The sequence below is a fragment of the Calonectris borealis genome, chromosome 1 (assembly GCF_964195595.1).
Source record: "Calonectris borealis chromosome 1, bCalBor7.hap1.2, whole genome shotgun sequence".
Lineage (NCBI taxonomy): Eukaryota > Metazoa > Chordata > Aves > Procellariiformes > Procellariidae > Calonectris > Calonectris borealis.
In genome coordinates, this window is record NC_134312.1 from 24,603,724 (window position 1) to 24,747,902 (window position 144,179).

Below are 144,179 nucleotides of genomic sequence, written 5' to 3' on the forward strand. Positions count from 1 at the left end.
TAAGAGCTCAGTCTGTTAAATAAGGTCTTAACACAGCTGAAGAATCCTTATTTCCGCAAAATTCCATGTGGCTTTAAGTCCTGTTGAAGTCCACAAGAACGTAAAACATCGAATACCACACAGGTGCACTTAAAAAAATGGGGCCAGTAATAGAAGAAATCACAAGCACTCTTGAGTTAAGCAAACTCTAGAAGTAAAGATGAGTGCAAAATCATCACTAAACTGTCACAGAGGTCAGAAGATTTTCCTGTGCTTCCCCCTTACTCAGTTGCTGAGGGACACTTTTTCATTTCAGTCATGGTCAAAAAACAAATGGCATATTTTGCCTCAGTTTGAATATTTTGGCTGTTTCCACATGTAAAAAAACATTTCCTTGTTTTGGAAAATGCTGTTTCTGTTTTTCTGTAATACAGAAGCTTCAAAAAATAATCATCTAGCCTAAGAAAATAAACAGATGAAAATGTTTGGAAAATTAAAGACAAACATCTTCAAAGTTACAAAAGTTTTAAAATAAGGTGGTCTGTCATTCATGGTAGAAAAACTTCTGTTCAGTTTTTCACAGAATACTGAAGCGAAAGAGGTTAAGAGCACTGGATGTGCAACGCTTTAGTTTCAGGCTTTAGCTTCAGGGTACCCAAAACCACTTAAGGCCCTTTGAGTTAAAAACTGAATTAAGGGTCTCTTAAAAAACGTTCAAGATATCTCAGGATAGGAGGTGAATATGACTAGTGATAAGTCATTCTATTTAAGCCACAGGTCTTTCCTCTCCTTTATTTAGTTAGTTTTGATTTTCATTTAATTTTCCTTTTACTTTTATCTTACTGAAAGCCAAAAGAAATACATAATTAAAAAAAAAAACAAAACCATTGATGCAAAGCCAAAGTGAGAATTAAATGTAAAAAAGCAGGAAAAAAAAGAGAGAGATAAATATTGTGAATAATCCCACTACAGTCCATGACGATAGAATTATCAGAATTGAGCCCTAAGAGCTAAAGATTTTTCAAGAAAAAGAACAAATGCTTTTTGTGCTTTTGGGATATTTGATATATACAAAAACGTCTGGGTTTTCTTAAATTATAATTCATTTTATGTATTGAAGTTTTCTCCAGGCTGGAGAATGCAACTATGCCTAGAAAACTTGCACCATTATCACACTAGTGAAAGCTAAGTAACTTAATACGAATAAGCTTCCCAGTAACATCTCTTCCCAAGTCTCCTCTTGCTTCCTGATGTATTTTTTGGTTTCAAAGTAAGTATCTCACTACATTTCTAACTGTCTCAATGTATTTTGACTGTAAACCTAGTGGGGTGGAGACTGGCTTTTTTGTTCGCCATCGCATTGCTAAACACAGAAGGATTCCAGTTCATGATGGCATCTATAGATTTCCCCAGGGAGGACAATGATGCCTGTGATAATAACCATAGGTAGACTTTCATTCCTGAAACCGAAGAACTTGAATTTTCCAAATAAACCGGTTCATAAAGAATTCTATTTAAAAAAAATCAGAAAAAAAAATTCAGGCTTTAGTATGTATTGTAGAAAAGCAATTGCTTCAGTTAATGAAAAGAACAGAGCAAGAAACACTTTACTATTTTACAAGTAATACTTAAATAGCTCTCATAGAAATAGTTCTATTTATCTGTGCTCACACAATTGCACCCTTTAATAAGCTCTTTTAATGACTTCCTTGAAAATATATGTCTAGGTTCCTGTCCGCTGTTGTCTACAACTGAAGCACACTTACCAAAATTCACATTCAATAAATGGACATACAAACAAATGCTCCAACATTAACTACAAGCACTTAAAAGATTAAACACCTCAGTGATACCATTTTGTTTTTAATTACCTGGTACCTATGAATGTTGTACTTTTCTTGCAGAAATATCTTACGATATTCCTGTTTTTATTCCTGTGTTTGCAACAAAAGAAAAGATCCCATGCTTCTGAAGTGCTGGGGTTTCTTTTCATTATCTTACTCCCAGGATACGTGTCACACTAACACATCAACTCCTTGCGATATTATATAAATTAGATTTATTTTTGCAGCAGCCTTCTTAGCCAGTATAAGCTTATAAGCATCAGTGAAGGAAGTACAAACTTCTATAGCTAGTCAGACAGATGAGGTTTTAGAATAAAGAACAATATTTCAACACTTTTAGAGCTAGGGAGCATTTCATTTAAAATATAGAAAAACTACTATGCAAAGAGATAACAAATATCCATTATTTTTCATTTCTACAGAAGGCACTTGGGCAGCTGCCTCATTAGAAAATAAAATCCTATTGCTAAGCAAATTAGCTAAGAACACAACCACAGAGAAAGCATACTTGAGTATATTAAATTTAGAAAAGAAAAATGTCTCATTTTAAACAAAGAAGCAGACTTAATACGGGCAAACAAAAATCTAATCTGCAGTACCCATGATGATTTGATGAATAGGAAACCCTTGAAATCAATGGAAAGACTAACACTGACTTCAAACAGCTTTGGGTCAGGTTCCAAAACTTATACTAACTCTTTATATTCTATTAACATTTGTCTTATTAATGCTCAAAATCCTAGTAAATTTTGAAGTAGCCAGTAGGCGTAAGATCTATTCCTTTGTGAAAGACTCCACGTATCATATATCACCTTCTTTTATAAGAAAACTTGGAGATTTTCAGACATATTTTAGAGTTGCTGAACCACAGAATTGCCACCAGATGTCTCCAGAATCACAATAGTGGGGACCTTCTCCACACCCCTGTCTACATTCAGTCTCTTGCTTTTCCCTGGATCCTCTCCCGTTTCTTTTCCTTATCCCCTAAATACAGGAGAAAATTGTCTCCTGCCCAGAAGGAGTCTTTCTTCACCCACTACTCCATTAGTGAGTTATTTAAAGGTGGCTTCTTCTGATCAGGGAGCCAGTCATGAATCTGCTCTGCGAGTAAGCTACTGAAATACCACCAATAGTCTGTGAAAGTGTTCCACTGCTATCATATAACATGTACAATCTATAACCTATGCAATTTGGTCTAATAAAAGGTTTATCCTCCTCTGCAACTCTTGCTTCTTAAATTATCATCATATACCCATTGAATACCTATTAAATGTATGTGCTATTTATTTTTACATCCACATAAGCTGTATCCATGTAAGTGAGCTTCAATTACATAGAACACCGATATAATACAAATAATGAAGAATTACTTATTTCAGTACTTCATATATACTTATTCCAAAAGACTAATTCTGGCCTCTGCATTTCAGGTTTGCCAGCAGTGATAACAAAAACTCATGGATCTGACTGTCCTTTACAGAAGGAAAATCATTTAAGCTCAGTACTTTGTAGTGAGAAGCATGCTATAATTGTATGATTTCTTATTGATTCATTGCACATGAACGATGTTTATAAAGATGCAATTAGTCAAAATGCATTCTTGGAAATCATCTAGAAATTATTAAACATTTATACTGTAATCATTTCAGTAATTTTAATAAATTTGGATTTTTAACTTCTATGAGCCTATCAACTCTAACAAGCAACACATCATTTCAGATGTACTGCAAAGGATCTTTGCCCCATAACTGACTGAATTTGGCCTGTATCCGTAAAAATCTACTAAAAAATCAAGTGCTGTCATCAAAGCAAAGTTAAAGGAGTAGAAAAGGGCTGCCTTTAGCTGTGGAGGTATTTGGAAATAGTTTTACAATAGCTCTCAAATGAAAGTTGATCCTTTTTGAGAGCTCCATTATTTAGCATCTGAATATATACTTCACATTTAACATTGCATCAGCAGCCTGTGAAATGTCTCATGCTGAACTTAGAAAACTTTATACCAAGACAGCTGCTAATGGAGATAGCCTGTATTCCTATAGGACGATTCTCTTGCTATTGTTTACGAAGATACCAGAGAAAAATAAGGCCGAACAGACAGAATTTTCAATATTGCTTACGGACTTGACTGCCATTGCAACGTGTGTTTTTCAAAACACATTTGAAAATCTTGCCCAGTATTTTCAAATGGCTCCAAAAATTTGAAAAAAACATGAGCTTGAGGCTAGTATCCCCAACCCCTATTTAGTTTCCTGCCTCATTAAAAGAACAGTCTTCAGGAGCTCCTGTGACTAGGTATTGATTTAATGTATATGGCTTCTATTTCTGAAAGCTTTGATTCAATGCCTTATGTTACATATATTTTCGATGCACAGGGGGAAGTTTTGGTCTTGCTGAAGTGAATGGAAAGTTTTCATTATTTTCAGTGGGATCAGAACATCAGTTGTATTTGGGGATTTCAAAAATTACTAAACTGGTTAGGGGCACGGGAATCAGTTACCTGTGGACCCCCTTTGCAACCCCCCATTTCAAAACACAAGTTCAAAAAATAAGGCTACCATGTTGTTATTTATTTATGAACTTTCATTTAGTAGTGAAAGCTTTAAACATGATTTATTGAAAGTCACACAGCACACCAACGTCAAGATCAGAATTCTGGTTTTGGGGCGTTTTGGGATTTCCCCCCCCGCCCTGCAGAGGTATTACTTTCTACTATGATACGTATAAATTGGAGCACATTTCAAGATTACTGGAAGTAGCACGAGAACATACAGTACATACTTACTGGAACATTAAAAATAATCTTCTGATGTAATGTAATTCAATATATTGTTCATCTATCTTCTCATATTGACTAATATTCTACTGGCAGAAACTGGATAATTTCTTGAAGAAAAATGAATAACTGAAGAGGAAGATGACTATTAAAAAAATGGTATTAGAAATTAAAGAAAACCAGATTTCAGACTAAATTTATGACAGGCCCAACAACTGTTTTGTCAACACATAAAACTGGGATCTATCTCCTTTTATCAAAATTCTGCTTATATACAGCTTCTTCTTCATTTTTTCTCTTTTGGTTATATACAGGACAGCACACACAAAACTCAAATTCCTCTAGGTTTGAGATGACTTTATAAATAATTTAATAGTAAATTTAGAAAAGGTAGCTGGGAACAGAAACAGCAAAAGATGAGAGAAGTAAGATGAGAAGATCAAGTGACCATTTAAATTACTCAGGAGTGCAACCTGCTGTTTCCAAATGATTTTAATTTAATTCATCTATAACGTATCAGCTTTCCATGATTTCACTTCACCATAATTATAATTGCTAAGATCTTTTACAGACATGAAAAAAGAAACAGGACAGAAAAGAGAAGAGCATCAGTGGGTTAAAGCAGAATTCCCTCATTTTGCACTCTTTCAGATTTTCCAGAATTGTTTTTACTCAATAGGGGGGTCTAAAAATGTTTCATTCCTGATTGTATCCTTCACTGCTTTATCAACTTTTTTTGCTGATAAATCTTTAATTGTGATCAAAACTGTTGTTTTCAAAATGTAGATTTAAAAACAGAGGTCATATGAGAGGACAGACAATATTCCACCAGAAATGCTCACTTTACAGAACTTAATAGTCTAAAAATGAAGTTGATTTCTCCAAACCTTTTGATGGAAACAAGGGACGTGGGCAAGTGACACCAATCTTCTCAGCTGTCGTGGTTTAACCCCAGCTGGCAACTAAGCCCCACACAGCCGCTCGCTCACTCCCCCCTGGGTGGGATGGGGGAGAGAATCAGAAGGGTAAAAGTGAGAAAACTCATGGGTTGAGATAAAGACAGTTTAATAGGGGAAAAAAAAGCCGCCCACGCAAGCAAAGCAAAACAAGGAATTCATTCCTTACTTCCCACCGGCAGGCAGGCGTTCAGCCATCTCCAGGAAAGCAGGGCTCCATCACGCGTAACGGTTACTTGGGAAGACAAACAGCATCACTCCAAACATCATCCCCTCCCCCCCCTTCTTCCTCCCCCAGCCTTATATGCTGAGCATGACGTCATATGGTATGGAATAGCCCATTGGCCAGCTGGGCCAGCCATCCCAGCCACGCTCCCTCCCAGCCCCCTGCGCACCTGGCAGGGCACAGGAAGATGAAAAGTCCTTGACTAGTGTAAACATTACCTAGCAACAACCAAAACATCAGTGTGTTATCAACACTATTCTCATACTACATCCAAAACACAGCACTATACCAGTTAATAGGAAGAAAATCAACTCCATCCCAGACGAAACCAGGACATCAGCCTATCTACTCTGCTGTAGTTGGCTCTTGAGATGGTCAGCTCATTAGTCCTCCAGGTAACCAGGTGTGCTTAAATTCCCAGCTCCATCTTAGCTCTGACTGTGGGCTATTTTTATCATGCCTGTACAACAAGGTCTTAATAATATTTTTGCTTACAATCAAGCATGCTACATTAATACCCAATGGAAGGTATAGGATTAAAATCTATTGAGAACAGCGACGATCAAAGAAAAGAAACCTGTTCCACAAAAGGTTGTCAACAATGAGTACAAAACATAAATGTCAGTGAATCCCCCTCCAGAGGCTTTCTGAACGTGGATGGATTTAAGTGCCAATTTTTTATTTGAATTTGAATTCAAAGTGTAACTAAAACACTTCAGAGACTTAACTAAAACAGTTCCAAAGTAGGGGGAAGGTTGTGAAGGAAAAGATTTAAAGGTAGAGAAAGGAGAAAATTATTTCCGGTGGGACTTTTTTAAAGTTACTAAGTGATGAGAAACAAGAACAGGAAAGCTGTCCCAGATACCCAGGACTGCAGAGATGAGAAAGGGGAGAGAGAGCACAGGCTGGCAAAACACATCTCTCTGACGCACTGGAGAGAGAAAGCTGAAATCTCTAACGGAAGAAGCCTTGCTGTTGCGATGTTGAGCCACGTATGCTCTAATTTTGAATTGCAAGCAATGCAAATAAGATCTCGACTCCTGTCGACTTGCAGCATCCAAACATCAGCAAGCCTGAGGGACCCTGTGTCTCTGAAAATGACAAATACTGGTTTTCAAAGCCTGGGCTGATACCTCCTGCCATTCAACCAACAACAAACACACACCAACAAGAAGCAGGGGTTTTTTACCCCGATTTTTTTAACTTTCTGCAGGTGACAGCTTTTAAATGCGCCTGAACTGGGTCGCGACATCCACGTTTTACCGGCCACCCAACATTAGGCGGGTCTCGGCTGGCACTGGGCACCCCCTTCCAAGAGGGCTGGGAGATGGCGCTGCCTCGGGCCTTCCTCAAACCGCCGGCAGCCCGACCGGAGGTGGGGGAACGCCGGGCGAAGCCTCGGAGAAGGCCGCCTTCAGGGCCGGCGCAGCTCCCGCATGCGGGCCTGCACCGACATGGCCGCTGCTGGGCCTCGCCGCCCCATCGCGGGGCACAGGGCCAGGCCGGCAAGCCCCGGCCGAGGGGACATTTTATGTCCCCCGCCTCTCCCTCTGCTGCCACCGCCCCCTCCGCCAGCCTTGCCCGCGCTGCCCGCTCCCGCCTCTCTCCGCCCCCTGCCCGGTCTCTGCCCGCGCAGCCGGTGAGGGCAGCGCCTTCAGCCTCCGCAGAGCGCATGCTTGCACCGCCCTCGGGTGGGGCCAATGGCCGTGGGGCTGGGAGGGGTGGCCGGGGTGGCTGGCGCGCATGCGCAGTCCGCCCGGGCATGCTCGGTGGGCGGCAGGCGCGTGGTGCGGGCGGAAGTAGGGTTGGTGGCTGCCGCGGCGGGTGCCCTCCGCCCCGCGCTCGGAGACAGGTACCTCCCGGCCCCGGCCCCGGCCCCGGCGGGTGGCGCGGCTGCTGTGCAGGAGCAAGGCGTGGCGGGACGCTCTGCCCCCTCGATAGGGCTGAGGGGAGCGGGCGGGCGACTCGGCTGTGGAAGAGGCGTCTCTCGTAGCCCGGAGACCCCGGCGCCTCGACGTGGCCTCTGGGCCGCCGCCCCGGCGGGGGGGCAGAGCCCGTGCCGTTGCCATGTGCCGCCCTGGCGCTTTGCTAGGCTTTGCTTTCCAGTGTGAGACCTACAGTTACTTTGCACCGTCCCTCCCTGAACTACCCTGCACATGGCCTCTGCTATGGGGTTCGAGTCCTCGCTTTGACAAACAGTGCTTTACGGATCAGAAGTCTTTTTCTTTTTCTTTTCTTTCTCTCTGCGTAGGCACTGAGTATACTGGAAAAAGTTTTTGTTGTTAATGCGTCTATGCTAATACATCTAAGCTCTTGGTTTTAAAGATCTCAGCTTCTTGCAATTGCTGAATTGACTTCTGAAGTGATTACAGTGCACATCCTGAAAGGATCTGCTTTACAGCCCTGTCTTCCTGAGGTCTGTTTGTTTTGCAGTGGGTGGCTGCTTTCTAGAGCTGAAGTATTGTTGAGATAAAAGGCAGTGTAAGAATCCATTTTCCGCAGGTAACATTTGATTGTGGCCTCTTTTGCACAATATCAGATTAGTATGTTTTAATCAGAAATTAGTAAAGGAGATTTAGTTTTCAGGTTGTGGGGGGTTTTTTTGTTGTTTTGGGGATTCTAGTTGTATTCTTGTGAAAGTAAGTACCAGCTGTGTTATTAAGAGTAAGAATAGCCTAGGACTTATTTCCAGAAGATAAGTGCCTGACGATCTGCAGCAACAGCAAGCTGAAGCCTTGCAGCTAAGGGAATAAAATATGTCACACTGCTGACTTCTTTTCTCCTTCTGTTTTAGTTAGCTGACGTGGTGTTTTCTCCTGAGAATTTTCAAGGAAATCACAAGTTACAAGACTATTACAAAAATTCTAGGCTACAGACTTTGTTCTTCATGAATGGTCCTCTTGATTTCATTAAGACTGCTGTATGACAAAAGATTTTTCTTGTGACTGATTGTGGGTTGAGTTTATGGTAGTTCTCTACTGTCTGCTTTGTTCAATGGTGTAAATGTTCATTTTTATGAGAAAATCTCACATAAACTGTATAAAGAGTGTATGGCTTTGTCTGCATATGTGTGTGTATTTAAAGTGAGGCATTACCTATTTCATAATCGTTTTAACTTTTGCACAATTAACCCAAATATTGCACTGACTAGTATTTGCGCTTACAGGGGCTTCAGATATCCTCCATTTTGACTAACCACATCAATAAGATGCTGATGCTCTTGGCTATTCCTTCATTCTTCATGAAACTTCGGTGAGGTTTCCTCCAGAGGTCCACACAATCATGTATTTTATTCTCTGATTTGGAGAATAAGTCTACGTGTCTTTCTGCGAGTAGCATCTGCTTTGATAGACAAGGAATCTCCTCATGCCTCTGACTGCTACAAATTCCTTTTCCCAAAATTACATTAATCCCCTTCATGTCATTTTCGTGTATCACTAAAGTATTTCTTGGTTGTAGAGAAGGGAGTAATCTTTCCAATTTACTTCTCACTTCTTGTGTTTTCTTTGTTTTTCCGCTCCAAAGCTAATCTCTCATTAGTTCTTGAGGAAAAGTTGTGTTCTGGAGGAGACTGCAGAGGAATAGTCCATTTGTTGCAGTGAGAGCTAGAGTCAGGACCCAGTAGTGTGTGTCTTTGGCTTGAGCAAAGGCTCAAATGTTGGGTGGATCTGAGTAATCCAGGCAAAGAGGTGTTAATTACTTTCTACCCTGTGCACTGGATTGATGTACTATGATGATAAACCATAACAGAAGAACAGATGCAACTTTGACTTCCTCCTTCATGAAGTTAATTCTGGACTCAAGGTTTTTTCACGATTAAAGGCTTGCAGTTTTTACAATGGAGTTCTATTGTCTATAATATTTTGTTTATTTTTTGAATTTTTGACAGTATGAACTAAAAGTGGTAAAGTTTGTCTTGCATCATATATATAATTTAGGGTGCTATTAGGGGCTCAGTTTGATATTTTTTTTTCCTTTTAAATACGTCTTGATGAATTTTTACTGAAGGAAATAGCAGAATTGTAATGTTTTAGAGAACTAGACATGGAAGACAAATGTGATGGACTTATTCATCAAGTAAAGACAATGGGGAAAAGTCCTGCTTTGTGATTTCTTTGTCCTCTTCCAGAAAATGCTTGTTTCTCTTGATCTGGGAGGAAAAAAACAAGTTAAGTAAAACAAGTAGCTCTGACTGTCATCACCCTATTTTCCTTACATTACTTGTTCCTCATATGTCCTCACACATATGAGGTCTATGGGACATCACTCCATTACTAGTGAAATGAGTTTTCTTCTGATTTGTTATCATCTGTGAAAGTTCAGTTGATCTTCACTGAATTCTAGAGACTCTCCTTGTTCAAAAGAATTCAGCAACTTGTATATTCAGAATGTACATGGAGTGATTCCCGGTTCTAACAGGAGGTTGACTTGATCAGTCTGTCACGGTTAATAAGATGTTTTCTACTGCTAGAATGTTCCCTGGGGCTTTAGACTATTATAAGGCATGTTGGTACCTTTAGTTTAACATCGGCAGTGAATGAGAACATTTTTGTGTACTTGTGGCTATAATACTGCCAGCTGGGTTTTTAGAAAATAGAAAGCATTTTTTGCTTAGTTTGTTAAAACTTACTGAAAACAGAAGATTGATAATGCTGTGACTTTTCTGTAGATACCTACTTTAAATAAAAATTGTACAGCAAAAAAACAGATACCCTGAGAAGAATGAGATGACCATGTAATAAGAAAATATAGCAATAACTACTTATTGCTAGATCACTTTCTTATATTTCTCATATGTGTAACTTCACCATAATAGACCACTCTTCCTCTCTCCCATTCTTGATATTATAAGTGATGCCACCAAGAATTTATTTCATTGACTTTTAGCACAGTGAGAACAAACAATAGACAACACTTATGCATTTCTTAGCTTTTTTCCAGTGCATTCAGTGTTTAGCATTTGTAGATGCCCATCTTATTTTCTTTATTTTTTTTTTCTTTACTTGGTACATCAGTCAAATTTTTTTAATCTGTACATAAGCATTTTTTGTTCATCGTAAGTTAAAATGACAGATGTTTTACTTTGCAGTCAAATTGTCTTATAGGGAAACAGCTGAATGTAGAGACACTTCATCCATGACTTATGCTGGGGAAGGAGTCATTCAAAGTCTGTGCTTGGTTTTTAATGTACATTTCTGTACATGAAATATTCACATTGTTTACATTGCCCTTTGCATTCATATATAAAGTAATATTTTGTTGCCATTTGCAGTGTTTTGGAATGTTTGAGAAAAAAAAATTTGGATGGCTGTCTATTGCCAAGGAAATGTTACTTTCTCTCTTCCTGCTATTCATGGTACTAAGAGATGAGGCCAATCCCTCTGAAGATTTTTAGTCTTACGTAATTAAACTTTCCTATTAGGAGATAGATAGATAAATATTCCCCTTCTGAGTAAATTGCAACTTCTAGTAACTCTTCATTGGAACAAAATTAGTAGCTTCAGGAGTCTATTTATCATTTTTGTTCAGATAAAGCAGCTATGCCTGTTCAATTGCTGAAGATCATTAAAGGAAAATCTGAGACTCCACTACCAAGCTATTTGCAGAAGGAGGATTTGAAACATTTGCAAGAAGGCTTTGATCATACCAACAAATACTTTCAGGTAACTTACTAATAAAAGAATTTTGGCTTACTTTGAAATAGCTTCTGATATATTTATAAGGGACTTCCATATTCCAGCTCAGTTGGTCACTTGCTGCAGCTGTGTGTCTTTGTGTGCATCTGTTGCATATCTTTAAGCAACGCAAAATTATGACCCTGTTGAACTTCGTTGCATGTTCTGTTGACTTCATTGATTCACAGTTCTGCACTTTCCTCTTACATCATCAGACTTAAATTTTATGAGATGTTTTCTTAGTTTCTAAACTGTGGACCCATTTAAAAACACATTAATATGCAGAAGGCTGTGCTGAAAATGGAGGGATTGGGGGAGGTTAAGTTGTATTTTGTTTAAAAAAAATAGTAATAAGCACAACCATCCTGCTAAAGATCAGATTTCAGAGTAATGGCTTCTAAAGCCATTTCTTGTATGAAGCAATGCAATATCCAGTTTTATGAAAAGAGGACTCTGTAGTGACTACCTGCATCAAGATGCAATTAGGTTTTTTATCATTACCAAGTGTGCATTTATATTTTACAGTAGTCCCAAATATATTTCAGATTAGAAGTACAATCCTAGTGTACTAGTGAAATGCAGAAATATTTTTTTCATCCCTAAAACAAGTATACTCTGTAAAATGCAGTGTCAATTCTTGAGGGTTTTCTTTTTTAACCTGTTCAACTTTTTTTGTGAATGGTTCTGAAAATCCTTTTAATCACCCCTAATGCTTAAGTGGCAGAAATCAACGCTATCCCAGGCTTGCCTTCAGTCTGTTACCAAAAAAAAAAAAAGAAAAAAAGGGAAGTTAATTCTGTAGAAAACCTTAGGTGGCTTGAATCCTTAAAAAATGGCACACATGTTTTAAAAATATGAGCTGAACTGGCCTAATGATTTTCTGTATGCAAAAAACATTTTTGCTTCCCCAGCTGTATATTCCCAGTTCCAGCTCTAGTGCTTGTCTGACCCTGGGATTGAATCCATTCATGAGAAATAAACTGGCAGAAGACTATCCATATTGATGGAGAGAGGGTAGTTTTCTGCTGCTCTCACTCTCTGGACTGGTTCATTATGGTGTCAAAGAGATGCCAGGAGTAGTGCAATTGGGTAAAGCAAAGGAGCAAAACTGGCCTTTTTGGAAGCAAGCATCAGTAGAATGTGATAGGAGGTGATTTGATTGAGAATGATCCAGCCTCCCTTAGGTCTTGTAAAGGAACAAATGAAAACATCAATAACCAATGCTGCTAGTAAACAGGGTTTTTATTCCTCAGGGTGTTGTAGTTTTCTGTCCCCGTTCACCTGCAGGACATAGAGGGTTTCGTGCTTTTAAGAGCTATATCTGCAAGCACCTCTGACATGGAAGAACAGGGATTCTTGTTCACAAAGGAAATGTTGAAGCGGACAAAAATGGATTATAAATTAGAAAATGTTTCTGCCAGAATAAATGTTTCCATTAGGAAAGCAGAACAATTATTACCAGACTATGATTTAAAGCATACATGCAGTGTTATAGCTGATTGCTGAAAGAGAAAGTGTATAGAATCTCTTTCTCAGACTTCTGCCTTATGATAAGAGAACTTCATGCTGCTGCCGACATGGATTAGTAGGTGACTAAAACAGCTTGGCATAAAAACAGTGCAACTGGAGAGCTGATAAAGCTGGTGCTAATGCACCATTAAATATGTAGGAAAATCTAGTTCTGCAGGCTGAGCTTGAAACGAACCTTAGAATGCACTGATGTTAGGCTATCTTAGTGGTGGCACAGCACACTTACTCTGGACCTGCCAAAATAGAGATCAGGTCCTGCTTTGAGAGGGAGGAAGGGGAGAGGAGGATTTTTATGAAGGGTGTTCTGGGAAAAAGCAACAAAAAACATCCAGGATGCTTCTGTCTGGCTTGTGTGCCTCAGTCCTTTCATTCTTCTGAAACTTTTTTGCTTTCTGGCATCCCTCTGAAGAATACAAATTTTAACTTAAATTTGTGGGAACACAGCACAAGCAATGTCTGTACATCCTCAGTCATGAAGTCCATTAACTGAATCTGATGCCTTCTCCCATTAATTCATTATCCTCTGGATTTTGCTGTGGCAAAGCTGAACCAAACCTGAAAATCAGCTGCCGAATTAGCTGTTGGACCAGACTGAGGAATGAGACTGCAGCAAGGAAGGAGACAGATTCACTAGAAGAATTGCACGTAGTCAGTTTGAGAGTGAGTCTAGTGGCATATGGAATGGGGAGGGTTTGGGAAGAAGTTTGTCTATGCAGACATAATAAGCATAGTGCGGAATTTGTGGGGGAAGGGTGAATTTGAGCAGGTTTTGCTAAGGTAGGTTTTGTTGAAGTTTGGAGCCCAAGAGTTTCAGGCATGTTGAGAAAGCAGTGGGTAGTATTTCTGCTGAAGAAGAGAACTAGAGTGTAGATGTTTGCGATACGAAGGAAAGTGGTGGGGCCAGACTATTATAGCGAAGAATGTGGTCCCAGAATTTGAAAACTCATTGGAAGATACTGGGATGTAAAAGGAAAAATAAAAAGTAAAAATGGTGAGAAAGCAGTCTCCATCTCATCAGTGTATTCTGCTTTTAAATAGCATGCTTATGTGGATTGAAATTTCTTTAGTAAGAAAAAAATATATATGTAAATACAGAGCGTTCCTGAGGTGACTTTGTTTCATTGCAAAGACTTTATTACAAGAAAAATTCTGTAGTATTTTATTTACCTGTGAGTACAGTTCAAGACAAACAATCTCAGCTAGAACAATTATATAATACTTGAAATTTTAAATAAAGTTGTAATTTTGAAAACAAGTGGCAAACGTTTCTGTAAGTATTCATAGACAAATCTCAGAACATTATTTTGCAGATGCTGATTGTTAAAATAAGTATTTGATACTTAAGTCTCCTTACAAAACTCATTAGTCTTCTCTGTGAAAAGTAGGAACTTACCTGTTAAAAACATATGGTCATAGATTTTTGACCTTCATTTTGGTCTTAAATAAAGCATTACTACAGTCTCGAAAGCAATAAAGCAGTATGCTACATGTTAAATCTAATTCAGCATGGCTATTTTTTTAGTGTAATAAAATTAAAATATACTTTGGGTTGGAAAAGGATGATTTGTGGTGTCTTAGTATTTCTTTATAAAACAGGTAGTAAAATCTTTCTAACAAAACACATTTGTTCCAAAGAGATATTAACATCACTGAAGTTGCTGATCTGTGATTTTTGTTTCATTGTAACTTCACTATAAAGAGAGTATTTTTACATAATTAATAGAACCTTTGCATCTTTTAGAGCATTTATATTATTGACAAATTAATAGGTCACTACAGTTTCAAAACTTTGTAATACTGTTCTCCCAGCTGTACAATTTTTCATTTTTCACAGAAGATTATTTATATTATATATATATTTTATCTCTTGACTATGATTTTGTTTTGATATTTATGTTGTAATCCTTTGCCAATATTGTTGGAGAAATTGCTGTATCTTTTAAGATTTTGATCACCCTACCTTTTTAGCTGCCTTTCAGGTTTTGTGCTAAAATTGTAGCCTATGTGCTATTATTGTAACTAGTAAAAGGTACTTCCATAGCTACTATTTCATTGTTTAGTCTAAGCTTATCATCTAGTCAGTAGCATCTAAGTAGTGTTGACATGTAATATTTCCTTTGTTATATCCTAATAATATTGCTCTTCAATGCTGTCTTTAGCAGTTTTTGTTAATTTTTGTTAAGAATTCAGATGGTAATTTGCACTTATCACTTCAATTCTACCTTTTTTTAGCTTACAGATGTTTCAGCTGTTATCAGTGTTTCAGTAACTTAGAGGCATATAGCCTTAGTTCACAACTTTTTGGTTTTTTACTTTTTAGGGAATAGTTACTCTTTCCTACCCATTAACGAAACTCGGAGATGGGACAGACTTTTTCAAGGTTGTTCTTCAAGGTACATTTAAATTTATTTTGTTGAACTTCTTGACACTTTTTTGACATCATGCTATTACATCACTGGTACCTGTTTTTTTGGTGTTCAGTAAAATGTTATATTGAAAATACTCTCTGAAAGTGTTCGTTCTCTACAAAAATAGATTATTTTAAACTTATGCCAAGTAAGTTAATGGAAACAATACAGTCTTTATATTTCAGTAGACTTCTTGTTGCAGAATCTTTTAATATACTGTTCTGGAAATGCATTAGCTATATGTACAGCTTTAATAGTGTATTTTTAAACCGCTTGTCATAAAGAAGCACTAAGAAAAATGCACACTTAGTAGTTACCATATAATATAAATAGTATATACTATGTAAGTGCACATTTAATATAGGTCAATATGTTGATTAGCAGCAAAAAAATTGTATTTCATTCTGTTTTAATCTAAGCAGTTAAAAAATGGAATTTCACCTGATTATTCAGGTATTCGAATATCAGTAGACACATTAATACATTGAAAGACTTATGTTGTTCATCATGTAATAGATGATACTAAAAAATATGTCCCTTTTAAGTCCAAAGCTCATCACCCCCTCCAGCCAGGAAGGAGAAGGATGTCATTAGTCCAGTTCTAGTCAGAAACTTTCCGTTTCTTTCCCTGCCGTTCTCAACTCCGTACTTACACTGGTTAGAGAATCATCACTTGCTCCCTCTGAGCCTTCCTGATTCTACAAATTCTGTGGCTGTGACCGAACAGCAGGCTAGGGGGTACAGACCCTACCTGGTGATACTGCTTGTGACTGGTGTTAGCAGAGGTGAATGAAGTTGATGCGACCTGAGTCAGTTTCCCTGCTGGCTTCAGGGTTCCCAAAGAGGGATGCAAAACTTGAGACTTACTAATTTCATGTGGCTGTGCAGGAGGGCCAAGAGTTTCTGCACATTCTCCACAGCCTCAAAAAATAAGCTTGCACATCTAAATCATTAGCATTGTTTCTGAAACAGTAAAAGGTAGAAAACTCTTTTAAACATAATTTCTGCTTCACTTCTCCGGGAAGGCTATTTATTGATATGTCTATGTCCTGGAATATCTCCAGTTTATAAAGTTCTACAATATGATCTGTGTTAATGTAAGAAACCAAATGTGACTGGATATATTTCCTCTCTAACACTATACACTGAATTGTCCAATTGGAAATCTTCGTCATTTCTTTTCAATGTATGCTGATGTACAACGTGTGGATATTTTAAATGGTCCTCTTATGAAGAATATTCTGCTTGATATACCTATAGTTAGCCCATAAAAGCAGTTGTATAACTATTTGAAAGGATTTTCCATTTGTAGATTAATTGGAATGAAAAGTGTTAGGCTCTGTAGATTTACTTATTTTGGAAATCTCTTCCTATTGCTGTTTTGTTTTGGAGAAGGTATCGTGATTGGAATCGCTTCTGCTTTTTTTTCTCTAGATTTGGATAACTCATGTTCACGGATCAACAGCATCAATATTTTAATATATGGAAAAATGGCAGAGGATTGTGCAAAAGTTATACGCCATGGGGTAAAATATATATATTTTTTCTTATTTTAGGAATTGTTTTCCACAGAAGTATGCTGACTTCTTATCTTGTCTTTTTATAGCTATCACCAAAATTAGAAATAGTGTATTCAGTCAGTTCAAATCTATAAATATGAACTAGAAAAAACCAAAAAGTATTTGCTTATGTAAATTCTTTCTAACAATAATATTGAAATAAAGCCATTCTTTTTGTCAGTGCTGTTTACCTAGCAAGTAGGGGATCATGAATATGGATGATAGAGAAGTCATCCATTTATGTTCATAATTTGAATATCTGTTGCCATTTGATAAGATAGATTTTAGAATTAAATTGATTTAAAAGACAGTTACACTAAAAGCTTTTTTAAAAAAAAAATTTCAAAACTCCATACATGGCTTGCTTTATTGGTATCTGGGTGCTGGTATCTTGCTTTGTCAGAGATACAAGCTTGGTTTGGTTAGCTCCAGGGTAAAGGACATTGGCAAGTCAGCCTACAAGTTTGTGAGACAGAGTGTTGCAACTAAAGAAGGAAAACAAGCTGAAAACAATTGCCTCAACTTAATATTTTTTTATTAAATTGCCCTTCAATTTGCTGACATTTCAATATTAGCCAGATATCAAATTAAAATTAGTGTAAAATACATTAGTGCTTTTTCATTTGCGATATAAATTCACACTAAATCATAGAATTGGTTGGGCTGGAAGGGACCTTTAAAGATCATCCAGTTCCAACACCCCTGCCATGGGCAGGGACAGCTTTCACTAGATCAAGTTGCTCCAAAGCCCTGTCCAACCTGGCTTCTAACACATCCAATGATGGGGCATCCACAACTTCTCTGGGCAACTTCTTCCAGTGTCTCACTACCCTCATCATAAAGATTTTCTTCCTTATGTCCAATCTAAACCTACCCCCTTTCAGTTTAAAACCATTTCCCCTTGTCCTGTCACTATGGGCCTTGGTAAAAAGTCTTTCTCCAAAAAAAATGGAGAGTTATTTAGTGAAGAAAATAGGGCTTTGTTTTCACGTTCTTAGAAATATTTGTTTTGCACTAAAGTTAAGGACTTTCTCAAATACGGAAATAGCAATGGCTTAGTTAGAATTCTGTCAGGGTTTTTCAGTGCAAATGGACTAGTACACCTGAATTATGGTGATCTGTGTGTTGAAAAAGGGTAAAAATTACAGCAGACCTTAGGGCATGACATCAAAATATCACTTAAAGTCCAAGTTACTCTGAATTTATGGAACATTTTAATTTCAGTTCACACACATGCGTATTCTTTTTATGTAATTCTGTCTAAGGTTAAATGGTTAAATAATGACTTTTGCTTGGTTCCCAGCTCTTTTTTTGTTGGGTTGGGTTGGGTTGGGTTGTTTTTTTTGAGAGGGAAAGATCCATTTATATTCCTGGAGAGTGATCTTCTTGTTTCTGGATAGTAGCTTACACCCTGAATTGTATCAGCTTCAAAGATGCATGCATCGGTTCATGAGATACATAGGACCAAAGCTGCTAATTTCAAGAATTACACCTATAATTAGAGCTGAGGCTTTTATATAATGTATAGTGAGCTATATTATAGTTTTTATATAATTATGTGCTTATAAATATTAAGACACTGAAAACTTTTGAATCCCTGTGTTTTCAACATTGTTAATCTGACTAAATTAATACAGATTTGATGAATATGTATAGATTAGAGAGAAGGAACCGCTCTCTAATTATTGCTTTTATCACGTAGACAATCCTCAAACAGCAGGTGACATACGCTGGCTGCCTCTTCAGATGGGTAAAAAAAAAAAGTATCTTGCCCAAGAAAAAGTTTAGTGTGTCTCTTTTTTCAACAGAGATGAAACTGTTTTGAGACTTTTATCACTTTTCAAATCTTAGTTGAAGTCAGTAAAAAGGTTTGGAAGTTACAGAATGTGTAGGACAGACTGACATGACAGGGAAATTTATCTCTGTAAAAAGCAAGGCTAAAAAAAATACCAGTTTTATAAATGTTTAGTGAATAGTTGAAGAAATTTATTTGAAGTTACAGTTATGACCTAGTGCAGCATTTGAAAAAAAAAAATTGCAGAATGATGTATAGGTGAAAACTTCCCATGGAAATGAAAGATGCTGGCATACATCTTTGTAGACCCTTCTGTCTCTTTGTCACTCTTACCTTGCCTTATTTCCTGCCACATAATTTGTTTTATTAAATATTAAATTAATATTAATAATGATAAATAATATTAACAATAATAATTAATATTAAACAAATATTAAAAATGCTTACTATATTTTTAATGAATCTGTAAAATACTTCAGAAGTCTTGCTTAGCAATGTGATTCCTTGTACTTTGAGGATTTTTTCTGGCATCATTTACTATATGGCTTCCATCAGCAGATAGTCAAGCTTGTGTGTCCTGGTTTCCGCTGGGACAGAGTTAAATTTCTTCCTAGTGCAGTATTTTGGATTTAGCATGAGAAGAGTGTTGCTAACACACTGATGTTTTCAGTTGTTGCTAAGTACCCTCCTAGTCAAGGACAGCTTCCATGCTGTACCAAGCAGAGGCTGGGAGGGAGCATAGCCAGGGCAGCTGGCCCAACTGGCCAATGGGGTATTCCATACCATGTGACGTCATGCTCAGTATATGAATGTTCCAGGAAGTAGCGATCACTACTTGGTTATCAGTCAGCGCGGGTGGCGAGCAATTGCATTGTCCATCACTCATTTTGTATGTTTTATCATTATCATTATTATTATTATTATTTTCCATCTTCTGTTCTATTAAACTGTCTTTATCTCAACCCACGAGTTTTTCTCACTCTTACCCTTCCGATTCTCTCCCTGTCCCACTGAGGGGGGGGGGGAGTGAGCGAGCAGCTGCGTGGTATTTGGCTGCCTGCCAGGTTAAACCATGACATTGTGTCATGAACTGAATGGGTTAAAACTTTGGTTTTGAAGAAATCACTGAGTCTAAGCAACATTTTTCAGCAAAAGGTGCTTGCTCTGATAGCATGGTGGTAGGTCTTGGGAAGTGTACGTTATCTATAGTGTGTAGTCTATTAAATAAAAGTCTGCGTGAGAGCAAAAAAAAATTCTGTAGGACATCTTCCTCTATTTACATCTAGTATCTCTCCTCCAACCAGCGTAGGTTATGTGAAGCAAAAGTCAATAACACCTAGTGAATGAAGGATTTCACAGATAGAATTCTTTCAAATGCATTTGAGCCATAAGGAATAAAAATTACGTAGATCCTTTTAGTAGAACCCGTTTAGAGATTGTGCTATGAATTTGACCTCGAAATTGGTGCATGGCCCTTTTCAGCCCTTTGATATGTGTGAGCTTGAGGGAACAACATGGAGGGGGTTTGGCCTGGGTGGTAGGGTGCACAGGTCAGAGAATATTCAGTTTTACACTGGATTCTGCTGTGAATCAAAGCCTTGTTTTAATGTTTGTCATATGCCACGCTAAAGAGAGAAACACACCTTGAAGATCAGCAAAATCAGTTCAGTCTGTTTAGGGGAGAAAAATCTTTTACGACCGTCAAGTATATATAAAGTAAGAAGTGACAGTCTTCTGTCACAGACAGAGAAATACAAATTTCTCGATTCCACAGAATTTTGACAGTGAGTCCAGGATGGGAAATTCCTGAACTAATTTGCCAAATATACAAACTGCAGAGTCATTTTAAATTTAAAGAACTATCAGTTTTATTGTCCTGATAAAAATACAAATCTTGAACAAGGCCCTGAGCAGCAATTAGAAGATAGAAAGATCAGTACTAAAGAGCTGAGTAGGAAACCACAACCCACAGGAAACAACCCTTAGACAGCCAGAGTGCACTAAAACCAGTGTTCGTTCTTCCCCAGTGAACTGAACCTTCATGGTACTTTCCACATGTCTCAAATGAGATTTTAATTTTGGAAGAATCTGAATTGAGGGAACAGAATGATTTCTGAAACTAGCAGAGTTGCAATTCAGCAGTTATGAAATAGTTTTAATTTTTAAAAAAACAAAGTTTTAGCCATTAAAGAATTATCTCAGCAAAGTCCAATACTTTTTGTTTGCTGCTTACGATTTCAAACTTCACAGTTCTGTAGTTTTTCATATCATACTTCCCATACTGTAACAGCTTTAGCTAATTAGCCTGGGGGGAGGGGAGGAGCAGGCTATTCCCAAAAACATGAATAACCACATTGTTCTTGTCTCCTGAGAGTCTTCTGGTTCTGTAACAAAATAACCATCAGGGAAAATATTGTTTGTGCTTTATTTCTCACTTCTTTTGAATGAAGGGAGTAGGATTTCTTTTTGCTGTTTAAAAACGTTGGTTGAGTGTTATAGTTTATGTATATGAAATGTAATACTCTCCTGTTGACATGAAAATCCACCAATTTATGTAAATGGCTTTGATTCCCAAGCCAATTGTAAGAGAACTTCTAATAATTCCTCTTAGCTAAAGGTGAAATGGAAATTAATCTATTTTGAAAACTAATATAGCATTGAATTTCAAAGCACCATGCAAACCTTATGTAAATTTTTTGCATGTTTAGAAACTGCAAGTCACAATCTGTCAAAGTTGACCATGAATTTGTAACAAATCCAGGAATATACCTGTTCTTTCCACCTGTAAAACTAGATTTTGAGGTTAGTGCTGTCTTTTCTCCTCATTGAAATTGCACAGTCCTTTCACAGGTGTTTTTTGAATGTCACATTACGCATTGCATATTACATGAGAGTAATCACCAGTGATTTAATATTATTCACAAAAAAAGTTTCCACTTATTATCAACCTGTGTAAAGGCTTTAGTCTGTGTAATTCTAAAGTTCCTTCTGACAGAGGGGAACAAGACAAGTCAACTGTACGGAGCTCCAATCCTGACTCAGCAACCAAGTCACAGAATCTTGTGCAGCCTGCAATCTAATAAAACGCTGAAACGGGAATAATGTATAGCAGGGCATAGCTTTTTAGCTGAAGGTTGATGCCACTGTTGAAGGAACACCATGAGTAGCATCAGCAACAGTGAAAGGAAAGACATGCTAACACCTGGTTTCTGCAAAATAACTGAGTTTCCTGAAGCTTGTGTTTGTATCTCGAAAGAATGAAACAACTTTAATGTATGTCAGCAGGGCGGTGTGTTCCAGGTGCAAGGAATATTGAGTTGTCTAATTGTTTTGACCCATTTTAACTTACTTAGCTCTGAGTACGGCTTACACTTAGGTGACTTACATATTATCTTTTAGTGAAAATATACATTGTATTCCCCATTTATGACACTACCTGAAAATCACCATGCCCAAAGTAGTTCTGTTGTGTATTAAACTGTCTGATTAAACTTATGTTTTCTGCAGTATTTTTTTTTTTTTGCAAATCCTTTAATAACTAAATATTTCACTGTCACTTAAGCTAGTAGCCTTTCTTTTTCTTGCACAAAACATTAAGGTTTTGGATCTTAAATCATTTAGAGTAGCATTGTCAGATTGCTGAAAGAGCAAAAAAGAGCCATCATAGTGCAATATTTGGCTAAAACTGTCACCTTTAATCAGAAAACTCTTTTATTTGTTGTAATCAAATAAACACATGAACAAAAGTAATTCAGTAAAAGCTTATGGAAGCTTTGGTAGAAGGTCAAATAGAAATAGGGTTCCGAGTCTAATATCTTTATTGGAAAGGATCACATTGGTACAGCCCTGCTATACACTTCTGGTACCAAAGGAGCTTACTATAAAGGAACTTCTCATTGTATCAGAGTTCCCAGCATTATCTTTGTTTGGTCAGATACCTTTCTTATCATCTCTATCTCCTAAATGTATTTTCTATCTTCTCCCTTTTTGTTTTTACTTTTTTTTTTTTTTTTTTTTTTTTTTTGGTAAGGTTGCTACTAAAAAGGTGAGCTGCTGCAGGGACATAAATCGTTTACCCCTTAAACCATCCTTTTCTTGTTCACTTTGTGGTGTCTGAGAAACTTTATACCGAAGTGAAATCGCAGTTGCAAATACAGTTGCTTCCTGTGCCAGTATCTCAGGATTGACGCCAGGGAAGTTTGCAATGTCTCTTTTGCTACCAGAAACCTACCTATTGATTGACCTACTTATTTGATCCTTAAGGAAGAAATTGGAAGGCGTCAATCCAACCAAAACAGAAAATATCTACAAGAAGAGTCTTGTCAAAGTGCAGCTGTAACTCAATAAGAAATAAGCTCTGAGAGAAGAGTGTTTTGTCACTGCTGATCCGCTGTGTGATTCCTTTTCTAGCTTTGTTAAGCTTACCCAGAAAGGAGTCAGTATATCCAAAGGGGAATGATTCTTACTTGTACTGTAAATATGCAGACATAAACCGGCAGGATACGCCCTGTACTTTCATTCTCTCTATCTCAGCACCCCACCTACCCTCTGAGATGGAAGGAGGACAGTGGGCCAGCTGTGGGCAGCACATCTTGGCTTTCTGTAACCAGCAGGTCTCTTCTCTTTCTCTTGCAAGTGATCGATTGTTTGCACACTTGCTCTTTTGGGGTCTTTATGATAGCAACCGGAGAGCTGCTTTTTCAAATGTTGCACCCTTGCTTGATTCAGTGACTCTTCCCCTCTAGCCCTTGTCAAAATTAACACTCAGTCACAGTAGCAGCATAAGTGTGAAAATTTTAGCAGAATTTGAAAAAAAATGCTTGCTGGCATTGGTTGGAAATATGAATTCTATGGGAGGAACTAAACAGAGAGACTTAAAGGCAGAGTTTAGAATTTTTTCAGGATTTTTGTTTCTTGAATGTCTTAAGAGTAGGGTGAAATTTCACGTCACATACTCTTAAAATAGAGTCCGTGCTACAGCCTATGTAATCATCTGTTTATCACCCTGTCCCCATAGGACACCTTCGTAGTTGCAGGATTTAAGTTGGCAAAATCGCCCACAGCGAGAGAGGATGGTAGACATGGCTGCCACCTGGAGGTGTCTGAAGAAGCTGGATCAGCCATTTATGTACGTGGGTACCCAACTTTTTTTTACCTTTTTTTTTTCCAAAAACCAACATTAACATTTTGCTTTGAGTAGAAAAAACAATAAAATCTATTAGAATCTGAAGTACTACACGTTATTTTAGCATGTCCATCAGGAAACAATCAGAACACGTTTGTGTGTGTGTGTGCATACAATTTTGTAATACCCCTATCCATGCAAGACCCAAATTATCTCAGGCCTCCCAGGTAAATTTCTGCTTGTTGAGTTTGATCTTACTTGGCTTTACATAGATCCCTAGAGCTGTTTAAGCCATTCTTGTGAATAACATAATGCAGTAATGCAGACAAGGTAGAGGATGCAAGCGTGGTCTTAGGTCTGTAAGTTTTCTCTGGGCTACGAGTCTGTACTGCTTTAACTCACATCATTATACTTTGCCTTTGTAATACATGGATTCCTAGATTCTTAATTTTTAAAAGAGAATTACACCCCTTTTTTCTGAGGAAAATATTTGTTCTTTTGTACTATTCTCACAACAATACTGTCCATCTTAAATGCTTCCATCTGTTGAGAAATGGGAGTGGAGATATGGGAGTGTTCTGCTGCTGCTTCTATTTGTCTGTGGTAATACATCAGCAGTGTGAGTTTGTTGTGGCCACTGTGTCTTTGGTTCAAAAAACATTTGCTACCCTTTTTAAGCGTAAGCATTAGTATTTTTAAAGTTATAGGACTTACAAAAATTACAGAAGATTTAGGATATTATTCTACATTTGGAAACCTGTAATTGGGGGCGGGAAGGGAGAGGGACTGGGTGTGGAATGAAACGAAGGTTTCAAAAACTTTGTTGGACACTTCAGTGAGATATTTCTAATATTTCTTATGAAAGTTATCCCAACAGTTATGGGCTTCTGGTGAGAAAGTGTTGCACATTTTTGATCACTGTAATTGTCTACTGCTGTTAAAAAGAAGGATAATGGAATTGTACTAAACTCTCAGTGACAACGCTGCAAACTCCTTTCTGTAGTCAGTGAAAAGGAAAAGGCACCTTCATTGGAGAACAATATAGCATTGCACTATACGGTGATTCCTTTCAACCTATCCATCAGATTTTGAAACAAACTTAGAAATAATTGTAAAAACTTAAACACAATATCACATATAAAAGAGTCTTACTAAAATAAATTGTGTGCCAATGTCAAGGTTTGAACTTTTGTCTGTATAATTGTTGTCTGACAATAATTTTAAATTTAAGAAAATATTTTTTATTTCAGAAAGGTATTTTTTCCGGAATTGACCTCTATAGATAACTAAAGCTTGGCATGCAGCTCAATGAGAAACAAAATGAATTAAAATTACAGTGCAGACTATTTCATGATATTATCTGTTGATAATGATGATATATAGGTAGAAAAAGTATGTTTAATTGAAGATAATAGATAGCAAAACTGTGCCCTGAGTCTGGGCGAATGTGTCTAAACTAAACGTACCTAAATTTTAGGCACTACATGAGGCATGCGGTTGAGTATTGGCAGGACCTCCCAACATGCAGTCTAGTCCCAAGGAAGATGTGCAGCTCACTGAACGTGTAGGTTGTGTTGAGGAGGTGTCTGTCTCATCATTGACAGAATGGAGCTTGTGGCACTTAATTTACTGACATACTCATTGGATGCTTAAAATTAATGCAAATGATTTGAATTTTTTGTGTGCTTCACTTTCTCAATTGTAACTGTTCGCCCAACTGTTTAAAATAAACAAATGGAAGTAAAACTAGGCTCAGGAATGCAGTTGAGTGTGGAGAGCAAAACCAGATCCCCAGCTGGAGTCTGCACTGCTGAGGCGATGCGCAGCTGTGACATGGGACCCTGTGTCCGGCAGACAGGCTGTGGTGTTGCATCAGGATGGCAGCTGAGCCCTGCATTTCTCGTTCTAGGGTGGGTGTGTGTTGGCATTACGTCAAATCACCAGGATTAGTTCTTTAAAAGACCTTACACTGAAGATAAGTCTGGCTTATAAGCATGGTCTAAAAGCTTAGGAACTAACTTTAAATAGAATTTATCCCATTCTGGTGAATTTTCCTTGACCATTTCCCCCTCCACGCCACCCAAAGGAGAGTAACAAGTCACTGGGAGTATTCCTGCTCTAAGGATTGGCATGTACAAAACCTGAACCCATTTAAGTTCTCTGTTAAGCAAGTCACTGTTAGGAAATACAGTTTTAAATTTGTGGCCTCCAACTTTCAAATGCTGACTCTACTAATGTGACCTGACTTACATTCAAGCAAGTGTGTTTCTACTTTAGAAAATGTATGTTATTTAAAGTAGCTTTTGTCTGAGTGTAACTGGAGTAAATATTTTGGTTTTTTCAGTAGGATAAAATTTTACTAGTTTCAGAGGTGATTCACATAGCAAAAGTGTCTATAGTGCTGTTTTGTATTTGCTTGTAGCATTGTATTTGCTTTAGCATTATCAAATCTTGTTATATTTGCAATGCCTTCAATTCTGTAATCAGAGAGTTTGCTGGTTTTTTTCTCCTCAGATTTATACTATACCAAGAACAACTGCTGCTTCAGAAACTGCATCTGTGGTGAGTTAATATTTGGGATGTTTTTAAACCATGTGAGACTAACTGCATGTAAATAAGAATGTGTGGAATTCTTTTTCTTTCCTGTTTATTTTAATTCCAAACTCTCATCCCAGCAGTCATTTGTTTAGCTTTTCATTTTGCAAATAATATGACTGGAAAACAGAATAAAATATGAAAAAGTAGTACTTTTTCTATACTTGCAGGATAGTTCCCATCTCAATCTCAAAATAGGCTGCATATTGGTTTAGGAAATATGAAGTAGAAAGGTAAGTTCCATTCTAAAGAAGGTTGTGTGCTTGTGCTTTAAAAAAATGGAAATATGAATCTTCGTTTGATGTAAAATCAGACTTCATGTACTGCTCTTAAGATTTCTTTTGATTACCATTTGGAACAAGCTTTTAGTGTCTTAATTAAAATTCTACAGGAAGTAATATATAAAAGGCATAGAAATTGGTGTATGAAATTTTATTGTTCTTTATCATAAAGTTAAAGATTTAGTACCGAAGATGATAAAATCGTGTTGACTTCGTGTTAATTTTATGAAGAGTTTCATTTTTTTCCCCCGATATAGTAATTGAAAACCACAGTTTTCAGTCAGTGTGTCAGAACTTGTATTCTTTAAAGGAGACTAATCAGCATATAATGTAACCTTAAGATGAGAAGAGAGTAGTCCTTAAATAGTAGAAGGTAGTCCTTAATTTCTTTAATCCTCCAACAAGTGTGCTATTTTAATAGGAAGACTTACACAATGGCTGTGAGAGGTAAACTCACCCCCAAGACAGTGATTCTGTGCAGTGACACTGCCAGTAAGAATTACAAAATTATTTATGTATGTGTTTTAGAACGCCATTTGGATGGTCATGTTAAAATTAATCAATAAAAAATTACTTTCCATTGTTCTTTATTATAATGACTTTTATTCACCTATTTCATGTATTGAAACTTACTTGAACTGACTGGTTAGTTTATTGTAAGGAAGATACAATCACAAAAAGAAATGGAACTAAGTCTTGTGTGCTTTATTGCCTGTGAATATATATACATATTTATCTTTAGAGAGTCTGAAGTGAATAAGATAGAAAGAAAGAGATAACCTTTATTTTTTTTTAAGATTAAATAAAGCATATCTGAGGGTGGATGGTGTTAAAAGATAAAATTCTGGGTGCATGTTTGAATAATTTTTTCTCCTGTTCCCTAATTTTATCACGCCTTTCCAGTCTGTTGCACCAAAATATGTGTATACTCCTCTGAATCATCTTAAAGATGGAACTATAGTGAATTTGTACGGTGTTGTGAAATTCTTCAAGCCTCCATATGTAAGCAAAGGAACTGGTACGTATTATATTCAACAGATTAAAAATCTCCTCCTCCAAACACATTCTTACTATGTTTGTTAAAAATCAAGCAGAACAACAAATTCAGGTAATCCTTTGACCATGGTTCTCGGCTAACATCAAGGAAACAGAACAACAAATAGGTAGGGGGTATCAGAGTCGGTTTAGGCAGACTGGTGGAGATAGCAAATGAAGAAAGTATTTATCCAGCTAATACTATCAGTACAAAACAGGGAAAAGGACCTGTACAAAAAAAAAGCCATTGTGGGCAAGGATTGTCGTGTAACTGTGTGCAGTTCTTCCTTGAGATTTTGACAATAAGTGTTATGATAGGCTATAAATGCAGTGCCAGCATATTCGTACTTGTAAAGTGGTGCAACAACTGAATCATTTTTTCTCTCTGTGAGGTGAACACTTACTGATTGAATAGTTTTGCTTGAAGATTGTACCATTTCACTAGGTGCTCAGTAAGTACACAGCTAGGTGATATCCCTGCTGAATTCAATTAAGCAGTAGAATTGCTTATTTGATTCAGAATTACTCAAAGTATTTTCTGCTTATTATAAATCTACTGTGCATTTTAAAGTTGGTTTTTTTTTTTCCCCTTCTAAATGTATTTCTAATTGAACAAAAAATAATAGATTATGATGGTGACTGTTGATTTTTATGATCTTAGTTATGCATGCAAGTTTCTTGAATAATGTCAATAGCCATGAATTTGGCTTCTAAATACAGAAATTTAAGAAGTGAGCATTAAATCAGTATCAAGAGTTAGTGGGTTGTCTGCAAAACCTTTTGCAAACAGATCTGTGTGATCTTACTTGCTCAAAAACTGCCAGCAGCACTCTGAAGTTGATGCACTCAAAATAAGGCAGTAAATGCCTTTGTGAGAGCACAGTACTGTACCTGCAGTGCCATGGCTTTCAGAATGAGCTTTGCTTACAGTTAGGTAGCTTGAAACATAAATGAAATAGCTGAAAACTGTGCACACCCAAAAAAAATTCCAAGTCCAACTAAGGTTCAACTAATGGCTTCACTTTTTGAAGACCAAGCAATCTTCAGCCTCTGTTTGAATCCGTTTAGAGTGTATGAGTGGGAGGAACATCTGGGAGGTTTGTGCAAATGTGTGTATGCTAGCTTCAGCGTGTTCAACTGAACTATACTGATATATCTGTGTTGTGGGCATGCTTAATTACTTCCATTTGGTGCATGTGGTAGTATTCTAGATAAACAGATATACTGATATGAAAGACCCTATTGACAGGAAATTTTTGCTCTCACGTGTACCTAAAGTGTGGCTTCACTGTACTTGTAGCTGAAGTGTGGCCTAATGCTTGCCCACAGAAAAGCCAAGGCGTGCGTGTGCTGCTCTCTGGGCTATCGTACACTAAGTGTCAGCTGTACTAAAGGCAGCCACTGGCCCAGTCAGCAGTCATAGTTAAGTTATGCAGAGCAACATGGGATTTTTCAAGAATATATTAGATTAACTGGGTCCACAAGCTAATGAATAGCCTTTGGCAATTCAACAGCATTTTTACACACTGTTGACCATGTCAACAGAAGAAACAATGTATCTGCAGCGCTAGGGCTCAGTGCCCTGGTGTCTGCAGGAGGGCAGTTCTGTGCTTTCCCTACAGTTCGTTGTCGAAATGTATTCCCGTTGGTGTTTATTATAGCAGGTGACAAGGCTTGCTCCTAGAAAACCTTTCTATTCTACATTCTTACTCAATGTTCAGAAGGCAGTAGTGTTCCCCAAAATAGCTCTGAAACATAAACAAACAAGAAGAAGAATATGAAGATATGGGGTACTCTTATTAATGAAGAATATGGGATAATCTAATTTAAATGTTAATATTTAAAAATAGATGTAGTCATTAAGTTGGGAACTGAGCCAGTAACGGTCCATCTGTTTTTATAGCAAATATAGTGCATGTTTGTTTTTTTCCCTCTTGAGACTAAATTAAAATCAATATTATCGTGTCCTACATAGTCATTGATAAACTAAAGTTATTTTGCTAAACAATAAATTGCAAATCTTTAAGATGAAATATTGTTTTGATTGTTTTATGTAGGAAAAAGCAAATGGTAGTTGTTAGAGAAAGCTGTGGAAAAGTTGCATGTCACTGTTTTTTCAGAAAATAATTGTTGTTGGTAATATTGTAGCCCAGTAAAAGTGGAGAGGTACAGATTCCAGTTGTTTTACATTATGAAAGTTACAACACAACAGATATTCCTAGATGTAAATGAGGAATAATGCTAAGTGCAAGTATCTGCAGGAACTCAATGCATTTAGACTAGAAACAGAAAAGTGTTCAGGTCTAATTAGAAATACAAACATTCATAAAATACTGAATTAAGTGTGTGCGTGTTTGCTGTGTGTAGAGCAAATCAAGTTATCCTGCTAGCTTAGAAGTAATAGTAATAAAGATTATTCTGCCCCTAGAGCTGAATACTTATGGAACTGTCGTATGATTTAGCTACAGTTAATACTTAAATAATACTTAATATTTTAAAAGTATGAATTCAAAGAAAGACTCCAGAGGGAGCTCTTCAAAGGTTGGAGATAGATTCCCGGATGCTAATGGATGTGTGGTGTTTGGTTGCTGGGGGCTTAAGGAGAAGGATTTGGGGCTGCCAGGCATGAAAAAGAATCGAAAATGGGAAAGCAAGCTGTGCTGGGTGCGGGTGCCCAGGTGTTGGTAACAGCGGGGCTGCGGGGCGGCCTCTCTGAGGAGAGGCCGGGGCTGCCCCGTGCCGGACACAGCCGGTTCCAGCCGGCTCCAACCCACCCACCGCAGGGCATGGCTGAGCCCCTCGGCCAAGATGGCAGCGCCTCGGGGAAAATGTATTTAAGAAAGGGCAAAACACCGCACAGCAGTGAGGAGTGAGGAAAAAAGTGTCAGAAACAGCCCTGTGACACCAAGGTGAGAGAAGGAGGAGGGGAGGAGGTGCTCCAGGCAGAGATTCCTCTGCAGCCTGGAGGAGACCTCAGATGAGCAGATTGATCTACACTGCAACCCATGGAGGAGTCACACTTGAGTAGGGTTATCCCAAAGGACTCCAGCTATGGAACGAGCTACGCTGGAGCAGGAAAAAAAGGTGAGAAGGAAGGAGCAGGAGAGAAGAGGAGCTGTTATGGACTGACCACAACCTCCCACTCCCCATCTCCCCTGTGCCGCTCGGGGGAAGAAGAGGGGAGTTAGAGACATTGGGTATGAAAATTGAAGTTGAGCCTGGGAAAAAGGAGTGGGGGGGGAAGGTGTTTTAGTCTTTGTTTCTCACCACCTCACCCTATTTTTATTGGCCATAAATTAATCTTCTCCAAGTCGAGTCTGTGTTGCCCATGATGGTAACTGGTAAATGATCTCCCTATCTTTATCTCAACCCATGAGCTTTTCCACCTTATTTTCTCCCCTGTCCTGTTGAGGAGTGGGAGTGAGAGAGCGGCTGGGTGGGCGCCTGGCCGCCAGCCAAGGTCAACCCAGCGCACATGCTGGGACTCTTCAGGTTTTTCAGACTTTCCTGTTCTTTGGGTTATAATAAAATGAGGATAAATCTGGAGAAAGGATATTGAGAAACAAGTTTCCTTTGAAGATAAGAATCTCAGGGGAATGAAAAATCTCTTTAGCTTAAAAAGAACAACAATAATAACACATAGTCTTTATGCTTTCTCAAATGGAAGGACCAAATTAAAAAGTTTACAAAACAGTTCCTTTGGGTGGGAGATCTCATCACTGATACTCTTTCCTTCTTGACGTGCCACTAAAATCTGTAAAAGACTCCATTGTAAAGGTGCAAGTATAATCTAGACTTGTAGAGGGCAGAGAACAGTATTTTGTTTTTAATGTAAAAGATTGATAGATTATTTCAATATTGATTTACTCTATTTGGTCTTTAGTGAGCTTCTCAAAAAATCTTCATTTTGTGGTGGTGTCTGGTGATTGCTTGCTTATGCTACACCTGTTCAAATGCTATCAGTCTTACAATATCTATATAGTATATAGATATATAAAATACTTATATATATTTATTTGAGAAGTTGGGCTCTCACTAATAGTCTCAGCCTGCAATTGTAATGGATTTCTTAGCTGTGTTTATAAGGAACTGAAAAGATTAGCTTTATCTGTAATAATTCAGGATCTTTCCCATGGTGAATGGAGGTACTTTCCTCCTGATAAATATTGTAGGTTTAAAACTCAGGCTTAAAAGCAAAGAAACAAACAAAACAAACCCCACAAATCTTTTAAAGGTTTTGTTTCCTTTGTTCACATTGCTGACAACAAAGAGGGTAAGAAGGAAATGAATCAAATATAGAAAGTACTACTTTTACTCTTTGAGTAAATCATGGAAGAGCATGAAGGATCATGTGGTCTAGATTTGTCATTTTCTAGGTGCTTTAACAAGACTTCGGGGACCTGAGGACTTTGAACATCTTACTTAGACAAGCACTGATTGCTGGAAATAAATTAAGACAGCCATTCTATCCAGATACGTAAAAGCAGTAAAGTGAAATGCACTGACTTTCAAGGTAATATGTCTCTGAAACATCTAGGACAGATTTTTGCAACTGAGTTATTTGGCAAGTTAATCACTTCAGTTTCATAAGTAGTAGAAATTTAATAGGGAAAATGATGATTTACTTAACAACTAGTCCTTGCCTAGATGTCATTAATAACTTCCGAATACATCTTCCCTGTATATTTTCAGTTTGTAAAAAAAAACAACACAACAATATCAGTGGAGATCAGGGACACAATTTGAAAAGTTTCTTATTTATGAAGATAGTTGAGATTCACTTGCTACTTTATCATGAAAATCTCTAAAACAGTTTTAATTGATATGGGTTTTAGTGTAAAAATATTCACTATTCAGTTAAATATTTCAATGTTGGTTTTTCGGTTTTTTACACAATCCAGAGTTAAATCTGCTTGAGAGGGTGCAAAATGCTCAGTGGTTGCTCTGAATTGACAGGGCATGAAATGGCTCTTGTCAGAAAATTCTGTAGTCGCATTAGATCTGGCACAATCCTGCACTAATGCATTCTCTTTCTGACACTGTGTTAATAAAACCGTATAGCTTTAAGCTGGTAGCTGCTGGAAGCATGGGCAGTGGAGCCACTGTACTTAATCCATATGGGTCTTTATTCACTATATAGATATGCCCCTAGATAGGAGATGTTGCTCCTTCTTACATACATTAAAGCTTAAGGCTGAAGCTTTGCACTGTGTTCCCACTGAAAGCGAGTGGTACCTAATTTAGCCTTATCAGTTTATACAATTGATAATTAAGTGTTCATCATTTTGATACCATTATTGCATTAGACGAATGTTCAAACACTGATGAATAAAATGAGTTTTCAGTATGATCATGAATTATTTAACTGAGCATGCTTCAGCTCAGGGTGTGTAGTTTGGAATGTCTATACATGAGAATTTTATGTGTTCTGAAAACTGTCCAGGGAAGTACTTCAGGACTGCTTGGTACAACAGGCAGATGGGTTTCTGTCTGCTGGAAGGTCTGTTGGAAGTGTTCAAAATTATATTCTAGCTTTCCTTCCTGAATAGTTTAAGAGTCTTAGATATTTTAAATTTTTTAACAAAGGTGATTCTCTCCTCTCTCCCCTCCCTTAAGCCCAAGGACATCTCAAGTATTTAGCCTGAGTAAAAATAGTAAATATAAAAGAAAAAGAGCCTGTCTTTGTAGTGTCCAATTACAGAGATTATGTGCTTGACCATTAAACTTTTGGGACGTTACAATGTGACTCTACTTCTTCCCCAACTCTTTCTCTTTTTTTCCTGCAGATATTAGTCAGTTTTTTTCATAATGCAGGGAAGAATTATGTCAAGAAGAATCCTTGCTGCTGGTTAACAATAAGTCATAAGAGTAACATCATATTTTCCTGGGGAAACCTCCACCTAGCTTGTTCTCTTAGATACATGCAGTATATTCATATGTCTCGGGTTGAATTAAAATCTCATTTCAGCCTACCTAGACATGCATGTGGATGGTAACAATTTTATGTTTACAAAATATTTCTTAGAATCAAAATTAATAAAGGGTAGCATTTTCAGAAAGTACACTTCTGAAAACCTTGAACAGTTCCAGGTCAACAGCTCTACATGCCCAAAATACAGCTTAAGAACCATAAATCAGATTCTTAAAGATATTTTGAAGCCCTAAGTTTTATTTTTATTTTCAATTTTTATTTGATCTTGAGCAAAGTTCATCAACATTCTTAGCCCAGAATTTATTTAAAACTATGTAGCTGAAAAAACATTACTTTAAACTGTAGCATGTGTGCAACTTCAATTAAAATAGTCAATTTTTAGTAAGTAATAGCACACCAACTTTAGAGTGCAAAACAAACCAATCACAGACTGTTGTGGTATCTGATGGTCTGTTTGTGAGGAAGCAGACTCAGAGTTAAATCTGCAGTAGTTTTGTTCTATAAAGTATTGTGTTCCGTTTTGGTTTTTCCAAATCAAAATATTGATGATGTATTTAGATTTTGCAGCACAGAATAAAAACTGTTGCAAAAGTAAAGATTTCATTTCTGGAGCCTAAAGATGAGAGTAATACTCTTTTCCCTTCTGTTCACAGTGGTTTGTATCTGTTTCTTTTTTAAATAATTGCCGTTTCCTATTATCTAATATTGAAGATAAATAAAAGTTAAAAAAAAATTTAAAAAGGAAATGAAAAATTAAACAGTTGAATAAATAGTTAATAGAAAGAAATCTCAAGACAGTTACTTTGATCTACAATTTACAAATGGTGGCATTAAAGCATCTGTTTAGCCAGATGCTTCTGGTAGTTACTGAATGTTTGTGTATTGCCATCTTAGAAGTAACAAGCTATAGTAAAACATCTTCAGTTTGATTCTTTAGAGGGTTTGTTTCGTGCTTCTGCAGTATCTGTGTGTGTATGTACATATATATATACACACATGTATAGGAGTGTGTTTACATTCGTATTATTTTTCTTCCTGTGTTTGGTTGAACATATTTGGTAAGTTAGCCGCTTCAACTGCTTGGTTTTAGTACAAAGGCACTTGTGTATTGAATGGCCTCAATAATTCTTGAAAACAGTATTAATGTTTGGTGGAGTTTTGAAGAGAGAATAATTTGCTACAATAATCTCTCTTTTTTTATGTGTATTGAAATACGAGAAACAGAAGGCAATGTCTAATTAGAGTCCCTCATTGCCGACAACATTGCCAAAAACCTTTTTATCTCTTTGCAGGGGGAAGTTACTGATTCAGGATAGTGGGTTTTCCCATCTAAATGTTTGTTAGGAATACATATGTGGTTGCCCAAAAGGGGATTTGTAATTAGACCGATGCTTTCTACCTTAAAAATTTATACAAGCATATTTGTTAGGAGCTGCTGAAGTCCTCAGTAAAACTAAAATAAATGTTTAATCAGTAAGTACTAAATGCCTTCCTACAACATCACTCACTACTAATCTGGAAAGCTTTTGTAGCAATTCTGGTTTTCTTATGACTGGAAAATAAATTTGTAAGTGAAGCTTTCTGGTCTGTACACTGTGGAGAGACTTTCTGAGCATGCTAATGACTGATGTAAGTCCATAAAAGAATGGAAATGCTATGGTATTTATAAAAAGAAAGCTGTAACTTGAAGAATGAACCTAAACCGTCATCACAGTGGAGGAAACTTTAGCTTTTCAATGACTGTTGCAGGGCTACAAAACATTTGTATTTCAAATTATTTAAAGTTGGGACCTAGAAGCTTGGAGATCAGCATTCTCCATGTAGTTAATGTAACCTCCTACTGATCTTGACTTGGAATTGCATTGATTTTAAAATAGTCCATGCAATAATAATGAATTCCTTTTGTTGCATAAATTTCTTTTCTAAAAAGCTGCTTCACTAACTAGTTGTGGGGGTTTTATGAGATTAAATAAAAAACTAAGCAACAAGTTAAACTAATTGTATTTCTAAAGAACAGAAAGGACTAGTCTGAAAGGATATAAGAAGCATGTAAGACAGATGCATCACTCTACTTCCATTTGTTTATTGTAGAAGTGATGTTTTGAGGTGATAGTTAAGAATGGAAGTCTAAAATCACAGAGACAGAGAACCTGTACTATGTAGAAGGTGTTCCCTGACTATATAAAGCAAGTATAATATTTTATACTACTTTGAATAGGATGACTATTAGTCTTTTGAGTATGCTAATTGCACAGAAAATGGAGGGAGTGTGTTAACTTTTTCCCCCTTAAATAGGCAGCTGCACATGTATGAAGCTGACTAGGTTATATAATCACAGCGTCAAAGAGCAACCACAATTTTAATGTGCAATGATGTCATTGCTCTACTGATCTGCTGAAAAAGTTGTAATTCAGACCTGAACTGTAAGTTTCAGTAAATGCTAGCATAATAAGTATCCAAAAAAAAGCAAAAAACAAAACAAAACAAAAAGTCTTCTTGATTAAAAGCAACTAGGACAAGATATGTGGATGTTTGAGGTTCTAAACATACAGCCAAGTTGATATTGGGTATTTCAAAAGTTCTCAGGCAGGTTAACGAGCTACCATGCTGTGAAAGAGCAAGTGTACTCTCACTCCATTTTACGTTTGTGAGGTATCTGAGCACACATGCTTGTGTAAACTGAAATGGAAAATACAGGTTTCATTTATGTGATCTGCAAATGCTGCTCAATTCTGGGCTGTTTTGCCTTGTCATATTTGATTCTTGTTTTGAGTTTAGTTTTTAGGTCATTAATAGAAGTGAAATTCTATTAATGAAGTTTAACTTCAAAAGGGCACATTTCAGATTCTTACTATACTTTCTAACTAACCACTGTGTGACTGTATCCTTCAGTATATATCTTGCATAATTTGTTGAAGTGAAAGATAAGTAGTTTATGCTTTGATTTGCTTTTAGAACTTGTAAAACTCATCACCTCTTCAGAAGACAGAGCAAAAATAAATCTTAGAAAAGGATTGTACAAGATCGTACATATGCTCCTCATTTTTTAGAGGAAGTAATTGAAACCTGAAAAAATAGCATGCCTGTTGCAGACAGAAGAAAAAGTTTTGTGGGTTCCTGGCTCGCAGACCTGTGCTTACTCACCCATTTCATTTTCAGTTATTTGGGCTAATTATCGGCAAGATGGGCCACACTTCAGTTGTTATCTTACTGTACCTAAATTGACTTTGGATCATAGCAGAAAAAAATTGGCCATATGGTTGTTCATCCCAAGTTGAATATCTGTGTATTAATAACTCCATAATCCCTATTGTTCATTCAAACACTTTTGTATTTTACAGATTATTGCTCGGTTGTAACTCTTGTGGACCCAACAAATGTGAAGTTAACATGCACTCTTTTTAATGGAAATCTAGATTCCCTACCAAAAATTTACAAAGTTGGAGATATTGTTCGATTTCATAGAATAAAGGTATGTACTAGGATGTGTGGGGTTTATGTGCTTGCTTTTTTGCAGTGAGAGGACTGTAGGAATAATTTAATTCTTCATGTACTGAAATTAACACATGGAGACATTGGATAAACTAATCGGTTGATAAAACAGCAATGGTTATGGTATGGACCAAAACTGGAAATAAACTATCAAATTTTTTAAACAACAACAGAGCACTAAGCTGATAGCTCTCTTTTAAAAAGCGTTAGATGGGGTTACGACAGCTCCAGAACAGCATTTTTTTTTTGAACATTTGTTAAACTAGTTGACAAAAATCATGTGGTAATACTTCTAGATGAACAGAATTTAACTGACATAAACGTGCACAATTTATTCCTCTTCAAACTAATAGAATTGAGCGATTACTTTAGAGCTTCTGTGTGGAGCAGTTTAGATCAGCTGGACAGTCACTCAAGTAAATGCAATCTGTCTGGGGTTGTTAGAGTGCAATATGCTCTAGCTGCTGCTTTGATGTTTTCCTGCCTTATCCCATATTTACCTGTATCAAAGGCCATGAAGGAAACAGTGTTTATAGCTTTGGTACTGCTTCTGCTGGATGTTTCTCTTATGCCTGCTGCAACTGTATAGGGAAGAGGAACCACACACGGAGACTGAATGGAAGTCTTGTAATGCTGGATCATACTTAAAGAGGAGCAGAATAGTACCAAAGACATGATTTTACCATGTTGCATATTCATTTGCAAGATAACCATATATAATTATATATTTTATTTTTGCTTAAAATCATTATAGCAGAAATGAGTAAATGTCCTGAAAGAGGCCAGTTAAAAAAAAAATTTGCATATTTGAACACTCTTGAGAGATCTAGGAAATTTAGGATTGTACAAAAGGATGATGAAAGGGATAAAGATCAGTAGTACTAAGCATGTACGTTTTGATATGCTGTAGCAGGAGAACAAAGAAAAAAACCCATGACAATAAATGTAAAAAGTGGTAAGACTTATCCAGTAATTGAGATTTGTACCACTGAGATTATTAAGAAAGAATTTGTTAAGATTCAGAAAGAGTCTTCAGTTATTCATGTATATTATAAATATTTACGATTGAGAGAGAAATTAGGTAACCTATTCTGGGTTAGTATAAAGCTTCCTTAAGGTCATCTTTATGTATAATTAGAGTGGAATGAAACTATATTTAGATTTTGAAGCTTGTGTTGCTAATTAGTACCTGAGATGTGTTGTTAGTCTTGGAAGTTCATTGATTTGATTTCAGATGGGAAAGTCTTATGCTAAATTTTACATTCTCTCTGAATCCAGCAGGGTGAATGTTACTGAAATTCAGTGGAGGCAGAAACGTGTTTATTGCTTCTGAAATCAAAATACCTATTTTATAATATATGTGTAAAAAAGGAGAAAGTAGAAAGGAGCCTGATTAAAATAAAAGAATCAAAAAGTTGCATGTGTGTGGTAGGTTAATATTGGATTTTTTTGAGATGTGGGAAGTACAGGTTAAAAAACCAAACAAGATAACTGTCGGGGAAGTTATGTACACACCCTCTTTTCTGCAAACATAATAGTGTCTCAGCTTCACTATTTATCTTTAATATAAACTTATTAAGGAAACCTGTTGATATAGCACATAGTTCTTTCCACATAAGGAACCTCACCATTCTCCTGATTTGGCATCAAATTTTTGAGGACATCATTCTAAAATCCTTATCAATTGTCACTTCATCATTCTGCAAGATCATGTTTCAGTATTTAAAGATAGGGTCTGTTAATTCCTTCCCCACATACACTTTTTTTTTTCTCATCACAGCGGAGCTGTTTTCAGTGGTTTCCAGCCCTAATTGACCTCCAGCTGCTCACAATCCATATCTCCTCAGATGCATAAGCTGACAGCTTGTTTAATTACTTTCTAAGTTGGAATGATATAGAGTCACTAAGTTGTATTTTTCTGGATGGGAATGTTTTGACTATCCCAGGCTAACCGTCAGTTACTTGGGAAGTTTTCATATCTGATCTGAGCAGGTAAAAATCTGACATAGAAGCCTGGTGCCAGCTGCTGGGAGTGAACTGGGAGAGTGGTGACGTCTTCCTCTCTTTCACCTACAACCAGCATAGTACGTGTGATTGCTGTGCTATACAGTTTTCAATTAAAAAAAGAAATCAACTCTAATTAGAGTTCTAATTACACTGTCTGCATTTCCTCTTTCACTCTCTTCTCCTTTTGTCTTCAGGCCTTACCACCTTCTCTTAGCTTGTTGAATGGAAAGCAATCGAGAGTAGCAAAGGCCATAGTCTGTCAGAGCTGTGCTTACCAATCAGGACAGATATACCTAGTCCTTATAGCGTGTATTCACATTTCCCTGTCCCAGATATGCTTTTGAGAGACTTCCAAGAAGTTGACATTGATAGCAAACACGTTTTAAAAATCCTACACTCTCAGCTGCAAATGAATAACTTCTCTTCATAGTAACACAGGTGTTGGCAAGGTCTGATGGTTCAGAGCTAATAAGAACTTAATGGAGAGGATTCCGTTGGGATTACTCTGGGTAGAGAATAATTTTCTTTGCTCAGTATTTGTTGCAGAGAATGAAAATTTTAAGTGTCTTAGTAACAGAAATTGAAAGATTATCCAGTTTTAATTACATTTCTGTTAATATTTCTTGAAGTGCATTTTTATGACTTCTTATGATGACTTCTCATGAATTATAGTACTTCCTGATTTGCAGTACTGTTTTTGGGCCTTCAACCACAGTCAGTGCTCTGCAGAGATGACAGTGGGGGGGATCTGTTGCGACACTGCAACCCTGTTTTCAAATTCTTGCTTTGAAGGGTGGAAGCAATTAAAATTTTTTTAGTAAATGTCATGGTGTAACCCAGCAGGCAGCTAAACACCACACAGCCGTTCGCTCAATCCCTGCCCCCAGTGGGATGGGGGAGAGAATCAGTGGGGATGGTGGTGGGGGACAGTAGGATTCGTGGGTTGAGATAAAGACAGTTTAATAGGACAGAAAAGGAAGGGAAAATAATAATAATAATAATAATCATAATGATAAAAGAATATACAAAATAAGTGATGCACGATACAATTGCTCACCACCCACCAACCGATGCCCAGCCAGTCCCCGAGCAGAGGCCCCCCAGCCAGCTTTCCCCTAGTTTATATACTGAGCATGACGTCATATGGTATGGAATATCCCTTTGGCCAGTTTGGGTCAGCTGTGCTGGCTGTGCCCCCTCCCAGCTTCTTGCACATCTCCAGCCTTCTCAGTCGGTAGAGCATGAGAAGCTGAGAAAGGCTTGACTCTGTGTAAGCACTGCTCAGCAACAACTAAAACATCAGGTGTGTTATCAACGTTATTCTCATACTAAATCCAAAACACAGCACTATACCAGCTACTAGGAAGAAAATTAACTCTATCCCAGCTGAAACCAGGACAGTAAACAATTATAAGATTCTTTTTAACACAAAGAAACCAGCATTTTTTCTCAGAAATATCAGTATTACTATTGCTTTTGGCTTCCCTTCAAAAATTATGTAAGTCATACAACTCACTTTGAAGTTTTTATGGAATTTAAATTAAAAACAAGTATTTGCTCTATAGTAAATAACGTCAGAAATATTGACTGTAGGCAGTGATAGAGTTCCTCCATAATTCGAAGTCTTAGAATTTTGCACATATGTTTTCGGAAATTTTCATCTAAGTACTTTTGGTCAAGTTACCTGATCGTGTCTTAAATATGTAGGAAATATTCCAAAATAGACATTTTTTACTTTACTAGAATTTTCTCAAATATACGATGCCACTTTCTCTGAGGAATTATTTCTAAAGCAGTATCGTGATGCCTGTTGTTTTTTTAATTTATTATCAAAACAGAAATTATTTCAGCTGGTTTAAGTATATATACTTTTTGCATACAATTTTTTTTTCCACAAAATAGTTATAATATGTTCAGTTGAACTGGTAAATGAAATGTACAATGTATTGTTCATTTTCTTCTTTAATTTGTATTACCATTGCTGCAGACGTTTCTGATAATCTCATTTTGCAGACAGCAATTCTCAGGAATAGTAGGGGATAAGCTATAATTTGTGGTCCTAATATCTATGTGTATTTTTTATGTCTTCATAAAAAGTAATTTTACTTCCATATGACTAGCCTTGTTAACTTTCTTTTGCAAGGTGCCTGCAGATAGTTTTTGTAGTTCAGTTTTCTTGTTGTTGTATTTAAACATGTTCAAAATGGTTTAATTTATATAAGGACAGAGATTATTTACTAAGTTACTTCAAATTGCTTCTCTATTTCATTATTACCTCTCTGTTCATACAGCTGGAGGTACACGGATTTACATAGGATTGCATTATTAAAATACAAGAAAATATAATCAGCATACCATATTATCCAAACTTGTTTAGACTGTGATTTACTCTACTTAGTGTGAGAAAACATTTACAAAATATAAGGAAATATACCAAATGCATTTGGGTGGTTTTTTTGACAGGAAACCTTTTTTCGTATAAACAGCATCAGTGACAATCATCAAACTTTTACAAAGAAATTAATCTCTGGATCTGATATGATGTTAAGGCTCGGGTTCAGTTGTCTATTTTTGAGCAATAAGTTATTAAATTAGTAACAATTTTAATAAACCATTTTTTTTTTGTATCGGAGTATTGTCTCTTTGCATGTTCTGTTATGGGATGTGTATACCATTCAAATACTTGATCTGCAACTTCGTTTTAGCTTGGCAGTATGTCTTCAGTGTTTGTGATGGTTTTTTTTTAGCCTTCCATCCCATCCCACCCTTGTGCACTGCATGATGCTCTGAATGGAAAGCAAGCATTCCTGTTTCCAGATTAGTTTTAAAAATGTAGGTTTCCAGATTGTAGGACTGAAGTCGTTCTCATGTTGCCAAGTCTGGAGAGGGCTACTGAGAAACATCTCCAAAGGTCTTACTCTAACTTTTAGCCTTTTCTTAGCCCTGTGCAATTCCTGCTTATTTGCATAAGGTATCTTGCTTCAGCGTGAACTGAACACTGTTTGTGTCACACAGAGTGGCATGTGCTTGTATACATGTGTTTAACTGAGAGGAATACATTGCTCACCACAGTAACTATAATTCTTGCAGATACATTGCCTGTAGACAAATTTGCACTCTTTCTTTCCTTTTCACTAGCATCTCACATATATGACATTTCTGCAGTTAAGCGAAGACTGAGTAGCAGCATGTGAACATTGATCTTTTATTATTTTGTTGTCAACCATGAATCACAGGGATCATAAGTTTTTGACTTCTGCTTAGGTGAAAGATGCCTTACAATGAGATCTTCAGCTGAATGTACACTCAAATTGGAATAGAAGTTTGGACAGTGCATTTCAGATGATGCAATAATTCAAGTTAAAAAAAAAAACAAACAACAACACAACCTGATGTTTGAAATAATTTTATATGTATAAATAATAATAAAGTTTTAAGCTTAATGTACTCATGTTTCAAAATATTATCTTGAATTCCTGATCCTTCCACAAATCAATAGTTAAATTTATTTTAGGAAATCTTCCTTCTTAGTATAGGAATGTGTACATTAGCTTAGTATATGTTGTTTTACAAGGCATTTTTTTTATATTCTAAGATAATCTGTGACTACGGTGGTTTTGTAATAGTCCTTTGCTTCTGCAATTTAACGACCAGTTTTGATGAAAAACTACCTTGGAGATGCTATTATTCCAGCCTTATACAGTAGTTACTATCGCACTTTTCTCTTCCATTGTGTGAGGTGAATAACACCAGCTTCAGTAAAACAAAAAAAAAAAAATTCAGGTGGTTTAGGTTGCTGTAAATCTATTTATAAATATTTCAAGATTAGCTTCTTTTGAATGAGCATATTCAGGATAGAGTTGTACCCCATAGAAATCATTAGGGTTTATTGTCCACGCAGTTTGTTGAGGTGACATTTCACCTTTTGTTGTTTAGTTTATAAAAACTATGCCAAAGACTCCCGCAATATATATTGGAATTTACTTGCCTGCTTAGAACAAGCTCTGGTTTTGTCCCAGAAGATATTTTTGTTTAGCAACCATTATTTGTTGAATGTATTTAAAATTCTCAGGGAATTTTTAAAGTGATAGCCTTCTGCCCGCCTTCCCTGTTCTCGTGCCTCCCGCCCCCCCGATTTTTTTAAAAATCGCCAAGGCCTCTAGAAATGACACAAAATCTACTGAGGGGTAATTGTCATCATATACAAAAGTCTCAGATTAGCTCTTTTCCCTAAGTTTAATTCAATTTCAAAATCGTTTGTGTGTGGAAAATAGAACTAGTTTACAGTATCACTGCTTGACTTGAGATCTACTTAGAGTGCCATAATGAAACAACATTTAGCCATGGATTTTGTTCATTTTACACTCCAGTGATTCCTCATCACTTTAGCAATGATTTGTTTTTAAAGGACAAGCCTGTTGACCATCATCTGTTCTGTGGGTCTGACATAAGTGATTTTCCAGCTATGAAATATTTTGGTCTGTAACCCATTCTACATTTACTTTTCCTGTTTGTTCTGTTGTTCATTAAATAATATTGTTGAATGCTGTTTACCTTTGAGACCACTCAGGGGCTTCTCCACATACCTATGCCTAAGGACATTTGCTTTTGCTTCAAGATCATTGGTAATTTTCTCATCATGACACTTCAGGTTTAATTTCTTATATATTTTATTTCCTTTGTTATTTTATAACTGCCTTTCCCTACATTAAGGCTGATTTCAAATCCACTAAATGAGGGTACTAGGAGATGTCAGAAGTACAGTATATTCAAGTGCAGCCTCATGAATGCTCAAAACATAACATAAAGGATTTGGGAAATGGAAAAAATAGTCTATGATGAAATATTAGTGGAAGCCCAGGGAGACAAAGTAGTTTCTTGAACTAGTTTCCTGAAAGGTTTAGAGCCCTCATAAAAAGTCTAAGACAGACTTTTTAGTAAGAAAGAAGTCACGATATTTTGATGATGATTTAAAAGAATTTGTGAATAAATAAGTAAGTAGGTAAATTGGATATTAAAACACTTTGAGAAACATTTGACATGTTAGACAATATACTTAAAAATATGCTTGAGGTATCTTTTCATAGAATGAGTAAAAGTGATGAAAGAGAGTTTTCCTCCCCTCTGGATGTTACCTATTTTGAGAAGCTATGGAATATAATGCAGCAACTAAAGTAAATCTGTGTATTTATATTAGATAACGTCTTAGTGTTAAAGTGGATTTTTTTTTTCCAGATTATGGGTAATGGGCACGAATTGATTATGAAACTATGTATTTTCCTGATTTGTCCATTGGCTTTTCTTGTATTTTCAATATTTAAATCTAAAGGTTAAAAGACTAAAGCTTTTCAGTGTTACAATGAAGAAAAACTACATCGTGAATTGATGTGCTCCATTGGTGAGGTCTGGAGAATGCTTAAATAAATGAAATGATGAGATGATCCTTAATGCATTTACGCATTATGTCAAAGTAGCAGGGATTAAAGGAGTTCCTGTCACCAAGGTTGAACTGCTTTATTTATGAATTTCCTTTATTTCAAGGAATACTTGATTTGTGTGCTTTTTAAATTTCAGTGTGTTTATAAAATATAGGCCTAAATCGTTGGCAATGCTTTGGTAAAAAATGTTGCTGTTTAGAACTTCTGTTACATCTTTCAGATTCTGCACCTTTAAATGAGTAGGATTTTTCAGCCATTTGAAAATTGAGCACTTGGAATCCTAAACTAGATTGTCTCACAAATGCTATATTCAGAAGTCTTGTTGCTTTTTTGGTAAGCAGTTTTTAATTAAAAAGGGATAGATCAAAACAGTCGATTTGAGATTTCTGGATAATGAGTCATGCAGTGCTTAGATATATATATAAAGTGCAGGGAACAATAAGACTAGACTAGACTAGATCCTTGAAAGGAATGCTTCAGACTTTGAGCACTGTTATATGGTAGCAGATACACAGCTAAATCAGCGGGATACAGGAGACCTGCCATGTGCAGGGCAGTAGACATAAGAGTAATTGTGAAAGCTGTATTCATAATTCAAGGGATGAAAGATGGTCAGAAATCCATAATAACTTTGCTCCACCATCGCTCTGCTGTGTGACCGCTAAAAATTAATTTCTCTCATGCCTCAGTTTCCCCATCTGTAAAAGCAATCCTGATGTGTTCCTCACACAAACATTTTGAGATGTGTGAATAAAGTACTCTGCACTGATGCTGTATATTTACAGGTGGGTATTAGTTTGTCTCTTTAAAAAAATCTTTGTGTTAGATTATAATTTCTGCTTACTCACTTTGTTTTCTTGTTAATGTTAATTTCCTTTTTTGGTTTTGTTTTTATTTTGACTCCTTTCTCCTAATAGCACCAGGAACAAAAATGATCAATGGTCCATTCTTCATGCACATGATAAAACAGAAACCTATGTGTATTTCGATGCAGTGCAACCGTTATTTTTTTTTCTTCACATTTTGTTACAGATCAGGGAATACAATGGACAGATGCAGGGAATTACTAGTGCGGGATTTGCATCCTTAACATTTGATGGAACTGTAGGAGCACCAGTAGTTCCTCGAACCTCTAGCAAAGTGTACACTTTCATGGATGAAGAACAGAAAACAATAGAAGAATTACGTGTTTGGGCAGCCAGTAATCTTTCCATCTCTGGACCAGCAGCAAAATTGTCTGGTGTTCAGCCAATGCTGTTCTTTGATCTCACTTGCCAGCTGGTAGGAAAAGCAAAAGTGGATGGATCTTCTTTTCTTCTAAAGGTGGATTTTTTTTTTTAAATACTTTCTTAGATTTATTTATTAAGATATTGTGATGCAGTTTTCGATAAAACAGACATATTTATTGATTTAAATAATGTTGTGTAGATAAATATTTCGAGGTTAAGCAAATTTATGATCCTTGACCATTTTATTTCTATGAAAACAAAATGGAAATCCCAGTTCTCTTTAAAGTTGTTCATCTGATTTATTTCTTTAGAGGGATTTTGTAAGATGGCATTGGTATGAATCATCGTTTCACAAACATTTGTAGATAAGTATCGCAAGATTTCTTAAAATTGAAAAATATTGTTCATTTTAAATTTTAACCTTGTTTTTTAGTTAGCAGCAATTATTGCTCATTTTCCTAGATCTGCTGGATATAATTAATACAGTAAGTAGCACTATCTAGAAAATGAATGAATGGATTATGTTATCTATCTTGATGGACTTTAGGTAGCTTCTTTTATTTATACATAAGCGTTTTGGGGATCAGTGCTCACTGAAAGTACAAAATGCAAAGTACCACAGAACAGGAGGGTACTTTCCAAGGGTGATCCTTAACATCAGCTAAACAAAAAGGAGTTCTGCGTAATTTGCCTGGGTTTAGCTTCAGATGTATCCGTCTGGTGTTATTCTGAAACTCCTCTGTATTTCTTTTTCTTTCTTTCATAAGTTGATTGTTAAAATGTGAGTAATGAACAGCCTGTTATTTTCCATTTTATGACTTCATAAAAATATTTATTGGTTCTACTGTATTACGCTGTATTGTTACAACATTTTTAGAAACAGCATACTGCATTATTCCTTCATTAAAGCAGGAAAGATTTTTCTTGTGCAGAACAATGTATGCACTACACAGAAACAAACCTTTAGTGTCATCCCATAATATGCTTTGCAGCTGTTACAAATATTTCCATTTAATTATCCCTTGTGAAATAGATGTCAAATGAGACCCATTAAAATTTCAGAACTTTGTGGACTGTAATTAAGTTGTTCATTAATAAGTATATGTTCAGCATTGAAGGACCCTTTGCAAGGACAGAGACAAGTGCTTTTTTAAATTATTAATATTTCTTTACACTCTTTTCTGTGTTGTAAGATCTGAAGTCGATTTTGTGAGTTTTGTATAGCAAAGATAATGACTTGGGGGGAAAACTTAGGATAGACTTAGGAAGGTAAAAGTTTGAAATCAGATAACGGTAGATCAATTTTTCTGATACGTAATTCCCTTGACATTTTTTTCACTAGTATAAAATATTAAATACTTAAATCTGTATTAAAATACATAAGACAAGCTTAAAAATGGTAGATGAACCATTGATATGCTGTTGCTAATTTTCTCCATTTTTCAAGCATGGCAAAATCCCTTTCTCATATCAAATGTTGGTTGTGATAGAAGAGAAGCCTTTTTAAAAAATTGTAGACAGATCTCTAATTATTTTGTTGATTCACTAAACAAAAAAACCCCACAAATTCAATACCAGCTCAAATGGAGTGATCATTAAATATTATTATTATATTATTTTGGTTATACATTTTATAATAATGCTTTAAATTTATCATGTCATTCTGAGTATATCAGTTATATTAATGGTTGATTATACTATAAAATATAATGATTATTTTAAGCGTTGAGTTCATGTAACTAGTGGGGATTGCTTCAAAGAAAACTAAAATGAATTTCAGTGATTTTATGCATCATCCATAGCATAACTTTTAATATTAGACTTGATATATTAATTGGGATATGCACAGCACCTGAGGCTGACATGGCTTAGAGACAGTATCGCTAACTTGTTAGTGCTTACGTTTTTTCTGATAATTCTGTTATTCAAACTGATGGAGACTAAAAAACTCACGCTAGAAATTATTCTGTCATTTATGCCTTTCATAAAAGTTTTACTAATATTCTTTTCTTTCCTTCTGTCTGTCAGTTAAATTGTCTACATTAAGCTATGTCATACAATTAACATACTCTGCTGAAGAGAGAAACAGGTTTCATTGTGTCTCTCCCATTTCAGTGTTTTGCTGACCATGGTGATCAAAGGTCATCGCTAACTATTCCTTAGCTCCAGTTCATGGCTAGTAATGGAACCATTTGCTGTTTCTTATCCAGAATTAATTTAATCAGTATTGGTTTTTAGACCAATGTTGGGTTTTGAAACCAGGGCTTCTGTGTTTTCATTCATCATTTGAGTAAAGTGAAGCTGGCAAGCTCCTGAGGTGGAGACTTTGATCTGTTTTCATATTTGTGCAAGTAATAAAGAAAACCAACTACTTTGCTAAGGATTTTTTTTTTCTTGTAAAGAAAGCTTACTGACTTACAAATTCCTCCAAAAGGTGCCCTGATGCTAGCCCCATTAGTTCCTCTGGCAAAAGACATTTTAAAGCTAAGTAGTCATCCTTGTATCTGACAGGGAGCATTCAGTTTATTTCAATCCATTTGTCAGATCCATCTCTTAAGTGTAGAACTACCAAAGTGTCCCAAATAGAGCCAGTTGAAAAATAATGGGAAACTTGATGAATTTAAGGTTCTTTATTTTGTCAAAGTGACTAAATTCATAATATATATGCACTAAATCTATGTTTCTCAAGCTCAGTTCTGGAACAGGTTTGATAATGCAAACAATGGGCAACCTCTCTTTCAGAGGTGGTTTTAAGTATTTCATGGTACAGGATCAGAAGATAATAGGCTTTATTTTTAATCTGTAGCAGCATATACCACCTCATTATCTGAGTCCTTCAGAATACACTCTTATTTGGGAACATTAATGTTATGGGTCATTTTCACTCTGAATGGTTTTCCCTTTTATCTCTTGATTTGTGATGAGTATTTCAACCATGAGTTATTCTCAGTGTATTTACACATGGCTTTGCTGATTCTTAGACCTTTTCCTGTGGGTCCTTTGATCCACAGCAGTTAAGCATAAGGGGTAGAACCCTTTAAATTTAAGCTTTTGTATCTTTTTTTCTTCCTCTTGGCAGTGCCTAACTCAGGGGACAAAATGCCTTGGTATCACAAGCTGTCTGAAAATTAGCTTCTGTTGAACCTATATCCATGAAATCCTATAAAACGCAGCATTTCAGGCTTATAGTCCAAAAGCCTCTAGATTTTTCTTTTTCTATGCCTGTATTTCAGACCATTATTTCTGTTGTCGTTCAGAAGAGTATCTCTTCAGGAACTCAGGAAACCATAGTTTACAGAATGTATTGTAAGCAGCTGTCACTGAGATTTTCGTGTTTGATTTAAGCAGTAAGATTTTGGATCCAAAGTGATAAGTCTGTGGGTAATCTTACTTTTTCACAATAACTTTGATAGCTCAAAAATAACTCTATTGATTTTTCAATACTTAAGTGTATCAAAAACTTAGCTGTTGTGGTTTAACCCAGCAGGCAGCTAAACACCACACAGCCGCTCGCTCATTGCCCCCCAGTGGGATGGGGGAGAGAATCAGAAGAGTAAAAATGAGAACACTTATGGGTTGAGATAAAAACAGTTTAATAATTGAAATAAAATAAAATAATAATAAGAAGAAGTAATGAAAAGGAAGATAACAAAAAGAGAGAGAAATAAAACCCAAGAAAGACAAGTGATGCAAATGAAAAACAATTGCTCACCATCAACTCACCGATGCCCAGCCAGTCCCTGAGCAGTGGCCCCCCGGCCAGCTTTCCCCTAGTTTATATACCGAGCATGACGTCGTATGGTATGGAATATCCCGTTGGCCAGTTTGGGTCAGCTGTGCTGGCTGTGTCGCCTCCCAGCTTTTTGTGCATCTCCAGCCTTCTCAGTCGGTAGAGCATGAGAAGCTGAGAAAGGCTTGACTCTGTGTAAGCACTGCTCAGCAATAACAAAGACATCCCTGTATTATCAACACTGTTTTCAGCACAAATCCAAAACATAGCCCCACACTAGCTGCTACAAACAAAATTAACTCTATCCCAGCCAAAACCAGCACATTAGGTTTAGGCAAACAATTTTTAGAATCCTCGTTATTAAATATATGTTAAATACTGATGTTTTTCTAATATGTTCTGGATAACTAGCAGTGTATACTGATGGAGGAGATCATCGGTAATTAACGGAGTACATGCTGTGTACTCAGTCTTCACATACTGTAGCTGGAGTGGTTAAAAAAGACCTATAGCAGGATTAAAATATTAAATATAGACAATTCTGCATTTGGTGAATTCTAATAGTTGTAACTGCTGGATAAACAGTTGAGGTTTTGCTAGCGCTGTTTTTTTTTTTTTTTTTAAATATTATCAAATCCTAGGTCTTAACACTTGATCATATTCTCTGTAGAGGTTGTTTTATACTCTGTAAGGAATAATAATAATAATAAAAAAAATCCCATAAAATCTGATTTAAGTAATTTAAGGACTTTAAGACTAAGACTCCAATTAAGATTTCTTATTGTTATTGATTTTTAATCAAACAACAAATTTGTTAAAAAAAAAAAAGTTATTTAAAATCTCAATCTAAAGTATTCTGAGCATATTGAAATAGTTCATTTGCATTGCAGGTATGGGATGGCACAAAATGTCCCTATCCAACATGGAAGGTGCCTGTGGAAGCAAAAGACCTGGAAGGAGAAAAAGTTCTTCTCCATCAGCTGCGAAATCTAACGGTGGACATTCTAGTCTATGATAACCATGTACAACTGGCAAAATCACTTAAGGTAATGCACGGTTTGGTATTTCTACCTCTCATTTTGTGGCCTATTTTCTGCTTAGAACTCACTTCAGAGAATGTATCAATTCTGTTCTGCTGTTAATTAGTTTCAGATGTTCCTCTTTATCCTTCACTGTAGTTCCTATACCTTTTATTTGAATGCAAAACTGCTTCAACATGTGTAAAACAGCCTCATTACCCTAAAATTGCCATGAAAAAAATTCTTCCAATTAAGCAGTTCTTTCCAGACACTGTAATATCATATATAATCCTGTGAAAATAATGCACTCAGAAAATGTATTCTATGCTTTAGAATTATTTTTTAAATGATATAAAGTGGGGTTAAACTTGTAGTCCCATTAAAGGCCCATAATTCTAAAGACAGTAAAAGATTTTCTGTTCTATAAACTTCTGCAATTTGCAGTGCAGTCTTCATTTAGTGGGTCAGTAATGTTGATTATGCTCGGATAGAGAAAACAACAACATAATTAAACATTTGATCTTCAGCAATACTGCCATCTTGCTTCTGAATACAGTAAATTAGAAAGAATACATCTGTCATTTTATGCCTTGCCCTCTATACCCAAGCATCGTTTTTAAGAAAGTGTTTACCAGAAAATAAAGATAAGTGATAGCCATTTGTTAGGCTGGGGCTATCAGCAGACATTAAATCAATTTGATATATTAATGCCCATTCATAAGTAAATGACAGCTAGCAAAATAACTTGCCTTTGTGTAAGAATTCATAACAAAACTTACTCACAGAAGTATTTCTTTACTTATAGGTTCTTTTCCAGAATTTTTCTCTTGCTAGCTGGTGTAATCTATTGATATAAATAACTGCTGATATTCCAGTAAAGCAATATGTTTTGAAAATTAAGGGAAAAAATATTTTAGTATTAATAAAATCTATTTTCTTGAGTAGCTGATGATACTCCCTTTACTACTCTCTCCCATTTATATTCAGGAATTCCTATTGAATATTTGGTAAGTGGGATGTCTTCATCAGTTCTCAATTTTTTTCCTTCCTATAAGCCCTTTCTTTCTTATCTCTAAAGTGTCTGCTTTTGCTGGATACTGCACTGTGTAGCAGAAGCTCTAATGTCAAAGGAAACCATTAAGAAACCTGGTTTGATCTACTGAGCAACACGGGCTGTCTTTCTTCTTCTGGCTATGTCCAAAGGTGTTGTAGTTTCACTAATGCAAGCTGTAGAAGTTTTAAGTTCATTTAAGATCATTTTTTAACACAACTTTTTAGTGGATTGTCTTAGCGGTGTTCTTGAAGAAAAATGTCTGATATCCAAACAATTAAACTTCAGGAAGATATTAAGTTTAGGCTGCAATACGTGCAGTTAATTTTATTTCACAGAATAATGTAGCGATAATAAAGTTTTGGGGGACTCTTCCTAAAATGGAAAATTTAATAAAAGGTTTGTTTTTAAATACTACAGTGGAAATCATGTCATATCGTAAAAAAGTATAATTGAAATACTCTAAATTGATCTGTATAATATTTTATTTAGTTCAGGGTCTTGTTATGCAAAGATTTTTTTAAAAAATCATTTATGTAGAAGTATAAAACATTTAGTGTATGCATGTGCATCTTCCCGAGTGTGAACACGAGAACAATGTGGACAGAAACTGTACTAGATGTTTTGCCAGTTTATGGTTTCAGAAACAATAAAAGTGCACTATTTTTCAGCCATCTCTTTTGCATTTGACAGTAGCTTAGAATTGCCTTTTTAAATGTAAATTGTTATGGAATTGTTGGGTTACAGTCTCCCATGTTGTCGTGTACCATTTGCAATGACAGTTGCAGCTCTGAAATGATATTTGATGTAGGAACAATCTGTTTCATGCAGCCTTGATACCAAGAAGGGCAGATTGAAGAAAAAACTGAAATATTTGTTCTTATTGTATCTGTAGGGACATGTTCAGCCAAGGAAGCTCTGAGTAAGCACTACAGTCTAGTGAAAGTGGGTAGTGTATTACAGTGAATTTTTAGCAAATCCTGGAGCACAGTGTCAGGGATATTGCTGCAAGAGTTTGTTAAAAGCTCTTTGCTTGGATTCTCTGTCCAGAGAACACTGAAGATATGAGCATTTTATCCCATTTTCCAAGACAGTCAAATAATATTTACAATTTTCAATGGAGAGAGCTTTAGTAATATTGAAGGTACACTACAGTTGATACCATAAGTAGACTTTTTGTCCCCTATGTTTACTGGCCTCCCTTTCCTGCTGGGTAAGACTGTGGCTTTTCAGCATTTGCTGCCTTAGCAGAACACAAACAGAATTTTCAGAAATCTCATCTCTGAAGTAGATTATTTCCTGGGGCATAAAGACACAAGCAAGAGCTACAACTAAGCAAAGACAATGGTGCTCGCTGCTTTTTCCCGAATTTCCCTCTTCCTCTGGCTACCTGGGGTGCATGAGGCTTTTTCGCGTTACTCTAGGAACCGCAGCCTGCAACTCTCCAGAGTACAGTTGCTCCCCATAGGTTGTAGTTTGTTATTCTTCAGCCTTTCGTATTCCAGCTTTTCCAGAGGTTCTCAGGATTCAGTGACCTTGCCATACAACTCGGGAATAGGTCTGTGACATGGGTTTCTCCATCTGGGGCATTTTGCTAGATGGTAAGCGTCAAGGTGAGTGAGCATCAGTGGTGAGTCAGTGCACAATAGGGGTCCAGCTGTCCACAGCTGGTTGGAGATTTCCTTATGTACTGTCATTCATTGAATATGTGGTACTGTGCATTCCTCTTATGGCTTGATACCATCGATTTTGTGTTGCCATGCATTTTCTGAATAGTACAATTAAAACAATTAACCTTGAGCATGCATACAAGTCCTAGTCCATAGTTTCACAGTATTTGCTTCATGTTCTGTATCTTCAGATGCAGAATTTGAATATTTTCAGCTGTTCCTCCCGCTGTATACAATGTCATGTCTTTTTTAATAATAGTTTGGACTAAGAAGTCTTGCTTGCTTTTCTAGTCTCTGAATCACATTTCCAACCTGCAACTTAAATGAGTTACGTGGGTGTAATATCTAGCTTCATATTTTTCAGGCCTGGGTAGCATTCCTGTGATCTGTCAGTAGTATTTTCCCCACTTCTCTCTTTGTACTCATTAAAAGGGAAAAAAACCCAAACCACAACACCCCCCATCCCACCCCCAAGTCCTCCAAACCCTTTAATGGATTTACGTTGGTATTTTTTATTGCAAAGGACCACACCCAAATGCTGTGTATATGCTTCCTCTCATTTGCAAAAAGTTGTGCACAATTTACTCAGTAAAACTAGACTGTCGATACGATAAAATGATGACAAAGAAATCTCATTGAATATCATCAGCCATAAAATAGACATAAAAATTAGTACAGATGATTTTGTTAAGTGATCCCTGTAGATAAAGACAGCCTCTTGTCATGAGTGTCTTTCTGGCCAAACATGAACATTAAATGCCATGATAAATGACCGTTCCAAATTCATCAGTGTCTTAAATGTGAACACAACCCTATATGTTTTGAAATAATTACGAGAATTTGCTAACTAAAAAGTTGTTTTAGTTGTCTAGTTACAGGGAACTGCATATGAGACTTACTTATTTTAATTCTTTTTAGCCTTAATATGTATTTTTAAAATAGTCATATTTGAATTAGACTGCAAATAGGGTATTCGTATATTTTATATTACTGCAAGAAATGTGTTCTTATTGCTTTTATTTCATTTTAAATGAACTTGCTCTAAATGAGGTAGGTAGTTCATAAACAGAACTGCTGTAAAGTCAAGTAAGGAGTTGGTTTTGTACTAGATTTTAGTTATGGCTCTGTATATCATGGTGTTTACTTTAATGTAGATTATAATTTCTTCTCAGTCAAGTATAAAGTGTGCTCTGTCTGCTGGCATTCTGTAAACAAAAGAAATACAGTAACATTTTTAGCTGTAATACCCACATTTGCTCGCCGCTGTTAACAGTAAGCAATGCTGCCTCCCAAAGGAATTTAGGGAAATTGCACTCGATCTTGCACAGTCAGATCTGGTGGTCTGTGCTGACATTCACAACCTTCCAGACTCTCTCAGTATTTGCCAATGCTGATTATAATGCATCTCTTTAGTACAGTTCTAACTGATATTAAAATATATAAAATAATAACATTTTCAGAAAAGGGATCTAATAAAATGCATATATAGGAAGATATATTTTTGTAGTGGTCATAAATCTTGGGAAGTTGGGTGGTACACTAAAACGTAATTCGGTTGACTTTTGCATCAATTTCAGCATACAAGTTTAGAAGGCAAAACTAGCATTTTGTATTCTTGGCTTCTGGGCTGTCCTCTCCCATGTTTAATGTTTTATGTTTGCACATATAGTAAATACTTAGCTTTTTCATACTCTGTTTTTGAAATAAAGAAATTCTTCAATTATAATCGACTTTTTCCTTCTTATATACAAATTACTCTTGAAGAAAAATAGTTTGGCACTGTTATATTGACATAAGGTAATTTGATAAGCAGAACTTAGCTAAGAACTTTTAAAAATACTTTCTCCAAAAGCATTTGTCATAGTCATTAGATTAGTTTTATAATATGACTATCCCTTGCATGTTTGGATATTCAACATAATTAAGTGAAATTTAGCATCTGGAAAGAAAAAAAAAGCCTCCAGATAAGCCTCTTAACTGCCATCTAAATGCACAAGCTGTCCTGTTGATATGCTTTGAATGAACAAAATGAGCAGCTCCCTAATGGTGCAAATCAATTAAAACTCTGGTAAGAGCTCCATGCCAGAAGCAAAATAGGTGCAGGCTGAAGTGCACTTTTTATGTCCCTAGTGCCTGAATTTGAAAACATTGCTGCCTTTTTCATGGGTGATTATTGTTTAAAAGAGCAGTTTGATACCTGCATTATATAGTCGTCGTCTGTTCCTTGATACAGAGGAGGATTCCAGAATGAAGATGCTGCTCTATCTGCTTTTGTGCATGTATACATACATTTATCAGTGTCGTACTAAGACCTGGCCAATCCAGTCTAATAGGAGTATTTTCCAGGTTTCTACTGGTTAAAGCGGGAGCTGAAGCTGAAATAAGACTTAACAGACTGGCTGCTCTAATATTAATGTTAATTGAAGTAAATTTAAAATAATTTATCATTTATATGGGGCTATTTAAAAGATACTTAGAGGGAACATAAATCCAGGTTATTGAATGTGTGTAGCTTGCCAGCTATCAGCAGGATCTTAGGTTATACTTTAAAAAAATATGCGGGTGCTAGTTAATTTGATTCAAAGGCCGTTAAAACACACCAAAGGGAAATTAGCTATATAATTAAGTCTCCAGATTATCTACCTTTAGAACCTTGGTTTTGGTTTGGGTTTTTTTGGGGCGTGGGGAGGAGGGATAATGGTAGTGGTATTTTGAAATAAAAGCAAAGTTATAAAGATGTGTTCGATGTTCAGCACTCCGAAACTTCTTTCTTAATAAGTACTTGTATAAGTTAGCCTAAGTCCATTTGTGTAACTTGACAAAACTGTTTCAGAGAACACAAAATAATTCTAAGCAAAACAAGAAGCATATTTTCCATGTACCTGAGGAGAATATCTAACAGAGTTAGGAACAGTTCCAAAATCTTTGAATTTCTAACACCTGTTTGCCTGTTGTCCTGGTGCTGAAAAAATGTTATCTGTAATCTAAGAGTAAGATATGATAAAGAAATCTGGGTAAGCAGATGTGTTTGTGTGTATACATAAACAGATAATATGCCATGCATGATGATGGACGTGAGGTCAATTGCTGAGTGCGATCATACATGGACAAATCACAGCATGTCAGTCTCTGGAGGGCTGTGTTGTGCCCTCAGCAAAGGAATATATTGGCTCATTTGATCTGTCTTCTGAAGTCTGCTTGAGAATTAGATTTAGTAAGAAGGCTTATGCTGATTCTGAATCAGCCTTTGCTGCCAGTAATGTTGTCTGATAAAGCAAAACAAACAGATCATCCAGAGAGCTTTTGGAGTCTCCATCTTTGAAAATATTCAAAACCCAGCTGGAGACAGCCTTAAGAAACCTGCTGTAGTTAACTCTGCTTTGGTCACGGGGGTTGGACTAGGCAATCTCCAGAGGTCCCTGACAAGTTCAGCTATTTGGTGATTCAGTGAAAACAGGGAAGGAGCTTTACAAGGCCTAGAATTTTCCAAGTAAATAGCTAACTTTGTGTTATCAATTTTTTGTTTGTTTGTTTAAGATTGGAAGTTTTCTGAGAATTTACAGTATTCATACGAAACAAGCAAGTGCTGACGATGAAGGTGTCTCACATATAGAATTTCATCTTCATGGTGGCACCTGTTACGGTCGAGGAATAGGAGTCTTACCAGAAAGTAACCCGGATGTTAAGGAACTAAAAGCGTAAGTTCTATACGTAGGGTTTTTTTCCTAGATGATTCTGGAAAACTCTAGACTAATGTAACAACTGTACAGTTTAGAATTGTAAACGTGTGTAAGAAACAGAAACTCTGGAACAGAATATGTCTTTGGCACCACTAAGATGAAGAGTAAATATTTGGGGGAATAGGTAAATAAAGGCTAATTTTTCAAATTTAAAATACAGTAGGGATTAAGATTTCTGTTTTATAGTACTGTAATAATAAGGCCTGGCCACATTAACATACATATTCTGTTTTATAGTGGCATAAAATCTTTTAAAGATAAAAGCTATGGTTAAGCAAATAAACTGAGCACATTTTAACCACGTGCATATGTGTTACTTGGAAATGGTGACACTTAAAGATGTTCAAAATGAAGCATATAATATAAATGCTTTACTGAACTGCATTATATGCATAAGGAGTTATAGAATCGTAGAATCATTTAGGTTGGAAAGGACCTTTAAGATCATCAAGTCCAACCGTTAACCTAACACTGCCAAGTCCACCAATAAACCACCATGTCCCTAAGCACCACATCCAGACGTCTTTTAAATACCTCCAGGGATGGTGACTCAACCACTTCCCTGGGCAGCCTGTTTCAATGCTTGACAACCCTTTTGGTGAAGAAATTTTTCCTAATATCAATCTAAACCTCCCCTGGTGCATCTTGAGGCCATTTCCTCTCATCCTATCGCTTGTTACTTGGGAGAAGAGACTGACATCCACCTCACTACAACCTCCCTTCAGGTAGTTGTAGAGAACGATAAGGTCTCCCCTCAGCCTCCTCTTCTCCAGGCTAAACAACCCTCAGCCGTTCTTCAAAAGACTTGTTCTCCAGACCCTTCACCAGCTTCGTTGCCCTTCTCTGGACACGCTCCAGCACCTCAATGTCCTTCTTGTAGTGAGGGGCCCAAAACTGAACACAGTATCTGAGGTGCAGCCTCACCAGTGCTGAGGACAGGGGCATGATCACCTCCCTACTCCTGCTGGCCACACTATTTCTGATACAGGCCAGGATGCCATTGGCCTTCTTGGCCACCTGGGCACACTGCCGGCTCATGTTCAGCCACCTGTCAACCAGCACCCCCAGGTCCTTTTCCTCTGGGCAGCTTTCCAGCCACTCTTCCCCAAGCCTGTAGCGTTGCCTGGGGTTGTTGTGACCCAAGTGCAGGACCCAGCACTTGTTGAACCTCATACAGTTGGCCTCGGCCCATCGATCCAGCCTGTCCAGGTCCCTCTGCAGAGCCTTCCTACCCTCGAGCAGATCAACACTCCCGCCCAACTTGGTGTCATCTGCAAACTTACTGAGGGAGCACTCGATCCCCTCGTCCAGATCATTGATAAAGATATTGAACAAGACCGGCCCCAGCACTGAGCCCTGGGGAACACCGCTCGTGACCGGCCGCCAACTGGGTTTAACTCCGTTCACCACAACTCTCTGGGCTCGGCCGTCCAGCCAGTTTTTTACCCAGTAGAGAGTGCACCTGTCTAAGCCATGAGCTGCCAGCTTCTCTAGAAGAATGCTGTGGGAGACAGTGTCAAAGGCTTTACTGAAGTCCAGGTAGACCACATCCACTGCCTTTCCCTCATCCACTAGGTGGGTCACCTGGTCATAGAAGGAGATCAGGTTAGTCAAGCAGGACCTGCCTTTCATAAACCCATGCTGACTGGGCTTGATCACCTGGTTGTTCTGTACATGCCGTGTGATGGCACTCAAGATGATCTGCTCCATAACCTTCCCTGGCACCAAGGTCAGACTGACCAGCCTGTAGTTCCCCGGATCCTCCTTCTGGCTCTTCTTGTAGATGGGCATCACATTTGCTAACCTCCAGTCAACTGGGACCTCCCCGTTTAGCCAAGACTGCTGATAAATGATGGAAAGTGGCTTGGTGAGCATTTCCACCAGCTCCCTCAGTACCCTTGGGTGGATCCCATGGGGCCCCATAGACTTGTGTGTGTCTAAGTGGTGTAGCAGATTGCTAACCATTTCCCCTTGGATTATGGGGGCTTTGTTCTGCTCCCCGTCCCTATATTCCAGCTCAGGGGGCTGGGTATCCCGAGAACAACAGGTCTTGCTATTAAAGACTGAGGCAAAGAAGGCATTAAGTACCTCAGCTTTTTCCTCATCCTTCGTCACTATGTCTTCCCCCCGCATCCAATAAAGGATGGAGATTCTCTTAGCCCTCCTTTTGTTGCTAATGTATGGCAGTATCCCGATTAAGTTCTAGTTGGACTTTGGCCCTTCTAATTTTTTCCCTGCATAACCTCACGACATCCTTGTAGTCCTCCTGAGTGGCCTGCTCCTTCTTCCAAAGGTTAAAAACACTCTTTTTGCCTTAGGAAAGGGTAAGTAACCAAAGTCCACATTCCTTTATCAGGAATTCTGTTTCCAGTACTACAGATTTCTTTTGGCACTATATTGTGTTCAAAGTTCCAGAAGTGATTTGGAAAGGAATGTCTCATCTGCATCATTAATATACACTCCTGCAACTTCAGGCTCAATTAAGTTTCATGTCTCTGCTGGAAAATTTATGTCCGAACATTATACCTGTGTATTGATAAACAGTAGGTTTCATATAAGTGTATGTATAGTCCCATATATATATGTGTGTGTGTATGTCTATATATGAAAGACTTCTTTAGGTTATAAAATATTTAGTCATTCATTTTTAGGTTCTTAGAATCTGTGGATCTGGCAGACTGTGAGAATATGGAAAGCATGTCTTCAATGGAATTAGAAGGCACTTTTAACAACGTTACAGGTAAGAGCAATTGAAAGCTGATTTGCTCTTTCTTCTAACATATATATGGCCAAGATAAAGTCACAGTTACTGCTTCTCGAAGTGTATAATGTTACTTTCACATACAAAGCCTTAGAGAATTCTTTTGGATTATTAGGCTGGAAATGGACATTACGCTATCTTTCTGTCTTGCAGCAGAAGCCTTTCATACACATGGAAGAATACTTTCATAGGAGGTAGTGAATAAATTATTAGACACAGGTGGTGTTCTTAATCATACCATATTAGATCATAAAGCAGAGTGACGTAACTCCCTCCCTCTAAAGGGGGATTCTTCAGAGACAGGCACTGAAAACACTACTGAACAGCTGTTTGCTGAGGAGCTGTTCTAAAGACACTGGATGGAAAGTTGTGTCAGTGGCAGAGTTGCAAGGTGCAGCACCATGGAAAAGCAGTATCTTACAGACAGTTCTACAGATCCCATATTATTCTTTGAATGGTATTTTTAGCCCAGAATTAGAATAACTAAAAGTGAATTAAACTCTAAAGCTGATTGGACATAGTCTGCATCTTTGCTTCTAGCTTTTAAAATCTTATGTTACTTAGCCATTATTAACATACTGTGACAGGATATTTCTAAAAGGGTGCAAAAGTCAAGAATAAATAAATATTTCATGTCTAAACCATAACACTGCAAATTTAGAAATAATTTTGCACATATTTACTGCACTGTGTATGTGTAGTAGAGATTGTTCAGAGGAGGGAGCAGGCAGTCCATATTGTTTTTAGAATAATATATTTATGCTCTTGTCCAGAGAGATTACAGGGGGATGAATACAGTTTATGTCAGCAGTATCATTCACAGTATACATTTGAAAAGTGTTCATTTTGATGAGCATTGCTATTTCATGTATACACTAATTTCTCCTCAAATATATTAACTCTTGATATCTAATGTTTATCTCCTGCTTACTTTGTTTTTTCCTTTTGCTATATTGTTTTCATACATTATTAGGATTTCCATTTTCCTTTGTTCAGCTTTTGGTTTTGTGTGTGTATCTATCTATCTGGTTTTGTGTGTCCAAATGATAAAGAAGAAAAGAAGGAAGGAAAATAATTAGGAAATTCTTCTTGATTTTAGATCTTGAATCACACTTACAGAGATGTCAGCAGTTATCAGTTACAGGTAGGAAACATTTTGACCTCAAGGTGAATTTGATTTTTACTAAAGAACAAAAATATTTTTGAGACATCAACTCAAAGGTTGAGATAATATGTTTTACTTATTATAGGAAGAGCTATTCTAAGAGTATAAGTTTATGAATGTTACATTGGTTTTATTCCGTTTTTAAGGGAATAGAGCATATTTATATATTCTACTTTCATTTGTTTTTTTCTACATGTTGAATTTCTGTACCCTGAAGTACACCATGCTCCGACAGCCTGTTGTAATTTATCTTAAAGACTGTAGTAACATGTCGTATTGATAAAACTGAGGTTGCAACTGGGAAGGGAAGAGAAGCTGGGGATTAAGGGAAAATGCATGCCTGCAATGGCCATCTCCCGTATTCCAAATATGATGTTTAATAGGTATGCATGGCTTTTTTTTTTTTTTTTGTGTTGTTATTTTGCAGTATTAACAGATCATCAGGATTTGAATAACATAGAACTGAAAACCATTCTGAACAGCATGGCTCCTCAACAGTATCGCATTAGAGCAAAGCTGAGAACTTATAAACCCCAGAAGCTTTATCAGTCTATTAAACTTCATTGTTCCAAATGCAACTCTTTGTAAGTGTTTCACACAACAAAAATAATTAGGAATTGTTCTATATGTTTTGGGATGCCTAGATTTTCAGTGTATTTTCATCCTCTTTTTTGTGTAAAATGAGCTAAATATAAACGTATTTCATTTTGAGCAAAGATTTGAAACTCACTGACAATAGGTAGGAAAATTTTAAATCATCAGATGAGTTTCATTTACAGAATCCTTTGAGTGCTTTCAAAACAATAATTTTTCTTTATTTTCAAATTTAGCAGTGCCGTTTTTCCCATACTGAAATTGTGTTTCTGTATTGCAGTTTTAAAATAGGATATGTGAAAAGGTATGATAGTCTCCAAGTGAATGAATAAAATATCTTTGACTAAAGTGTATCTTCCAGAGAAGGCATCTTTTCTGAATCTAAAAATATCAGAGAAACACCATTCACCTTGGTATTTTTGTCTTTTTTCTGACCTGAGTCAGTTCACTGACCGTTTTATCATTGTTATTTCTCCTTTAACGCCATTTGTCTTTGTATCAAATAATGCTCAGTCAAATAATCATATGCCATTTCTGGTTTATATTAATCTAAAAGTGAAAGTAAGTTTGTTTGAAATGGCCTATTTTTGGTTAAACTACTGAATGACATGCATTACAGTGCTATTCATGATCATCTGAATCTTGTATCGCCTTTTTTTGCCTGACCTAGCCTAGCATAAGTCCCAAGCAAACAGCTTTATTGTTACTGGTGTAAACTATTGCTTTCTTTAAATGATGGCACATTAGCATTCTCCTAGCCTTTTGAAATTTTTTGCACAATCAAGATTTATTAAATACAAACATCATTGAGGCAAGAAAATACCCCTACTATCCTTTTCTTACAGCTTTTGGATGCAAAGTAGCACGCTCGCAGCTTTAACAATATTGGTCCTTATCAGATGTTGTTATAACATTCTCTTGGTTGCTAATGTAAGAGGAAGTGCTTCATCATCTTCACAACATACAAGTACATGGTCTTTATTACCAAGTATAAAAAGGAGATAATTACCAACTATCTCTGCCACTTTTGTCACTTTTTTGATATATTTGCCAACTCTGTATAGTAATCAGCAGATACAATTGATAGAATTTGTGTTTGTTCCTTATGAACTTTATCCTTATCCCACAATTTTCCCACAATGACTACTATAGCCTTTTTATATGTTCTTGACTTGGTAGTGTCTTAATTTCTGTTCGAGTCTCCTCCTGTTTCACATATTGCTGCCTTCTCTTTGCCACAGAATCAGGGCAGGCTTTTAACCAGATAGATTTGTGAGGCTTTAGTTAGCATATTTCTTACTACTGCTACCACTCTCCTGCTGCAATGATGGGACTACTTGCAGTGCTTTCCCAGACATTTAGCTTCTCTTTTCTCAACGGTGTGCATCAGGTGGAAGGAATCAGTGAAATATAGTGGAGCTGTACTGCAGCCTGGATTGGATGAGTTAAGAGGCCCAGGAAGGAAACATGATGTAGGTGCATCCTTCTCTCCTACATGTTCTGCTGTGGCAGAAGAAGTTGTTTCATGTTTAGCATATGCTGAAGAGCCTGACTGAACAAAGTTCACTACAAGTTTGATCCTTTAACACTTCATGCAGTAAGATGCATATAACGCTTTGGGAATAAAATCCTTGAGAGAGATGTATTTTTGGTTTTTAGACTTCAACTGGAAGCTTCTCTGTAAATAGCAAAATACCGATATACATGGATGTAGTTTTTTCATGTATCCACATTACAGAAGTTTCAACCCTCATTCCATTCCTGCCTCTGCGGGAAATCTACAGGCAGGCTGTAGAGGCTGGAAGAGTTTAATGGGTATATCTGGAAAGATGACCTGTTGTGTTAGGTCCATTGCTTTTGCATTTAAAATAGTAATCCAGAAACACAGGTGGAAAGAGTTCATGTGCACAGCACTGTGTTCGTGAAATGAAAGTTCAGGTTCAGGAAGACCTCGTGTGCCATTTCTACAGTCATAGCAAAAGAATATCAAAGTTTGGTTTCATAGGCAGGAATTATTCTATTCACTGGTGGAAGCAGCTGCTCTTGGGTTTGAAAGTGAAATCGTCAGAATTATCTTCAGGAGTTGATGGTATTTTTTCTTTAACTCCACTCTGAAACTTGGCACCTACTTTCGTTCAGTGTTTTATGAAATAGCCCAAGCTTTTGCCTTTTTTTTTAATTGTCCTTTTTGTCACAGTTCATATTCCACCTGAAGCCAGCAGGTCTGTCTTGCTTAGGAGAAAACATTCTAATGCATTTTTAATTTGTGTGCCAACCACTGCTTTTTGCCTGTTGTTGGTAATATTGGTAAAATTTGAATGGCCTGCATTACTTCTCTGTGGGTGACAACTGGAGGTGCATGAATGGTGCATCCTAGTAGGACAGGAAAGAAACTGTGTGGTGCAGTTGCAGATTTTCCCTTTACAGTACATATGTGAAGCTATTCTGTTCTTGCCCTTTTTTCTTTCTTTCCCCCTCAAAATATGCAAAGTAAAATAGGCTAGAACATAAAACTTGAAATTAAATGAGCTTATACGGTCTTTTCACTCTACTGAAGTGGTATGCCGTTGTGTGACCCTTTTAAGGCTCAACTGAAATCACATAAAGCTTGTTATATTTGTTTTTCCATGGATTTATATATGCGTGGATGAAGCCCCTAGGCTGCCTCTGTTCTAGGTAAGATTAGATTACTTAGCATATTTATTAACATGGAAATGAATTATCTTGTCATAATTTGCTATACAACTCTCAATGTTTAAACTGATATAACAACAAAGTTATTTTTCCTGTATATGTTTTAACTCTCATGACTATATTTTAATATTTATTCAGAGTACTGTCATCCTTGTTGCTAGATTGCCTAAGGAGAAGGTGTTAGAATTTACTTATTCATTTTGGAAATGGTTTTAGGCGAGAAGTTCCAGATGGAGATGACTTTGACTTTATTTTACAAGGCTCTGGCGTTACTGCCCCAAACCCAGAATTACACAATACATCCTGGTATGATTCTGTAATGTGGACTACACAAGACCAGAAACAAAGGAAAATAGCTATCCATTTTGTAAAGCATGATGAAATGCTTCAACAGCCTGAAGATACTTTGCTTATGATAGAAGGTAAGATAAATTGCAAATATACCACTTCTTATGGCACAGTGTCCACTCTGAGTATCTACAAAGTTAAGTTATGTTGAAGTTGTATTCAGTGTAAGTAGTGATGATCATAAAGGCATCTTTAAAGAAAAGAAAAACTCATCTAGAACTTTAAGTTACTGTTGTGCAAACAGGAAAAAGCCATATGTGAAGGTCTTGTAAGGTGCTTCTGTCTATTTTAAAACTCTACCAGTAAGTTTGTTGTTGATTCTGCTAAAATACACATCCGAATATGTTTTTTCCAAGCTGTGCTTACTGATTTTTCAGTTCTGATTTGAAAACTTGCTGAGTCTTCTAAAAAAACCTATTTTTAGACTTGACGTGGAAAAGTTTTGGAAGGCTTCTGATAATACAAGCCTACAATTAACTTTGTCAGCCTCTGGATGTCAGTGTTGTTTCAGATTAATAGAGCTTGCAGCGTGAGGTTTTTTTTGTTTGGTTTGGTTTATATCAGGTTTCCTCAGGGAAGAGAAATAGCCACTGAACTTTAAACAAAGCAATTTAGCAAGAATACTAATAAGGAATGTTTTGAATAGAATAAAAGCAACAAATAATTGCATATAGTATCATTCCAAGTTTAAAACAAAGTCTTCAATTGTGCTCAAGTAGTGGTGTGAATAAGCGAATGTACGTCAGGTGGTCCTTCGTGTAGGGTCAATGACAAAACGCCTTCTGTTTTCTGCTTTGTTTTATATTCAACTAGTTCTGATACTGCTTTATTTCTGATATTTTGAAGTCTCCCTAGAAATCTTCCCAGCACTTTTCCAGATACAGACAACCCTCGAAGGCCAAACACATTACGACATTTATTAGACAGACGTGGTCTAGATTCTGCTCATTTTTCAAACACAAGCAATTTGCTCTTCTACAACACAGTACTCTCTTCTTCCCCATAATCATTATGCTGAAGCAAGGACTTCTTTTTGAGTGTTTGGCATCTATTGGGCTGGAATTGAGGAAACAGTTGGATAATGGACAGAATTTTACGTGAGCCTCCACAGGGAGTGTGGGGAATCCATAACCATTGCTACAGATTAGTTGAACTGAAGAGTGAAATGCTACGGTTAACAAGATTAATGCTCCTTGCGTATCCTCATTATTTGTACATGAAGTCACTGTGATTCATATCATGGTCAACCCCTGGTAGTTCTCTGTGTTTTATGCCAGTCTCTTAGAAGTCAGAATACATTTGCTTGATGTAAATTTGTATTACAGCAAAGTTTAAATTCTGGAGACCTTTTAGGAATATCAGTTAAAACTACACTGAATTTTGTATGCTAATCCCTTGAATGAGAGTTCAAATGTATATGAGAGGCTTTAACTGTGTCACTGTACTTGGAAGACCTTTGTTTTCTAACCTTTTTGGAAGCCATTTAAAATATCTGTGCCTGTGTTTTCTTTTTTTTTTTAACTAGATGTTGAGTTAGTTGAGGAGTAATAATGCAGTTTTATCAGTTTCATTTTCTTCTCTAGTTACCTCTGCAATACAAGTAACAATTATATGCAATAAATATTTTACAATCCAGTGTCATAATTACTTGTCATAAAGTCTTTGAAACATCTTAGTTACAGTTAGTGGTAAACAGCACAGTTGTAGAATGTATTTATTTTAAAACAGTTGGCTCACTTTTTTTATTGTTGTTCACAAGCTGATTAAATCATATATTTTTATTAAACTGTTTCCAAATAACCGTTCTCTGTGTGTTAAATTAATAAATTTACCACATTTCCACTGAATTGGTGAAATGTCAGAAAGATTCCGTAATCAGTTCTGCAGTCTATACTACAGAGACTGAAGGCAGTTTATCCCGTGATTTATAATAAATTTGAAAGAACTTTTTCCTCTCACTGGAGTTGGAAAATCTCAGGGTTCCAGCTGTAATATATTAAATTTCTGCTGTGTTCCTAGTATGGCCACAATTTAGTAGCACTCAAATTAGCATGAAGTTTGGTTGTTCTGCATTTCCCATCTCATGTCATTTATGACATGGTTGAATAACTACTTTTTCATAAACTGCTGGTCAAAAATTCATAGATTTTTGCCACTTAAAAGCTGAAAAAACAGTTACTTAGGAGCAATTGCAAAAGTCGGTTTATTCTTTTTTTTTTCCCCCCAAGAAAATTGCTAGTAAAACCGTAGGAGAAATTATATGAAAGTGATGCTAACTAAATACAACTTCATGGTTACAGTGATAGCTATGAGGAAGATATTACGGCATCTGCTCTGATAAATGTCCATCTTTGATTCTTTATTGAGTCTGTTGTTGGGTAAAAGTGAGAAGGTTATGGACCATTTTTTCAGTTTTCCATAGTGGGTCTCAATTTTTATTGAAGGGCCTGAAATCAACATTTAATCAGCCAAGAAATGCAAGTTGTTCAATTTATTCTTGATTACAGTTTAAAAAACCATATTTTTCTGTTTTTAATAGGTGGAACACTAAAAGAAGTCTGGAAGCTTACAAGAAGATTTAAATGCATTATCCCTGTGAGATCCACAGAAGATGATCTTGAATTATTAGATCTTTCAGCTCCTTTTCTTTTACAAGGGAACATAAAATATTATGGGTAGGTTAAAAGTATTTGTTGATATTTTAGTAGTTGCATTAATAGATAGATATAATTTTCTTCAGTAATTCAAACTGCAGTGCTCAAGGGATAACTTACCCAAAGATTCTTTGATGCAAAGTACATAACATGATCAGTAGTACTGAGATCAGGGATGAAATGTCATACTACTACCTCCTATCAAAGGACTCAACTGCAGTTGGGCTTTATCTTGCGCTATAAATCTTATCCCCTTAATTACACAGCCTCCCAGGTCTTGTCTGTGGTGTGTGGGTAGGGCGGTATACTACAGGGACGGAAATGCACATATAAGTCTCTTTAGGCTGAAAAATGCCTAAATCTTCCTCTTTTAGTCCAAATCTTCCATTTTCTGTCCAGAAAAATACCATTTTCTGGTCTTACTCCTTAGACTAAAGTCAAAACATACATTGCTTTAAAACTGTATGCTGGTTTTTTTGTACACAGATAATATTTAAAAAGAGACCCAGAAAATAATTTCAGGCTGTCAGTCTACGTCTCTCTCTCTTTCTCATTCCTAGTGCTGGGAAAGCTTGGGTTTTGGAAGAAATAAGGGATTTTGGACAGCCTTTGCTCGCCATTTGCCATTTATTGAGATCCACAACACTGCAAAGTGCCTTACCTCTTTGTGGATGTCAGTCACTGTAGAGACAACTTCAACGGGTTTCTGAATTCCACAGTTCCAAGGCTGTGGAGTACGATACACACATCTAGGTCTGGTATCCGTGCTATGCCATGCAATACCATGTTCCTGCTCAACGAGAGCTAGCAGCAGCATGTTCTCCCAGTACTGCACAGCAGCATGCAGTTACAGAGCTCAGAAATACCAGTCTACTTCATGCAAGCTATTGAGTCCTCCCTCTTAGCAGACCTAATAAGTTCAAGCAGAGTGTTGTGTTGCACTACTTCAGTCCTGTAGGCAGTAAAAAAATTTCTATGCAGAAATGCTGCACATTTCACATGAACCCTAAAGTTTCACATAAGGGCCTGATAAAATCAATACAGATAATTACTTCGCTTTGTCATTTTTTTTTTTGACCTTTCCAGATATGGCTGTCCACAGCTTTTTTAAATAAAGGCAATATGTGGGTATTCCTACTGGGACTGGATCTTCACCAGTACAAAGTATTTCCCCTTGCACTTTCATAATCCATATATTTCCCCAGCTACGCACAACTCGCCTTCAGACGTCGTTCTCTGTTTAAATGGCTGTATTGTAAAAGCCAACACTCTATAATATATTCCTTGATTGTTTATAGGATATTTAGGAAGGAACCTCACAAGGATGTTGACGTTTCAGAGCTTTGTTCCATGCGCTTTTTTATCAGTAGCATATACTTAGCAAAGTCTAAAAAAGATTCCGTATAGTAGAATGAAAAGCAAATTTATTTTTGCTATAGGAATGAGCTTGAATACCTGTATAAATATTTATATGTGTGTGCATATGCATGCATAGTCATATATATATAAAAAAAAAAATACACACACGCTTGCATATAAAACACAAAATTCACAGCTAAGTTACTTTATTGGAGTTTGGGTGGTTTTTTTAAAGGAAAAAAGTAACTTCATTGAGCTTGGTTTTGTATCACTTGAGCAGAACTAGTGCTATTGATTTTTATGACACGTTTGCATGTAATTCTAAAAGATAATAAATGTCTATTTTAAGTTCTAACTGCAGTATGCTGGCACAGAAGCTTAATTTGGAAAAAATAGTTGTTCTGTAATTTTATATCTTGAGGCAAATGACAACAACTTTGAAAACAGTTCTTCAATATTTTCGTCCACTTGCAACATTTGCTATGTCATGTGTGAAATTTATAATTACTGGTGAAAATACACCAGTAAGTCATAGTTAATATTTTTTAACATAGGTAAAGCCAAATTTCTCCTCTAACCCTGTTGTGTTTTTAGAGTATGCTACAAGTTCAGATTCGTTCCTGCTTTTACAAAGTCAGATGTTGTTTGTGTTGCTAAATGACGAAGTAGTGACATATGAATATAGGTTTAGCAGTGGCATATGAGTATATGTTCAGCAATGTAGTGATCTTAGAACCATAGAATGGTTTGGGCTGGAAGGGACCTTTAAAGATCATCCAGTCCAACGCCCCTGCCACGGGCAGGGACACCTTCCACTAGATCAGGTTGCTCAAAGCCCCATCCCAACCTGGCCTTGAACACTTCCAGGGATGGAGCAGCCACAACTTCTCTGCACAACCTGTTCCAGTGTTTCACCACCCTCATCATAAAGAATTTCTTCCTCTGTACAATCTAAATCGACCCTCTTTCAGTTTAAAACTGTTGCCCCTTGTCCTGTCACTACAGGCCTTGGTAAAAAGTCTCTCTCCATCTTTCTTATAAGCCCCCTTTATATATTGAAAGGCCGCAATAAGGTCTCCCCAAAGCCTTCTCTTCTCCAAGGTGAACAACCCCAACTCTTTCAGCCTTGACGTACAGTTTTCCTCCTTTCTATTCACTGAGGTGGTCTTTTCCAGACCAAAATGATTTATTTCTTCTCGGGGATAAATCAAAAGCATTATTAAGGGTTTTTGATGTGGTCTAAAGCTTGTGTGTCTGGTAAAATAGTTATTTTAAACAGCAGTAGAATACTTTCGCACTCCCACTGAGTAAGGAAATCAGATTTTTTTTTTTTTTTCCCTGTGCAGAAAGCTTCTAGTATAAATAAATCAGTGTTTGGTTAGTCTCAGTATCTTGTTTTAAATGCTAGGTGCAAGCAGTGTTCAACTCCAAAGCCGATCAAGAGTCTAAGTTCCATTGCAGCAGAACAACGACCATCATGGGAACCAACTGAAATAGCACAAGGTCAGCTGACATATTGTCCTTGAAATACTTTTGTGCCTTGATTCTGAAGTGTTTATGTGAAATAGTTTGGTTTCGGGGTTGCAGTTTTGTAGAGAAAGCATGTAAGTTATGGTTATGCTTGAGTATAAAGCTGTAAAATTTATTCACCTTTTACCAGTTGAAATAACATTTTTACTTTTGAAACCATTACAGTATGAATTAAACCATTAAAACCATTACAGTATGTTGAATAGTTTCTTCTACCATAGATGTCACTAGTAACACCTATCGTAGTACAGATGTGATGAATTTTGCAGATGTCATTTTTAAACTGTGTACATGCTTGCAGTCCTAGAAGTTAGTCTTGCTTTTCCTTTTGAAGATACAGTTTTTCTGACTAGAACTAAAAAGAGTCTTACTTAATAACTAGTAAAAGTTAGACTTTTATCTTCTGTAAGCCTTATCAATGCTAAGCATATTCCAGAGAGTCTGCAAGAAATAATACTCAAATGAAAAGAATTATACCATAACATGTATGTGTGTTCCATGCTTTGTGTGTTTCTTGTGTTACTTTATGTAGTCAACACATTCAAATCCTGGAGGTAAAATGGAGCTTAGAACTTCACAACATGTTCAGGAAAAAGAATATTTTCATGTTTCTCAATTCATGTTCTAACATATTAAGTTGGAATATCTAGCAGTATCTAAGCTTGGTAAAGACTTTATAAAAGAAAAAAACTATTCGAGCAATATAGTGGTTCTCCTAAATAAACTGTCATAATTGTATTCTATTAAATAAATGTGAAGTAATATATAACTGGCAGTGTTACAGCACCTGTGATTGACATTTAAATCTCAAAATGAAAACAATATTCATTAAATGCTTTCTGGCATTTAAACTGTTTTATGTATATTATTCTTTTACCATCTGTATTTTCAGACTCAATGATAACCTGCAAGTATATCAGAGCAGTTGAGCATAAAATGACTAGCCAATTTAAGTAGATGTGCCCAGAAAATATTGATGCAGAGTTGCAATAACTTTGTATGTTTAAGATATTTTATGTTTGCAGTATAACAGTTGCTGCTGCCAGTGAGAGAATGACTATAGTCATTTACTTATGCTGGAATATTTTCAGAACTGCCAGCAAAGTTTTTCTGAATAAGACTTTGCCTAGTAGCTTTTACGAGATCATATGAAACAAATTGTTTTCTTCAGAAGATATGTTTTCAGGTGGAATGCTATCTTATTATCACTGAATTAAAAGCAAGTCTCCTTTAATCTTCCATGGATAAGAGGAGTAGGAGGATCCTACCTAGGTAGGATCTAAGATCTAAGCAAATATTAGCATTTCTTTTACTAGGATGAGAATAAGTACTTAAAAATCTTTCTGCATTTTTATAGACTCATCTATTAAAATGTTTCTAGGCAAATTGCAATGCGCTCTCAAAATACGAACCACATTTTGCTATTCAGAGCCTCTATCTTTTGGCCTGTCAATTTATACTTTTAATGACAGTATTCCAAGTCAGTTACTACTAAAGGAGGGATATTATCAGCTTGAGTTATTATGGTTTGTCTTTTGCATATTCGCTCTAAGAAACAGTTCAATTTTTTTTTCCTTCAGTTTTAGGTATCGAGCCGCTCCAGTATGTTTTTATTATGAAGTTTACACTGGTTGATGGAACAGGAGCACTAAATGCATACCTTTTTGATTATGTAAGTAAATCTAGGTAAAGGTAGACTCCACAGATTATGTGGGTTTGGATTTTATTTGTTTTTAAAATAGCAAATGTATGTACAGAAATACTTATTCCATGTTACCTGCAGTGTTTTGCGGGGACAGTTAAAAGTGCTGTAATGTTATTAATACTGTTCATCAATGAAGGTGCACAGAATGTAATTTTTAGTAATTTTTCAATAAAATATCAGAGTATAGAATATCAAAGCATAAAGACAAAACTGAAGCTTGTAGATAGATTATTTGGTATTTCCATAGACTTTTATACATTTCCATGGCTGAATTTCTCTTTTATTGGCAATGTTAAATTGTGCAGCCTGAATGCTGTGTGAATGATGGGAGTGTTTCAGAATTTATGCAGGTAACTTCTGGATTAGTTCAAAATCTCATTACCTCTTTTTTTAACTCTCAGTAGAATCTACCCATTCAGTAATTCTTGATTTTTGTTGCATATGACCATGAGGTAGAAGAGGCCTGCCTTCCCCTGAACCTAGACAGGACTCAGCTATAGCTATACAGATATTTGGTTTTGATTTCAGAAGCAGTTTATTTAACTACTTTGCTAACCTTAGAATTAACCTAAGAATTAACCTATTCTCTGAAGCAACTTAAGACCATTCCTCCTACCTGAGACACTGAAGAACGGATGGTTTTCCTGTCACTATACACTGTATAATGATTTTACCTTCTGAAGGCTAAAAAACCACCGTTCATTCTATCTTCTTCTATATAAGAGTTTTTTTCATATCAGAGGTTTTTTTCTTCCATACCAGTTTTCTTTGAAAACTCTGACCATCCTCACTGTTGTTTTTCTGGGTTCTTCCCAAATGGCCCATGTCTCCCTTGAAGTGCTAAAACAGTACCCTAGCATGAGGCATTACCAGATAATGCTTCTATATGTATAAACCAGTATGGTGATCACTTAATTTCTTGCTTACTGATTGATGGTATAGTTCCCTTCATCTCTGAGTAGAACCTCAGCTTTAAGAAATTATTCCTCATTCTTTGTTTGAGCAGTTGATCTGGCTTGCTTAAAAGCAGTATTTTATATATGTATCTCGTGGAAGGCGTGGGGGAGTGGGTTTTTTTGTCCTACTAGCTCTCAAGTTTGTCAAAAATTAATTCTAATTTTTTATTCCTGTATACTTGCAGTTCCCCTGGCTTGGTTTTGTCTGTAAACGTAGTGGGCCTATTTGCTATTCCATAAAGCATGTCACTAATGAAAATTCTCAAAATCACCAAACTTAGGACAATCCCCTGCAGAATCCACTTTGGACATCTCCCATTTTGACAGTAAACTACCGATTACTCTTCAGGATTTTTTTTGTTTCTTTCCTTTTTACTCCAATTCATAAGCTTTATTATTAGATTAGGAGTTTGATGCACAAAGATGGTTTGAGTATGAATTTTTTGTGATGCTGAAGGTGGAGGATTTCTGACTGGTTATTGTTTCCTACATCTCCAATTTAGGGCTGAAGGTGAATTGTACACGTCTAGCATCCTCCTTAGTGAATTTACTCCTTTACATGTATTGTTGTGTGCAGTAGAAATATCTGTTGCTATGTATTTTGTGGGTTTTTTCCTTTTATTTTACCTTTTGGGTTTTTTTGTTTGTTTTGTTTTGTTTTTTACACACACATGCACACGCCCATTTTAGTTACTACCCTAAATTTTGAGATGGTATGTCAATCATTTTGAAAAGGGAAAATAATCAAAAAGTGAGAAGAATTTGGTAAAGAAGAGAATTATAATCTAAAATAGATTAGTATTGCATTGTACCTTTTGTCCTTCCATAAGTGCATTTGTGTGTTTTCTTATTCCAGCAATTCACAGCTGGGAATATCAGGATCTCACAATACACATTTGGAGTAATCTATCTATCCAAGTGGAAAATAGTCAGTGTAGTGGCACTTCAGAGTTATAACTTTGTCCACAATGGGACAGAGAAACAATTCAGTGGGATTTTTTTTTTCCCCACAGCAATGCTATTTAATGTGTATATATCTGCATATTTTCCGCCATTATACTAAATGACTTTGAATGGGGCTTTGTTTAATTTTAAGGGGACTCCTTGTTTAATTTTAAGACTGTAAGTAAAAATAAAACTCGAAAAAATGCAAGTGTGTTTTCTTAAAATACACAGTGTATTAGCAGCAAAGGAGGTCAAAGTCTGCAATCCCCATTTCAGCTAGTCATCTTTTCCTTGTACTGTCCTCTTTCCTTTTTATATCAAGAAATTAAACTGCAAAAGGAAGGTCGGGGAAAAGATTTTAAACCATTTCTTGATGCAGAGTTCCAAAAATCTCTACTTCAGGGTAGCTCAGATTCTTATCAGATAACTGTTCAGTACTACAACATAGCTGCAGGAAAAAAACAGTTTCTTCTGAAGTGCCAGCTGCTAGCATTCCTGCTGGTGGTACTTCAAAGACAATCCAATACCTTCCAAGCCTAAACTCGGATCCTTCAGCACTGCCTGAGAAGGAACCGGGCTACTTTGAAGTGCAACTTTACACTAGTTTCCATTCGCACTTCTGTAGTAATGCTCTCAGTTCTTTTCTTTCCTCTCCTCTTTATAGGAAAAGTCATTGAAGGAAAAAAAATGAAAAAGTTTTATAGTCAGAAGAAGAACTGGAAGAATGAGAGGAAAAAGTAGTCAATTTTGCTGCTGGATTATCCCCTAACTTCTGATCACTTCCATTAAACATGTCATACAAAAATTACGCAAAGGCAGATTATTCTGTGTTTGTATCTTTTAACAAAAAGGAGAAATTGCCATCAAAAACCTTAGCTCACTTTGGGAAGGTATAAGATGATGAGCCTTTAGAGATACAAAATCAGGTAATAAACTTGGAAAGATTAAAATGGGAGTTTTGTCAGTCATGCTTACTGTATATTGTTTAAAAATACACAGAAAAGGTTTATTTAATGTTTCAGTGTTCCATTCTTTATTTTACTGCTCCATTCAGAAATGTATCTCACAGTATAAGCCTTTCTCCATTGTTTCTAAAACTATCAGAAAATGAAACTCAAACTAAGGGTGTTCCACTTGTATGAAGCCAGGTTGCAGTGCCCCCTTGTTTTCAAGTGACTTTGTTCCTCTCAAAATGTTCTGCTCGCTGCAGTGAGGGACTGTTGAGGAGGACTGACCGTCCTCTCCGGCCATAACATTGTCTGGAGTTTATGAGGAATATCTGCCAGTTATATATACGGACCTACATATGTGCTTTCTGGGTGGCTGTAGTCCCTGAATACTCAGGGATACCGAAATACAGACTATTAATTTTTTCGGAAAGTTTGGGTTTTTACTGTGTCTGAACAGTTTTAGAAATAATATTGTTCTTCTGTTGTGTTACCTATCTGGATAATTTTAAGTTCCTTAAATGATAAAAGAAGATGCAGTCAGGGTTCTAGCTGATGATTTCTTACCCGTCTTCCAACACCTCATACTTTTCTCTTCTCTTCCAGGAAAAGTTTTTCCAAATTCCTGCCTCGGAAATCCTAACTAATGATTTTCTTCAGCAAAAGATGCAGATGACCATGAATACGCTCTGTCCTCCAGGAAGAAAATTAGGTCAGCTTGCCATTATTTTAAAAGGGGGATGGGAAGTGAAAGGGTCTTTCAATCTGTATTGCACATGCAAAGTCTTAGAATTCAACTTATGCATGGGCAAAACTCAGAACAGAGAAATGCAGGAGTCTGTAAGGAGAGTTCCAGTTAATTTGTTTTGATACATTTCTCTAATAGTAGAACTCCCTTTTGAGAAAGAAAAGTAATGGTTCAGTAAATTCTTATGTAGCATGCAGTGATGTGTGAATACAGTCATGTCTATGCAGGCACTAACATGTCATTTGTATTCATATGGAAGTTAACGAGAACACTCTCATACTGAATGTCACAGCACTAGGGGAAAACTGAAAGGGAATTCAGTGTATGGCACATGCTTTGGGTGAGATTCTACTTTTGAGTGCACATGCTGATTTAGAGCATCCCTTGCTGCAGGAAACATCCATGGAAATTGAGCAAAAACTTAATCCAAATCCAGTCACAGAGGTTTTTGTGCAGTATTTCTGTTGTGGCAGAAAGTAGCTCTGCCTGAACTACACACATCCAAGGTAGCTATATGTCTCTGCCGCAACTCCGACCTCCGGAGCGTACTCCCTCCAAGTACATGGCTGTCAGTGACCACTACAACCACGTTGGAGTCTTTACCATACTTATAAAAAGTGGCCCTATTGTAAAGGCTGTAAAGGATATTCCCTTTGAGACCAATGCAATTGTCTCATTGAGACACGTGGAGATGGGTTTTTATTATTGGAAAGTCTTTATATTGCTGTACTGTGGTACAACTACTGATACCAAGTGTTTTGGGGGGGCGCTGGGGCAGGGGGGGCGAGGCTTGGAAGATTGTCACTGAACACCATTTCAGATGGTGCGGGAAATTTTAAGATACAAATTGGAATTTCAAAATTAGTAATTAATTTTTCTTCCTATTAACTGTCATATGCATTTAGACATCCCAGTTAAGATCCTGCTCAATTTATACTTCTCTCCTATAAAAGTTAGAAATGAGTATTAAACAATAATTGGTGTTTTGTTTGTAGATGACTTGCCGTGGCTGGAATGCTTCATCAAGTCCTATAATGTCAGAGATGCGATGAAACATCAAGTTTATTACCAAATTTTTGATACTACAGTTGCTGAAGATGTTGTATAGTGATGTGTTGCTAATATGAAGTAATCCAGTAAGAATCCAATTTTGAGGGGTTTTGGGATCAGATACTGTATAAAAAAATCTTTGTTCCTTTCTTAGGAATTCAGCCTGTATGTATGAAGTTTTAGTTTGTATATTTATATGAATGGGAATTATGCTTTGATGTATTTACTACTTTCCTGGCATACAGCCTTGTGATCTGAGTGCAAGTAGAGGTGCTAAGCTTTTCACTGGAGGCTGCTTGGCTCAGCCTGTTGGAAGCAATCTAGTATCCATCTGTCCTTCAAAAAGGCAGTGATGAGGTTACTCTAAACTGGTGAGTTTTACTTAGAAATATAGTCAGAATGATGCTGCTTTGTTAATTTCTGTATTAATATAAATTATGTCAGCAGAGATAGGGAAAAGGAGCTCTTCAGTAAACTTTCTCGAAAACTACTTTGTGCAAGCATGTTACTGTTCTCAGTAAGCCAGTTTGACAGGGGGATTGTCAGTTTTTAGAGATTTATTTGATTTTGCACTGATATATACATGTAGACAGAACTCTTCCTGTTAATCTAAGGTAACTACTATGTGTACCAGTTACTACAGATTTTGATGGAGTTATGAATGTGACCATGTAATGATTATCACTGAAATTAAAGTCGAGCCATGAAAGTAAGGTAGTGTAAAATTGTAAAATGAATATTGACATTCAGTAGATGGTAATGATTTTTAAGGTGGCCCTATTTGGGTACCAAAGTTGTTAGCACGCTTGTTAGCTGGGTCTGTGTTTTCAAGGACTCTCACATATCCGGCTAAATTTACTGTCAGATTACACTGGCCAGATCTGCCTTTTCTGTCTTACATAATCAGATTGTATGACTAAATTTAGAGATACAGAACTGATCTAGTGATATCACGGCTTGAAAATACTGCTGGACTAGAAAAATTACTCAGTGGTTTTACTTTGCATGCAGAAGTCCGTAAGACAAAATCAGGACGTGTTTCTCCAATGATAGTTAATGTAGAAATTCCTGTCAAATCAAATGCTTTCCATCAGAGCAAAATTACTTAATATTTACAACAGCTGTTTTTTAAGGGAGTTTAGAAGCAAGATGGAATACTTGCAAGTAGATGATTATTTTGATAGTAGATGACATTTTTTAATTTTTCAGGGCTGTTTAGTAGATTATGCAATTTGTCATTTAAAATTTCATCTAAATATCTTCTGATAATTTTCTAGTACTCTAAAAAATATACTGGGTTTATATGTCATAAACCAGGAAATTACGTTCTTTATTGATTGGTGTATAGGGAGAACCAATATTAAAAGTGGTTTGTGGATATTTCCATTAAAAAGTAGGAAAAAAAAAACTTTGGAATTGAACAAGCAGTTACCAAAGAGCAGTACTGGCTTATGAAAGCTTGCCTGAATCTTGCCTGTGAATACACACATAAGCGAAAAATAGTTATAACAGGTTATTAAATGGATATTATAAAACTTTAGACACTGGCCATATCCAAATTATTTCATAAGTTAGGGGTTAAATTGGAGGCAATCTTTTTTCTTTTCTTGTATGTAGTGTTTGAAAACACTGGAAGGAAATGTTCTTATTTTTAAATTTTTGTTAACAACTGATAGATACTGATATTGTACATTTTTTCTAAATAAGTCTTTGTAAAGTAATAGATAAGAATATGTTTAGAACTTCAATGTAAATTAAATCTATTTAGCCACATCCCTTGTCTGAGATTCCTGCCAGAAAACTCTGCATATACATCACTTGATTTTTCTACTGTTGAACATTGTATTAAAATGTTTAATAAATATTTTTCCACCTAATGAGGTTTTTTCGTATTTGACTTTTAGTTTCTTGTTCACAAGACTGTGAAAACTTTGTCATCAGTAGCCTTCATCCAAGAAAATGCTCCGAATGAGAGTTTGTATAGTTTGTTAGATTGAAACACACGTTTAATTCTCTAAGTATGATTTATAGAAATAATTTTAATTAGTAATGAAAAATTATGTATTTGACAATACTAAAGATCACTGTATAGAAAGGAATTAGTGCACAGACAGTGGAAAATGTTTGTGTCTCATTGGTAGCCTTTACATGGAGCAAGGGAAGTCACTGAGATGGGACTCTGACCTTTAATTACTTATCCTGGTCAACGCTGAGGCCTGTGAATAGCTGACTGATGGATGGAAATCTTGAGATTGCTGTGTCCTGAACTTACAGGACCAAAAGACTCCAGTTTCTGAAAGCTGAGTATCTCAGGCAGCAATGACTTTTAGCCATTACCAGCAACCTCCTTAATAGAAACAAAAGTCTTGTTTCCCTTGGTCAGTTTCTTAACCAGGTATGTGATTTACGTTTCTAAAACATTAGTAAAAGGTCAAATTTTAATAGTTTACAAAAATTATTGAAGTAGCTCATAATGTATTTAAAGGCACTCAGAAGTTGAACTAATAGTAGATCAGTTTAACATTGGTACACTCAGAACCAATGAAAACTCTTCCTGGTGTCTCATCTTCTCCATCCACGTACATCACAGCATACCGGGTAACTGCATCAAAACATCAGCATCTTATTAGAAATGTGAGCTAAATGGCAAATATGCATGGAATGTGAAGTATATAGCACACAGCAACATCACCGCAGGCAAGGGCAAAGAATATATGATTGTAAAGGAGGAGCTATGAGGGAAAATTAAAAAAAACTATAAAAGAACAATAAGGGCTCATGAACCCGTCCCCCCCTCCAGTTACACAGGTGAGTGCATAAGAATGGTAAAATTGTAATTGAAAAAAAATTAATGAGAATTTTCAGAAAGAAAAACGAACAATAGAAAACAAAATAAATGTGGAATACTATTTTCAGGAATGCCTGTATGATTGGGATCCTTGAAGTCCTTGTTTTAAGGGATTTTAAACACTTACGATTGGAAGTCTGTCTCAAGTCAGTTGAATATAAGCTCTTGGATGCCTCACACTTTCTTGAAACTCCAACTGGAAAGACTGAATGTAAATAAATAACATATATCGCAGAAACAAGGAGGCATTCCTGGTAGGTGACCTGCTGTTCAGTGGTGATTGAACTTTCTCATCAGCTTTTGCTGTTATGGGATCCAGAGATTTACAGACGAGACTGAAATGCTTTGCTTAATACTAATCCTTTGGCTACTGAGCAGCAGGAAGTGGGATTGCAAAAAAGACAGGAGAGCCCACAGGATAACAAGCTGAGGTTTGCAACAGAAGGAGGAGAGTTTATTGTGTTAACAGGGATGAGTGCTTAGCTCTTCAATACCACGGTGTTTTACATTACAAGAATTTACTCACGTTAGATCACTTTTTGGCCAAAGCCATTGCATTAATATGTGAAACTGGCAGGAACTGGGGCACTGCAAAGAGGAAGGTGCAAGGCCAAATATTGAAATGGAGTTGTGAAAAAATTAAGCAAATATATATGTTCAAGTTCTTCAGATGGATCTGCAGTGGAGTAGAGAAAAAATTTCACATAAGAATTTACTTCAAATAAGCATTATTCCAAGTGTACTGAACAGTGAATATTAAGAATTGGAAACAAGGAGTTTCAGGAGAAGATGGAGAGAGAAAGGAAGAACAGTTTCAGAGGACAGTAGCAAAAGCAGTAAGTGATAGTAGAGAATCTATGAGACAGTTTGCTGCAGCTCCTGTTCACAGCATTTCCTATACAGGAAATTCCCAGTAAGAACGATGGTTTGTGGAAACATCCATCTGATGAAGGATTACCATATCCGAAGTGCTTGGAAAATGTATAGCACTATTATGTTACAATTAATGAGTTCATATTTGTGGTAAAGCTATGGATGGACTTCACCCCAGAACAGTGCTACAATGTGTTTTTCCTCCTTGTTTTCTGCTATAACTCTGATGCATGCACACAGAGGTACCTCCATAAAACTCCTGTTATCATTTGTCTGCATAAAACAAGTAAATTGAAAGTTAAGGAATAAATCTACATTCAGTAGATACTTGTTTTCATTTCAATTTTTGCAAGCAAACTAGGAGGAAATATGCTTAATGTGGAAATACGTGCCAGAGAGGAAAAAATGAATTTTTTTGTCTCAACTGTTCTATTACATGCAAAGCTTTGAGCATAAATTTGTTCTGTACCTTCTGTGTGTGTACAGCCTGTGGACTACCACTGTTAAAAAAATATAGTTTTGTGAAGTACAAGCTACATCTTTATAATTGAGTCTGTATTCAATGGTAATTTTGAAGACTGGCTATCAGGTAGCTTTGAATTATGGAGGTGTTACTTAGATGAAAGGAAATCTCTGAATGATGGTATTTTAGAAATGCTGCTTCAATTTTGTGACTGAAAGAGTGGCAAAATCAAACACTGAAATCTGCTGATGGGACAGATTTAGGTACAGACTTTATTTCTTTCTTCTTCTGTCTACAAATGACCCCTTAAGCAACTCACAGCCCCTCTGAAGCAATGTTTCAAATGACAAATATGATCAGTCACAGGCGGGATGTGTATTACCAGAGGGTTTTTATTGTTAAAAACAGGGGGCTGGGTAAGGGGCTTGCGCCAGACAGCAGTGTTTAATGCTATTATTACATTATGGCATACATTAATATGATACTCCATCTTGAAGGATACTCTTTTCCTATCACCATTTACTATGCTAGAGGTGCAAAATCCCATAAAAAAAAGAAGCAGTTGCAGTGATTGAGTTTGACATAAACCCGCAGTATAGAGGTCATCTTGTCATGCTGCCCTTCGGTTTCTCATCGTGCATAGGTACCCTGGTACATACAGTGATAGGCATAAAGTCTCGCTGCTCATAAAGCTACAGTTGTCGTAAAGGGAGACAACTACACTTCCACCATTTGCTGTGTTTTGTCAAGGGTAAACCAACTAGCGTTAAAAGTAAGGAAAAAGGCAAGGAATTACTTTTCCCCTACAGGTCAGTCAATGCATTTTAGCAATGTGCCACTGCTTGGGTCCTTCTTGCAGCAAAAAGCAGCAAAAAAATAGCTTGAAAAGCTTCCTTTGAAGGGATAGGAAAGGTCAGAAGTTACACATGAAAGGACAGTTAGGAATGAGGAGTGCCCCTTAAATATCTAACAGTGCACTTCTAAAAATCAGATATTGTAACTTGGAAATCTTGATGCAAATCTGTTGACTGCTGTGATCTATATGACTTGATAATGAATAACCTTTTGAATATTCCATTCTGTACATAAGTGATTAACTAGGCTACTAATTCACAATTATGTTTCTAAACAAGTTTAATTCCTCTGGATCCAGTTACTGGAAATTGTTTCTATCTGAACTGAGAAAGGTCAGTTCGTTTTTTCTTTAAAAACTGAATGTGTGAAAAAAAACTTGGCAAAATTACAATATTTGTCATTAGCTAGATGCATTCTTGCACTTCACCAAGTGCCAGGACCTGCTCACATCAGATCATTTTTTCTGGCAAGGACTATATTACACAATGATACCTTGTAAGTTCACCTTTTCACAGCAAGCTTACCAAGGCATTGTAAAAATAGCAATAGTTTTCAAAGCTCATTTAGCCCTTCTGTAAGGCCTGGAAAAATGTGAATGTCTTTGGCCTACTTTTGAATCTGGGTAAAGAGGCTGCCGATCTGATGTGATAGGGCAGGGAATTCTTAACTCATTTCTTAGAGGCTATGGCAAAGGTATGCAAGCCTCATTTTAAATATTGAGGTCATTGGCTAATATGTGTCAGGAAAGCATAGAGCTGTACCAAATACTCCTGTCAAGAGCATGTGCAGCAAAGCAAATCAGAATTGGAAATCAATTCCAATTGAAACTGACACAAGGAAAAATGTGACAGTGATATATTCTGCTTTTGGTAATTCAGCTTTGGTAAAGAATTCTGAAACTTAAACCAAATAATAAATAAAAATCTGATGAAAAGTGTAATGAAACTACTTGCTCAAATAGAGCAGAGACCTCAGAAGAGGCACTATATTGAGAAGCAGTTTTTTTCTTATTGAAGATCAACTTGTCTTCCTTGAGTGTTTCATTCTTTAGGCATTTCTCCTCATAGTCGGTATACTTAGGTTCCCAGTCCAGTCCAAGCAACCCTTGGATTTTCCAGCTTATTTTGCTGGAACTGAAGTCTAACCATCTATGTCAGCATGGAAACACCATTGCTCGGAGACTGTCATTGCTTTGGGATCTAGGAGGCTATCCTGAACATATCATCAGGTGATAAGAAATGTCACTAATATTCATTAACAACTCCTCCATGCAGTCTTTCCTGTCTGTAGTGAGGCAGCTGGAAGACTTGTACGGGGAGCGAGAAATCTGCGAGAGATCTGTGTGCTTGCTGCCTTCTCATGTACACAGGTGCACTCTGAAGAGCCTGTGAGTGCTTACCAACAGAGTAAACCATGATTACTCCTGTGTATGGCTCTGTACCATGGATACCATGCAACTGCTTTATACAATAGCATAATTAATCAAGGTATACATAGTAAATGCATAAGTAACCAATTTGCATGTATCCCATATGTATTCAACCATAATTGTATGTATAGTGCCTTATCTTGTGCACTTCAAATGATATATGCACCTCTTTGGGAACCATACCTTTATTGAAGTAAGAGTATTGGAGCGCACTGTCCAAGGGACTCATCAAAGCTGAGTCCAGATTCCAAACTTGACAGCTGTCAGTGACTGATGAGTCTCTACCTAAGAGTGCCAGTGAACACAGAGCTGGCAAACCCCGTCATGGACCAGAACGCTGTGCAGCATGCCGTGACCCACGAGGAGGGGCTCGTCTGATTCTGCAACAGCTGCGCTTCCCGGCTTCAAGAGGGACATAAGATTGCTGTCTCCTTTTTTATAATCTCTGTTCTTAATAAATCATCTAACCAGCTTTGAGTGCTGGTGCTTTTCTTGCTGAGATCCCAAAAGAACTGGCACCTCCTCAGTGCAAAACACCATCGCTTTTTGTAGAACATACCAGTACTCCCCTGTTTTTCCTCAAATTCATTCACGAAGTTTGAATATTAAAAAATGCAACAGTTGGTCTGGATTAAAAGGAGAACACTGACAAGTTCAAAATAGCAGCAGCAGATTGAATCGCAGTTTACAACAGCTGTGTCTGCACAGTTGCAAAACACGTATGGATGAGCATGCATAATGCCAGGTGGTACTGTGGTAATACTGTCCCTTAATTCCTCCTTTTCAATTTGTGCTTACTTCCAGGGTTTATTTTGTTGTAAAAGAAATTTCTTCTTGGTTAAAAAATTACTTTTAACCAATTTCCTTGGTTAAAAAAATTATATTTCTAATTTTTGCATAGGGAGTAGAGGAAAACAATTGCCAGTTGGCACCGTTTCGACCTTGATAACCTTATTTTTTTAGACGACTGTAGAGAACTAGGTGCCATAACAGATGCGATCAGTGGTAATAGATATATTCTCAATAAGCCCACCCAGTATCCCACCATATTTCATTGGAGACTGGAGTGGGGGGATGGACTGCATGCAGCATTCTCACTGCAGACAAGTGAAACTTAGGCCCAACAATGTTATGACTTAGTCGTATTTTCTTAAATTTATTTCAAGCCAGGAATGGACCAGTGCTTCCTGACTCCCACAGTAATGTCCTGGCTGAAAGAACAAGTGCTTCCCCGCTGTCTCACGCTACACTGTAGTTACCCTTTTTAGTTAAAATTAAAAAAAAAATAAAAAACAGCACCCCCTTCAAGCCCCCCAAAAAACAAACCAAACAAAAAACCATCATCAAAGCTTCTCAGACTTCTTGTAGTTGGAGTGGTGGATGTGAATGTACGTAAGGCATAGAGGCGTAGTACTGAGAGCGAATGCAAAGGCACCTGAAAACAGTACAGCAGTCTGACTGGTACTATTGCTCAATGGAGACTGGAGGGAGAGACAGGTGAAAATGAGAGATAGAGTTACTTGATTTAGACAGTGAGATTTTATCAGAGCGAATTTCCTGATGGTCCAGCCTCCCTACTCTGAAGACGTGAGACTTTTTTTTAACCAAATCAGGGAGAGGTTTATTGCTCTTTGCATACAGAATACCCAAATCTGCATCTGTATGAATTTTCACACCTTTACACCTGTGATGATGTCACAGTGGAATGGGAGGGGAGATCCCATTTCCCTGCCTGGCTGCAGTGGGTTGACTTTGGCTGGCTGCAAGAGGCCCACCCAGCTGCTCTCTCACTCCCCCTTCTCAGCAGGACAGGGGAGGAAAAAAGGTGGAAAAGCTCATGGGTCAAGATAAAGTCAGGGAGATCACTTATCATGGGCAAAACAGACTTGACTTGGTTTGTATATTGTATATTAATATCCAGATATTGTATAATAAGTGCTTTTCATGTAAATAGGATCTTCATGACAAACCCTAGTGTGAGCCTTTTATTCTTCCCTTCATTCTGTAATGGGAATCTCTTTGGCATATATCGGGAGGGTGTTTAAAAGTCAACTGGACTTGACTTTTAATTGCCAATTAAAAATAGAGTTGGATGGTGAGAAACATAAACTAAAACACCTTCACCTCACCCTCTTCTTTCCAGGCTCAGCTTCACTCCTCCATTCCTGGCTCCTCAACCTCCTCCCCTTCTGAGCGGCAGAGGGGGATGGGGAATGGGGGCCTGTGGTCAGTCCATAACAGCTTCTCTCTGCTGCTCCTTCCTCCTCACACTTTCCCCCTGCTCCAGTGTGGCTGCAGTCCTCTGGGATAAACCTGCTCCAGTGTGAGTCCTTCCCATGGGCTGCAGTTCCTCTCAGAAGCCTGCTCCAGCGTGGGCTCTCCACGGGCCACAGTTCCTTCAGGAAATATCCGCTTCTGCGGCGTGGGGTCCACTCTGGGCTGCAGTGTGGATAACTGCTCCACCCTGGTCTCCTCCACGGGCTGCAGGGGAATCTCTGCTCTGGTGCCGGGAGCACCTCCTCCCCTCCTCCTTCTCACCTTGGGGTCACAGGGCTGTTTCTCACACATTTTTCCTCACTCCTCACTGCTGTGCGGTGTTTTGCCCTATCTTAACTATGTTTTCCCAGAGGCTCCATCATCTTGGCTCAGCCGTGCCCTGCGGTGGGTGGGTTGGAGCCGGCTGGAACTGGCTGGAACCGGCTGTGTCCGGCACGGGGCAGCCCCGGCCTCTCCTCACAGAGGCCGCCCCGCAGCCCCGCTGCCAGCGCCTGGACATGGACACCCAGCACAGCGTCTGAACTCTGCGGGCACAGGAGCAGGCTCACGCGCACCAAGACTCTGACGTCTTGCCGTTGGTGGCTGAGATGTCCTGGTTGTAGTTAAAGAGAACAGCATGAATATTGACAGCATAATAAATAATGTGGAAAGCTGTTAATCCAAAAATTCTGGCCTGTTCACTGATGGAGCAGAGCCAGGCTCTTGATGAGATGTGAGGTTTTGGTAAACACAAATAAGTTTGGTTATGATCCATAAATGGCTCGATTTCCCAAATTAAGAGCAGAAATAATGTGGGACAGAAATGTGCCGTGTTCTACCCTCTGTCCCCAGCTACCTGAAAAACACATTATTAGACACTTAAGGATATATCCTTCCCTGTACTAGATGCACACAACTTAAATGGCAGTTGGCAATAGAGGACTTGGGCATTTTAATCAAGAGAGGAACTTAACACTTAAGGCTTAATTGTACAAATAACCCATCTGTCTTGTACAGCGCAGAACCAGAGTGATATTTTTAAAGGCTAAATAAACCCCTTAGAAATCAGACAGTCTGTTGCCACTACCCAGCTGTACTTCAAGCGGAGGCACTATTAACTTATCTAGTACTAAGCGACAGGCAAGTGGACGGAAAGGGGTTCAAATAATTGAGCAAATGATTATCACATCTCTTCTTTTAATGGTACTGGAACTACTGCAGCCCCAAAGGTGTATGTACTCACTGAAAGAAAATGTTGTTTCATTTATAAATGTGTAAAAGAAGGGATAGGGAAATTCTCCACAGATTTCTCTTAATCTGGATTTTATTATTATTTGCAGATATTGTATAATACGTGTTTTTCATGTAAATAGGATCTTCATGACAAACCCTCTAGTGTGAGTCTTTTATTCTTCCCTTTATTCTGTAATGGGAATCTCTTTGGCATATATCTGGAGGGTGTTTAAGCTTTTCTTGTTTACCCTTATTGTTCTGGTTGCATCAAGATGCTTTCAAAGGGAAACCCACTGCAAAGATACACAAATTGAGGATGATGACTGAAAGTTGGCTCTAGAGAAGAGAAGAGACAAGCACAGATACAATCCCAGTAAGCCTTTTGTGAGTCCTTCTGCAGTACTGTCCAACAAGACTATGACATTTTTTTTTATAAGTTTTGCCATAGGCTCATTCATTTGGCTAGCCATGTGTCCACTTAGGCAAAATCCAAAGTCAAAACCTATGCAGTATTTCTTGGGGCAGTGGCTATCATCTGGACAGTTCAGACCATTTATTCAGCTGTTATCTTTTGCAGCCACTTGAGATACAAAGAGCATTGTGAATCTGAAGAAGCTTCAAGGTGTACCAGTAAATTCAGATATTCATTCAGGATGGCTGAATGAAACAAGCGGTCAAGTGAAACTGTTCCCCAGTATCTGAAGTAATTGCTAGTATCTGAATTAAATAATGACAGCTCTGAATGAAAAATGTGTTAGATATAATACTATTTGGGAAGTAAGATTTTTACTTGCTTTTTTTTTTCACCAGCATCAGAATAGTGATAGAGCAGCATCTTAATTTCCTGTGGTCATACTTCAAACTTAGCTGAAACTATCAAGTGAGATTCAAACACAGAACAGGAATGAAAAAATAAATTCTGACACAACGAGCTGAAAGAGAACAAGGATTAGTCAGAAAATTTGCCTTTAGACAATCAATAGCAACCATATTTCATTGTAATTTACTTAAAAGAGTAAGACCTCAGCCTGAGCAATCATGTTATCTTGTTAGAAGTGCATCTGAAGTATTTGCTATTTGATCTCCATGCAGAGAAAACATCTGACTAATACACATCTTTTTAAGCCAGTCAAGCCAAGGACCACAGCCTCAGTTAGGAATCATTGTATGTTATGCCCCTCACAGACAGGCATATACAGTCCTTGTTGTAGATTATGCATGTTTATGATCAGATGCAACACATAAATGAAACAGATGAATGGGGGGGGTGTGAAGGAAAGGATATCAGGATAACAGTATAATTAACAAACTTGCATAGCAGCTACAGGCCAGCTCATCGCGCCCATTTTCCCAGGAGGGGTGTCATTCCATTAAAGTCCACCGAGTACAAGAGATTTAGTTTTCTTTCTTAGCTTTGCTACAAGTCAAGGTTTCAAATACTGCTCGTCTCCCACTTGAGAAAGTAACTAGGTGTGGTGGTCTAACCCCAGCCACCAACCGAGCACCATACAGCTACTCACTCACTCCCCACTGGTGGGATGGGGCAGAGAATCAGAAGAGTTAAAGTGAGAAAACTCGTAGGCTGAGACAAGAACAGTTTAATAACTGAAATAAAATAAAATAAAATAGTAATAATAATGATAATAATAATAATAATAAAATATACAAACCAAGTGATGCACGATGCAATTGCTCACCACCCACCAACCGATGCCCAGCCAGTCCCCAAGCAGAGGTCCCCAGCCAGCTTTCCCCTACTTTATATACTGAGCATGACATCATATGGTATGGAATATCCCGTTGGCCAGTTTGGGTCAGCTGTGCTGGCTGTGCCTCCCAGCTTCTTGTGTATCTCGTACTAAATCCAAAACACAGCACTATAACAACTACTAGGAAGAAAATTAACTCTATCCCAGCCAAAACCAGGACACTAGGTTTTCAAAAGCACTTTTTTTGAGAGCGGTTATGCTTGTCTTTTGGAAAGCTGGAAAGGGTTTTGCCCGATGACTTTCTTAGAGACTTTCATTCAGAGCTCTGAAACACTAGTGAATTATTCCTTTTCCTAAGGAAACAGACTCAAAGCAACAGGGCATCATGCACAAAGTATGAAATAGATCTTTCCTCTGTGTTAAAACTATAGCAGGAAAACTATTTTATATGGAGAAAAACAAGTTTGATTGAAGTTCATGACTTAATACTTCTAAAATACTTTCCGGTCACGAGCAGTGTTCCCCAGGGTTCCGTTTTGGGGCCGGTCTTGTTCCATATCTTTATCAATGATCTGGACGAGGGGATCGAGTGCTCCCTCAGTAAGTTTGCAGATGACACCAAGTTGGGCGGGAGTGTTGATCTGCTCGAGGGTAGGAAGGCTCTGCAGAGGGACCTGGACAGGCTGGATCGATGGGCCGAGGCCAACTGTATGAGGTTTAACAAGGCCAAGTGCCGGGTCCTGCTCTTCGGCCACAACAACCCCATGCAACGCTACAGGCTTGGGCAAGAGTGGCTGGAAAGCTGCCTGGAGGAAAAGGACCTGGAGGTTCTGGTTGACAGCCGGCTGAACATGAGCCAGCAGTGTGCCCAGGTGGCCAAGAAGGCCAATGGCATCCTGGCCTGTATCAGAAATAGTATGGCCAGCAGGAGCAGGGAGGTGATCGTGCCCCTGTACTCGGCACTGGTGAGGCCGCACCTCGAATACTGTGTTCAGTTTTGGGTCCCTCACTACAAGAAGGACATGGAGGTGCTGGAGCGTGTCCAGAGAAGGGCAACGAAGCTGGTGAAGGGCCTGGAGCAGCTGAGGGAACTGGGACTGTTTAGCCTGGAGAAGAGGAGGCTGAGGGGAGACCTTATCGCGCTCTACAACTACCTGAAAGGAGGTTGTAGCGAGGTGGGTGTTGGTCTCTTCTCCCAAGTCACTAGCGATAGGACGAGAGGAAATGACCTCAAGTTGCGCCAAGGGAGGTTTAGACTGGACATTAGGAGAAATTTCTTTACTGAAAGAGTGGTCAGGCCTTGGAATAGGCTGCCCAGGGAAGCGGTTGAGTCGCCATCCCTGGAAGTATTTAAAAGACGTCTGGATGTGGTGCTTAGGGATATGGTTTAGTGGGCTTGGTGGTGTTGGGTTGACGGTTGGACTCGATGATCTTAGAGGTCTTTTCCAACCTTAATGATTCTATATTCTATGATTTTAAAAGAAATAGAAAAAGCTCCTACCTTCTGACATTATATACCAGAGTGTTGATATTGTGCATAATGCTGAGTGGGTATGAAAAGTAGCTAAGAACTGGATCTTTACAACTTCACGATCATTCTTTTTGCACATCTAAGCGAGGCAGGAATCAATTTTTGAAAGTTTGCCCAATGTATCCAGTGCTGGTTTTCATTTTCAAGCAAGTTAAACACCTTTTTATGCCAGCACTCTTAGAGTTTGAGTTGAGATTGCCATAGCCCTTCTTTGAAGACTGATGAGTGAGTGATCACTATCTTTAACATTTTATCTTTGGAAATATGGAGATGAGTCCTCTTGTTGCTTTCTTAAACTCAATGAGCTTTATTCATCCCTTGTGTAATTATGGCAATTTCAAAGCAGTTACACTACAGATAGGTTGGACTATGTGAATCAGATTCCCCAATGCATGGCTCTTTCTAGATAATGGAAGGAAGACCTAAACATATTGCACTTTATAGCAAAGATTTACTGTTGGCTTCCAACTGCTCCAGCTGATTGCTAATTAGACATTTTACCTTAAAAACAAAACTTTATGTGAACACACAGAAAAGCTTTCATGATTATGATTGTTAATCTTGTTAGAGTGCACAGTTACCAAAACCATCATGGGAAAGTAAGTATAGTTGTTATACCAGTACAGGCAAAAGAACTTTGAAACTTATTTCATTGGCAAAAGACTAGAGCTCAATTCTTTCCAATATAGGAAGCAATTATTATATCTCAAACCTCTAGTTTATTATGTGTTGGTTTGGTATACGGAAAAGAATTCCTCTAGTAGATTTATCCCTTTAACAGATAAGCTATCCATTACATTCTACCTTTTTGAGAAAAAGGAGCTTGTGTGTATACATTTAATAGGGTTAGTGTTCCTGCAGGAATTTATTTAAAAATGCTTCGTCTGTAACAAAGAACATGGATGGAATTGGTGCACCTGAATGCAAGAGGAGCTGACAGCTGGCTTGATACCAAGCTCTGTGGAGCTGCCTCTGTGTCCGGTTTACCTGACTGCATTCTGAAATGCTGCCCTACTCTGAGAACTCATTTTGTGGAAGTGTAGCAGTCACTTCCCAGTCTGGGAAGGACAACGTGGGTTCAAGGATCCTGAAGAGTCCTTAGTTGATACTTAGTTGATACTTAATGTTAGATGGTAGGTCCTCCGAATTTCATCTGGGTTCTGTGAATCTGGCTTGCTGCTTTGCTTTCAGACACCACCACTGATATCCTGAAATATTACCACTGGATCCTGAAAACAATTGCTGCCCTCTCTAACGTCTCCATGGAAGGCCCTGTGTGTCAGCAGGCTTTGCATAGATACAATTCTTTCTGAAGATGCAACTTCATAAATCGCTTAAGCCCCAGCAAGTCCATGATCCACCAAAAAGCTGAGTCCTGCATTTCTCTCTGGTCATAAGTTCCCAAGCCCTCCTTCATGCTGCTAGTAGTAGGGTTGCATGATCTGGCTCATCAGCTCCCTGATGTAGCTCAAAACTAATCTTTGCAGGGAGAGAGAAAAGGAGGGAAAAGATGTAAAATCGATCGATGTAGATGCAGGGAGCAACCATCCATTTTGGCAGCATTACTGTTTTAGATCTTAAGCAATTAAGACACCTATGAAACTGTGTCCAGCCAGTGGACATTATAGGAGAAATAGCACTAATTGTTGGCTCTCCAGAGCTCCTTGAAAAAGCTCAGATTTGCCTCCTCTTGCTTCTGGAAGGATTTGCCATTCACAGTGGGTTGTGCAAATCTTTGCAACATGATCTCTCCTTTTAGTGTGATTTGACCAACAGTAAAGTCATTAAGAGGATGACCATAAATTGCTCTTATTAACTTATCCTAAAGAAGATGAGTGCAGCTCACAGGTTTCAGGACTGTTGTTTCAGGTTGTCTCCTTGCAGACTGAGGGAGCAAGTCCTGTGCTGCTTTATATTCATCTTGTTTTTGCTTCCCAACTACAGAGTTTAGATATTTTCTTTTCTTTATTATCTATCTATCTATCTATCTGTCCCAGTTTCGGCTGGGATAGGGTTAAATTTCTTCCTAGTGCTGTGTTTTGGATTTAGTATGAGAAGAATGTTGATAACACACTGATGTTTTCAGTTGTTGCTAAGTGCCCTCCTAGTCAAGGACATTCAGCTCCCATGCTCTACCGACTGAGCTAGGTGCACAAGATGGGAGGGAACATAGTCAGGACAGGTAACCCAGCTAGCCAATGGGGTACTCCATACCATGTGACGTCATGCTCAGTATATGAATGGTAGGCGTGATCCAGGAAGTACCGATCGCTACTTGGTTATCGATCAGCGCAGGTGGTGAGCAATTGCATTGCGCATCACTCATTTTGCATATTCTATCATTATTATTTTTATTATTATTATTATTATTATTTGCCATTTTCTGTTCTATTAAACTGTCTTTATCTCAACCCACGAGTTTTTCTCACTCTTACTCTTCTGATTCTCTCCCCGTCCCACTGCAGGGGGTGGAGTGAGTGACTGGCTGCGTGGTATTTGGCTGCCTGCCAGGTTAAACCATGACAGTTCTTTTTGGCGCCCAACGACACTATCTATCTATCTATTTAATTTTGGGGGTAGGGAGAAGAATGTAAATTTTGGAGGATAACAGGCAGGAAAATACTCTTCTTGAATTGTTCTTGCTATTGCACAGTAATTCCATGTCCTGCAATGGCTTTAGCAGCTACCTGCAAAGCCATCTGTGCTCTTAAAATCCTTTCCCAGTACACACACAGCTTCAAGATTCCATTTTTACAATCGCTTTTCAAAATCAAAGAATGTTTTAATCTACAGCAAACCTTTTATTACCATCCCAGCTGTTCATTCATGACATCATAACCAGCTAAGGTGTTTCTCCTGATGATGACAGATGTCCACAAGAGATTCAGCACTGAAATTGCTGAATTAATTTCTAAAATGTCTTAAGATATATACAATATACCTTAAGAATAGCCTTCTTAAAATTATCACCAATATAATGAGAAAATTTGGTCAATACAACAAGAGTCCTCTTGTAGGCCAAAAGCAAAGCTGTGCTAAAGACTCCCTCAACATCCTGATACTGAATCTCAGAGAAAACATTTGTAGTCAGATGTTGACCTGCAGACAGGAACACAAATATTTTACAGCTAAGTTCAATAAGGAGTTTAGTACTTTGCATGCATCTATATTGAACAACTTTTACATAAAAACCAGAAACAGTCCAGAGAGCAGAAATTAGGACCCTCTTGGTCCTGCACTAGGAGAGGAGGAGGTCACATATAACGTGGTTCTCATCGGCTGGCTGCAAGCGCTGCAAGCCCCATGAGTCTTTTTGAGTTGAGATTGTGGGAATGCAAGCATTTATACAGGGCTAATCTTGAGAGGCTTAAGTTCTTTACTGAGCCTAGTCCTTACCCTCTGGCTTCTAGCTTCCTCATATTGAATCTTCTTTCTTTCTGCCTCTTCCTCTTCTCTCCTTTGCTGCACAGTGAAGGGCAAAATAACACTTAGAACTTCATTGTTGAATAGAAAATGTGACTTTTTTTTCCTTACCTACTCTTATTTAGGTAGGGTTGTCCTGACAATATGCAGAGAAAGAGTTTTCATCTTTAATAAGTCTTGGGTTCATTCATCAGCAGAACCTGCTGGATTATTTCTTGCTTCCAGAGGCCATTAAGAGCCTGGCAGCTCTTCCTTACTGTCCTGTTCTGCAAATCCTTTCTGAATTTTGAGAATTTCCCCATCAAAACCTGATAAAAAGAGAGATTTACTGAGAATTTTCAATTTTTAAATTACAGTGAATTACTAGTTAGGGGAAAGCAGCTTTCTCTCTACACAAGCTGCTATTTTATTGGCAGATTTATATTTGTACCCAGCTGTGTTCTCCTATATCCCCTCTCCAAAAGTTTATCATCTCCTCCGGATTTGAGCATGGCAGCTCTCCAACCAATTTTTAAACGTCTTGGCCTAAAACAAAATTTCCTTAAAAAGAAATGTTAGAAAGTGATCACTTTAGTCTACGTTATTCCAAAGTGCAGCTGTAGAAACAGTCACACAAAACGTTGGGTTACCAGAACTAAGAAGGAGTGGGAATCAGTAACAGAAATGGTGGAGGTAACTTTTTAAACTGGATCTGCTGATAAGCAAAAAGTGACATGTAACCACGGCTAGAAGGACCAAGTAGAGAGGGCAATCCTTGGGTAGTGTACCACAAAGTATTTGCACTTATTTTCTGTTTTAACTCCTGGTTAGTTCTTAAAATCTGTTGTATTGGAGGAAGTTTGGAGATCTGTTCAAGTTTCAAAATTGTGGTTTTCAAAAATAATATTCTTAGATAATATCAGCCCTTCTCTTCAGACTGAAAAACCACAGTGTTTTACAGTGCTTCACAGGCTATACACCACCCTTACTATGAGCTGGCCAAAAGCCACAGGAATATGTTAGCACAGTGAATGATCAGACCAAGCTCAGAACTGTACTAACCATGCCAACATGGATTTCATTCAGCTCTGAGCACTGGCAGGACATGTTTACCTTTTCCTACGAAATAGCCCCAGTGAAAGACTGATTCCTCTGCTAAATAATTACAGCACTTAGTGCAGAGAGCGTCGTCTTTTTTAAGATGTGGGTAGCCTTGCCCTAGGAAAAGACCCTTGATACATTGAACTCTGAAGTAGGCAGAGTGAGATTTCACCCAGATGAGTCCATATAAGTGAGACTTCACCCAGTTGAGTACATATAAGGAGAACGTAACTGAGGAAAGAAAAGCATCTTTCTTAAGGAGCATCTGTGTCCTAGAATAATCCAGTAGGATTGTATTGGCTAAACGTCAGAGAAGCTCACTGAAGTATAAACTGTACAAAATAAACAGAGAAAACCGAGGAGATGGAGGAAAAGAGAACAACATTATATTTTACGTCCTTGTGATTCACCTTCCAAAAAAGGTTGTGAATTGCAGCTGATGACCGTAGTCACAGAGGTGAGAAGGTGAAGGAAAATGTTATACAGTGATGGAGTAACTGTAATTTGTTGCTCTTGACTTTTTTTGCATTTTCTAGCTGTTCAGAAGGGTTTCTAGCAAATCTCTGGTACTTTTGGTTGTCAAGTGACTTGGGTTTGGCTATGGTCTTTCATGTTTCTGAATTTTAAAATCTGTATTTTCCTCCAGAGCAACTTAAAACATTTTCTGTGTCACAACTTTTAGCCATGTCTAAATGGTAAAGTCCTCACAATTACAAGTTTTCTGTTAGTACATTGGTAGGGAAATAAACGTACCTACTTCCTAATACAGATGAACATGGGAAAGCACAAATAAGGTGAGTTCCAGTCCAAATGGTTTACAGCCAGTTAGAAAAAAAAACAATTGCAGTGGCCTCAAAATCCATGTGGCAAAGCCCTTCCTCAAAGAGTACCTTTGGCTATTTTCTGAAACACATGGACACATTTAAGAATTAGAGGGTGGAGCAGTACTTTCCAGGTAGTCCCATATTCCCAAGGATAGAGAAATGGACAGAAGAAATGCTGCTGTGAGTTGTTGACCCAGCAAAAATGTGGGCTGTGATGTGGCAAAAGCAGGCTAAAATTTGCTTTGTAAAATGGAAAATGACAACTAAGTCTAAACGCAAATATTTTGCAGAAACGTGTCCCATTCAAACCCTTCTGCTGGAACAGAGACAATGCTCAGCTGGAGACTTGCCAGCTGCCTGGCAGCACCAGATGCTGAAGAGCCTTGTTTTTCAGGGTCTATTGCTGTAAGGCGGCATCACCATGTGGATGGCTCTGGGCCTCCAGGGCTCCCAGGTTATCTGCTTCCCATCATGGAGTCTGGAAATCAAGAGAGCCTTGACGTGAGATGAATGTTTGAAAGATAGACTTCTCCCTCCTTAGCCGGCAGCCATCCATCCACAGCATCTGCATTAGGGTTTACTTCAGCATTTCTTTTTGTTTTTAAGTCACCGTTTCGGAATTATCAGCACATCTGAAAAACTTCATTTGCTTATAATAAATAGATACTTGCATAGGATCCCGTGGAAAATCAGATTTTAAAAGGCCATCTAGTCCTTCTTCCACCCGCAGGAAGGGCTAGCTATGCCTAGATCTTTTCTACAAACATTTGCTTTGACCAACTGTAACTGATCTTACTGCCCATGGCAAGGTCAAGAAAAGGTCTTGGACAGTGAATACTGTGAGGTTAAGTTATCCAGCACAGCAACAATTAACATGTACATGTTGTTGTGGGAGGCACAGCATCTGTAGAATTTCTTTAAGTCTATACTACTGCGTAGCCAGGATGACCTATACGTAATCAACACAATTTCATATTTCTGTTGGGAAAGACTGGGTGAGCCACCTCACAATGCATATGGGGCCATGATATCTGCAACATGGAGTTAAGTTTGTAACGGAGATAATCCATTCTGAATTTTGTCTAAGTAATAAGTACTAAGCAATAATCAGCTAATTAAAAAAGTCAGGAGGATGAGGGAAACAGGGAAGAGGGAAGCACATTATAAAAACTGAAGTGCTGAATAACATTTTAATAATCAGTGAATATTGCATGCCTTTTTCTTAATAATCCAGGAGAAACTCATATATAGATTTCATTAACATGTTCTAAATCTTGGCATATTATAAGAAATTGTTTACAGAGAAAAAGCAGCCTTAATATCTCTCCCAATCTGTCACTAACAAAAAAAAAGCTAAATCACTAAACAAAGATCTTGCTTGGGTAGCTTTGCTGTCTATCTAACCAACAACATTCATGATTGCCTCACATTTGAATCATTTGACATATTCTTTCTGAGACCAAAACTACACATTTGGAAGTGAAAATAAGAAAAATATGTTTGTTAACAATTTGCATAAACCCTGATTTCAGACCAGACAGTGCAAATTTGTCATGTATCATAAGAAAAAACCACAGATTGAAGTGGATGTTTTGGGGAAGTAGCAAAAAGCAGGAATGTGAGAAGCTAAAATCTTATCAGCCATTTGTATTTACTTTAACTGTGTCAAACCTTCAGTCAAGTTAGTAATAAGCATGCAGGTCATTAAACAGCTTAATTGAATTTGACTGACATCTGCTTTTGAACAATTAGATGGCACAGCATATTTTCATAATGAAAGAATTGACTGAATTTCCTTCTTCTCTCACTGAAAGTTTATTAAGTGGTTCAGCCATCAAATTGCTTATTTATTAGCGAAGCCCAGATGGCTCACCACTATAAATGTAAAGAATAGCTGAGCCATGTCAGACCTTAATTAAATAGTTACAAATTAGAGGAACATCACTCAAAGCACAGAGGCTGAAATTACACTTTTCTACCATTATAATTCCATAACGATTTGTGAAGAGAAAAAAAAAAATCTACATATGACTCGTTTAGAAAGTAAATGTAACCACAACATAAGGAAAATGTGTGACATCCCTGGTGTTACCCCTCTGCTGAAGCTCTGTCACTGCTTCTGTTGAATCTGCAACCCCTGAATGCTCTTTCTTACGTGCATTTGCAAGGTGCTATCACTCCTGTACTTGACATGCCCTCAGTGGGAACTGAGGGTACTCAGAAGCTGAAGGATTAGGTGAGAAGTCTGTCATACGTATGTAGTTATAAACCTGTCTTGTTTCCTCATCTGAAAGGAAATGAGCATGTAATAGCCACACAAAATTTTTTTCTAAATATAAGTAGTGGCCAAATAACACTCAGCACAGCTAAGGAGTGCAACACAAGGTGAAACAGGTGTCTGTCTTCTCTGATTCGACCGGTTCATTTAACACATGCCAGGTCCCGTGGGACTGTTTTCTTGGGTGAACATAAAGAAAAGACACAAAGACATAAAGACCCACAGCCCTCCCAGGCCCCTTCTTAGTAGTTTTTCTGTCCCAAAATACCTTCTTTACAGAGGATGGAGAAAGGTGTTGTGATTTAGACTATAGTGGATTTGCATTTCCTGATGATCCACAGGTACCACTCAAGCCAGTTTTCTGCCTGCTTTGCACAAAGCTGGTGGAAAGGACATCCAAAGACCAAGTTTATTAACAGGGATCATGGCAAATTTAAGCCCTTTATAAATAACAGATTTATGGTTCCCATGAGATGTGGTTTTTGGCAGGCAGGTTTCTCTGTGGCTCAGCTTCTGTTTTCATTGCTTGTTTCTAAACTGAGTACTCGGGCAAAACTATCTATCACAACTTAAATAACATAAGCAAATTTTGTTCAATGTTTAAACTTCCCCAGTAAGTTCATCTCTCAGAAGCACAAGAAGAGTTTCCATAACAAAACATAATTCTAAACCAAGATGGGAACTGTTGCAACCCAGGCATTCAATACTGTTATTTAAATAACTGCAGATACTAATTAGACCAACTGTCCAGGCTAGTGCTCAAACACTGAAAATCAATTTAAGCTTAATGTTGCACATAACTCTTCCTAGTGTAAAGACTGTGAAAAATCTATAACACATTTCACTTTTCCTTTAAACATTTAGGGATTTTCTGGATGTTGCCATCAACAAAACAACTAGAAGACAATAACTTTTAGCTGAGTGTAGTCATGACACAAGCCCACCAGTCCTTTTATTCCCAACACAGGATCCTTAGTCTACACAGTGTCACAGGGAATGATTTCTCAGGCAATGCACTGGAGGTGACATTGTTCTTAAGTTCATCCTTTTGGTTTTAACTTTTTTCAGTTCCAAAGGCCACAAGCAATGAAGATTGCTTCGCAGCCAAGGCTGGTGTTACCCCACTGCAAACCACGCCATCTGACTGCAGGAGAATCTAGATTAATTTAGCCATGGTTTTAGGCCATCAGCTGAAACTCTCAACATTTTGCTCTTCTGAATTGAAAAAGATGCTCGTCATGCTACCTTTCTAGCATGAAACGGGAGGTGAATTTCACACTGGATGCATTAAGGATGAGAAAAGCAAACAGATCGAGGACAAAATGGCTGATGAACTGGTAAATGATGCAGTCAATACATTGCTGATGCTGTTGGAATCAATAGGTGTGTTTTGCTTTCAATTTCAAGAAGGGCTGGATTTCACCAAAAGCTTGCCTGTGCTTAACCCCTGATGGGATTTATGCCCACAGTTAATTGCTTAGCAGTTCCTACTTCCAGGCTATTCTTGACTAATCAGAAATATGAACTTTCTGGCACAGGACATCCCTAAACCACAAAGGCACATCAAAGGACATTATTCATCAGTGCTGTTTCTTACACTCTTCCTCAGCTTTTGTCACATGGGAGAGACAGGGCTATATCTTATCAGATTTTTACAGTTAATTGACCTGATTTTTTCTTGCAATTACATCTGGAGGAAAACTGAAAAAGTTTGAGAGTTTACAATTCCCCTTGTAACTTTGTGATGAGTGTACCAACTGTCCCTTTAGCTCACATTGCTTACAATCATAGAATCATAGAATATCTCGAGTTGGAAGGGACCCATAAGGATCATCAAGTCCAACTCCCTGCTCCTCGCAGGACTACCTAAAACTAAACCATATGACTAAGAGCGTCATCCAGACGCTCCTTGAACTCTGCCAGGCTTGGTGCCATGACCACTTCCCTGGGCAGCCTGTTCCAGTGACCGACCACCCTCCGGCGAAGAACCTTTTCCTAATGTCCAACCTGAACTTCCCCTGAAGCAACTTCATTCCATTTCCTTGTGTCCTATCGCTGGTCCCCAGAGAGAGGAGATCAGCACCTCCCCCTCTGTTGCCCCCCTTGAGGAAGCTGTAGACTGCCATGAGGTCACCCTTCAGCCTTCTCTTCTCCAAGCTGAACAAACCAAGTGACCTCAACCGCTCCTCATAAGTCTCAGCATATTCCATCATAGTTTACCATTGGGTCTTATAATGCAAAAGAAGATAATATTCTTAATGAGATATTACTGTCTTCTTTTTACAGGACTATAGTGTGTTTATTCAATAGTTAATAAAATAAATGGCCATCCATCTATTCAATCTTCTTAAAAAAGTCTTCCTTTGTATTATAAAATGGATTTGGCTTCTTGTATCAGTAACTATTCTCACCATTTTGTCTTTGCTAAGGGGATATCTTTGAAAGATCAGATATGGAGCACTGGAAGCTGTATATATATTTATATATTTGCATACTGTCCTCAACCATGGGCCAGTGTGTCACCTGAAAGAAGCTGGAACAGCATAATCAATCTCAATAAGGTTATGGCCGAAAAATTAGACTCCAAAAATATGATGTGCAACCCACCAAAATAGTACCAACAACACCAAAAATTAATTGTGGGTTCTAAAAGATTTGCTGGATGAAAAAAGAAAAAGAAACAAAGAAAAGTGCATTAAGAACTCCATGTTACTAATTCTGCCAGGTTTACTTCTCTTATTCCAATAATAATTTGGTAATGACTGTGATCAGATCTTAATTCCTATTGCAACTTTGTCATCTGGGAAGATTTGTCAGGAAGCAAAGAAAAGTCAGAGAATGTTACATGTCAGCTGTGACAGGTGGAGACCTAAAGTGCTTTATATGATATCCTGAACCCTGCCTAGTGGCCAGTTCTCATGGAAGTAGGAATAGTGATGAAATCTGTTAGCTCATCACCATCTTTTCACTGTTCTCAAAACAGTCAGTTTCCTTCTGCCAACTTCTCCATAAATGTATGTGGTTTATCCTTGCAAGAGCGAGGATTTCACAAGGACTCTTGTGCCATTTATCATGATCAAAACCAAGATGCTTAAAAGTTTGCTTTCGCTGTAAACATGCCTTGGTATTTTGCAGATCAAATGCTGGAAAATGATTGACATTCATATTTGACAGACAGTTTAATGGTTTCTTATTAAAATAGCATATGTCTGGATCTACTTTTTTAGTACTAGCGGGTTGCTCGTTATTTGTTATTAAGCATATGTTGAGAATGATGTGTATAAACACTGTGAAGATTCTCTTTAGAAAATCAAGCAAAAGTGTTTGAAATTGGCATTTATTAACAGTTTTCAATAAAGCAGACTCAATTCCCACTTGTGTAACTCTGAGGAGGATGTTTTGAGAGCCAGCATTTAAATTTCTAAAGGTAAATAAATCCTTCTTTACAATCATACTTTCAGAATCAAAAGAAACTGTAAGTGCAAGTAAAAATAACGGACTCTTCAGTAGGTGCTATATAGCAAGGTCATCTGTTCTACAGCTGTGGGCCTGCAAAATACATAGGATCTGGCAAACTTACAATATCATACTAATTTCTAACTAAGGTCAACATATAAACTTCTTTTTGTTCAGTTTCAAAATCCAAGTGTCTCACGCCTTCCACCCACTCTACACCAGAAGGGGACCATTTTGATTCTGGGGTGAGCAGGCTTTCATGCCACACAGCGAGACCTGCCCATTTACACCAGGGCTCTGGCTGTTCAGGATCTTAATCCTGCTGTTATATGAAGTTAATGGCAAAACTTCCCTAGGTATCAGTGGAGTACGCTCAAGATGATAGTCTTCTCATGTAATTTCCTAATTCTAGGAAGGTCTCTGATATGAGGGACTAAGCCTGGATCAAGAATACAACTGAATTAGAATAGTTTTAGGTAAGTGGTTGGCTAGTATCTTACAAATTCTTTCTTGAAGCACATGTGAGGGACCTGAATTTAGCTGTGGGCTACTTACAGGGTAATCAATGCATCTGGGAGAAGAAGCGGACTCTTAATACTATGTTTATTAACACCAGCAGCAGTCCAAGATCAGATGTACCTTAAAAAAATGGATGTGAAAATATTTTGTGACCTAAGGGACAGATAGAAAAAGAATTGCCGGATTCTGACTGGCAAACCTCTGAAAATAGCCTCCTCTCAGCTGCTGGTCTGAATCTGCCTTGGCACCTTTTGCTGAGCATTAAAATACCTTTACAAATTTGCTGGATAACAACATAGAAGTTTATTATTGTAGATATTATTTAATTTTTTTTTTAAATCCACTTTAAATCAAGTGTTTCTTGTAATTTCATACTTATAATCTTAGCACTAGAGGAAGAGGGGGACTTTGATCGATGCTCACATTATATTTATTATTTGTATAGCTGTTGCACCCAGGGGTCCCAATTAGTATGGATATTTCCAAACACCAGTTAAGCAAATGCAAGCAGAAAATATTATCTAAAACATTTCTTATCTTCGGTAAACCTATTAATTTACTTCTTAGGCCATACCTCTTACAGAGGGTGCTTAATCTCTTAAACTGCTTCACACGTTTTCTTGCAACACATGATGTGTTAGAATTCGTGAAAATGAACTCTAAAGCATCAAGCCCTGGCCTTTCAGGGAAGTGGGGTTTTTTGGGCTTTGGACTTTTTTTAGGAAAATATTTGTCTCTGTATATGCTAGTCTTATACTGTTCTCAAAACATTGGACATCAAATACTTTTTGAGACAAGATATTATGATAGATGGACTGACCCAGCATCTGCAGTTCTTGTAGTATTTGTATTCTTACACTATTATGCTGTCTACATGCTGACTATGAAACAGATCCTTCTTTTATCTTCTTATTATTGGAAGAACATATAAGCCCTCCAACCAGAAAAGAAAAGTCTATGAGATGCAAAGTTTGTTTGTTCTGAGGGAAGAATTTCCTTAATGAGCTGTTTCTATTGTGTTTCTTAAAGACTTACTATATTTGTAAATTAATTTACAACCTACATGTCTGACTATAATTCACAAATTGCACGCTCTAAATATAGGAAATACTGTACAAATGGATCAGCAAGTGCAGTTTACAGCTGCAATCCAACTAAACCGGCTGATTTTCCCTTTAACACTAGGAATAGGTATGAGATTGGTCCTCTACAGCTTGCAGCAATGCCTGCTATTTTGCAGGGGAGGGAGCTATTCCCTACATATTTTAGGATGTGGATGTGTAAAATCATTCAGTGTGCTAAAGAGAAACACACAGCAAGTGCAGCTATGCAGGATAGGCTAGGGATGCCTGTGAAACATACGTTGTTTTGTTCTGTCTCCGAGATTAAAACAGATAAATAGAGATGGTAAGAACAGAGGAAATACTCTTTCCCATAGATCTTCAGCCTAACAGCATGTTCCAGCCAGTTGCTTTGCCTCTACATCCCCACCTCATCTAGAGAGGAAGGAATATTTAGCTGAGCCTTGTGGACTGTTTATAGGTAAATGTGTCTGCACACATTTGGTGGTGGTAATGCCGCAATCTTTTTTCGCCAATATAAATGAAGTATAATGTTAAAATAAATATAATTCTTCTACCAAATCCTGGCTAGTTGTTAGCATCTGGCAAAGGATTTCCATCCTAGCTTTGTGCCCTCTCAGCTGGTCAGTCCCAACAGGGAGGCTGCCCTAAGGGCCCGTAAACTATGGGTTGGAAAATCACAAAGTGCTGAAGGAGAAGCAATCTGTATATTGGTAATGTCTTTATCTGTGGTATCAGTAGCACACAACTCTTCGGGCAAATTACAGGTGTTTCTTGCAGGGCAGACAGCAAGTGCCTTCTGTGCAAGTCAGAACGTGGGCAATGCTCGTTGTGCTCTGTGTGTGTGTGTACATCACTTCGTCCACCTGTGTGGTACCTGGGGGAGCAAATTCTGAGTTAAAAATGGTTTCCTGTTTCATCCATATGTAGCCCCAAACTAGCATTTAAAATGAGAGAAGTATGCATTAAAAAAAAACATTTGACAATATTGATAGTGACAGCTGGAATTATCTCTGCCCCCTTTCGTTTAGTTCCCAATTCAAATTTCCGTGCGGGCCCTATTTATGCTGCATAACAGCTAACACTGCAAATTGATGTGATTTCAACACAGCCTAAAACATACAGATGAAACATATACAGAAACATATTCACTACATTAACTAGCAACATCAGTCAATCACTTGCACTGTAAATTGAAAATCACAATAGGATAGATTGTATCGGCTAAACACTTTCTGAAAAGCACTGAACACCCTCTGGATGGGAGGCAAGGGAATGGAAAATAACTTCTTAGGGTTTATAGCATCCCCCCAACCCCTGCCTTCCCTTCCTAAGATTGTGTTCATTAGTGTAACATGTTCATAGGGGACTGAATATTCCCTCACACCTGGCTCTTCGTACAAAAGGTCAAGCAAAAAGACAAACGTGACGCAAATTCATAGAACCACTGCAATTTCAAATTAGGGAGACGTTGAAACTGTTAGGGCTGAAATGTAACTTCCTCTGTTCTCATTTTTGCTCTGTAATGTTAATGTAATTTTAAAATTCTTTTTTTTAAAATTAATCTTTTTTTTCTCTTTAGCTTCCAAAGGGGAAATGTGAGTGCCAGAAGCCTACCAGTTTATCTCAGCAAGCCAACTTGGACACAAATTGGAGGAAAAGAATTGTAATAAAGAACAGATTCACTTTCATATTGACTGATGGTTGTTATGGAACATAGAGAAAGAACAATTTTTACAGTGATTGTCATAATTTTGAATGGCGTCCTCCTCTTAGCTATCCTTTTTCTCTCTTGGGCAATTGTATTTGTGGATGTTAATAGACTTTTTATTTCTGTGCAAATTCTCCTCCTGCAAAAACAGCTACAAACACCAGTATAAATTGCCTGCAAAATCCTCTTTAAAGCTCAATTTGTGTCTATATTGAACACATTGATGTTGAAGAAAAACATGAGAATTGTGCTCATTATTACACAGAGAGGGTCTTCAGGCTAGAGAAATAGCCGTCCCTTGCTTCCGCCTTGGAACCTAATGTTGTTTACCACCTAATACTATTTATCACCTATATACAAATAATTTTGATATAGCCTTACATTTTAAGGCCTTTACTGAGAAAAAAAAAAGTGTTATATTCTTATAAGACAGATTCACGATCAATATTTGCATTTTAAAAGTGATATTTATGTGCCATTCTTGGTACAGTATTTTTCTGCAAGTATTGCTGTAATTCACTCAGTTTTATGACAAATATATTGTAAATAACTCCTCTGCATTTTACTTTTGTATTGTAGTTTTTACTGGCTCAGAAAAAGGAGCTTCAGGAGCTTCAAAGCCATCTAATACATATGTCTGGACCCTTTTTATTTGATCTTTGTATGAAGTTCTATTTATTCTCTCCTGTCAGTCAAAGCGATACAGCAATATGAGAAATAATCATATGTGTACATCAGTTTTGGGGTTCCACAAGCTGGACAAATAACTAAATATGATTGCAAAAACCCATCCTTTTGGCTAAAATTGAACAGCTTGACTCTGATTTCACTCATGGTTATTTGCCTGAGTAAAACCAGGAAAAATAGCCTGGAGGCAATGAATTATAATATCAACAACAAACATGTGTCAGATCAGGTGTCTGATCAGTCAAATCCTTTTCTTGTTTTTGTGTGTTTTTCTGGCTCTGGGAAATGCCCATTTGGAGTCAAGAGATACTGGTCTGAGTTCAAGCCAGAAACAAATACCTGAATCTTTGAATGGAGCCTTCAGGTTCTCAGAAGAACACCAGGAGCTCAGCAGAGCTCCGTCATTCCTAGGGTTTCTGGACTGGCAGGATTGCAACTTCCCATTTTGGAGTGCAGCTGACAAAGCATCTCACACACTCCATCCCAAACAATTTTCCTTTTCCATCCACATTAAGATTTCTGTTGCCAATAACGCTCAAGAGGCGCTCCCTCCTGCTGGTGGATGGATAAACAGCAAGCTGCTCGACTACTGCTCGGCCACCAGCAGACTTCTACACACAGATTTTCCCCTGGCTTCTTGGGATTACTTCTCAGTGAAGAAATGCCCTGGGGAGCAGAGGTGGGGACCGTGTTCGCTTGCTTCCCAGGAAAGTCCTAGCCCTAGGACACGAGGTAGGCAGGAGATAGGTGTCTAAATGACTCCAAAGAGGGAAGGGAATGTAGGTTATTATTTCCCCATGGAAGGTACCAGTCACTAACCTGTTATGCAAAAGATGAGTGTCTAACCCTCAGTTCTGGAGCCACTCTTTCTTCCTTCCTTTTTGTTCCTGTAACTCCTGTGTTCCTGATTAATCAAAGGAAGAAAAAATCTGTGCTGGTCTGAAAACAGTTGTCTTCCTGGATAAACACCTTAACCGTTAGAATACAACAGAAAAATTGGCTGCTACTACTACAGTATCATCAACTTCAATTGGTTTGGATCAGACATTTAATCCTTTACTACCTGTCAGCTTCAGAGCTGCTAAAATCTCTTGTCCCTTCAGTAATTATCTATCTTTGCTGCTTCATTTCTTCTGCCATCCATTATGCCCTCCCCAGCATTCACACCGCATGTTTCTCACTAATCTCTCTAATACTTGTTGTTGCATTCTCAGTTAGTTTCAGCTATGAATTGCTAAGCTGCAGCATATTTGAATAGTTCGCGTGATATCTTATTGTTAAATGCTTAAGTTGCAGCTCATCAGTTTAATTTTTATGCTGCTACAGCAGGATTGCTGAGTTTTCAATGGTAATAACAGTCGCATCCTTAGAGGATATTCAGAGATGGTTGTTGCTAATGGTACTCAAACTTCATCAGTCTTGCAATGAGGTGAGTATTTTTTTTAGAACTGACAAAGTATCCCATGAAACATAATTTCTCTTTTTAACGCACATCTCAGCAGAAATGGCTAAAAACTTTCACTCTCATTCTGACTAAGCTGCTGTGGGATTTAAAAAACCCTTGTGAATTAATTGCTGTGATCTCAGGGAAAGAGAAGAATGTGTTGCCCTCCCTTTCACATTTTAATAGAAATTTTATGTCAGACTTCTTTTCTTTACTTCTTTTTTCAATCATGCCAAATCACATCAGGTAAAAAATTCAGCAGCATGATCAGCAAGTAGGAGCATCTTCCAGTAGCCCTTGAACATCCTTGATTGCTTGTTGAGAGAGAGGTCATCTCTTTTCAACTTATTGTAGCTTCAGAAAAAAATGCATGTAGGGTGGAAAGAGTTTTCTGCAGGTGTATTATTTTCTCTCAGGACCGCTCTCCTTACTTGGTCTTTACCTTTAAGCCATACAACACAGGTTTATTTGACATCTTAATGTAAAGCAAAAATCCTGTGTTTTCTGAGGCTGTTCCCACAGTGGCTGGGAGATCTTTGCTGGAGAATTTTAGAAACGAGCTACACAAATATCTGCTGGAGTGTTCTGAAAAGTATGAATTCAAATGTAATCAGTAAGAACATCAGCTGAAACACTTTGTTTTGTGGAGGTACCATATATTTGCCCTCTGGTTCTTTTGTGACTACACAATTAGCATAATAGTTGGCATTCTTATATTAATAGGCACTGATAATTTTCTCAATTGTTGTTTGCTTGCTCTGATAATTTACGAAGCTGTTAGTCCATGTCAGTCCTATATAAAAGGCACTCTAGAACATGTGGATAGAAATATATCAAAAAGTGGTACTCAGACACAATAATGTATTAGATTGATAGGGTGGTCACTCATTTAACAGGCTGGTCTGTAAAATACTAGCAGGGCTCCCATTATTTTACCCAGCATATGTTTCAGGGAAGTGCTGTAGGAGATGTTAGCATTCATATTTTTAAACACCTCTCATTGCAGCCAAGGTCCTGCTGCTTCTCCTTCGTTCTGACAGCCAAGACCTCCCCTCTCTTTCACTCCATGAATACCAATCAGAGAGACACAAGAAAAAGATCTTTAGCAGCATATATGGCTGAGATGGAGAGACATTTTTCTCAGAAGGGGCAAGATCTTATATTTCACATGACTCACAAGCCATTTCAGCGTGTATTCACTGCATGCAGCAGGTATGGGGTTAGAGGAGCTGCCAGTCCTTTGGGGGAAGCTGCTACTTGAGCCTTCCCAGTTTCAGCAGGGTACACAGAACAGCCCGCACATTACCAGTGCTGCAGCGCTCACTGGCATCACCTCTGCTGATCTCACCTGCATCCCCTCCTCCCCTGTCTTTGGTGACTGATACTTTTGCTATCGTTACCAGCAGACACACAGAGTAATTTCCTGACGGGGTACGTCAGGGGCAGGATACCAAGACAGCCTGTGTCCCTGTGTGTGTGCGCCTGTGTGCAAGGGGAGGACTCCAAACGCAGCCCTGCCATGAGCCTACCGTGCCTCAAGGTCCTGCCCTTACACCAGCAAGAGAGAGGAGCCCAGGCTGCCTCTGCAGCATGTGCACAGCTCTACTGACAGCAGACCCTCGGCACTGCCGAGATCCTCCAGGGAGAGCTGGTGCTCCGAGGCAGCTGCCAGTCGCTCCTGGGGGATCTGTCGCTGCCTGCTTGCAGCAGGTATTCATGGCCCACAGGCTCTCGAGGCAAGAACTCTTCTTGCTCCTCTCTTCCCTCTTGTGCCGTAGAAGCCCAGACCAGGCTCCTGCCGCAGACACACTGATAGTAAATAAGCCAAAACAAGAGATTCACCTCTGGAATACTTCTGTATCTGTGGAGGGCTGCAACCGATACTTTTGGCTGGAATCATTTCTCAGTAGAGCATTTTCTGTGTAATCCTTTTTAACATAAATACTTGGGCCTTCCTTGTGCAATTCAGAGACCTAACTAGAGAGTGAGGATGCAGAGGTGCCACAGAGGCATGGGGTGGGTTAAGACTTAGGAGCTCCTATTCATCCCCTGTAGTTTGCTCTAAGTTTTGCACAGGACTGCAGCAGATTTTTTTTTTTTCTCTTCTTACTTCCCCTCTACGTCTGGTGTCCCAGCTCCCTTTTCCTGTGTTGGAGACAGAGAAGTGATGTCCTGGCCCCACTTCTTTGCCATCTTCTGATGATTTCCCTGTCTGTGAGTGGCAAGCGATGAACTACACCACCATACCTTCCTCCTGAACATATTCCATTCAGCATAGGTGTGTTTGCCCCTCCACTACACTTTGCATTTGTGTTACACCATCCTGTGTACATTGTAATGGTTCTTCTTGCTAACTATGACACATGGCTTTCGTTCAAGCTTGTCTCCTCCATTGCGTAGAGCTTTCTCTCAAGCTCCCTTAGCACTTCAAATCCACGTGGTCTGCCTCCATGAGAAAGTCTGGAAAGCTGAAGCAAAATCAGTTGAACAGGTTTTGATTCAAGCAAGCCTGAAAACTTACAATCCCATCATTTCCTGATCAGAAACGTGGCCGAAGCTGGGAATGCTAAACTTGGCTCCATCTTGCTCATGCTTAAAAAACAAGTTCACTTCAAATGTTGCTTCAGAAGTCTGAAATAGATGAACATGCGTGGCTGCTGCTAGGCATAGTTTTGTAAGTTTTAGGAAGACTATGTGAGTGCTATAAACTAGCCTCCTATCCAAAGTGAGTCTCTTTTAGAAAGGTCAGGATTCTTCTTCTGAGCTCCAGAAGCAGCCTACCCTAAGAAATGTACTGTTGGAACATATGGCCAGGTAAACCCACAGATGGGCAGTCATCATTTAGGTAGTTTGCTCTTTCTGGAAGTGTACATTTAAGTGTGCATCCAATTTGGAAAGAGTCTTCAAATCTCTAGATCAGAGAGTTTGAGAAACGTGGAAGGCTGCTGGCAATATAAGCCAGATTAGTTTTGCTCCCCATTCTGTAAATACATTAAGCAGCCCAATAATGCACAGGCAGTCGGTGGTTAAGCGTGGGGAAGTAGTCTTCATTCAAATATTTTCCAAGCATGCAACTTTTAAATTCTCTGAATACCATCCACAGTATTTTTAAGACACTAAAATAGGGAGGGGGGATTCCCCTGACAGACCCTTGAGAGGAGATAGCTACGCTCCTGGCACAGTTCTCTGGCCTTTGATGGGTGGATGGCACTAATAGAAGGCCATTATCCTCTGTAAAGCTTTCCCGTTAAAAGGGGGTTTAAGAGCAACGTTTTGGACAGCAAAGGGCTGCTGAGATTTGGGATTCCTGAGCTCAGCTCCAGACTCTAGAGTTTTTTGCCCAGCTCTTCCCATCCCATCCAGGACTTCTCCATCTCCTCTTTTGTCTGTCAGCTCCCTGTCTCCTGCCTCATTTCCCCCTTCTCCAGACCCATAAGTTGTCATTCCCTCAACCTCATCCTCACCCCGTCCCCTTTCACTCAGTTCCCCACCTCCTACGTGCCTCCCCTGCAAAACCTCTGGCTTCCTTCCTTTCTTTTCCGATCCTGAGATTCTTTTCTGATTCTTTTTTGATCCCTGGTTAGAGCAGGGAGATTAATAACAACATGAATGATAGAAGAAGGAATTTCCTTCCTTTCGCTCACTGTCTCTGCAGCCAGATACATCTCCATAGCACCAGCATTTGGGATGAGCAATTACGAAGTCCTGATGTGCTGCTGTTCCCTTGGGATGGTGAATCTTCAGTGCACAAACACTGGTGCTGGCATGTGTATGGCTTGGTCAGAGTGCTGGAGCATCTGCAGTGAAAACAGGATGCGCACCAGGCATCTTGCAGAGAGAAAAAACAGCTCAAGTGGAATAACACTTCAGGGAAACAATAAAAGGGAACCTCCTCTTTCTCTGCCCTTCTGCAACACATTTCAAACTTCTTCTTGAAAGCTTCCAAAGGAAACAGGTATCAGCATTTCATAGTGATCAAAACAATAGATTGTTTCCTTAATGCTCTACCCAGAAACTCTCCAAGAAAATAGCCTAAAAATTCAGTCTGAAGCAAATAATCCTACTCAGTTTTGCCAATTTCTAGGAAAATGGAATTAAATTTAGGGCAGCATTAATTATAGGTGTCATTATCTGTTCTGTCCCTAAAAAAGTTTAGTACTGTTTAGATTTTCCTGGAATTTTAAAATAAATAATATTTCTAATCCATATTTCATTTTAGCAACCAGAGGAAATGGCTGGTGCTTCTAAAGCTGTTCTCCAGTAGTCTTATTCACTGTTCATTATTTGCTGCTTGGTCCTTGCACACAGGTCGAAATAGCATTGGAACATCGTGTGTTTGACACTTTATAGGTGTTTTGCTACAACCTAGTCACATCCCCAAGGACCTAGAAATACCAAGACAATTAGAAGACCAGAAATAGTGGTCCTCTTGTAAATAAGGGGTACCAAATAGCGGCCCGTTGAAGCACTTGCTCAAGGGCACACTAAAAGAGCGCTCTCAGAGCCAGCTACTGAGCTTGTATCTCCCAAGGTCTTACCATAAGAACATCTTTCCTTTTCCAGCTGTCTAAAAAATGGGATATAACTGGCTCTGCTGGGTAATTATGTGTCAGAGTAAAGGAATTTGAAATGTGGTACCCTTCAAGGCTCTCTTCCTTTCCATTTCCCATGCTGTAAATACAAAGTCTCTTGGTGAGATCATTACTGAACACAGGACAGAGTATTACCATTATGCTGATGATGCAAGATATATTTTTCTGGCCTTGTCACGGCAGGGCCTACTCCATGGGAAATTTTGAAAGATACTGTTAACTGAATGTGTCAGGAGTTATTCATCCCTAAACCTGAGAACTGTGTTCTTGGCAGAGGTCACACACCTCAAGAGGGTACTCAAAAGTCCCTAGCCTATCACCACACTGCATATACTAACAGAGCCTTTTTTATTATTTTTATTCAGTTGCATTACTCCAAGACTCCATCACAGGACTCTTGATAGGGCAGTTGACGTCATTGCAGCTGTACATTATCTCAATGTGATGGGCTATTGTGACTCATTATGTCCACCCAGCAATTTTTTTGCATCAGCTGCTGCTTATTATTTCTAAATCTTTCACCAGGCTTTACTTTGGCTATATTTAAGAACTACTCGTTGAGCTCTAAACTGGTGTGCCTCTGTGCTCATACACCACCCACTGTTGAAAGCTTCTACCATTGAATATGAAGTCAGCTGGATAGCTTAATTCTGTTATGACAGCCCTCCGGAATAAAATTCCTTCTACATCACATCTGTTGCCATTTATCCATTCCCAGTGTTATGAATTTAGGCTGAAAATATGCCTCTACTTTCTTGGTTTTAACATTAACATATAACACAAAATAGAAAGTGTGACATACACACTTTAGTAAGTGTATGACAGAGCATGTGTTTGTGTGGAACAGTACGTGTGCATATGTGCTTTTACAACATACAGCATTATAAAAATGTGATTAATATTAAATTGGACTATGAAATCTGTACAAAAAATCTATTATATGGATTTCAGGATATCAGTGTTATGCATTTTTATATTCCCATAATAATTTTATAAGCACTCTGTGAAATACTGTGTAACATTTCTATTGCTCTTCTATGTGCACAATTGCATTCCAAATGCTATTCAAGATTATACTCTCTTGTACTATACAGATGTCACAGAATATGTACATATTTTATTGTAAAATGCACATACTGTGACTTATGCCCCAGAGGGTATCCCCTAATTTATAAGTGGCTGATGAAGATGTTTAGATTTTATTTGATTTTTTTTTTTTTGATAGCATAGTGGGAAAGCTAGTGTGCAGGGGATAATCTTGATGGATTTGCTATGACAGATCTGGTGTTTTAAAATCTTCTACCCCAAAGACATCAGTTCTCCTGCACTGATGGCTCATGGGAAACTCAGATCACTTCCATTAGCAACGATGCATTGGTAACATTACTGTATTCAGACGTTGGGAACTCATTTTAGCTTAAGATTTATACAGTGAAGGTAAAGAAAGCATGGGGTTTTCTTGGATGGACTCAGAGTAGCTGCTGTGCATTACTTCCCTGCAATATTTATATTTTTCCTTCCATTTTGCCAGCCTTCCTTCACAGTTGCTCAGTCACCACCCTGTATTTTTCAGGGAATAAAGCTACTGTTGCCACCAAGAACACTTCAGGGCCCTCCGACGAGAAACTCCTTCCCCCACACATGGCCTGGGAGTCTCACATCTGTCTGTCTGAAGTCATTAATCCAAAGACTTCAATGAAGGCAGGATTCTCGCGCTAACGAGCTGGCAGCGTGGGTTGTGCTCTGTTTCCCGGCTCCAGCTAAAGCCTTCCCTGCAAGTGGTTAGGGAGAGCAGCCCTTCATTTTAAGCAATGTTCAAGTGGGTGACTCGAGCTAGACTATGAGTGCTTTTCAGAAAGGCTCAGTCTCAAAAACAGAAGAAAGGATCTTCAGGAACATAAAAGCACAGCCCTTTCCTATATGAAATATTATTTAAATATATTTTTTAAATTCTTCACATAAATCACTCCTGCTATCCCTTTGTAATGTTGGAGGGGACATGACAGGAGCCTTCGCTCACAGTGAGATACAGTTCAGCCAGGCTCAGGCTATATGATGCATATGTGTTTCACATGAAATGAGTATGTGTTTCACTCCACAGCAAACTATTTCATCCAAATGAAATACAGTTTGATGGTGGCTGCTAAGAGCAAAAAAATAAACATATCAAAACAGATAACATTCATTTCATGAATCAGACTATAATAATTCTTAAGTTACAGCCTGTAAATAAAAATATATAGAGAAAAATAAATGCTATTAGTTTTCTTTTAAACCATAGTTGTTTAAAAAGGGATTATAGATTCTCTGGTGGATTTTGAATTACTATTTTTTAAAACAATTTTAAACACCTCTTCCAGCCAGTAATATATTTTCCTTCTGGAAAACATGTAGCTTTCTCTGTTTTTCAGGCTTCCATAGAATCAAGTTCTTTGAGAGGTCAATAATGCATTTCTAAAACTCTTTACACAGACCAAACTGGATCCTCGGCCTTTTTTTCTGGTCTCTCTGTGCTATGAAGTACACATATTAAAAAGCAGCTAAAACAATGCAAGTGAGACTTTCCTGATTTAAGAAAATTGCTGATTGCCAAACACCACCTGGGATGGCTCTGTCACACCGCTCAGGAGGAAAGAGGGCTGCAGATATCAGTCCAGAGCACTATTTCTTTGAGCATCCCTGAACCCCAAAGAAGTTTTTAGAAACTTTAGAATCAAAGTAGCTTTAATTCTGTCCCTGTATTTTTGCTGCCCTGATTAGCAAAGAACAGCCATAGCCAAAAATTTGTCCCGCTGTACAAGTCATTCACCCACCATTCAAGTGAAGACATTTCTGGTACGGGAAATGACTGCACTCTCAATGTCAAGTTATCCCCAGTCTTACAAAAAGCATTCTGGAATTTATTAATGGGCATGGCTAACAAGTGCCTCCTCATGATACTTCATTTGACAGAGACATTCTGGTAACAATGGTGCTTGCTTAAATTAGGGTATTCACCGATTATTTTAAGGGAAGAATATCCTAGCTCATGCAACAAGCTTAGGTTTCCACCTAAACAGACATGAGTGCTCATGCTATTTAGGTAGAAAAAAACACAGCCTAATACAATATAACCACAAGCAGCTTTTACCAAGGCCCTCAGAAGCCTTGTGTGGTCCAGGACATCTGTCATTCATAAGACCAGTGACAGAAGAGCTGGTATCCCTCACTGCCTCTTCTCCTCAATGACCTGCTGACACTACCAATGACTTTATACAATGTCCTCATTAAGAGATGCTAACAAATTGGAACAACGTTATAGAAGGCAAGAATTTCAGTCTTTAAAACAAATATGGGAAATTATGTTAATACGGAAAATTAAGCTACCTCTAAAAGAGGTAGCAGATATGTCCCTCACAAGGGCATAACAGGAAAATGCACAAAAAATAACCCTCCAGCTGCTGAGATGCAGTTACTAGATCTCCCTATTCATCGTTAACCTTCAGAAGCTATCAATTTCATCATGGGATATAGAAGTGGGAGAAAGGAAAAAAAAACAAGAGAAGAAAAAAAAAAAAAAGAGGACCCCAAACTAAAACAAAATATAAGATCTGACAACTAAGAGTGTGATCCAAATTCACAACTTGAATATTAGGGAGAGCCATTGAATATTCTCACCAACTTTAACACACTCTGGATCTGTGCTTAACTGAGAAAAAAGATGACATGAAAGGGAGAATGAGTATGAAATATATCATATAGTTTTAAATAATTCTTCTCCCCAGGATGATGTATTTACTTATGAAGAAGAAAGCAAACAAAATATACAGAGTGGGCTAGTATTCAGGGAAAAGATGAACCACAGAAGATGACCTGTATGAGCAACAGCAAAGCATAAAATCTTGTGCTTAACTTGAATGTATGAATATTCCCCAAAAAAAGCTGCATGATGACTTCGGTGATGAAAAGTAAATATATTCTTACAATTTCATTAGACCATGGTTGAAGCGCTCAATGGCTTTCAGGATAAAGCGAAGAACAAGTTAATGATACCAAAAAGGGAATTGTTAAAAGATATAAAATAAGTGCACAGTCCAAAAGTAGGGCTACTTTGGTAGGAGAGAGGTGGGCAAAACTCATGATTCCCAGATACATGTATTTATTATTTGTTCTTATTGAAAACAGAGTTTGACAAAAAACAAGAAATAAAAAATTGTTATTGATAGCACACAAGTAAGAAAAACAGTTGTTTCCAGCCAATTAATCCAGGTTAAAGGCATCCCTGAGTACACACTGAAAATACTAAGCCCTCAAAAATTATTTCTGAAAAGTCATATAGCATAATAAGTATAGCCTCAAACATCAATAAAGGGAAGAAGAGTGGTTTATTATTAGTCTAATTTCAAGCACATTCTGTAATGCAAAAGAACAGAACGATTGCTGAGGGGAAAAAGAAAATAAACGGAAAAAAAAAACCAACCCCAAAACACTCTTCTAAACATTCAAAGGATAGTGGAACGATAAGCAATAAGCAGCATGGGTTCATAAGGAACATGTCGTGCCAAGGAAACGTGATTGCTTTTTTGATAGAACTGCAGAAATCCTGGATGAAAGATACACAGCATGATTTTAATAAAGGATTTAATACAGTGTCTCACTAAATCTCCCAAAATGAATTCAGATTGCTTTGGACGTAAGCACTGTCATGTAAATTGAAAACAGGTTGAAGGATCACAAACACTGGCTGATGAGAAATGGCAGCGGGTTGCACTAAGTTGTGGGGAAGTATTCAGTGGGTCTACTGCAAGGGATAAAGTTGTCTCTTGTTTTAATAACTTCATTAATAAGCTGGAAGAAAAGGTAAACAGCATGTAAATGAGCTCTACAGATGAAACTACAGTTGGAGTAAAGTTAAAGTGGCAGAAAATAACAAACTAAGGTCTAACTTTAAAGAAAAAAAGTCAAACAACAGCAGCAAGCTACTGCATTGGAGAAGGGACAGCCCACAGCAGAAAAACAAATATCTGGCATAGGCAAAGCAATGGCCTACACTCACCCTTAGGAAAGAAGGGCAGCATGCATGTGAGGGTTTGGAGAGCACTTCACTGGACACAAAAGCTAATGTATGTTTGTGCTGCATATTTAGTAGTTTAATGTGGCACAGGAAGGGAGAAAATCCTCTGTGCGTGGAGGAAACATAAGGTTTTAAGTGATTACAATTAAATACATTTTAGCATTCCAAACTAGAGAAAAATCTTGAGATGCACACAGGAGGGAGGGACGGAGACCACAACACTGGGAGATAACAACAGGGGCTAGGGAGAAATAATCTAAAGTTGTCTGCTCCATGCTTTCAAGGGATGAGGCAGCCTCTACACCATAGGCTCTCCCTCTCCATTTTATTCCTTAAGCTGTTCTTCTTCTCCTCATACCCTCTCAAGAGAATCCCTTCTTCCTCACTCATGACTTTTTTTTTCTGTCAGCCTTCTTGACTCCTCTCCCTCTTTGTCCTTCACAGAGTCTTTCTTAGCTCCCCTTCCCTCATTTTCTTAATTTCTCTTTATAGCTGCACTGGCTGCTTAAGACCAACAACTGAGATGTCATTCGACTGCCTCTGCCACCCTGAGATATATGTTATCGCCCAGTCTGGGCTAGACTGCAGGTGGGATTGGAGGAGGTGCTGCTATGGGAGGGCCATCCCAAGGACAGCAGTGCTTCCAAAACCTTTTAGATCTATGAACTACTGCCAACTCTTTGGAATTTCTCAGCACAGTTTCAACTGGAAATGGTGGAGCTTTCATTCTTCCATTCCATTCTCCACACCAGCTGTGAAACCTTTGCTATGGCCTCACAGGTCTTCCTTAATTCATGGACCACAATTAGAAGTCACCACCGTTCCGGTCTTAATTTCCCTTGAACTTCAGTTTTGCATTAAACAACAAACTAGGGCAAGTAGTGACTAGCTGGAGCAATGTTCCTGGTGATTATCTGTATCACAAGGGCAGACTGACTTGAAGCTCTGAATACTAGTATGTGCTTTTTAGGGTTTATGGCTCCAAACCAAATGACTTGAAATAGTCAAACTTGGAGATCAAGAAAGTGAGAAGGACCATGACCTTTTTTCTGCATGGGGAAAGTAAAAGGATTCTCGTAAATATAGGAAAAAATATTTTGTATAAAGCAGCTAGCAAAAAAGAAAACAAAACAAAACAACCTCTAAAAAGCAACCAACCAAACAAATATTTAAGAATTCTCTGAAATGCAATCATCAAAAGAATTTTGCCATGGTGGACACTTTAGAAAAATCACTGTTAGGTTGAAAGCTGACACCAGCTACCTTTTTAAAAGTCTGTAAAGGTTTAACCTGTGTCCATAAGACTCTTATTGCCCTTCTACATTTCTTACTGATTACAGAGTGAAAATCTTGGATAAACTTTTAAAAAGGAAAGACTTTATTACTTTTTTCCATGATCTGAACTTCATAGCCAGGCAAAGACAAAACAAACAAACAAACAAAAGTCTTTGCATGTCACCTCTAGCATTGTAGATTATTGAGACCTTTTATCTGTTTGAGCACTTTCTGCACAGAAACTTGTGAAGATGATCACAGGTAAAAAGGATGATGCTAACATGAGAGACAGAAATAGAATGATTTGATGTGGATAGACATGAGTCACGCGGCTTCACCCTCATCGTCTTAAACTATGGTCTATCAAGGATACTCACTAATAATAGATACTCTTTCCCACAGCTCCACATTACATAAATATAACTTATTCCCCAAGTAATTCACCTTAAAAAAAGTATTAATGACTTCTCTCTCCAATGATCGATGTTGTTAGTCTATACATCGTACTACCTTTTGGATAAAATAGGACAGAAAAGCAGCAACACAAGTATCAACCTCATTTTAGTTTTCCATGTAATATAGATCACTTGTCTTTCTATTACTAATAGTAACAGAAGGGCCGCTGGTACTTATCTTTCAAAACAAGGATAACTTAAACAAATCTATTTCGACTATGTGATATGAGCACTGATGCTTACCCTTTAAAACAGAACTCAAACTTCAGCAAAAGAGAAGGGTTAAAAGGTTAAAAGTATTATAATTTAAGATGTGAAACTAGACAGGAATAGCGATCTATACTCAGGAGTCATCATAAGCTTTCCTAATGGATGTCAATAAATGCAGAATCAGACTAGTAATTGCAAGAAAATCCCAATATTATAATTAAACTTTGAATTTGTTTTTGAATTTTAATTTCAAAATTTTCAACATTTATTTATTAGTACAGAACCTGGCCCAGCCATATAAGCAACTGAATTCAACAACAAAAGTCCTTCCATTGATTGGGGATTTTGGTCAGTCTGAAATAAAAATCCCAATGATACCACAGCACAGAAATTATGTTCTCTCTGAACTCAGACTTTTATGACAGGGTAATACACATCAAAACCCAGTGAGATGTAAGAAGACAGCATAACAAAACCAGTCTTTTTTCTATAGGAAAAAAATTGTCCTATTACATTTGCCTAAACAAGGAAGGAGAGTGGAGTGTAAGGTAGCTGAGCATACCATAGTTTAAAACCAAAACAGAACAGAAGTTATTTTGGGAAATAGACTCTTTCTTCTTCATTGATGAACTGTTGAATATGAACCCTGAGGAGAGGTAAAAAGGACAGCAATAATTCCTCTTGCTGCAACACGGTAACATGTTCAGGCTGAGAGTATCACTTACTCAGATAATGAATATTGGAGATGTCAAAAAACCAACATTGCAGGCATTGAAAGACCATTGATTTCCTTATTATAGTTCAAATGTCATAGAACACAACAACAAAGAATGAATGTATTTGGAAACCTTTCAAATTCCATAATTTAATGTTTTTTTTTTCATATAGGAACATGTTTATTGGTTTTCCTGTTATAGATTTTGGCTGCAAAAACATCTTTGAATTTTAGTTCCCTCATCTAACAGAGAAAAATGTTTTTCTTTTTTTTTGTGTGTGTGTGTTATAAATATAAATGTCTGTTTGTGGTTTGTGAGACTATTTCTAGGCTGATGCATGAATTGGTAGAAAGTCTGTCAAAACATGTACAACTCCTTTAGAAGAGAAGCACACTGTGAGTTGTGAAAGCCTGACTGAACTGGAGGCTGTATCAGAATATGACAGAATAGGAGCTTTATCTTAAAGGAAGATCTTATCATAAGAAGTACCAAAATTATTTGAAAGACACAAGACATATGCACCACCCCCACCCAAAAAAAAAGTCAGCAGCCAGTCGTCCCCCCCTCCCCCCCCCAATCAACTCAGAATTTATATGGACTGCAGCAAAATTTCAATTAAATATTTGAGACCAAAGAAACTGGGAAAAAGCAACCTTCAGACACTAACTTTCAGCATCTAACAGGGCAGCAATAGTAAACAGGGGACTATCATAATGGCAAATTAACTGTTTTTAAAGCCAGCAAAAGAGGATCTTTTTACACTGGCAGAATTGGGTAATTATGGTGAGGTGCAGATACACCTAACTCTACACAAAACTGTATCTCAATGAGATAAGAAACCTCTAGGAAATATCATTCCTCTGATTCCCTTTGATGTAAATCAAAGAGAATGTCTTGTCTTCAACAAGACAAAAGCCCAGAAGAACACTTCCATCATGCCTATATAACAAGCTCCTCGATTCTAGGCAGGATGGTTTTATGGCTACAAGCTAAAAAATCCAATGTTTTTTGCATGTGCTTTCTTTGTAACAAGTCAAATACTTAATGAAGTAAGAGAAATGTGACAAAATGTAAGCAGAGAATAATAATTTACCAGAATTTTTGTGTTTAGAAATCAATTTTCTCTATTATAAAGCAGGTGGAATGCTGACACTGGAAAACCTATGCACGACTTGGTTCTTATCTCACCACTAAAGGATCAGTGACGTAAACCAAACACTGCTTAACCTTCTTCTTCGTAATCCATATTTCCTGCAGAAGTATGCAGACGGGCAATATGTCTGCTAACTGCTGTCTGCTCCTTCCACATAAAAGCCAGAAGAAATATTCCTTCCTTTAAGAACAAGCAGTGAATTTATCATATCTGTTTGTAATGCCCTTTGGGACTCTTCAGGAAGAAAGGCGCAGTAAATGTAAGCTCATTATCATCATTAACTCCTTTTGTACACCAGCTGAGCTCAGAAGAAACAAACGGGAGAAAAATATGAGGAAAAAAAAGATTAAATATATTTACCGTTCTCTTCTTTTCCTGGTAGGTTTTGTTGGTTTGGGTTTTTTTTTTTTCGTTCATAGATATCTTTATTAGATAAAACTTATTATTTATTAGGAAGTCTTAAAATTAGCTTGATCATTTAACTCCATGAGATGACACTTACATTGCTAAGGAAGAAGAAGAATAAAATGGCTTGACTTATATTAAGGGACATACAACACAACAGTGCCTAACTTATTACACTTGTTCTCATAAGCTTAGAAACCTTAGAACCTTAAGGTTCCCACAATCACACCTCACCTACATGAGAGAATGGTTTCAGGAAAAGGAAAAGCTTTCCGTTTGTCCCGTTTGTGTGTTTTCTGGGTAACCGAAAAGGCAGGGGAATGGCACTACACCTAGATTTGAATGGGACAGGACTCATTAGTTTTAGCCATTGAAAGGTCACATTTTTCATCCAAAATAATTTTCTAAGCTCCTTCTAGGGTAGACATGTGTGAGCAGCACCTCCAGACAGCAATTTATACCACACACGTTGGGCATTAATATCAGACAAATGACCTCAGGAAGGCACTTTTCTCTCTCTGTTGACGGCAAGGTCAGCCTGGTGAGTACCTTCTGTAAAGCCTACCTTTCCATCAGCTAGGTGAATTTGTGCGGCTGTGTTTTTACATATAAACAATTAACAATTCATACGAAAGGATCCTTTCGACACTACAGCTTGATTCAACACCATTAAGCAAAAGTGGTACTAATCTTGCCTCTGTTATTGCAGCTGATAGATTGGTTTTATGCGTGTATGTGATGTGTATTTTCTGTTGCTGTAGACTTACATGGTTTTCTTTGTTGATCATTAATACGAAAAAGAGGGGGACCCAACCTGCAAGCACATCCCACGTACTTGGGATCTCACCACTTTAAAAACCGGCCCGCAAGAAAAGAATTTACAGGACTATTAGATCCACAGTCCTGATTTCGGTCCCTAAAATGGGGAGCTCTGGTAGCTTTGACTAAATTTCTGATCTTTACACCAAATGGGTTAAGTTTGAGGGGGGGAAGGGATGCTTCTCAAACTGCTTTATGGGAAAAGTTTAAAACTTTTAAACCTGTTGGGAATAAGCTACACTAAAACTCATAAAAATGGAAACAAGGGCGATAGAGAATCCTTAAGGCTACTTACAGTGAAATATTTATTGTACCCATCTTTGGCAAGCTAAGAAGTCACCCAAATTAAATAAAAATCGGAGAAACAAGGAGAAAGAGCTGTTAAGTTTTTCTGGCTGTACAAAGCCAAGAAACAAAGCCATACACAAATGTTCGAAACAGGAAAGAAACGTAGACCTGCCTCTCCAGGCATGGAAAATATGTGGAGAGGCTTCTGCTGCTGTTCCGCTGCGGGGGTGATGTTTTGAACCCCGTCTCCTTCAATGGCACCCTCGTGCTTCATTCTGCGCTCTCGTATGGGAGCACCCCTTTCTCCCCCCAGCTGTGCCCTCTGCCCCCTACAGCGAGGTGCCCTCACGGGCCGGTAAAACCTCTCTCCATCTTCCACCCAGATGCCGACAGCCTCCCCCAGCACCTCTCACCCTCTATTCCCGTCGCCCGGGATTCGTGCCGGGGTGCGAGACTCCCCGTGCCGGGGTGCGGGACTCCCCCGTGCCGGAGCAAGGCGCTTCGCTCGCCTACCGCTCCCTCGGGCCCCGCTGCCACCTGCGAGCCGAGGCAGGCAGCCAGACCCTGAGACCGGGGCGCTGGCAGCAGCGTGGGAGAGCCGGCAGGCTGCAGAGACGCCCGGGGGCGGCGGGCCCCGGGCTGCCAGGGTGCCGGCAGCGGAGAAGCGGCTTCTGCCGGCGCATCCCCGCCCGGAGCGGCTGCGGGAGGACGGGCGGGAAGGGCAGGGCTGGCCTGGACCCGCGCCCTCCCCTCGCCCCGCCGCCCGGCTCCCCCGGCGGGCGGGCGGCGCCTCGGCCCGGCCCTGGGCCTGGACCCGGGCCGGGCGGCGGATCGGCCCCGCAGCGCCGCCGGGCGGCGCTTGCGCACTGCAGGCCGCCGCGCTCCTCGCCCGCCTCCCCGGCGCGCCTCCGGCAGCGGCGGCGGAGCTGAGCGGAGACGCACCGGGCCGAGCGGGGCCGGGGCGGTGGGGAGCCGGGAGCAGGAGCGCAGCCCGCCGCGAACCGCCTCGCCGCTCCCCGCCCAGCCCCTGCCTGCCCGGGCGGCCACCCCGCTTCTCCGGGTGCCCGCACGGCTTGGGAGACAGGAGCAGCCCCCCGCCCGGCGCCGCCAGCAACTTTGCCGCCCCGGCCGTTCTGGCCGCTCTCCGCCGCGGGGCGAGCGCTTAGGCGGCGCGGTGATTAATCCCGGGAAGAGTTTTGCAAAGCTCTTAAACACCCTAAGCTGCGCGCAGCAACCTGTTTTCTCCGAGGTTGCTGGAGAGGAGGAATTAGTGCTTGCGATTATCCGGAGAGGGGAGGTGTTTTCCACAGGGGACCTTTCCTCACCAATAAAGCCACCAACTGCCCGCAGCGGCGGGAGGATGTAAATAGGCAGCACGGGGCCGGTGCGCCTGCTGGCGAGGAGGCAGCGGTCCCGGGAAAGGGCGGAGCGCCGGAGGGGGGTCCTCCCGGCGCTGCACTTGCTACATTAACTCGGCGCATCGGAGACTGCGACACAACTTTCGGGGTCTGCCCCGGGAGGCGGCGAGAAGAGCCTCCCCGCTGCTCCGCTCGCCGCGCCCCCAGCGCTGGCCGCTTCCCGCGGCGGACCCCGGCGGCAGCGGGAGCCGCGCTCCGGCGGCAGCGGCGTCGCGGCTGCGCCCGCCCCGGCGAGGCAGCCTGTCCCCGGGAGCCGGGCGGGCATGTCCCCCGCTCCCAGCCCCGCCGAGCGGGGCGGCCGTCGCCTCTGAAGGGGAGCGGGCGAGCCCCGCCGCCTCCCGGCCATGCAGCCCCTCCGCGCTCCCCTCGCCCTGCTCTGCCAGGTGCTGGGCGCCTGGGCTGCCTGCGCCCTGGCCCCCGCCGCGGCCGCCGGGCTGCCGGAGTTCCCGCAGCGCGCCCGCTCGCCGCCAGCCCCGACGCCCCTGGTCCCGGGCCGGCAGGCGGCCGCGGCTCTCCCCGGGCGCGGAGCCCTCCCCCGCAGGGCCGACGCCGCGCCCGGCGGAGCGGCGGGGCCGGGCGGCAGCTGCGCGCCCCGCGGGGCGGCGGGGGCCGGGCGGCGGCGGGCGCGGAGCAGCGAGCGCGGAGCCGGCGCGGCGGCGGGCGGCCCCCGCTGGCTGCCCCTGAACGGCTCGGCCGGCGCCGAGGGCAGCGCCGGGGGCCGCGGCAACGCCACGGGGCGCCGCGCCCGCCTCCGCAACCCCTTCTACCCGCTGACCGAGGAGTCGTACGGCGCCTACGCCGTCATGTGCCTCTCCGTGGTGATCTTCGGCATCGGCATCATGGGCAACATGGCAGTGATGTGCATCGTCTGCCACAACTACTACATGCGGAGCATCTCCAACTCACTGCTGGCCAACCTGGCCTTCTGGGACTTCCTCATCGTCTTCTTCTGCCTGCCGCTGGTCATCTTCCAGGAGCTCACCAAGAAGTGGCTCCTAGAAGACTTCTCCTGCAAAATCGTCCCGTACATCGAGGTAATGGCGGTGGGTACGGATGCGCGGGCCTCTGCGCCTCCGCGCAGCCCCCGGCAGGCCCCGCCGCGCCCGCCCGCCGAGGGGACGCGGGCCCCCGAGCACCCTCCTGTCGCTTCTCCGCCGCCGGCCTTCCCTGCCTGCGGGGCCGGCGCTGCCCGCCTTCCCTGCTGCCGGCCGGGGACGTCGAGGTGCGGCGTGGTCGGGGTTTTCCGGGCACTGCTGAGGCAGAGCGGAGCCCGGCCCGGCCCCGCGGCGGCAGGAGGAGGCTGTGGCCGCCTCGGGTCCAGCAGCGTGGGGATTTCTGTAGCCTCAGGCCGAGCGCGTCTGGCTCTTCCTTCCGCTCGCGCGAGTTCTGCCAAACTTCCCTTGCTCCTTATGATCCTGAAAGGCGAGGAATCCTCTCAGGATTAGATTTCAAGTTTTTTGTTCTACGATTTTTGTTTTCCTAAAGTGAAGTGAATCAGGAAAGTGGAAGGAGGGGGTGACTGGGGATAGGCTGTGAGAAGGTGATTGTAAAAAGGACCATCAATGTGGTTTATGTGCTCTTAATTTATACTTCAGCGTTCAAATCTCACATTTATCTGGCTTATCTTTATAATAAAAAATGACCCCAGCTCCGTTTAAATCGCGGCTTCTTGGCAGTTGTTCAGAGGCTCTGTCAAAGAAGCTCTCAGCCAGCTGGCCAGAGTCCTGCCGGCAGCGTTCAGGTTGTCCGCTTTATTTATTTACTGGAACTGAACACTGAGGCTTGTTGGTAGGATGGTAGCCCGTAATTCTGGCTGGCTCTGCTGTATTCCCAAAACCTTATGTTCAACATTATTCTGTAACTGAAAGCTGAGGAAATAACTGTTGATTCCCTAAGAATGAGATATTAAGAAAAAGAAAAGAAAAGAAAAGGAAAAAAAAACCCCAACTTGTTATTAATGCACAGCATATCAGTTTCGACAGCACATTGGTACACAGTAATACATAATTAACTGTCAACCGATATTTTTACAAAAGTGTTTATAAAGATGTGTGTAGCCACTAAATTGCCATTTCTTCTTTCGTATGTGATACGCTTTATTACTGGTGCTATTGGACAAAGGGTGGAGCTGTGCTACACTTAGATGAATTCAAGGCCGGTAGTATACCGCTACATTTGAAAAACTCTGAGCACACTTAATAATTTTGCATTTAAGAAGACATGAAGGAGTAAATATGTATTTGTTAAGAAACTGATGGTACTAGGAGCTTTTAAAATTTCTCAATTGGGTTCTGGGGCTACTGTGTTAACCAATAAAATAAGTAGTACTGTTTCAGTTAAAGTGTAACCATTTCAATTAAAGTAGCTAGTGTAGCTTAAGTGTTTTCAGGACTCTCCTATAGTGACATTTCATGCTTCGTAACCTTTTTTTGGTGCATCCACATACAAAATAGAAATGATTCTTTGTAATGCTGATTCTAATTAAAGATCAGTAATTGAAATTATTTGCATGGCCATGCTGTTCTTCAAAATTAGTTGCTTATGCTGTGCAGCTTTGGGCACTAAAGAGTTTCTCAAACTGAAAGCAGCTTATCTGAAATGTAGTTGCCGAAAATCAAAACTGTAATCCTGAAAAACATTAAGTTTCTGCTATCCCCCCTTTATACTTTAATGACACCCTTTTTTCACTTTAAAGTCCTGTAGATGTCTAGAGTTGAAGTCTTATTCAAGAACTGGCACGAATCCAGTCATGATGGACCAGTAACATGGTGCCTGTCTTAGGCTTAATTATTACTGGGGTCTAAAAGTGAAACATCCTCCTTGTCCCTGAGGAAATTTAATTAATTTATATCTAAGGTACAGATCTAAAAAGATATAGCCTTGGGATTCTGTGTCGCTCCCATAATTGTATATTTTTCATTCTGTAGTCGTTAAATATAATACTCATGTATGCAAAGTATATTCACCATCCTGGGAGCAGTAAGTAAAAGGCTGTATTTCCCCCTCTGTAAACTATAGTCATGAGTGGCAGATATTGAACACCACTAGCAGATTGTGCCTCTCCACATTTTGTCTCGAGCTTGGCGAGGAGGACACTGTCCTGGAAATCAGGATTTGACCCTGCTGAGACGGAGGAGGGAGTTAGAGCAAAGTTTTGCCACTTTCCAAGTGTTGTTCAAGCCTCACAGCTGACAGTGGCACTGACACCACCAGGAGCAATGTAGAGGTGGAGCATGTCATGATATCTGCCCCATGAGCAGCTGCTGCTCCATGCTCTGTCAAGGATTGTTCACAGCAGTGCGCTCATCTGACAGCTGAACGACACTGTCTTCTCCCTTGTTGTAACTCACCTGGGCAGGCTCATCCCCTTCTCACACAATGGGAGAAGGATGAAGTCTTCTTAGCTCCTTGAGAGGAAAGCTGTAGACAGCTATCTTCAGGAGAGGTTTCCAGACCTTCATGGAATACAAATAGAAGCATCTTCCTGAAGATGGACAAATTTTGAGCTGTTGTCTGTGTTTTCTGTAAGTTAGTCCAGCATTTTTTTTCTTTTAAGTGTCTCTTTGTTCCATGCTTTGCATCTCTTTTTTGCATGCCAGTTCTCGTCATATGCTGTTTAGGGAGCTACATGTCTCACCCAGAGTTGTAGATCCAGAAATATCTCACTTTCAAGCATCAAAGACCCTTATTGGACTGATCCCTCTGTCATACCAGCTTGTACTTTCAGAACTAGGGAACAGGGGACATCTGATTATCTAGAGCAAGTGATATGGTGATCACAGCATTTTAACATAACTCAAGCATGCTTTGTATTGTGTTCGAAGGTTTCAAGTGATCCCAGTGAGGAACGTTGAGTTTTCTTAGTTTAGCCTCCTGTGGCCAATTGTTTTTTATTTGTGCTGTTTAATGGGTATTGTACAGAATTTCAACAAGGCATCTGTTGCCAGTGATTACACATATGCACACAGTCTGGGGAAAATGTTTTATGATATCTTCAAGCCCTTTTGTATAGGTAAATGTTGAGCTTCCAGCAGTGGAAGGTCTCCACAGTATTTAATTTAAAGGGCGATTTTCTCATACCTAATAAAGATCTGCTGTCACCAAGTACATTAAGCAGTCATTTCAGCCATATATTGTATCACAGTTTGGTCACTTCTAACTACCTTTTAAAACTGTGTCATGGCTATGCTTGCATAAGGAATGCTGTGCACATGACCGAGGAAGAAACTGAGTAAATTAATTCTTCTGTGCTTCTCACGAGGTCTTTAGGTGATGAGAGTAAAACTGCTAGAGAACAACGCTAGAAAGACAGATGGTTAGTAGAAGTGGATGAATATTATCTCCACCAAGAACTTCATTGATGCTGACGATGGCACGATGCTGGAGGAGCCATTTTGAATGCACTGTGAAGGAATTGAGAAGGGAATGAGAACAACTGGGACAGCTAGTCTGCCCATAACGATGTGTGCAGATGTGCTTCTCCTTGGCAGTTTTAATCCTCTGCTCAGCAGTTCTTAAAATTTTGCCACTTTTCTGCAGATGGTTCAGAAGTATAGCTTTAGGCATGCATGTCTGGAGTGTTTACCTGCACACTGTGTTTATGTTGTCTTCCATATACTTTTCTCAGTATTGCTTAGAATCAGGAGATACAGGGTAAACGACAATACAAAGACAACGGCTTTGGCTAATTCTTCTTCCGCAAGCCCTGCCAATGTGGAACCCTTTTCAGCAAAAGCACTAGGGGCGGAAAAAAGGAGTACAGAACAATATAGTTCCAGTTCCCCTACTTACAGATTTATGCTAGGTCTTAATAGAAAGAAGTGTGGATGTAGACAAAATCAGTAGTTTTACTGTGCTTCTAAATATTTCACAGCTGTTAAATGTAACGGTCCTGTGAAGTAGCATTTTTATTTTTTATTTTAATGCTGGAAGCCAATAGTGAAGAGGTTAAGTAAGCTGTTTAAGGCCCAGAGCAGCTTGCTCAAGATGACAAATGGATTGTGTCAACTAGGACTATCTTTTGGGCTTTAAAAGGAAGCTTGCTTGAGTTGTGTGCATTCTGCTCTTGGAGGTTACGCTAGAAGCTTGACAAGTTTGAGGGGGGTTGTTGAAAGTAGGCATCACTTTCTATGCTGGCAGATTGAGACAAGCTACTTATAATGGAGTAAGGATTTAGAACTGGGGAAGAGTCTAGACTGAGGGTTTGCAGAGACTGATTTAGCGTCTTGTGCAGTCCAGTGCAGAGCAAGAAGTTGCCGAGGCCAGTGATGGTACTCAGCCCTGCACTCAGTGCTAATAAACGTGAGCCCTTCTGCCTTTCTCATACCCCCCCAAAGAAGAGAAGGACAACGTTTGTGGTGTCCTCATCTGGACCATATCATGCATACAAGACTCTGGAGCAGGTTGACAGGGAAAGCCTCTGAAATCTGATGCCCAGTCTCTGCATGTGCTTTTGGCAACCAATTTGTGGCATCACTCCTGTTTCTGGTGGGTAACTTCCAGCTCAGGAAAGCTATCACAATTAGTATTCTTAGTGGAAAGCATAAGGATTGATTTGGCCTGGAATACGAATTACTCTCTTTCCCTGGAGCTGAACCTCAGGGCAATTTGAGGTGAGGCTTTTTCCCCTTTCTCTCTTTTACTTGGTAGAGGCAAGTGAGAGGCACAAAGAAAGTGGCCGTTCTCTGCCTGTTCCAAAGTTGTCAGAAGAGATCCTTATTTTGAGTTTCATTTTAGGGAAGTAAATACATTTTTATGGGAGTTTATAAAAGCTGTGTATTATCTGTCTTTTCTGTGTCTTTTGTTGTGCGGCATCTTCTTCACGTCTCTTCGTTGACTCTAGTCAGAGGTAGGCTCCTGCACCTCCAGGAAGTCCTCTGGGTCATAGACAAAGATCCTCAGAGAGGTTTGCAGTTTCAAAGCTTCATACTGCGAGTTTTCTAGGGCAATGGCTACATGTGTTTTTCACTGAGCAGAATATCTTCAGCACTTATCACGCGATAAATAATTATTTAAAACAGAAGCGTTAATATATGTCTGCCCTTTAGGTATTAATGGCATGATGATAGTAGCTGCTGTTGGCTGTTCTGTCAATCTTTCTTTTCTCTGCAAACCCTGTCCTTAGGGGCTTAGAAGTTGTCCATAAAAATTTGCTTTTGGCTTAAACTTTGCATGTGGCATTTCAGCACGGAAATGAATTTGTGTCAGACTAGGTTTAAAATTGGGTCAGTAATATTTAAGTTACTGGAGAGAAAAAGGCAGCATCTGCTATCCCGGCACCATCGACTCTACTCTCAGCACTGGGATGTCATTTCTCCATATGACAGGATTTTTCCTGCAAAGGAGGAAGAGGCAGATTTTTATCAGCAGTTCCATGTTGTTAATATTAAGAATTAGTGCAGGGGTCCCTTGTGTAGTGTCATGAGAATTTGATCCTCAGTGGAGAATGGAACTCATGTCTTTATTTAAAAAAAAAAATATATAAGTAAATTAAATTTACTTATATGGTAGCATGGTAGATTGCAAACAGCAAAATAAATAAAAATTAAATCCTTTTGTGTTTTGCGATTTTTCCAACCCTCTGGATAAGCATGTGGTGTACTAATGAGTATTTCCAGTGCCCTGACAGTCTGGTTGGCTTTTGCTTCCAACAGAATTCAAGAGCAGCTCTTGGAAGTGGATTCTGATTATGAACACTATTACTCTTAGGATATACAGAAGGATAAGAAACACACAAAGGACATGTGCTCTATTACAAAGGAAAAAAAACATATTGTTGTTCCATGTGTGTAGGACATCTCCATGATAGTAGCTTCCAGAATTACCATCTTGTCTTTTAGATAATTAAGGTGACGTAGATTTTCATCCAGGATGCTTAAGTTAATTGCTAATGTCAGAGGGGTACCCTGGCCTCAGTACTCCTTAGCTGCTGAATTACTTCTGCCACATGACAGTAATGTTCTAACTGATTGACCCTTACCTATTTTAAAGCATAAAGCCATTAATGTTTAATAGCACTTCATCTAAGAAATATAGAGATATTATATTTATTTATTTTTGTTCTTTTATGGTAATGACTGTAATTCTTTTTTGGTTTGTTGCTTTTTTTTGGGGGGGGGGGGAGGGAGGTTTAATTGAAAGAACAGAAATCAGAAATCTAGGTAAACTTAAACAATTAAATAATTTTTTGCAATGGGATGACCTTTTATTTTGTGGTAGTCCAATCTCATTACTGGACTCTGTGCTGTAGGTGTAGAGTAGTACAAAAAAAGTATTGCAGTCTGTACTAACTTTGGTTATTTATCTTAGGCAAAACTGACAAGTCTGCAAGAGCCACCATGTCACGTTGCATTAACATGCTCTAAAGCTATGAATTTGATGTGGATATAGAACAGCCATAATAAGATGATAGACTATAATAGCTTGGGGGAAAAATATTAGTCGTTTATATGATATAACAGGAATGGATATAAAGAGTCTACAGGGTGTCACTGAGAGCTCAGAGATGGCTGGCTAGTAGTCATCAAACTTTTCTGTAGTTCAGCTTTCCTATTACAACAGGAAAATGTTTTGAATACCCATCCTGCCTTGTAACAAAGGAAGGAAGAGTGCCATGTAGTTTAAGAAAGTCTGTGTTATCAACATAAAATATATGTCTTAGAAAATCCAGCTTCAGCTGGTAGAAGCAACCAGCTTCTTTTAACTCCTTTATTTTATCTTGTTCCATATAAACTCAGTCTACATTGTTTCCCCTCACTTCTCCATCAGAAGGCATGCTTAAGGACATGACACCTGAGATGATTAATGGTCCCTCTCATTTCGAGCCTCGACTTGCTCACGGCTAGTTGATCCCCATTCCGTTATATTCACTGTCCTTCGGCTTAAGTAACTTTTCTATCTCAAGATATGCTTATTTGTAGGTAGCAGCAATATCACTTCTTCATCTTCATCTTACTGGACTGAGTGACCCAACCTCTCTTTTATATTCACTCACAGAATTTGGTCTTCGTTGACCTTTTCACCCAAGTCACCTTTTCTGATCTCGTTTCTGATTTTGTTTTCATTATCTTTATCTAGTCAAGCAGATTTTAGTGAGAGAAAATTCAGAGTCTTATTTCCACTGGCATTGCTCACCATACTACGTCTGCGCTGCTCCCCTGGTCAGCCAGAGGCTCTGCTCCTAGAGGCCAGGGCCAAGAGCTGTGGGACCACATCCAAGAGAAGAAGTAGGACAGGCCAGGGAAGGCCTGGGAACATTTCGGTAATTGTTAAAGTTCGTGAAAGGGGAATGAGTATGTTGGAGGGATGGAGAGGAGAACTGATGCAATTAAGCTGAGCATTTCATGAGTTTACTGTTGTTCTCTCTGGCCTCAGTTCCCCAAATGGGTTTTGACACAGTTGACTAACAGCTGGTGACCTAATGACTAAAGGTTTATGCAGTGTCTCGAAGGAGCATCACGGTGCCCACTAACATCCCTGTCAATGCTTTTGAAGGAGCAACAGTATTAAGAGACTCTCTCGTAACAATGATGTCTTCTTTTGTGTGTGTATGCTGCAGCTGGTAATCCCTTCAACAGCGGTTCTCTGCCCAAATAGCGCAGGCACCTCCTCAAAGCAGGCGTTACTTCACCACCTCCTCAAAGCAGATCCGTGGTCCTTCAGTTAGAAACTTGGGGACTTTTCTGATATCATCTGGTAAGAGAAAGATGTAAACTGGTGTCATCCTGAATGTCTGAAGGAGAATCTTCATAGGGACCATATGGAAATAAATCAGACAACTAAGCGATGATCAAAAACTACTGAGCCTGGCTCGCCCTTGCCTTGCCTCATTTCCTGCCAGGTTGTTGGAATTAAGACTGCAGCAGCGTATCAGCATATCAGAAACTCATCTGTTACAACGAGAAGAGCACCATTAAACTGCATGCAGCTTTGCACCACTTTAGGATTTGTTAATTTGTCCTTTACCTACTCCCCATCAAACGAATTATCTTCGTTCTGTGGTTATTTCAGGGCAATGTAACAGATTAAAAAGGAAACTTCTCTGGCTTCTTCCAGGTTTTCAGATTAACCCTAATTATTAGTAAGACTGGTATGAAGAAACACCCCTAAACTGAAATTGTGTGAACATGCAGAATGCATATCCCAGTTCTCGCCCTCATAGGTTGTGAGCAGCACCCGTTCATTTTGCTGGCTATTACTCATAGCCCGCAATGTGGGGTAAGTAACCAGACCCTTAAATCACTAGACTGCCTTTAAGCAAGTCAGCTGCAGTGAATCCCTGTTCATCTGCTTGGGAGTGTTTGTTTTTTGCAAGCTTTTTCATGGCATCACTAACTCTCCTAATCTATAGAAAAGAGGAAACCATTGCCTGTTCCAGAGGAACACTAGCTTTGTTTAGCTTGTTTCATCAGTAAATCCACGGGAGAGTTTTCAAAGCCGACTGCCACTGCTCTTAGTTGTTTCCTCTTGCTCTATTTCACTGTCTTAAACCTCCAAGTTGTTGGTCAATTAATGTGACAGGAACCCCGTAGGTTATGTTTGTTCATGGTAGACATGTCTTCTTTCATTAGCCCAGCCTTAACAGCTGCAGCGTTTTAATGTTTTAGCCCCTGTACAACAGCCTGTTTGCAATGAAATGCTAAAGCAATAAAAGCGTGTGCGTTGGGGGCGGGGGAGAGGCTCACGTAAGAGCTGAGGGGGGAATATGTTAATGCGCAAAACCTCAGATTTTCTTCTGTACTGCTGATTTTTATTTCAATCCCTATTCATTCCTGAATCTCAGTTATTTTCTTGTCTCCCGTAATTGTAGAGAGCTGAGTCCTGACCCTTTTGTTATTCATGTTGGGTGTTCTGGCTAAAGGTTTTGCTGTCACTCTAAGGAATTTGAAGACTGTACACACATTTAAATGTTTTGGAAACAAAGTTGCTAGCCTTGAATTTAAAAATCTGACTGTTAGCAGTGATACATGAAAATTATCTTTCATTAGCTAAGTTTATCACTGTTCATTAAGATTTCCCTGTAACTGTAATTTTTCTTTTAAATTGTTTTTATTTTTTTCTGTATTTACAAAGCTTTCTTTGAATCTTGTCAGACAGTTTAACTTCCTAAATCAATAGGTTTGCCTATGAAAAATGTTTACGGTACTGCTTTGTTATCATTAAATGTTCCTGCAAGTTAATTAGTAAGAGATTGCATCTTACTCATTCCACCTTTTAGGAAGCTGCTTCAAAGAATTCTCCAACTATGCCAATGCCTGACAGTTCTAATCCCAAGTGCCTAATATTTTTCAGTGATACTCAATTTTAGCAATCTGATATCGCCATTAAATATTGAAGGCCAAAATTAATGATACATTTATGTAATTGTGCATAATTGTACTATCTATCTTTGCAGAACTTTTTACAAGAGATGCATAAACAGGAATATTTTAGAATTATGGTGGAAATCAGAAAGTATTTTTTTAAATCTACCTATATGAAATTTAAATATATCATTGCACATCAAATTTGGGTAAGAAAAATTATAGTGAACTGCCTAATATTACCCTAGATTTCCCAGTTAATTGCACAGACACTTTGTTTATTCATGATAAAAGTAAGCATTCTTTACATTTATTAGGAATATTATTTAACAGTTTCTTTTCTTTTGCATCAACACATTTTCAGCATAACAGAAGCATGCGAACCCAAGAAAATAAATGAATTAGAATGCAACAGGGCACCTAATCTTTCTCCAATTGAAGTTAATGGGAGTTCTGCTTTGAATTTGAACTGAAGTTGAATTTATTGGAAATAGGATTAGGCCAAAATGCATACAGTCTTCTTGCAAATTTCTTTTTAGGAAATTTAATTATAAACAGGATAAAATGATAGGAAATTATGTTTCATGACAATACAAGATTTCTATTCATGCATAGAATGATGGTTATTAAAGCTCGAGAACATACGCATTGCTCTGTACTTGCTCCTTACAGTATATAATTGAGAGCTCTGTCCAATCCATCTTTAAATCATTTAAACAATGAAACTTTGGCCATTTCTCCTGGCCTGCAGTACCCTGTCCTACAGGATGTTTCCTATGAAACTAAGCCTGGATTTTCCTGTGAATTTTTTCTAAATTAAATGTTGAAAATAGATTATTAAAGCCTAACTATTATAGTGAAGGTCGGTTTTGCACAGGCTCTGGAAGTCTGAAGATTTCAGAAACAGTCTCTTTGAACTCACAGTACAGGGTGACTTTATGTGCCTACATCCCATCAAAATTTCACTTAAAAGCCTAAGTCCACAAAAACAGTTGTTGGGCCATACTCCATTCAGTAGATGCCTAATCCGCGGGGTTCCTAAATTTTGTAGATATGGAAGGTTTCGGTCCCCTGCATGTTTGATGAACATGTGATGTGGGCGTAAGTTCCTACTTCTGCTAAAGAAAGACTCTCCCATCTCTCCTCTTTTGACTTAAATTCCAACCCCTGTGGTGGAATTGATCTTTCTGAAAAACATCCCTTAGAAAAATGGTGGGGGGGAGGGGTTTAGTTTTACATATTGGTCAGTTCCTCAATTTTTTTTCCATTCAGCGTTGCACAGATGCTGGCATGGGCCCCCAGGAGAGGATGACACCAAGCTGAAATAAATATTTGTAGGCAGAAAACCAGAAGGATGTACCTTTGGGATGCATGCTGGATGATAGTTCAGCAAACACTGGAAGCTAAGTTCTGTCTGGGATGCTTCTTTTGATGGTGCTCAGCACCATGGTGCTTAACTGTCTCCTACACTGATACCCCTAAACTAGGTTTTCCTTTGCCTTTGTCAGTCAAGGGGCTAGACTTGACTGGTGTTTCAGAGTACAAATTGAGCTCTCTTTAGCTATGCAGGAGTATAAACCTCTTCCAGAGAACAGCTTAGTGGTAAGAGCCTTCATCCAATGTACAATAAATTAATTCCCTCTTTAGCCTGAGTGAGTTCAGGCCTTCATCTTCCGTCTCTAAGAAGGCTGCCATCAACAGGGGACCAGGGGACTTCTGAAGGAGATGAAGTTTTCCCACTCTCCACCGAATAACGGACTGTACTCTTGTGGCTGTCCTTTTTTTTCCCCTTTTTTCCTTTTTTTTCTTTTTCCAGACAGCACCTGTATTAACTTGCATTCCCTTTTCTCCTTCCCAGGTAGCCTCTCTCGGAGTCACCACATTCACCCTCTGCGCCCTCTGCATCGACCGATTTCGTGCCGCCACCAACGTGCAGATGTATTACGAGATGATCGAAAACTGCACCTCGACGACGGCCAAACTGGCCGTCATCTGGGTGGGCGCGCTGCTGCTGGCCCTGCCGGAGGTCGTGCTGCGCCAGCTGGCAAAGGAGGACCCCGAATACAGCGGCAGCCCACCGGGGGAGCGGTGCGTGGTGAAGATCTCCACCGCGCTACCTGACACCATCTACGTGTTAGCTCTCACTTACGATGGGGCAAGGCTCTGGTGGTACTTTGGCTGCTATTTTTGTTTGCCTACCCTTTTCACTATTACCTGCTCCCTGGTAACAGCGAGGAAAATCAGGAGGGCGGAAAAGGCTTGCACAAGGGGGAACAAGCGACAAATCCAGCTGGAAAGTCAGATGAACTGCACAGTGGTGGCTTTGACCATTTTATATGGGTTTTGCATCATTCCTGAAAACATTTGCAACATTGTGACTGCCTACATGTCCACAGGGGTCTCTCGGCAGACTATGGACCTCCTCCATCTCATTAGTCAGTTCCTTTTGTTCTTTAAGTCCTGTGTTACCCCAGTTCTCCTTTTCTGCCTCTGTAAACCTTTCAGCCGAGCCTTTATGGAGTGTTGCTGTTGCTGCTGTGATGAATGCATCCAGAAGTCTTCAACAGTGACAAGTGATGACAATGACAATGAGTACACCACAGAACTGGAGCTCTCCCCTTTCAGTACCATCCGTCGCGAAATGTCCACTTTTGCCTCCGTGGGCACTCACTGTTAATTGACCTTAGGACTTTATTTCCTGTATCTTTTTCTTTTCTTTTTGCTTCGTACTTTTCTTCTTGAAGCAAAATGCAAGGAAAAAAAATTATTATTGAAAACTACTCTGGAAACCAATCCGCATATTAACAGTCATGCTTTGGAAAATAATTTGTTTGGTTATTAAAATGAAAGAAAGAGAGAGAAGGAGAGCCAGCACTCAGTTTTAAATCATGATATTTTGTATGGTGCTAGGATTTTATTGTTTGGGGAGGAGAATCCGTATCAATCCACTTTTATTTAATTCCATAGTATTTTTTTGATAATCACTGTAAAATGATTATATAGACACTGTGGGTTTTGCAAGATGTTTCATGTAAAAGGTGTGGTGGAAAGTATTTGAAGATAGTTTTAATCCAGTTACTGTAAACTATTGTGAGAGGACTTGGACTTCAGAAAATTTATGAAGTAGCATAAAAATAAATGAGGTTTTATTCTTTAACTTCATTGTCAATCTGCATTTAACAAGGACACCTATAAGTAGTATTAAATTCCTTTAATAAGTAAAAAAATCTTTGCTTTGCATAAAATAATTTAAACAGCCATATTTAATTTACCATTCATGTACTTACCCTTGGAGGCAATAATTACAGTGTTTAAGGAAGATGGCTATAATGGTATTAGATTTACATGAGTGGTTTTTTTTAGTGTATATTACAAAGGTTCAATGTGCCTCATTGAAGAGTTCCTTCTTAACCTGCAGGTATATAAAACCTGAGTTATTTTGTACTTCTTGTGAAGAAAGATTTGCTTTCTCACTAAATTCTGTCTTGTGTGGTTTCAAAAACAAGTTTCTTTCCAATTTGTTGTTGGTTTTACGTTGAGATTCTCAGTCTCTGTATATATAGCTCCAACTGGCTTCAGACAGAGTCCTGTTGCAGAGGAAGGCATTCTTTTGCCAGAGGTTTGCTGACAATAAATGTGAGGGACTGAAACATGTGGAGAGTGAATTCCTTCCTTTTTAAAAGGTATAAACACACTTGGACGCTTGGGGCTTGACCCAGAGCCCATTGCAGTCAATGGAAAGATTTCCATCAATTTCAGAGGGCTTTGGATCAGACTGGCATCTCCTATTTATTCTGGGATATGTAGCACGAATATTAATCACGGGGGCTCTGTATACCGATTATAAATCTCTGCTCTCACAGAGACTGCTATTCACTAGCAGCTCACAGCTCTGAAGCTGTTTTTGAGAACCACGGCGTGTTTTGCTGATGGCTTCTTGCTGTCCGCAGAGTTATTAAAATGAGAGTATGTCAACACTGCCAGCAACAGTGCGATACAGTAAAATCTAAAGTTGTTATAAGCAAGCCAGGTTGGGGACTGGAAAGTGCCTATCTGAACCAGCAGAGCTTATTTGCCCCACTTCTTGGCTGAAGTAGACAGGCTGTTCTTGGCAGGCAAGCTGGCTCGTGTTTACACTGGGCAGCGGGCTGAAGTGTAGACACATGCTAAGGAACTGAATTTGTTATAATTAGCTTATATTTTAATACTAATTAAATAAATAATACAATTGCAATAGTATGTGCAGAAGTAAAATCCCATGCATTTGTCCTTTGAAATTAACAGTGACTGTAACTGATGTAGTCTTACTTCCTCATACTTGCCTCTAAATATGTTAAAGAACTTGCTGTAACTTCTGGAAAGGAGTCTACTTTTTATTTGTAGATTCTGGACTTAATATGTTTAATCTTTGCATCTGCTTGGACAAGCAGTATTTCTTCTTTTTCTTTACCATTTTAATCTATAATAATTTCAACTGAAAAGCAGTTGAAATTAATTAATCTGAATATGAATCCACATATATATATGCATTTGAGTTCTTTTTCTGATTTTTGATTCAGACATTGGACCCTAGCAAAGCAATCTGCTTTAAGCACAGGCCTAAATTTAAATATGTGTTTCTGTTTAGGACTTGCTAAAGTACCTACATTTTTAAAATAATTTTGTAAGATGGTCAATCACTTCTGAAGACGGAGGAACTGTCCCTTCTTTATAAACCCTTCATTGACTTCACATTGCTTGATTACATTCAATAAACTATGAAAGGTATTAAAGAGAAAGATAAAACCAAAATCTCCTCACTGTGGTGCCTGTGTCTGCTCAAATACATATTCCCATCGCTGCATTTTGATTTGTACTATGCTTCTTTTTTAGGTGCCAATATTTATAACAAATGGGAGTAAAACCTCCCTTTTTGTTCCTTCATTGTGTTGCTTGCTGAATTGTTTCTCTCAGCTGCCTTTTCAGTCCCAGCATGAGCAGTGGCTCAAGGACTTGAGAAAGGAACAGCAGAATGGGAGGAAGCACTTTTTTTTTTAAAGAAGGAAATACAGAAATTACTTGGGAATATTAAATGATCACACTTTGCCAATTTGGGTGCAAGACTGCACTGGGGCAGGAAAAGTCCCCCATTGCCTTGGACGTTAGGTGCTTCCAGCTTTCCAGTCTGCAGTGGATACGTGTAAGCTCTGCCAAGGAATGCTGCTCCCTCCCAGGTTAAACGCACTGTGTCCCAGAGTGATGCAGTTGGCTTCTCTATTGAAACATTTCCACAATATGTGTGTGCTAATCCTACTGGGGAAAAAATATCAGCAAAAAAGAGATTTAGAGAGTCATTGGAGAAGGTAGAATTTGAAGATCAATAATGCTGTGTTTGGGAATAACCCTCCTGCTTGTGTGGTGGAGCATTCTCCAGCCTTGTATTCAGCGGGGCTTCTTTGTACCCAGTGTAACCTTGCCTTTTCTGCTGCTGAAAGAGCATTTTTCACAGCTATTTCTCCCCCCTGCCTTGGACCTCCATAGCAATGGGACATGCAAGACACCCTTTTATTCTAATTTGTTCTCTAAATTGGTTAAACTAATCCCACATTAGCAGGTTTGCATTGTCGCAGTCATTCTAATGCAGGCATGGCTTGTTAATGCATTTAAGTGTCATGATAAATGATTCCTTTTGTTAAAGATGGGGAACTGCATTGCTTTTCTTCCTGCTTTTGGGATTGATGTTCTGAACTCTTGAAATTTTCCTGGTGTTTGCTTTTCTTACTTTCTCTAATATTCTTAGAAGCCATTTCTGTCTGTTTTGAATCCAGTTCTGTAAGACATTTGTCTATTAAAAAGAGGGCATTTAATGGACTGATGAATGAAGATTTGGAAATGTTTATGGCAAGGATTTAATTCTTTTACATAGAATAGAGAAACATGCAGAGCATGGTGATAAACATAAAAGAAGTGTGATGGAATGGAAAATCAGATTGTGAAGTGGGAAAGCCTTATACTTCTCAGGTATGTAAACCTTTAATACAGTAACACTTGTTGTCCCAGCCCTGGTCCCATTAAGAAATTAAAAATCATAAAACACTAGTACGAGTTCCAGTATCTCCAATGAGATCATGTTTCATGACCTGTATCAAAAATATGACCTTTGTGTAGGCCAAAGTACAAATGGTAAAGTATTGAAAAATTTTGCTCAGTTACAAGAAATCTCTTATTTTACCCCTTCCAAGATAAATTCCTGCATCCAACCTTAAATAACTCCTGCTCTTAAATGACCTCAGTGACTGGCTCAGCTCCTGTTCTGTCATTAGGACCCACATGTAAGTTTCCACAGCTGCTGTTTCAGCAGCTCTGGGAATGGCTCCTAAAGACAATGTAGAGGTTTCCAAGCATGTTGTCCTACATCTCTTCATAAGAAATTGTGTGATGTTAGGCCACATGGTGAGACTCCATATTGTGCTCATGGCACTCAAAGGCAAACTAGATTCTATGAAATGTAAGTTGCTGTTGAAACTCTGAGTAGCTTCTCCAAATTCGTTAAATAACAAGAGTATTCAAAATCTCTCCCAGGGTCTGTGAGCCGTTGTCTTAGGCACAGTACAAATACATGCAACTTGCCCTATGTGCGCCTAACTGCTGTTGATGTTCTCAAATACATCACTGACCTGCTTCTGGGCTTTTTTCGCCAGGTGACGTTAACGAAACTCACAAAACACTTACATCATCCCCTTGTTACTGTGTTGGAATTAAGACTGAAGGCAAAACCTGCTCAAAATAAGTGTCTCCTTAGCTGGGCCCAGCCTTGTGTGTGTATGGAGAGCACATCTAAGGTGGCTGCAGACTGCCGGTAGATACAGGCTTAGCACAGTAGTATCAGCATATATATGTTTGTGCAAAAATTTAGGTGCTGTTATTTCTAGGATGGAAGAGCTAGATTCAAAGTCCTGCTCTGCTTAATTTATAGCTAAGACTTGAATTGGGTCATTCAAGATTCCATCAGAAAGGCATAGCCACTGTGGTGATAGATATGCTGGTGAAAAGGTTTCTACCTCTCCTGTTGGAGTTGTTCCAACTTGTTTTGGCAAATATTGAAGTAGAGACTTCAACCTCAGTACCAACACCGCTGACCTAAGCCACTGTGCTGTAGAAACAATCTCTTTTGTTCACTCTCTGGTCCATGGAATGTTTTCAAGGGGAACAGCTACTGTCAGAGAAATGGAGAAACTGTGACTCAAAAGTAGCCACCAGGTTGGTTGGTAAAATGCTCAGGTGACAAATGAGCAGTTTTCAAGTGCCTGAACTAACCCAGACATTTGAAGCCAAGCCTGTTTTGGAATACATATGTTACCCATGGCCATATTGGTTCTTCTAGTAGAAGTGGTAGAAAGTTGTGGATTTTTGTGTCTCCTGGATGGGGAACTCCCCACCTACCTGAGCAAATTGTTTGTTTCAGATGACTAATGGGAGAGCCGTCGCAGTGGGAGAGCTTAAGCAGAAGAAAGTCTGATGCCTTGTTCATCTGCATTTCTCTCTTGCCCAGCTCTTTTCCATCTGTTGGTTTCTGAGGGTCTTTCCTCAGATAAGGATATTTTGCAGGCAGTGTGACAGCACTCCTGAAAGTTAAGCAGGGCAACGCTGGGCAGATGCCCACATACACACCTTTGAGACTCTAGACTGTAATGCCTCTGCTTCCGGAAGATTATAGCACATATGGATGAGGTTGTGCGTTACCTTTATTCTGGAAGGGAGAACCTATGAAGTGAACTGCCTGCAGGAAGCTGGCTCCCCTCAGGTCTGTAAGAACCTAGACCTAATGATTTGTCCAGATTACAAAGGCAAACTAGGATCTCGAAGTAGATCTTCCATGTCCTAACTTCTTATGTCTTCATCCTGAAAATACCCTTCTTTTGCAGGCTGGAAATATAAGAAGTGACAAGTAAAGTCCATTTTCCTAATAGCACTGAGAAATGTCATTAGGAGGAGTTATACCAGGCATTTTCTCTGATAATGCCTCTTTTCCTTTTTTTCCTTTTCTTCTTTCCAACCTTTCTTTTTCCCTGAAAAGCTCAGCCAAAGTCAACGTGAACAGATGATGTGAATCATTAAAACTTAACAGTATCCTACATGCACTTTCTTATGGTTCAGGAACTGTATTTTTTCACGACTGTTTTGTATTTGATGGAGTCATTTAACACCTATGCTTAGCAGATGTCAAATTTTCAAAAGCTGGATATGTTTTGTAGTGAATAAGAAACAATGGAAAGACATGGACTGAGACGCTTCAGGACACCCAGGCATCTCTGCTATAGAAACACTGACTCATGTTGAGGGCTAAAGGTTCATCAAACCACCGGGAGGAGAGCTGTATTTAACCATGTACTGCATTTATCCCCTGAAATCCAGGCTACTTGCTTTCCCTGTGATACAATTTGGTAGGTTCAGTTTTTGGTTTTCAGGCAGTAAAAGTTGGGACAAAGACTCCCTGGCACCTTCAACATGTCCCTGACAGCACTGAGAGCCGGTGTGTCCCGCTGGTGGCACATTCCCTATGTCACGTCACCCGGAGTGCCGGGATCCATATGCCTAGAGCTGTCCCAGCCCCTTTCAAAAATGAGGTCAAAGATTTCTGTCCTTGTGCACTTTAGCTTTAGTTTTGCATCACAGCTTCTTACTGCCAAAAAGTAGAAGACATTGTCCTAATTAATATGTTTGTGGGGTTTTTCTTCTACTAGAAATCTGGCCTGTCAGAGTTACAGTTTAGAGTGTTTCATTAAAGTGCTTGTGGCAGCATTATTAATTGAGGTAGTAGATCAGTAATAGCTAAAGGGAAAGCTTTCATTTTGCTTCCTGACTTTTTATTTTTTATCCTTTATTTTTGTGTGATTACAAAGTTAATGTTTTTTGGTTTTTGTTTTTTTTTGTTTTTTTTCTGAAGCAAAATGCAAAAACCCCACAAGCACTCATTCTTTTGTCTAGTTAGAGAAATTCCTTCCTTGGCTTACATCATCTTCATTTATATCCACAGCAAATTAAGGCCATTTTTCTTTGAGAAAGAAGCCAAAAACTCACATTAGAAACATGGTCATGACTAGCTTGATCTTGAAGAGATTAGATTGGAATAAACTTTGAATGCTGGGATGGTAAGGTAAAGCGAGAACTATATTTCTTTAATAATTATTGCCAGCCTAATCTTTTTAAAGAGATGGGAGATACATACAGTTCAACAATAGCTTGTGGTTGAATTTCATAACTGTCACAAGGGACTCCAGAATACATATAGTCTGGAATAAAATGATCTAATAGCAGCTGGATATGCATGTGATAATCCTCACTGAAGACAATACAACTATTTGTGTGAAGAAATAGCTTTTAGCCTGTTAGCTATTATACCAGAGAACTAAATTCTTCCCTAAGATGTGCTTCCAGTTTTATTTAATATATATATATGTGTGCTAGAAGAAAAATCTATTTTGTGGTTTTAGTGTTGTACAGGGAACACAAAAGCTTAAGAAAGAAGATATCCCATCTATAACTGTAGCCAGCAGTTATACTTCACATTTTTCCTTCTAAATTCTTTCCTTCCTCTATTTTGAAACAATTTCTGCTGGTTGTTCTTATCAGTCCTTTCAACGTCTTATTCCATTTACTAACTCTCCCTTGAGCAAAGGAAAATCCTCTTTTGTTTTTCTAATGATCAGTTCTTTTAAATTGAGCTTGTAAGTAAGTCTCATTCATTTTGTACAACATACCCACTGGAAAACTTGAAGGTGAACAATGCTTCTCCATATGGAAAGTATTTACAAATAAGGAAGTTGCAGTCTTTCTTTCTCTAAGATAGCAGAACTAAAAAGAAATCTCATCAATCTGTATAAGACCTGTGCACAGAGTATAGCACTACAGCGTGAATTTCTGACTTAAAGCTGGCTCACCTACATTCAAATCATGAGGCTCTGCCAACAGACAACAGCAGTGTCCCCTTGCCAAAACACAGGAGGTTCCTACCTGAGATAATGCTGGCTCAGGTATCTTTATTTCATGTGGTGATTGTCTACTGATTCTCTATTTTAATCTATAAAGCATCGTCTTGCAGATCACTAGATGCCCTCATGACCTCTGAGTAAACTATTTCAGATCTTCGTTTAACAGATATCAGTCATAAGCTTAGATTAAGGCTTGTATGATTAAGCTGGGTGTTAATATTGGTTGTTGACCTACCTATGATGTAAGATATGTCTATGTATGGATGGCACTGTCTGAAGCTGCATCTGCAAGTTGAAAGGACAGGGATCTCTCATAGGCAATGCAGTACATCTGCGTCCAGCCTCCTGGTAGTTGATGACAATTTGGTGACAAGTCTGTCAAATGCTGGAGCTAGTTTTGAAAGGTTTGCATAGCACTGTTTTTAAAAAGCTGTAAGGGTTAGCCAAACTGTTAATTCATCCTTAAGACATCCTTGTTTCATATGGAGGAAGACTTGCCTTTGGCTTTTGACAATAGAAGAGGAAGAAAGGAGGTAGAAGAAAGGAAGAGAAGCTCAGATGTAGATTAGTTTGACTTCTATTTTTTGCGATAGAATTCTGTTATTGTAACCGTTTCTTAGCTTCCCAGGGTTAAAACAGATCGGACACTGAATCCTCAACTCTAATATAGACCTCCACACTGCTGCTGAGGATGGAACCAGTGATCCTGGTAATGGAGCCCCAAAACCCCAGAGAGAATACTTGACTTTTTTTCCCCAAACATGCCTGTTCGAGTGGTAAGTCCATTCTGATAAACAGAACATGAAGAGCATGCAGGTTAGCCTGCTTTTCCTGATGTCTCCACTTGGTGTTGAAATGGTTAACAACGTTAGCATTTACTCTAGCAGAGCCTGGTTTCAGATGAATAGGGGCAGTTTGTGCCTTCTCAGCGCCTGTTCCAGGCTGTCCTCATCTTGCACAAGGCAGCACTGTATGCGTTCAGATCCTGAAACTTCCACTGCCTGCAGGGCTTGACTTTTTTTAACCATTTTTTGGTAAATAAAAGGAAAGAAATAAAGTCATCATTAACTCTTTGAAGTTTGAGGGCTTAGCTTTGGATGCTTTCTTCCTCCTGGAGTACCACTGCAGGTAAATCAGAATTTGCAAGTATGTCCATGCCTAGCAACTATATTCAGAAGCAACTATAGAGATTTGAACACTGCAAATCATATAAAGGAATGCAAAATTGTGGGTTTACATTGAATCTGCCAGAAGGTAGTCAGCCAAGTGAAAACACA

The 144,179-nt window shown here is 38.7% G+C and overlaps 2 protein-coding genes across 7 annotated transcripts; both read left to right on the forward strand.

Annotated features, from left to right (window-relative positions):
- Nucleotides 1-7,538: 7,538 nt before the first annotated feature.
- POT1 (protection of telomeres 1) lies at nt 7,539-78,422 on the forward strand. 6 transcript variants are annotated; one of them, XM_075146699.1, is made up of 20 exons: nt 7,540-7,630; nt 11,308-11,441; nt 15,304-15,376; nt 16,826-16,917; nt 23,763-23,873; nt 26,385-26,432; nt 27,650-27,764; nt 37,055-37,185; nt 45,683-45,973; nt 50,500-50,655; nt 56,887-57,047; nt 59,741-59,829; nt 60,950-60,994; nt 61,443-61,599; nt 64,520-64,725; nt 67,191-67,326; nt 70,073-70,167; nt 71,775-71,866; nt 75,354-75,459; nt 76,491-78,422. In XM_075146699.1, the coding sequence occupies exons 2-20, from the start codon at nt 11,319-11,321 to the stop codon at nt 76,601-76,603; spliced, it is 2,340 nt and encodes a 779-aa protein (XP_075002800.1). In that variant the 5' UTR covers nt 7,540-7,630; nt 11,308-11,318; the 3' UTR covers nt 76,604-78,422. The 6 variants fall into 6 exon arrangements, with proteins under 6 accessions (XP_075002793.1, XP_075002800.1, XP_075002772.1 ...); XM_075146671.1 differs by lacking the exon at nt 76,491-78,422 and having other exon boundaries at nt 75,354-76,471; XM_075146682.1 differs by lacking the exons at nt 7,540-7,630; nt 76,491-78,422 and adding an exon at nt 8,946-9,030 and having other exon boundaries at nt 75,354-76,471.
- Nucleotides 78,423-122,974: 44,552 nt separating this feature from the next.
- GPR37 (G protein-coupled receptor 37) lies at nt 122,975-136,088 on the forward strand. Its single transcript, XM_075150495.1, has 2 exons — nt 122,975-123,664; nt 134,790-136,088. Exons 1-2 carry the CDS (start codon nt 122,975-122,977, stop codon nt 135,606-135,608), a joined length of 1,509 nt encoding a protein of 502 aa, XP_075006596.1. The 3' UTR covers nt 135,609-136,088.
- The last annotated feature ends 8,091 nt before the right edge of the window (nt 136,089-144,179 follow it).

Bases quoted from the DNA above. Each gene is read 5' to 3' on its own strand.
- GPR37 (XM_075150495.1), top strand. From the start codon at position 122,975: ATGCAGCCCCTCCGCGCTCCCCTCGCCCTGCTCTGCCAGGTGCTGGGC. The intron at 123,665-134,789 runs GTAATGGCGGTG...TCTCCTTCCCAG, and splicing joins AAATCGTCCCGTACATCGAG to GTAGCCTCTCTCGGAGTCAC.
- POT1 (XM_075146671.1), top strand. From the start codon at position 11,319: ATGCCTGTTCAATTGCTGAAGATCATTAAAGGAAAATCTGAGACTCCA. The intron at 37,186-45,682 runs GTATGTACTAGG...ATTTTGTTACAG, and splicing joins TTCGATTTCATAGAATAAAG to ATCAGGGAATACAATGGACA. The intron at 64,726-67,190 runs GTAAGATAAATT...TGTTTTTAATAG, and splicing joins TACTTTGCTTATGATAGAAG to GTGGAACACTAAAAGAAGTC.